The sequence below is a fragment of the Sinohyriopsis cumingii genome, chromosome 10 (genome assembly GCF_028554795.1).
Source record: "Sinohyriopsis cumingii isolate HCF-2022 chromosome 10, ASM2855479v2, whole genome shotgun sequence".
Taxonomy (NCBI): Eukaryota; Metazoa; Mollusca; class Bivalvia; order Unionida; family Unionidae; genus Sinohyriopsis; species Sinohyriopsis cumingii.
The window spans coordinates 18,978,345-19,105,116 of record NC_142970.1 but is presented as its reverse complement, the minus strand read 5'-3'; the positions used below and the strand labels follow the sequence as shown (position 1 = coordinate 19,105,116).

The window sequence follows — 126,772 nt, the reverse complement described above, 5'->3', positions numbered from 1 at the left end:
TTCCTTGTCGCACAAGTAATGTAACCAACGTAGGGCTTTGACTGAGTATTGACGCTTGACATAGTGGGTCGTTTGAGGACTGATGACAGCCACGGTGTTTTCAGGCATAAATCGTTGGCGGTACACTAAGGAACACGCTTTGGCAATGGTGCAAGCTTCTTTCAAAGGATCGACCCCTCCGTGTTCCATGAACAGTTCTCGAAATTTTCCACAGCAACGCCGTAAAATATCCACGTCGGAACGACAATACTTTAGCATTTCTTCCTGAAAGTCGAAAGGGTCGGAGGCGTGAGTCTGGTACCAAGCGTAGAAAGCTTCTCGTCGTTCGGTACGCATGTTGTCGGGGTCGTAATAGTGAGCCTTAGGCAAATGGGGTAGAACGGCGTGTTGATTGGCTTCCGTATTGAAAAAGTGAGGAAAGTACCCTTTAGCCATTTCTGTCATTCCAAACGTTTTAGGCATTCGACTCAAAGGCATGTCCAAATAGCTCATCGAATATTTAAACTGCACTTGTCCCACTTGCATGAAAATGATTTTGGCTCCGTTCAAAGTGACTTTAGGACGTTCGGTGCCTTGTTCCGTATAGTATCTGAGAAGAAACTGTCCATCGTATCCGGAGAAATTGTGAGCCATCACTGTGGCATGACGATGACAATCTCCGTAACGTTCGATGTCCTCTTGGCTCCACGTCTTGTCGATGGGATCTAAGACCCATTGGGCAAAATCGGCTAACGTGTTCGGTCCTCGAAAGATTTTTTCACGCCCTCCGGGAATCTTGCTGCAGTGAGGGCAATGATTGAAGATAGGTTCTTGAATGCACTTCTCGCACGCTCGATGAGCCACGCAGAAATTAGGAATGTGAATGCCAGTCTATTGCATGCATTCGAAATCGAGAAAGATGAAATTGCCTTTCTTCTTGTGACCGTCCTCTTTCTCTGGTGGGGGTTGGTATTTTTGCACGTAGCATTCGTGTTCCAAGTCCACGATGTGGTGACAAATGTGACATTTTTTTCTTTCCTGAACATACGTGTGCCTTGGCATTATTGATACGTAGGCGTTGTCGACACGTAGGGCACAATCTCAGCAGTTGACAAGCACATTTCTGCTGTGAACCTTGCGTCTTCAGATGTTGTTGGTAACAGGCAGGGCTGACAAACGTGCGCAGACAAGCAGGACAATGTACTCTTTCTTGTCCTTCGCTCAGACAGGGTGGAGAGGCCAAACATCCTGGGCATTTCCATCCGCAATGTTTGTGTTGCTCTCGATTGTTATAGCCATAGTCACATTTCTCACAGTAATAACTGTATCCCAGGAATCCAGTGATACTGGTAATGGTATCGAAATGGTCATCGTGATAATAGAAATGAATGTATTTTCCGTCCTTACAGTCTTTCCCTCGAAACAACAGAGATCCGCGCATTTCTTGAGGGTGCACTTTCAAGGTGTAGAGTGGAGCTAGGACATCTTGCAATTTCTGCATCTCAGGAATGCCACAGGGTGTGTCTTTGGACAGTCCGGCTTGTTGTAACAGGAGTTCTGCTTCGTTTCGTTGTTTGGCTCGGTCGGACCGTTGAAAAGTTTTCCAGGCTCTTTTCCATTCTACCGTGTCGTTCTTGTTGGCATAGGTTCGTCCCACAACGATGGCTCGGGCTAAACACATCTGGTCTTGAGAATTGTGAATTTGGACGAGACTCTTTTTGGTGTTGCGAAGGTCGTTCACCAATAACACCTTATTGCGTTGTCCGGTCCCTTGAGGAGGAGAGACGTGGGCCATTTTCAGTGTGGCTTTACCATCGGTGATGTCAAACTGGTCATTAGATTGTTGTACGTGTTGAATCTTGTCCATGACTTTGGAAGGGGTTAGTTCTGCGGGTCTGCTAAACTCGATCCAAACAGGGGATTTCAAGCTGTCGTGATCTATGGATAGTGTCAAGCGATCGTCTTCTTTGGGTTGACATTGTCGCTTGAGTGCGGTGAGCAAAGAATCCCACATCTCGGTGATAAACCCTTCTGCTTTCTCCAATGGTACGTCGGACTTGAAATCTTTAAACTTCACTGTGTAGGTGTAAGCCGTGGTTCTAAATTTTCTAGAGGAGCGCTTTTCCGTCTCTCGAATAGAATAGTACTTTTCAGGGTTGACTAAGGGTGGTGAGCTTTGTTCAGAGAATTCGGATTCTGGTTCACTCATGACCTCTTCAAAATCACTGGCATGAATTTGTGCCAAGACTTTAGCTCTGGTACGAGGCGATAGATCACGTTTCTGCCTCTTACTTTCTTCTTCTTCTTTCTTCTCGAATGAATAGGATCGTTTCATCTTGAGTGCAAAACGTCAAATGACTCAAGTTTAAACCCCATAAACTAATTTATAGTCATGGCAAACCAGCGTATATAAAAAGGGTGTGTGTCTTGTCCTTTCACTATTCATTTCACTCTCAAACCGGGCACAACGATGGAAGAGACTAACCAAATCGAACGTTTCGTCAGAGCTTTGCGAGGGGTCATTCGAAAATTTTCTTCAGACCAGCCGACGGACTACTCTCCTTCCTTTCGAGATAAAAGTCAAGATACTTGCTATATCTGTCAGAAGAAAGGGCATTGGTCTTCAGAGTGTCCAGACCGTCAAAAAAGAACAAAAACAGGGGCTAGAAAAGACAAAAGTCAAGATACCTGTGATTATTGTCAAGAAAAAGGACATTGGTCTCCAGATTGCCCAAAAAAGAAACAAGAGGAGTCGGAAGAAGAGAGAGATTCTTCAGAGGAAGAAAGCAGCCAGGTGAAGAAAAAGAAACAGGAGAAGAAAAGAAGGGAAGAAAGTGAGGAAGAAGAGGAGGAAAAGACTGTGACGGTGAAGAAATTGAAAAAAAAGAGAGAGTAAAAAAGGAAACAGAAGAAGTGAATGTAATTTATAAAGTGTTCTGTTGTGAATTGTGAATTGGATTGTAACTATGGAGAAAAGAATACATTAATTATATATGGTAAGTGTCTTTGAGTTTTGATTTTAAAATAAGAAGCTACACTCACGCACTCATACACGAACATGTACTATAAGGGTAAAATGTTTTTTTTTTTGTGTTGATTTTTGAGTTATTGGCAAATTGAAAGGCTATCTGTTTTCGAGAGAAGTGGGTGGCCCTGAAAAGGGCCTTTTTTGGTGTAGGGGTGAGTTTAAGCAATCAACTTTAACTGCCTTAAGCCTTTGCCACGGCCAAGGCCTACTTCTGATGATGATGATTGGGTTGAAATCACTAAGGGTGGTACGATAGGCTTAGTCACAGGGTTGGCGTGTTTAGCTCGGGAAGGTCGTATTCTCTTCGGTCGTGATAAAGAAGTCTGATACATTTGTTTCAGACTTCTTAACTCCGCTAAAATGTCCAACAGTACCGTAGCTGTTTGATTTTCACCCTCTTGTTTCTTTGCTGCTACTTCTTCTTCTTGTTGTTTCTTTCTTACCTCTTCTTGTTGCTGTTGCTGTTGCTGTAGGAGAAAAGCTTGTTCCGCTTCCTTTTGTCGTTGCATAAATTTCTCCAATTCTTCTTTCTGTCTCTGTCTAAAATTCTCCACTTGCGGTAATGAAGAATGAGACGAAGGTTCCGGAACAAATTCTTGCGAGGTAAGAAAATCCACAAAATCCCAATGTACCTCTTCTGAAAATAAGTTTGGGTTCCTTTGGGCGGTCTCCACTGCTGGTGCACCCCAGTGGATCGTTTTCTGAGTTTCCGTCATGTTGAATCACTGTCGCATAGATTGACAGCACACAGGCGCTAGCGAATCTATATAGACCACATGACGTCACAGACTGCTCTCTTTGGATTGGATGCGGACTGACTGAATTTTGTAACGCGTGTTCGGATTGGTGAATGAACTCAATCCGTTTCAATCCTTCCTCTACCTATAAATAAGCGCAGTTCACTGCATTGATTCACCTGTTCTCGTCGCCTCACGATGTGGTCCACAGTTGAATCATCCACCCTTGTGTCTTCAATGATGTTTAGGACGGACATGCTCATGTATGTCCGGTCCAAGTGGACTGTTGTTGATAGGACAGATACTAGTTAATGGATGAGAAGAGTTTACATAGAAAGACAAGGATGCCTCGAGAGGGTACTTGTGTATGGACCTGAAGTTAAAAGGAGTTTAAGAAGAAGAAGATGTGACAGATGCCGTCTATGTTAATAATAATATTAACATAAACCCAAAGGCCCTTTTCAGGGCCACCCACATTTCTCGAAAAGAGATAGCCTTTCGATTGCCTACCCCTTTATAAAAAAATTTAAAAACAAAAAAAAATCCCATGTTCAATTCCCCTTGTCCCTAAAGTAGTTTTTTTTTCTAACATGTTCAATTCCTCTTTGTCCCTAGACAAACCCAAACTCTATTCCCCATGTTCAATTGCCTTTGTCCCTAGAATCGATATTTTTTTTCCATTGTTCGAATGCCTTTGTCGCTAAAATGGATATTTCCTTTTTTTTTCCTTTCTCCAATGTTAAATTCCATTGTCGCTAATCTTACCCAGGGTTTTTTGCCCATGTTAAATTTCCATTGTCGCTAATCTTACCCAGGGTGGTTAATGTTAAATTTCCATTGTCGCTAATCTTACCCAGGGGGTGTTTTTAATGCTAATTCCCATTGTCGCTAATCTCACCCCTTTCACTACTTACGATTATTGTTTGTCCCAAACAGAATTGTAGACGAACCCCCTCTGCTGCTCAATAATCTTGGGAATCTTCATCTGAATCATGGGAATCTTTTGTTTTGTTCTTCAAGTAATATTCAAGTTCTGATGGTGGTTTTTCTATTTTTTTGGATTTATGTTCTTTCTTTTTTGTAATATATCATCAAAGTTCTGTATCGATCTCCACCGCAATTTTTGCAAATCTGATATAATCCTCTAACGCCGTTGTTACATCCAACACAACTTCGTGGACCAGCATGAGGATTTTTCTTTAAAATATAATTATGTTTTTTGCAATATTCTCCACGGCACCTTTTGTTGCATTTATTTGTTGTTCCTTGAGTTAACCACGCACAATTGTTCATTATATGAATGATATCTGTTTAATTAAATTTATTAATTTATCCAAATATTTTATCAAGACCCACACGATATCTTATTCTAGGATCATGTAAATTTATTGTTATAAATCCATGCGGAGTAGCTTGCGCTCGTGAAAAGAAATTTCTGAATTTAATTATATCCATGTCACCGCTGCACCAAGTTTGATGAATATTTAGCAGCGTGTGTGTGTCTACGCCATTAAACACAACTAAAATATTACAATTGTCCCTGATTACTCTTGGTATTTGTGTATATCGTTGAGTAACATAGATGACATCTGTATTTTTATGTCTGCCGCGAGAAAATATCCTGGCTGGATTTGATTGTTTATCTAGCATCACATCATCATACACAACTAAATTATTAATAAATCCGTCTAAAAAATCAACGGACGGTGCTTCATCAACATCTGTTATAAACTCTATGACATCATTATCTTCGTCCAGTAATCTTGCATTTTCGTTAAAATCTTTAATACTTCATGACATCGTTGATCATCAACGGATGGTGCTACCAAATACAACTTCTCCCATTTCAACCATCTCATTATCAGATTAAGTAATAACTGCGTCTTACCCGATCCAGATGGTCCTATGATAATCATTCTGATGGAATTCGGTAGCGCAGGATGATGCTTAACAGGTTCTCGCTGCCGAGTTGCTGAGAAATCAATTATATCCATATATATTATAACATGAATTTATATTGTTTACGCTGTAGAGTTAAAACTCCAACTACTGATTTAGCTACAGTTATAACAAAAAATAAAAAAATAGCGTATGGTGGAAAATGTTCTGTGTGCGGTAGAAAGAAATTTTCGTTTTTACCTAATAAGCGCGGTGGTGATATTGCTAATTTGATGTCAAAGTTTCCAGGTACTCCATGGGCTAAATACCCAGGAGAAAAACATCTACCAGGATATAGTTATTGCGGTCCTGGTACTCGACTTGATATCAGGCTCGATAATCAAGATAAACCAAAACCAGGCGATGAACCAGTAAACGCTATTGATCGAGCTTGTCATATTCATGATGTAGCTTATAAAAGTAAAAATCTACAAGACAGACATATTGCAGATGTGAAATTAATTCACGCGTTAAATTCCATAAAAAATAAAAATATCAGAGAATCATTAGCTAATTGGTTAGTAAGATCTGCGATGAAAAGTAAATTAGCGTTTGGGTCTGGTAATATATAATCTGGTAATATATAATGGAATTAATTTATTATTCACCAAGAGGATATTGGAGAGGCAAAGCAGCAATTGGTAAACTCGCTGATGCAGCAGCGGTTAAACATTCTACTGCTAGCGCGTGATTATCCAAACAGGCAATATGGCAAATTTGTCTACCACCACCGAAACTAATTCAGTACGCGTATTTCGATGTCAGTGTTCCTAATGAAGTTCATCAAGCAGATATTCTGTTTTTACCACATGATACTGTGCGTGGAAAAACGAACAAGTACGCGTTAACTGTAGTTGATATTGCAAGTAGATATAAAGAGGCAGAGCCGCTATCAACGAAAACATCTGAAGTAGCCGATGCGTTTGAACGAATTTATGAACGAGGTGGTGGACCACAAGGTGGTCTGCGATGGCCACAGCTGCTACAGGTTGATCCTGGTAAGGAATTTCTTGGTCCAGTATCATCGTTGATGAAACGACATAATACCAAAATACGACGAGGTCATACTGCAATTCACCGTGATCAGGCAATTGTTGAGCGATTTAATCGAACACTTGCTGAGCGGTTATTTGGATATCAATACGCGAAGGAATTTATTCAGGATACGAGATCTCGCGAATGGGTTGCAAGATTACCAAGCGTGATAGCTGCATTAAATAGCGAGATCACACGAACAACCAACATGAAACCCATTAGCGCAATATCAACAAAAAAAAATATACCAACACAACGAAAACATATTGAAAAACAAAAAATATTGGGTGATGTTACAGTTAGATATCTATATGAACCGGATGAACTTGAAGGTGGTAGCGCGAGAGCGACTGATCCTATTTGGAGTGTTACCACACCGTGACAAGATCGCCAGGTAGACCTGCAATCTACAGATTAGATTCGGCTGCTCCTCAGCGTGGATTTGTACGTGAACAACTACAAATAATTCCCACGGATACACAACTACCACCGTGATCACTTAACTAGCAATAGCGCCAAGGGTGCCAGCACCCCGACGTCGATTACACTCAAGACAGGTCAACATGATATTTTCTCGTGTATGACCGCGACTATTATCTTTTCTGTCTATGGTAAATTGTCTTGAATCATTACTCGAATACCTCCACAGCATTATACAATTACAACTTGCCCAATGATTATTCTGCTGCTGTTTTAACTCAATAATAAATTCAACATCAAGATCAAAGTCGCGTTTATTTTTTTATCAGATTGTTTGTATCCGATTAATTTTTTTCTTATTATATCATCATCAATGACGTTAAATTTATTAACGATTTCAGGAATTATAATTCTCCGTAATTGAGATATTTATCTAACCCTCGATACCGCTAAATAGACTAAATTTGACCACTCGATGTGATCGTCTACAATCCAAACTCGTGTATCAGAAATAGTTAATCCCTGAGACGAGTGGATCGTCATAGCGTATCCCAACACCCATGGAGATTTGTCAGCGCATAATGCATCTCCGACCACATTGATATCAACAGCGACAATATCATTTAATACGAGATTTTGATTCTCAGTCTGCCCTGGAATATCAACATTAATATTCTGTTTTCGTGTATCTGATGGTCTATAACACAACGGTACGGGTAATTCTGAATATTTTTCTTTATGCAGCTGAAATAACTGCTGTTGTAAATCGTCTCTGATTATTTTTCTGCTTGCTACGATCAAATCGTTGGGTCTCCATAAATTTAAAAAATCACTCATTGAGGTCTCTGAGATTACTCCGCGTATTATTTCACACTGAATTTTGTTTGATTGTAATCTGATTAATTTTTTAAATTCCTTTAAATTTGCATCAAGAGCTCTATGATCATCGTCTATTTCCTCGTAATAATCGACGAAATTTTTTAACCAATCATGTGGAGATGGTCCAACAAAAGGCGGTGGTTGACCATGATAGCCACACATTATTATAGAGGTATTTTTCGTCAGCAACCAATCAAGAAACATTTTTAATGTATCCAATGACACCGTACATATCTCGTCCCAAATAATTATTTTAGGTATATATTTTTCTCCCATTCGCTCAGGAGTCCATGTATCCCCGCGCCACCGAAAGAAACTATGATACGTGCACGATTGTACTTGCCGTTGTTTCATCTCCCGTGCAAGTCTATGTGTGGGTGTCAGCACGATCATATCTGAATTTCTAAAAACATTAATTATATCTTATATCTAGTTACTGGATCACTCAACGATGGCGCTTTCGACATTTCTGATATTTTATTGCACTTACGATAAAAATGTCTCATCGGAACATCTGCTGATTCTGTATAATTGTGTAATATTTCCTTTTTTATTCTCCACGAACTCCATCGTTCATCATTGCTTGTAAATTTCATAACAGACTCTAAATATTTACTCGAAATATAAAACGAATCTGTTGCGACTCTGACTGCGGTCTCAGGAAATCTATTAATCATCGATAATAAATTTATGGAAACATAAGCCAACATGGAAGATCTTAGATGAGTATACTGTGGGGAGATATCATTTATATAACTAACGATCGTGCCCAATTTTGTTCCGTCGGATAAATAAACACTTTCTCGATTTACTAATATATTTCTCGCTGTTGTATCAGCGATTATAAAATCGTACTCAGCATCATCTAAAATTCATCGTGTGATGCCTTTTATGATCATATGCACCACCCTGAGTAAATTTACTTATAATTTTTCTACCGAGATCTTTTGCGTTTTTGAGTTTAATCTCGAGAATTTTAGGAGCTTCTTTGATAATATCATCTTCGGAAACATCAGGACATTTTTCCTTAAACTCGCTAATAACTTCATCAGCACTGATAGAATCTGACATGGGCAACCAAACTTCGGTCTGCGCGTGATTTGATATAATTACCTCACTAACCATCAACGATGTCAGTGCCGCACAATCTAGCAAATATCGTAACAAAACTATAGGCGTCCAACGTTTTTCCACAAAAATGTCTACCAAACCAAACATAACAAATCTTGTGAAGATTTTCCTTAAGCTCGAATGATTCAACACAAACGAATCCAGTCAGATCAAAATCAGGTAATGGTCCATTAATTGCCACTCGGTCATCTCGTTTATAGGGTGACCGAATCATTTAAAGTATACAGAACAATCTCCGTATCCTAGAAAACTTCTCGGATAACATGCAACCATATCAACCGAAATAACATCGTTGTAATTATATTTGGTATTCCACAATCCGCCGTGTCCGTATTCGACGCAACTTGCGCGTACACCCTCAAGTAAATCAAATCGTGTTGGTTTCCATGAATTTCTTTCTCTAGCGAAATGAGCCGCAACAGAAGGAACGGTAAAACAATTAGTTAGTAATTTGTCAGTATTTTCCGCGTGTTTGTACTTGGAAAACTTCTCCGCGAGATTTTTCATCTCGTCATGGAGAGATTCTGTTCGATATATTTCACTGTTTGGTCCAACAAACTGATCAAATTCACCTTCCTCATTACTTTTAAATAACCATACTGATACAGGATCGTTTTTACTTATTTCGTTGATAAAATCAAACATATCTGGGGGGTAAAATCTAATAGTTCGATCACGTGGAAATATTGTTACTGCGCTGGTCCATGCGTGCGCGTTATGATCAATAATATTTATTGAAGCTCCTTTCGATTTATATTTTGATTCGTACAGTACTTCTCCCGTTATTGTCGCTACGGTTATTGGAAATTTTAATATTTTTCCTAACTCAGCAACATCTTTTATTGTAGCACCGGTATCCTTAACTGAATCAGCCCACGAGTTTATTTTTTTACGTCTTAAATCAGTTAATCCATTTCCACGCATCGCGTTTGTAAAGTGTTCTATTACTCGCTCGGCTACACAATTTAACCTTGAAAATTTCATGGGTGTGAGTTTATCAACGTTGGGTTTTTTATTTATCTCATAGATTCCATAAATAACCGCTGCTACAGGATACGCTCGCTCATAATACGGTTTGTCAATACCCGTCAATAGACCCGGTCTGGAATTTTTACTTGATATGGCAATTTTATTATTGCCAAGGACAGGATCATATTTGTCACGGATAATCCAACTACCTGTTTCTGTTAATACAATAAATTTTACTCTGAAGAAATATTTTTGATTGCCCTCATACTCAGCGATGTAGTTAATGATAGTTGCCGCTCGCTTGTCATTAATTGTGGTGTCCTTGACAGTATTGCCTATAATCTTGAACGTTGACCATGTATGAGATGCACCATCCGTGCAAAATTCTTTTTTGGCGTCGTGAATTTTTTGATCAGACTTTTATTTTTCGGATCAACCAGATCTCGTACTGGCAAGTCTGGAGATAGTCTGTCGAGGTTGAATTTATATTTAACAGGCCTAGTTTTGGATAATCTCTCAAACTCATTCATATAATTAAAACAAATATTTAAATAAAGAAAATTATATATATACAATGTCTCAATGCAAATGGTTGATGATCGGTTCAGTAAATCGATGCAACAAATCCTGCAGAAAGGAATTTTGTTGGATGCACTTACAAAGTATACGACGAGGAAGTCTTGGACCAATACAGTGTCTGCGGTGTGGTATTGGAGTGCGAGGAAAAACAGGATTATGTGGAAAGTGCGGTGGAAAACGGTTCATAGAACTTAAAAGATATTATGACAAAAAAATTTATAATAGTGAAAACGCTATAAAATCCGTGGAGGATTATATATCAAGATTTCAGACAAACAATGATTTAAACAAATAATATTATTGCATATATGGAGCAAAATATTTTTGTCCCACATCCCACAATAACAAACTATGAATCAGATCGTAATGGCATGATCAGACACTGCAGGTTGAAGAGACCGGTTGGCGTTGTTTCTAATACTGGCTATCTTAGATTTACAGTTGGGAAGAAAAGATATTTGTGTCATCGATTCACGTATGAGTGTTTCTTCGGAGTGATCAAAGATGATCTTGTTATTGATCATGTTGACGGGGATCCTCAGAACAACTCCTTATCCAACCTTCGTGTTGTCACACAAAGCGTGACCTCTGCATATGGTAATACTGGAAGATGTAAAACAATCGGAAAGAGTGCGGTAAATTCCACAAACACAGAAACTGGCGAAGTAATTATATTTCGTTCGATACGTTCTGCTGCGAAATACTTTGTTATTAATCCGTCTTCAGTACAAAGAGTAGCAGAAAATATAACCAGATCTGCTTTCTCAAAAATATATAAGCAGAAAATTACCTTTCAGTACTGTTAACTATCATCACCACCTCGAATTATATTTAGTTTTTGGGGGGTCAGAAATTGTCATTATTATCCTACTTATTTTTTGACTCATGAAAGGGAGGTAATTTATGGTCATAAACATATACAACATCCAGGGTCTGTGATGCCTGGTGGAGAAAGTTGAACAGTATGCATTACAGAAAGGATTTATGATTTCTAACTTACAAAAATATACAGTTCGTGCATTTTTCTGCCCTATTAGAACAGCGCAACACATATACATTAATCTAACCTACAGAAAACCGACATGTATATTCCAGCCTACTGAGTGCAGAAACCAGCGTCTAGTCTGTATCGTGTGGCGGGTTAATTTTAGATCCAGTGTACAATGTACTGACTCGTAGGTCCACGATAGTGTTTGGAATTAAAAATCAGATACATTTTCCTTGTTCAGTGCAGAAATATAATGCGAGATTGTGTATGTATGTGTGATTATTTATTTATCGAGTAAACTCCCTCTGACCAGTGATGGGGGGATGGAAAAATCTGGCAATTAGATGATCTAGACCGGATGTTCTATCATACATGACGTGGTATAGTAAATAGGAAATTCCTTAATTTAGCTTTGTTTGGTGAAAATATATCATATAAACGTATTTCCTGAATTCAGAATTGTATTTTGAGTAAATATATTCGAAATTAGTTCCTTTTCAATGATTATTAGCTATATATTAACTTTCGAAACATATGTTTGTAACAAGATTTGATAGCTCAATCGGTATCGTATTGGACTGTGACGCTCGCGGTCCAGGATCGAATCCCCATGGCTGACAACATGTCGGTGGTTTGCGCATGATTGCGATTTTTATAATAATTGGGGGCTCCGCCAAATCCCCCCGCTCAGCAAAACTCAATCACGTATCAACCGGTGGTTGATTCATATTTTCGTATCACCCACGGGCTTGACTATTGTGGGTGGGTTTTTGCTGAGCGTATGTCCTTCATTCATTATATGTTTGTACTGTCCTTCATTCATTATATGTTTGTACAGTCCTTCATTCATTGTACATACCCATTTCATTGATACTTAATGAACTTGCTAAAAAACTAGAATAGAAGTTCATTTCATAATATATGTTTGTGCCGTCATTCATTCATTGGATATATCCATTTCATTGTATATATCCATTTCATTGTATATATCCATTTCATTGTATGTCTTCACCAAACACACCCTCTTGGGCCTCTAGACCGTTGTTTGACGGGTTAGGGGCTCTCATGGGGGGGTAGTATTTCGTGTACCTGTACCCTGAACTCGCTAAAGACTCGATAGGGGTTCTAGGGATAATTTTTTTTATTTTGAAGATTTATATATTATATAATGAACCATGAAAATATCAAAGACATTATTTCTGCTATAAAAAAACTAGAAGAAAACGGAATTAATATATCTGATGAACTAAATCCTGAAAAAATAATATCTGATTTTAGAAGAACTTAAAAATGAAAATAAGTATGTTCTATCATCTCAATATAAGTTCATAAAGCGGATTCAGGCAGCTATGTTTCAGTCACTGGCTATGGTGAACGATGATCAAGTAAATGAATTTATTCCTCTTTCTGTTGCAGTAGAAAAGATCAGGTCGAGATTATCCAGCGAATACGAAACAAAAAAAACAATCAGTACCCGCATAAGATACTTAAGAAAAATTATGTCAGCGGGTAACGACTGAGTAGTAGTATAATTTCCCTCACTGTATATCACATCAGAATTAATTTACATAAAAATAAAATATTTCAGAATAATAATAAAATATTTTTTGGAAAACTGATTAATTTCTATACTTTTAAGTACCAACCACCCCATCAAAATTACAAAACTGATTTGTATACTTTTAAGTGGCAATCACCCCATCAGAATTAGCACACTGATTGATTTGTATAATTTTCAGTACCCACCACCCCATCAGATTGATTCACAAAAAAATAAAATATTTCAGAATAATAATACAGTTTTTTTTGTAGTATTTTTTGGAAAACTGATTAATTTGTATAATTTCAGTACCAATTACCCCATCAAAATTAGCAAACTGATTGATTTGTGTAATTTTCAGTACCAATTACCCCATCAGAATTAGCAAACTGATTGATTTTTGTAATTTTCTGTACCAACCACCCCATCAGATTGATTCATTTCAGATTGTACAAAATTGATTAATTTGTGTAATTTATCCCATCAGTGATTATATTTATTTATTCTGAAATATTATTTTTTTAAGTTGATCGAGTTTAATACATGAGTGTGTATAATTTAGAATCTGATCTCTCTACAGATGATTTCGATAATATGTTCTCGGCGGAGCTCATCTAACAGTTCTCGCTTCCGTATTCATCAATAACTAAATTAACGCTAAATTGCTCTGTGTTTTGAAAACACTGTTCTGATGGCGTTTTTCAAGTGCTTCTTTGTCATGTATAAAAACAATCACGTGCTGGTACTTTATATAACATTTCCTGGATTAATTAAGATTTCACATACAGATTTATCACAAGCTCTTCTCCACGCATGTCAATTAAGCGATTAAGGTGGTCTGTGAGCTTAAAATCTATTCGTGTTAACATATTATTGTGTCACCGCAGATACACAGGATTAGTTGGTTCTTGCACGATTAAACTTCCAGGGGGAACTTGTGGTGTAAATGTATATAGGATGTATCCTTGTTGAGCCTGATTTGATTTTCCGAGGTCTATTTGATAGCTGCCATCGACTATGTCATAAACCAGATTGACCACGATCGTGCTGGTTATGTTAACGATTCCCGGATAAACGTGTCTGCCGCCGCCGTGTGGATCATTATTATATCTAAGAACAGTTGGAGGTGGTGTTAGTTTTTTCCACGCATCGAGTATTTTAGGAAAATATTCATCAATGACATCATTTACAGATTTTCTCCGAGCGTCCGGGTCATAATCGGGAAATATGAACGTCGATATATCAGGTTCCTTGATTTTATATTTATCAATTAAAAACTTTTTTGGAGCAGGAGATGATTTTAAAATTATGTCTATAATTTTGTTGTGAGTGCGTTCCATAACTTCTGCGATATAATTCAGAATTTCTATTTGTTTGATAATTTCCCCTCGTGTCTCGTGAGATGTTATATCGAAAAGATACTCAGTGAGACGTTCACGTAGTTTATTTAGTTGATCTTTATGATCAAGATTGGAAACGTCAATAGTTCTTTCAATTTCGTGTTCATGAATATGGCCAGGGGTTTTATCTTCTGGTAAAGCTGAAAATATGTCACCACCATAACCAATTAAATCATCCAAACTATCATCCCAAGTTCGAGGTCCACGCCACCACCACCAAAGATCTCTCATTGTAACTTCGTGACGAGATCTATTTGTTGACGTAAAATCAGATTTTTTCGGTTCTGGTGGTCCTTCATACACCGGGGGAACATCCGGCCAACCTAGTACGGATCTTATCGTGGATTGATAGATATCAACGGCATAATCAGGAGAACGTATCTCAACCGTCGAGGACAGCGTCGGTTCATGAACGTTAATTGATATTTTTGCTTCTTTTCCGGTTATTGATTTTATTCTACGTTGAAATTCCTCATTGATTTGTTCGATCTCCTAACTACCAGTGGGTATTCCAACATCTATCCAGTCAGGAGTACCATCTGGTTTGTTCTTGTTAGCAAATACAAGCAAATTATTTGCTGGTGTACCATTAAATGATTTTGATCTGATATTTGGCCAGCTGTAATATACCCGTAATTGAGCTAATGCTATTTCTTTTACTAGAATTGCAGTAGGAAAGTTAATACTAAATTCAGGATTAGTTGAAATTACCGAGATCATCGTTATCTTTGGCGGAGTTGTGTTAGTCACGATCTGCTGGAGTAATTCTGTCATTATTAGTATTTATGTCTTTAATACCGATACCTTCGTCGTATATTTTAGTCATCATTGAAAACTCGACATCAGATATAATTCCATCACTGAGACTCGCTGATAACAACGAGGATAACTTCGAGTATGTGACCGTCGCTGTATGCAATCTTATCATGTAATCGGATAATTTTTCATTCATGCAGGTGCATATTTTTATTTGTAATGATATTAAGCACACCTGCAATCGTTGTTGCTGCTGAAATACAAATAGTTACAGCTACTGGTGCCATCATTGTCACCGCTGATAATATAACACCAGTTCCAGCAACAACAGCGGATACTGAATAAACAATCACATCAACGATAACTAATCGTCGTCGATATTTTTGTACTTTTACTGTATATTGTTCGACTTGATCTTTTAGCGCCGCCTGCCATTCACGCGTTTGATTGTATCTGTATTGTGCACTGTCCATATATTTTTATGCAGTAACCAACTGAGGTGTTTCAGCTACAAATTCCAAACACCACCAGTAAGATGTTGCGGTTAATTTCTTATCATCTGCTTACAGGATAAAATTTTTTTCGGTTCCGCTATTTAATATAACAGATGCAACTCCGGAAAACCTATCCGTTGAATGACGCCATGGATACGTTGTAAATATTTCAAATCGCGCAGCACTGAACACAGACAACCTGTACACGCCAGTGACTGTTGCGGTATATTTGATGGTTTTATTTTGCTGCGACCATGTTGCGAATCCCGATGATACAGTGTATACGATGTTTGTGATATGCCCGGGAGTTATTCCGGCTGGAATTTTAATCAAATTGGTTTTATTAACGATATCAGGAATCTCGGCTACGACGTTTTGCTGTGTTTGTTTGATCGTGTCTAGGTTACTTTTGATATCAGCGAGTTTCATGTCAACGACAAACGGAGTGCCGAAGAATTCTTCTGTGGTTCTTTGATGGTTTCTGCGAAATCTTGCAAAAGCGCCCACGTGAACGTCATACTCGCCGCTCAGCGTGGATAATTTACCATCTACGGTGTCGACGTATTTTTTTGTTGCTGCATCTTCGTCGGATGTTGGCTCTCTTAAAACTATTATTTTATTTCCGTTCATGCCGAGTTCACCCGTCATTGTGTCACCGGTATTTTTCACGCGATTAGCAACGCTTCTTGCAATTTCATCTCTGATGGTTGTAAATGATACACTTGAATCTCTGATTCTACCACCGTCAGTAAACACAGGAATATTATCCGTAACTGCACCAAGTACTCGTCGAATTATATCATACCATCTGATGTTGCCCGTTTTTAGTTTACCATATCGATCTTGAAAAATAACGACCTCATCTGGGTCAACTCCTGCCAGGCTCATGATATCAGCGAGTTCGTCTTTAGTCGCATGCTTCGACAGATCAACATCGCCGGATTTTCTCTTAACGCGGAAGGATCTTCTTCCGTAAATATCAACCATTATATAAGATCCAAGATCAATTTAAAACGCTTTCCGCGCAACGAAGCGGTTGCTTGTATAATCATGCACAACTTTATGTGGTGGTTTGGATGATTTTGATATAGCGTCGAGTACATTAATTACCTCACGGCCACATATTGGCGGATCTGTCATTGTTTGTGTGGGTAGCGTTGAATACCAAACTTTACAACCAGAGGTTCTTGCGTGGAGTGGTGCGACATACTTGATAAATTCAGCAGGTGGAGCTAACCCGTACGAATCAAAATAAACGATTCCACGTGGATCAACCGGGTATGATACCCAATGAGTACCGGGTCCGGAACGTTCGTCGAGATTAATAATACCTGTTTCGAGTTTGTTTGGTTGTTTTGGTAATTGATCTCGCATAAAAACACCTCTAAAGGCTTTTATTTTTAATCGTTTAGCAGCATCAAGTAAATCAAAATTTGATGCTGGAACATCTAACGTGGGAGCCTTAGACCGCTTCCCCAGCGAGATCCGGGTAATCTTAGACCGCGTCCCTTTTTTTGTACCCATTTCCTGTTGCTTTCTTTAGAGCCATTCCAGCAGCTGTTCCAACAGCACCTAACGCGGCTGCTTTTGCTACGGCTGGAGCGGCAGCAGCTATTAACGCTGGAATAGCCGTAAGAAGTGGAAATATACCACCCGTTTTAACCATGTCTTTGATGGCGCTCGGAGAAAGACGTAATTGAACTCCAGTTTTTGATTCTAGGGCTTTATTGAAATGTTTAATCTGATTATTTGTCAACGATAATTTGTTTGGACCACCACCCATCTGATCTCGTTTTAGTGATATTTTAGTTCCGCATTTGCTGGTGGTTTTTGATTGAAGCTTTTTGACCTGACCGGGAGTCAGAGTAACATTAACATGACTATACGACATTTTTATATAAATAATATTTTTCTGAATAATTAAAGATTTTCCACTGGTGCATCAACGACTCTCATTCGACCACTACCACCTTCAAGTAACATGACTTTATCGCTGAGTATGACCGCGATTGCTCTATAATTAGCACCACCTGTAGTCAATGTTGCTTTAAGATGTACATCAACGACAGATTGTTTTGATAGATCAAGATGTTCCAGTGAAAAATAATAAATCGGATACAAAGTTCTGAAATCATATTGTGATATTTGCAATCCAGTATCAACATTTTGATCACGTCCCATGAATGACATTAAACGATGATATGCACGTCCTATACGATTCTGTTCATAATTTAGTTGTATATTTTCTGCTGGTTCTTGTTGTCCGTTTATCCGTAAAGAAATATCTGCGATACCTAGTTTATCAAATATCATATGAGAGTGAGTTTGTGAGCCTAATCGATTAGTTTCCTGAAACGCAACAAAAATATGTCGCGGTGCAGAAACACCCTGTTGTGATGCTATATGCCATGTAAACTGACCGTTAACGTTAGTTCTCATACTATCTGTGCTTGTTGTTAACCATGACAATAAGGATTTACCACCAGTGTCCATGAAAGAAATTAATTTTTGTTCTACTGCGATCGTTGGAGTCATTACCGGCATCCATAGTGAAAGTTTAGACAATATTACTTTACCAGCATCACCAACAGGTCTCCACAGAGCATCGTTATCATCACCTTTTCGCACAAGAACAACCGTGTGTCTAGCTCCAAAAATAACTTCTCTAAAATTTCTACAAAATCAAAAAATTTGCGATAGTGGAATTGCACATGAAAATCTTCTATTGTCTCCTAGTAACATATTGTTACGTGCTGCAAATCCCAAGTTGAAATTTTCGCTAGAACCATGAACCACTGGCCACACATCAGCATCAGCGTTATTGGCAAAATTTCTTGGTCGTCTTATATTATACGGATCGCTTTCAGGGTTATTGGAGTTATCTTCCACAAACATCATTGTAGGACCTGCTGATCTTGTATAATCATCAGAATATCTTGCTAATCCTATTATTGTTGTAGCAACGTCTACATCTTTCTGAATCGATTCAATATTTGTTCCATCGATCATATAAGTGGCGCTATCAAACAACGCCATAATCCCATTGTTGACAAAACCAACTTTTACTGCACCTCCGTAATTAGTATCATCCGTTTTTACAACTGTACCTTCTACCTCAAGAAAAGCCTCAGCGGGTAAAAAGTATCTACTTGTATCATGAACTTGTAGTTCAGTTCTTCCACGTTGATCTGGTATTCGTGCCTCATAAGAATAAAACTGATAATCACGTACCGGTTCATCTTTAAGGACAGGTGCCACCATATCAAATGCTTCATCGGATTCACGTTTAAACATTTTATTATAATTATTTTTGTCTAACACGAAAACCGTGTTTGGAAACTCCACTTCCTGATATCATGCTTGAAATATTATTTCCTGATTCACTGAGTCTTTGATCTATCAAATTTGATGTTATATTTCTTTCTGCCTCTTCAGATAATTCCGCTAGTTTTTGATTTGCAGCCTGATTTATTATTTTACTTACGTCTGCGGGCATAATTTCAGTACTTGCCAGTTTCACTGGTGGTTGTTGTTTTCGTCGCAATAATCGTGCTAGTCTTTCTTTGATTGCCGTAAACGCCTTACTAGCAACATTGACAATTGCTCCAGGAGCTTTTTCACGAACAATATCGATAGCTTTCATCGATATTTGTTTTGCAACGGGTGCTGCTTTTGGAGCTGTCCTTGTGAATAATCTCCGCACAACATCACCAAGTCCATCTCCGTAAGTAGCTCTGTAGATTGGTAATCGTGAGTTCACCGCTCTGACCTGTACAGGTTTACGATGATTATTATGTATGATCGTCTTTTTTAATTTACCATTTATTTAACAACTAGTCATCAACAAGTTCATCGATAAGTTCTCGGTAAACTCCGATATCCATGATACCGCCTTGAAATAATCGCCGACAAATATCAGCTGCTTCATTAATTATTTCTGGTGAATTATTTCCGGCACGTTTTCCTCCTATGAGAACTTCTAACCGTGACACGTCATTGAGGATATTATCAGGACAAACAAAATTATTTCCTTCTGATGTAGTCAGGAACCCACTTCCTACAGCGCTTGGAGGATCATCGTCAGGGTCTCTTTCTTTACCCAGTGAACGTAATTTCTCCTGTTGTTTAGTTTCTATATCTCTAAATATTTCTTCTTCTTGTTTCCATTTTTCTTCTGCTTTTCGGTTCATTTCCTTTGCCATCTGCTTCCTTTTCTCTCTAGATGGTTTTAACATCAATTGATGTTGTTCTATTTGTTGTAAAGGTGGAGGAAGTTGATACTGGGCGAGTTGTTCTTGTTTTAGTTGTTTCACTCTCTCTCTATAAAGTCTTTTTACTTCTTCATTAATAATTTCATATTCTTGACCTCTAGCTTGTTTTTTGTTGTAATATACGCGATATATATATTTAATAAGATTATCATCATTTACTTTTTCATAATGGGGTTTTAAAATACTAGATTTATTAAATATAATATTTAATATTGCTTCGGGTATTTTTTCTCTTTTAGTATTTCTAATTTCTTCAACAATCCCTTTCCTAAATTTTGCAATCAATTCCACGTTTTTTTCTACTAGTTCGGGTTCAGGTGCATGTTCTTTTTGCACGTCGGCGACTTCAGTACGAAGTTTTCCAATACTTTCAAGTATTTCCTCACCAACAGGTGGAGGTTGAGCCGCAGCTATTTCCCTGGCTATGCCAGGTGGAAGATCTCGTAAAATCTTCTTTGTTTGTTTAGTTCTTCTTGCTATTTTTTCGGTTTGTTCTGCTGTTTGTTTTGATACCGGAAGAAGATCTTCTTTGATGACAGCTGTAACCTTTTCACTAGCTGCAGTGACGGGTTTAAACAGTTTTTTAGTTTCTTCTTCGTACTCAACTTGTGCTTCTTGCTGCGCTTGTAGATTTTTTCTAAATGAGTCTCTGACAGGAAGAAATTTTTTCATTGCTTCTAATCGTTCTCGTGCTATTCTTGCAGTATGAGATTCTGGATGTACCATTATTTTAAATATAACAATTTTTTAATTAATAGCAGCAGAGAGGGTCCTGTCTACAATTCTGTTTGGGACAAACAATAATCGTAGACGTGGTATTGACCTCTATGAAGGGTCACTATTTTTTTGGGTCTAAACACAAGGGTGACCATTCCCTTAAGTGGTCTGTTCACCCTCTCTGCTGCTACAGCTTATATAAATATCCACTGTACATTGTCTGTCTCTTAACATCTTAGAATTCTGATTGATACAAATGTATTGTAGTTCTTTGAAAGGGAAACTTTCTCCACATCAGAATGGCGCCTAAATTACATAAATATGTCAGTTTAAATGTAAATACATTTTTATTTTAAAGGATGATTAAACGCAGAACTGGAACATATTATGTTTACAATATTTATCCATTTTAGTAGCAAGCCACCATCAGGTACATATGTAATAAAAGCAAAGTAGTTGCTATTGCAATACGTTCTAGACTGACATAAGTAGGCAAATTTGGTATCTATTTAGAACTGAAGTACATCTAATGTTAAATGTCGAATATTTGTGCTTGCTAAGGGTATATGTGCATTTAGATTTATATTATAGGCCCGAACCTGTATATACTGGGCCAAGGGACGAGTACATTGTAAAGTTTTAATCGGTCAGCCAACTACCACCCGGATAGACGAAAGGACGAGTGTGTGTGTATATATATATATATATATATATATATATATATATATATATATATATATATATATATATTCGCTGTTCGCCGATTACTGGAATACGAGATGATGCGATCATTAGATACCCTACGATCAGGATCCTGACATGAGGAGTGAGGACCGAGATGGCCTAAGTCTAGAGGGGTGTTTTAAATGACCAATTATGTGTACACAATGTTATTTACACTATTTATTCATTTGTGAATTTGTTATACATCTACATGTATTTACATATAAATAAATTTAATTGCAAATGAATATTTTTAACATAAAGCTCATCACGACGAATTCTTTCTCTATTCCACATGAAATCACTGCATATAAAGGTGTAATTATGAATATATAATTGTAATATATGATATTTTCATATCTATTAGTAATCGCATGAATAAAAATGTTATTTGTTATTTCCATGCCAACAGACTTTTTCTGCTCCGATTTTGTAGCAGAACGGATACCTTCTGATATTTAATTATTTATGCCTCGATTTAGTTTATAGCGTTCATTTTAGCACTAATAGGGAACCATACCGGGCCAAATGGGATTAGTTTATAGGGCTCATTTTATCACTGATAGGGAACCATACAGGGCCAAATGGGATTAGTTTATAGCCTTCATTTTAGCACTAATAGGGAACCATACCGGGCCAAATGGGGTTAGTTTATAGCCTTCATTTTAGCACTAATATGGAACCATACCGGGCCAAATGGGATCAGTTTATAGCCTTCATTTTAGCGCTAACAGGGAACCATACCGGGCCAAATGTGGTTAGTTTATAGCGTTCATTTTAGCACTAATAGGGAACCATACCGGGCCAAATGGGATTACTGCCAACTTTAGTGTCAATGTATTAAAGCTTTCTGTACATGTATAACTCCCTCTTTTACTGATCTCTTCAATAATTATTCGGAAACTGCCTTATTTCCCGATGCATTAAGGCAAGGTAAAGGTTATCCTTCTCATATCGGGGACCCAAAAGTAACCAATCAAATTACAGATATATTTCAATCCTGCCCGTCATTTAAAAAATAATTAAGAAAATGATTTTCTCCCAGCTATTTCACTATGTGAATATATTATATGTTATTTATTAAATGACAACAAATTCACTTGGTCAGCAAAGCCGCATGATATATATATATATATATATATATATATATATATATATATATATATATATATATATATATATATACATATACATACATACATACATACTAAAGTCTGGTGATGGACATGGTGAATGTATTTTCTCATTGACTAAAATTTGGATACGACCAAAAGGACATTAAAAATATATTTAAAAAAAGATTGTACTTATCAAATCACAGTTTACCGTTATTGGTTGTGTCACACTGTTCTTTTGTTAAGTATATTTAATTTGTATTGTTTGTTGGCTTTTCTTAATGACTGTATGTTATACACATCTGTATTTTGTACCTGACATATCCAAAATCTAGTTAATGGTCTACTTGATCAGTAGCATTTATTTTGTAAATAACATAATAAATTGTAAAATATTTATCGATGATTGTTGATTAAATATTCAGATCATTATTAATGGTCAACGTGTTTATGGTCTTGATTCTGACATTAGACACTATTAGAATTAACAATTTCAGCAAGTTGACGAAGTATTTCCAGAAAATGGTAATTATGACCTAGGTCAAGTAGATAGGTATATAATCTTTTTTCCCAAGAAGTGAATAATTCTTGACTTAACATCGGACGCAGAATCAGTCTTATTGCTGTGTTCCGTTTTTGATTTGGGAAGATTTATTTATTCAAATTATTATTCACTGGAATTACAATGTGATCTATACTATTCTTTGGACTGGAAAATTAATTGGCATTATAGAGAATTCAGACAAGAAAATTTTGAATTTTATTACTGTGATACATCAAAAGACTGTTAGCACATCATCACACTCAAGGCTATTCGTGTTCAAGATTACAGGCACATCAACACGTTCAGTATCGGAATTTAATTGGAATACCACTATAATTTAATTGGAACACCGCTGTAATTAATTGGAACACCACTATAATTAATTGGGAACTTTATACATTTGGACTTGTAATAGAACCTTTATGATTATTTGTGATTTAATTCACAGTAATGAAAGTTCTTTAAAAAAAATTACTTTGCATTATATTGAAATCAATTATAAGTTGAATTTTACAAAACTTGTTATTTTCGTTCTTTTCTGTTACTAAAGTTTAAGACCATATTCTTAACACTTTAAAACAATACATGTTAACTGTAAATAGTAACTCTCAGCAGAGTTATTTCTGCTCAGGTCGTAACTTCTGTGATACTTACATGTGCATGTATATACGTAAGTAGGTATATTTCTCTTGATTACATGCAGGTATTAATCATAAGTTTTATTTTCCTTAAAACCTTGACTTTTTTCGTAACCATGTAATTATGCATTATGTGTAGTTAATAGTGTTTTCATGTTCACCGTGTTTATGTTCATCTCTTCAGTTTGTTTTGCTCGATGGTGAAAAGGCACTAATCGATTCGTTTCATTGGGAAATCGATAGGGAAAATGCACTAATCGATTCGTTTCATTAGGAAATCGATAGTGAAAATTGAGTAATTGTATTATCAAATCGATGGTGATTGTCGATGAATCGATTAGATCAATCGATAAATTGTAAATGGATTACTGGTAGTAAGGTAATCTGATTACTCTATCCATGGTGGAGTAGACTAAAGGTCTGGATTTTTCAATAAATGGATCAAATAGTCGATAAATTGATATGATATATTTTAAAATGGGGTAAAAGATTTTTTTTCCTCCATGGGAATATTGTGGGTAACTGTTGATATTCCATTAACTGGAGCATGATTCTCGTCCCCACTGGGTAAATAGCCCACGTTAATGTGTCCAATGCGGTATGCTTCAGGGAAATCCATGTATCCATTTGGCATTTGACGATCATCCTTAGGGTAGCGCAAACCGTCTTTGTTCTCTTCCAGAGCTGGGCCCCACTTTGGTTGGGCTGAGTTAACATCCACGCAGAGCTGTGTTGGAAACAAAATAACATCTGAATGAATGCAATAACAAGGGAAGTTATCACAAAATAAATTATCAGTTTTGAAAAGGTGACGAAATAAAGTGCAAATACGTTTAAAATAATCACTAAATACGATAACCTAAGATTAGGTTTGCATACTTAGAAGAGAACTTCATCTTGTTACCAGTGCACAAAAAATCCGCCCGCTCCATCCTCGACACACCTCATGCCCACCCAAACCTAACCCAGCCCCCGAATGCCAAGTGTTGTAGAGACTGGATCAATCTCTGGAAACTTCTTTGAAAGCTTAGGAGAGAACTTAAACTTCAGACAATTGCACAAATCGCCTCCTTCAGCCCCAAATTTCTTCATGCCACCCTCCCATCGCACCATATGCTGATTGCTTTAGAGACTGGCGACATTTCTGGAACTTATGTGTCCAAAAATGTTAAACATTTTGGAGTACTATATACATTCCGTATTTCTATCTATAAAGTAATTTCTTTGACAATACCACACACATCGCGTGAAACGTTTTTTTGACAATACCCCACACATCGCGTGAAACGTTTCTTTGACAATACCACACACATCGCGTGAAACGTTTTTTTGACAATACCCCACACATCGCGTGAAACGTTTCTTTGACAATACCACACACATCGCGTGAAACGTTTTTTTGACAATACCCCACACATCGCGTGAAACGTTTCTTTGACAATACCCCACACATCGCGTGAAACGTTTTTTTGACAATACCACACACATCGCGTGAAACGTTTCTTTGACAATACCCCACACATCGCGTGAAACGTTTCTTTGACAATACCACACACATCGCGTGAAACGTTTTTTTGACAATACCACACACATCGCGTGAAACGTTTTTTTGACAATACCCCACACATCGCGTGAAACGTTTCTTTGACAATACCCCACACATCGCGTGAAACGTTTTTTTGACAATACCCCACACATCGCGTGAAACGTTTCTTTGACAATACCACACACATCGCGTGAAACGTTTTTTTGACAATACCCCACACATCGCGTGAAACGTTTCTTTGACAATACCACACACATCGCGTGAAACGTTTTTTTGACAATACCCCACACATCGCGTGAAACGTTTTTTTGACAATACCCCACACATCGCGTGAAAATTTCCTTCGAATCCGCTGTTTACTTAATATTGGATAAGTATTTGTGGATTCCCCAAAGCTTGAAAAAAAGCCTCGGCTCCTGTCGCTACATGTTGCAAGTAACAGTGCATTAACAGTGCATTAGGGCGATGGATTCAGAACTGGTTTACATTCCTCCTCAACCTAGACATTAGCGTAGTTATAGAGACTGGACCTAAACGAAGTTTGGCACCAGGACAAACACTTGCCCTCCCCGCCCCCGCTTGACTTCTTGTCCTCTCTCAATCCAACCCTCCCCATCTCTGTTGATTAATCCCATCCGCCAGTCGGCAAAGTCACTATTTCAGCACCTTTATCGTGATTGCTAGACGGTCTTACCTTATATCCACCCATTACGAAATAGTATCCAAAGAACCAGATGGGGATTGGAAGCAAAGCGGCAGCGACAATCAGCCAACCAATGTCATCGGCCCATTTATCAAAAACTGCACCGTTCGTCACATAGTACGGCTCATACTGGAGGACTTTAAATACTATGACAGCCTGCAATGAAGGAATCATCGTTTATTCAAATTACCTATTGTTACTATCGATTCCGACTGTACGTTACATGTCTGTTTACCGTAAAGAGGCATAATACACGTGTTCTATAGTATTTATCAACTACTAAGACAATTTTAAAGACACATAACAATAATCTACTTAATATCACATGGACACTTCACAATAGTCTACTTAATATCGCAGGGACACTTCACAATATTCTACTTAATATCGCTGGGACACTTCACAATAGTCTACTTCATATAGCAGGGACACTTCACAATAGTCTACTTAATATCGCAGGTACACTTCACAATAATCTACTTTATATCGTTGGGACACTTCACAATAGTCTACTTAATACCGCAGGGACACTTCACAATAGTCTAATTCATATAGCAGGTACACTTCACAATAGTCTATTTAATACCGCAGGGACACTTCACAATAGTCTACTTAATACCGCAGGACACTTCACAATAGTCTACTTCATATAGCAGGGACACTTCACAATAGTCTACTTAATACCGCAGGGACACTTCACAATAGTCTACTTCATATAACAGGGACACTTCACAATAGTCTACTTAATATCGCTGGGACACTTCACAATAGTCTACTTAATATAGCAGTGACACTTCACAATAGTCTACTTAATATCGCAGGGACACTTCACAATAATCTACGTTATATCGCTGTGACACTTCACAATAGTCTACTTAATATCGCTGGGACACTTCACAATAGTCTACTTAATACCGCAGGACACTTCACAATAGTCTACTTCATATAGCAGGGACACTTCACAATAGTCTACTTAATACCGCAGGGACACTTCACAATAGTCTATTTCATATAACAGGGACACTTCACAATAGTCTACTTAATATCGCTGGGACACTTCACAATAGTCTACTTCATATAGCAGGGACACTTCACAATAGTCTACTTAATACCGCAGGGACACTTCACAATAGTCTACTTCATATAGCATGGACACTTCACAATAATCTACTTAATACCGCAGGGACACTTCACAATAGTTTGCTTAATATCGCTGGGACACTTCACAATAGTCTACTTCATATAGCAGGAACGCTTCACAATAGTCTACTTAATACCGCAGGGACACTTCACAATAGTCTACTTCATATAACAGGGACACTTCACAATAGTCTGCTTCATATGGTGTGGCCACGGGTGGCCGAGAGGTTTTGGGCGCTCGCCTTTACAGATCACTGACATTTCACCTCTGTCGACGTTTGTTCGAGTCTCGATTCGCTAACGTGGGTATGCGAGAAAGCTTATCTGTAGCTCAACGTGGGTCGGCGGTTCTTCTTGGGTTTTCCCGGGTTCTTCCTCCACCAAATTTACTGACTGCCATTCATAGCATCTTATATATTGTATTTAAATAATTGCGCTAAACCCACAAAATATATAACCACCCCATATCACATGGACAACTTCTGTGCTGTTTCTGCTTAAGTCAATAAAAAATGACCACAGTCACCTACATAATATATCTTTTAGATAAGATAGTGCGGCCTTGATTGACATTTGGAAATCCAAACATAGCGTCGATCACATAGGTGTCAGCTGTGCAACACAATTACAGTCAAAGTTACTGTATAAGTTTGTCTCTCTTCTTACAAAACACATGAGTTTATATGGTACGGACATTTTTCTTCATATCGGGCTCATCCAGCCGGATGTTACATTTAAAGACGTGGCGCATTCATTAATAGTATATGTTTAATAGTTATTGTGGATTGTTCTTGGCACGATCTTGTATTTCATTTTATTGGAACAAATTAGGGACACTTCGGTCTGTAATAGTACATATATGCAATTTTTCAAAACAGCTGCTAAAATAGTGTTCCATTAGCAGATATAAGATGGATCTATTAATCGACTGACGAAAAGGCGAGATACAGGTACTAATATTAGTAATATAGGTCACTATGACTCTTTATTTATTTCTAACGCAAATGCGTCACTTTGTTCGAGGTGTGATCTCAGTTGTGAGCTATAAAATTTGTGCTTCCAACAAAAATAGAATATTTAACGTCTTGTTAGAGAAGCCAATGATACGCCTAGTCAAAAACTTTAGCATACATTGGACGGAGATACGATATTTTTTCATAGATATTTATTGTATAAATTAGTGGCTAATGAAATCTTTATCACATGACATCTATAGTATACACTGGCGCTAGATACAATCTTTATCACACGATGATTCGGGTATGATGTTTTCTAAATCCATTCTTTGTTATTGAGGGAAAAATGACAACATATAAACATGTTTGCAGCCAAAGATAGGGCAATGACTTTTTAAAAAAAAATAAACTGGCGAAAATTCGTGGTTTCTTGGGTGGGTTGGGTTGTAAAGATAAAACAATGACCTTTTTAAAAAAATTAAACTGGCGAAAATTCGTGGTTTCTTGGGGGTTGTTTTGTTGTTTGTTTTCTTTTCTTTTCTTTTTTCGTTTTTCTTTCTTTTGATTTATTTCTTTTTTCCTTGTACATGCATGACGGGATATTTCTGTGAGGAAAGGTATGATTATTTTTAAATCAGAAGAAATGTTTTACATAGGTATTTCAAAATTCGGTTCCGTGACTACAAGATGGGCACTGGGGTTTTGTATATACGTACCAAAAGACAAACAGGAGTGACAAAGCACCACAGAATTCCAAAGTAGAAGAAGGAAATATTGGTGATAAGCTTGCTTCCTAACATCATTTCTAGGTCCTTCTTGAAGGTAAAAAATCCTGGTGAAAACAAGAGCTTATTATATTCTTTATATACGGCTCTAATATATGGGATGCATTTATTGGAGTACAACGAACGAGATCGATATCAAAGGTTCCGAATGTTAACGTGAATGATTGCAAACAACACATTTGTGGCAAACGTTATTCTCACGTTATCATTCATCAAGTACATCAATTATACACCTACTACTTGCTAAAAGGATAATTGTTTGTGGCTTGCTTTTTTGTATTAATTGTACTCACTCAATGCATTCCTAGGTTTTTAGCACGGCTGACATTAACAAATTCTAACACGTCAGACCAGTCAGAACTTATCACATCGTATAAGAATGCCAAGCATTAATGCTGGATTGGCTTTACCAGGTAGAGATGTAATTGACCAAAGTACGTGGGGATTTGTTTTCTTCTTCCTCTAAAAACTTGAGTGGAAAAAAATGGCTCCAACATAAAACCTAACTAACAGATGATTGTCATATTAGACAATAAATTGTTAAAATGCAATACATTCCATCCAACAGAGTTTCCCTTATCCGTCCAATTTAACAAAATCGTCTATTTTGTTCATTCCCCATATATGGAAATCAATTTATAAATACAACAGGATATCAGATATGATCATTATTTATTCCTTCCAAGGCTTTCGCATCATCATAATGATTACTCTTCAGGTATACGCATTATGCTTTCAAAGTCAGTGTGTGTGTGTGTGTGTGTGTGTGTGTGTGTGTGTGTGTGTGTAACCGTCATTTTTAGCATACGTTACACTCTTGATAAAATCTACTTTCAATTGTGATCGAACATGGTAAATAAAAATGTCTAATCCGACGGCTCTTTCTGGTAAACATTAAATTCTGACCCAGCCATTCTTACCGTAGATAAAAATGATAACGATAATTTCAACGAGTCCGACAAAGAGCAAAGGAAAGCCTCCCACATAATTGTCGACCAAATCAAGCAGATGAAAACCACTCTGAAATATAAAAAGATATATATACACAAACGCATACATACATACATACACACACACACATACATACATATATACATACATACATACATACATACATACATACATGCATGCGTACTTACGTACGAACACACATGCGTACGTACGTACATACATACGCAAATATATGCATGCGTGTGTGCGTACGTACATGCGTGCGTGCATTCATAAACACACACATACATGCATGCAGACATGCATACATACATACATACGTACGCACATACATACATACACGCATGCGTACGTACGTACAAGCATACATGCGTGCGTACGTACATACGCACATACATGCATGCGTATGTGCTTACGTACGTGCGTGCGTGCATGCATTCATAAACAAACACATACACGTATGCATGCATGCATGCATACATACATACATACGTACGTACATACATACGCACATACATGCATGCGTGTGTGCGTGCGTACGTGCGAGCGTGCATGCATGCATTCATAAATGCACATATACATATATGCATGCATGCATACATACATATATACATAACATGCATACATACATACATGCGTACATAAATACACACATGCGTACGCACGTACATACATACACACATACATGATTGCTTGTGTGCGTATTTACGTGCGTGCATGCATTCATAAACTCACACACACATGCATGTATACATACATACATACATACATACACCCACTATGCTGGTTTACTGTTCGTGAGTGATCATACCTGTAGTGTCATGGGCAACCCCATTAGGAATCCAAAAGTACAAGCTGCGGCTCGGAAAGCAACACAACCCCATTTGGATGTACTGAGAAACCTAACCTCGTCGATAATTCCTGTTAGGACCGTCTCCACTATCGAAAACTGTAAATCAAGGGGGCTAAACTATATTTGGTTTTGTTTTGTGTTAGAAGTAACTGAGGGATAAAAATCATACAAGTGAGAGCAATATCAGGGTAAAATGTAACGGTACTGAATACTTAAATTGAATGTAACGGTACTGAATACTTAAATTGAATGTAACGGTACTGAATACTTAAATTGAATACAACGGTACTGAATACTTAAATTGAATGTAACAGTACTGAATACTTAAACTGAATACAACGGTATTGAATACTTAAATTGAATACAACGGTACTGAATACTTGAATTGAATACATCGGTACTGAATACTTAAATTGAATGTAACGGTACTGAATACGAAAATTGAATGTAACGGTACTGAATACTTAAATTGAATACAACGGTACTGAATACTTAAATTGAATGTAACGGTATTGAATACTTGAATTGAATACAATGGTACTGAATACTTAAATTGAATGTAATGGTACTGAATACTTAAATTGAATGTAACGGTACTGAATACTTAAATTGAATGTAAAGGTACTGAATACTTAAATTGAATGTAACGGTACTGAATACTTAAATTGAATGTAACGGTACTGAATACTTAAATTGAATGTAACGGTACTGAATACTTAAACTGAATACAACGGTACTGAATACTTAAATTGAATACAACGGTACTGAATACTTAAATTGAATACATCGGTACTGAATACTTAAACTGAATGTAACGGTACTGAATACTCAAATTGAATGTAACAGTACTGAATACTTAAATTGAATGTAAAGGTACTGAATACTTAAATTGAATGTAACGGTACTGAATACTTAAATTGAATACAACGGTACTGAATACTTAAATTGAATGTAACGGTATTGAATACTTGAATTGAATGCAATGTTTTTGTGACTACATGCAGAGTATTTTGTTTATCTTTGCTACAAAATGTGATAAATTATAGTCTATATCGTTAGCTCGATAACAACGATAAAATGTGATAACTTAGCTTAAATCGTTCATACAACGATAAAATGTAATAAATTATAGTTCATATCGACAGCTGGAGCAAACAAAGAAGCAATATGATAAATTACCGTGGATATCATTAGCTAGGTAACACGACGATGAAATGTGATAAGTTATAATTAATATCATTAGGTAGATAACACAATGATAAAAGTCCGAGTCATTTCCCTCCACAGTAATAATGTGTCACATGATCCTTGCATACTAAACATTCGAATGGACAGATTGTCCATCTCACTTCAGGCTGTGTGAATTTTTCCGTTCCACTAATATTACACGTACATTCCAATAATATTACACACACATTCCAATAATATTACACGGACATTCCAATAATAGTACACATACATTACAATAATATTACACGTAAATTACAATAATATTACATGTACATTCCAATAATATTACACATACATTCCAATAATATTACACGTACATTCCAATAATATTACACATACATTCCAATAATATTACACGGACATTCCAATAATAGTACACATACATTCAAATAATATTACACATACATTCCAATAATATTACACATACATTCCAGTAATATTACATCATTTTAAATTTGTCGCCCAAATTTGAGTCTTACACTGGAGCTGAATCCCAACATCAACATCATGAGGAAAAAGAGGACGGACCAAAGAGGAGCGACCGGCATCTGACGTAAGGCCTCTGGGTAAGCTATAAAAGCTAGACCGGGACCTATGGAGACGAAAGGTGAAAAATGGGTTTGGTTACTGAGGACAATTTTGGATTGATAGACAGATAGATAGTGCTATGTATATTTAATTTAATTGTTTGTTTGTTATTTTTTTTTAAAATGTTTAATTTCAGTACATGCTAATGTAATGTAACATTGTCTGCTGGACTTGACCTTGTCCAAAATTGAGTTCCTTTCTGCTTGACCTGATTGACTTTTTTCAAATTTCATTTTAAGTAAACAACTAATACATAGCTCAATTATTCTCTATGTGTATGGGTTTAGTATCAGGATCTTTATTAATAAAAGAAATAAATATGTTTATTTGGGTCAGGGTTTTGGACTTTCCTAAGTGAATTTTACAGGTTATGGGTTTGATTTTGTAAACATAAGGATCATTCTACAAGGTTATTTTCCATTAGGTAATGTTTTAAATAGAAAATTCTAATTGTGACGCCAGGTCAAGTAGAGAACTATATAATCTTGTAATTGTGAGGACTTAGTCATTCGTACTTTAACATATAGCCCTTTTAAGTTGTATTATGTTGTGATCGGTTGGGCTGAATTTAATTTTCTTCAAATTATTGAATTCAAGCAATCATTTTTTCTGGAAATACAGAAGTTCTCTGATAAAATTCTTGGACAAAAAAATTCACTGGGATTTATAGTATAATCAAATCTGGAATTATAGTTATGTGATTCAACAAACAACTGTTGACACATTAACACTTTCATAGCTACCATGGACATGTCATCTACTTCAGTTTTGTGATTTTTTCTGGACTTTAAATTGCAAGGATTTATGTCTGTACATTTTGGATTATTTGGGAATTTAATTCGCAATATCGTAAGTTTTTTTCTCATTTTCACTTTGTATTCTAGGGATAAAAATATATTTGCTAAATTTTACAAAGTTTGTTGTCTTTCAGTATTTTCTGCTACTTATTTTAAGAGCATAGACTCTTAACAAAAAATATACACAGAAGGAAGAAGGTGAGGATTGGTAACTATATGATTAGTTGACTGAATCAAACTTGAATGCATGCATGGTTGGATTGTTTGATAAGCAGTTCTAAAGAACGAATGCTGGATGGAGAAGTAAATGAAAACAACTTAAGATCAGCACCAATATGCGCACAATCTACGCACAATTAGTAATTTGAATATAGAAAAACAGTCGTTTTGTTAATTGTTAGTTTTCTTGATCAGTCTCATTAAATGGATAATTTACATTTAATCGCACTTTTGATCTTTATAATAAACTCGAAAAAAAATTGAAATATAGAGAAACGAGTGAGCCTAATATTTCCGTAGTCATGTTCGTTAATTTCGTGCTTCATAACTGATTATTCTGACAAAAGGTCCTGTGTGCACGTGTGAAAGGTGTAACATTCAATTTCAAGCGTGTTTGGACAAAAGAATGCACACGTGTGTCGGGATAAACCTTTGTACACGTGTGTCAGGCTCAACCAGTCTGCACATTTGGCAGGATAAACCAGTGCGCACGTATCTGGATAAACCGGTGAGCACGTGTGTCAGGATAAACCACTTTGCATGTGTGTCAAGATACGCCAGAGTGCACGCGTGTCAGGATAAACCAGTGTGCACGTGTATCAAGAAAAACCAGTGTGCACATATGTCAGGATAAACTAGTGTGCATATGTGTAATGAGTGTGCACGTAGATAACGATTAAACAGTCAGCATTTGTGTCATTATAAACAGTGTGTGCACCTATGTCAAGATAAAACTGCAGATGTATCAAGAAAAAATAATGTGCACATGTATTCGGATAAAACGATGTCAGTGTGTGTCAGGGCAATAAAAAAAATGCCACATTAAAAACAGTGAAAATAAAAACAAGAATTCAACAAATAAGACTCGTTAAGATATGAAAACAAATGCACTTTGAGGGAAGAATGAGGAGAATAGGTACCTCCAGCAGCCACGTCCGCGACGCCAACTCCTTTCTGGTGCGCCATATATCCAAGGGAGGAAAATATCACAAATCCAGCGTAGAAGCTAGTCGCGCAGTTAATTATAGGGACAAGAAAAGCATCTCTGAAATTGTAAGAATGAAATAAATCCTTGCTGCAAAGAAAACGCAAAAGAACGACAGCAGTATGAAGGTAAACTTAAAGATCATGAAGATAACTTTGTTTCGCAGCATACAATTCTTAATAGATCATAAAGATGACCAAATATTTCGTACTCGAGCATGAGCATTGTTGCGAGAAGTCATAAAAATACCATATATTTGCTCACGTAAACAAAATTGATCAGTTACCCACATTACTGACTTTGACTGACTTTAATGAATAAAAAAGGTATTAATATGATAATTTGATTTTAATCTAAAAATATATTAAAGGATTAAATTTGGTTTTAATGGATAAAGAATATTAAAACGTTCAAATTTGATTTATTCAAATTAAACTCTTATTATAACCAAAAACGCCATTTGTGTCAGAATTAAACCTGGCATTTGTCAGAGGATTCAGATGATCTTTGTCTTTAAAACTATTTTCAGAACAAACATTTCGAAAGGCCCCTTACCGCAGACAGTTATTCCTGAAGTTATTGTAGCTTGCCATAGCGATCAGACCTCCTGAACATACGCTTAGAGAGTAAAAGATCTGGACGGCTGCATCACTCCAAACCTGCGATAATAAAAACGTTGAGTTTCAGCAGAGACTAGCCGTAAAAGCAAACAAATTATCAAACAGAAGAATAACACGCTTAATGTTCACAACAGAAAAATTGTACATTTATGGGTTTGTTTACTACGTCTTCCGTTTAAAAAAGGTTGTGTGCTTTAATCTTGCAATTGCAAAACGTTTAGACAAAACTGTTACAAAAATTACGAAACTTTGCTAGTGCATGTTTTTTTCTGGTGCCTTGTGGAACCAGGTCAACACAAAACTGCAAGCGACTTTTTTAATGATCGTATCAGGATTTACGTGTTTCCCTTTAAATAAAATACGCATCGTCAAATCGCAGTCTCTGTTGTCTGTAGTCGAGTGCGCGTTATCAGAGAACACATAATGTATGTGGTACTGTATACTTACATTTGCTTCCGCCAGCTTACTCATGTTGGCTTGGAGGTAAAACTCTATACCGTCATAATAACCGTCCAGGGTACAGCCTCGGATAAGCAGAGCAGTCAACAAGACATAAGGAAAGATAGACGTCACGTAAACAATCTGGCAAAAAAGAGGTTATAAAATGAATTTTAATGTGAATATGATTTCTTAGAAAAAAGGTTAGAAATTTTTTATTAACATTAACTACGTTTTATGTGTAAATATGCAAGTGTTCAATGTCAATAAAATGCTTCCATTGATTTAAACTTTTATCACGTGTATCGGCTGCACGAAATGAAAAGACAATGACAATTGCGCCTGAATGTTTCCAATAAACCCAAATTGAGGTCATTGAAACCCATCTCTCTCTCTCTCTCTCTCTCTCTCTCTCTCTTGCTGCCACTAACCGACTAATGGTACAACAGAAACAAAGAGATGAACAAAACAATAAAAACGAACTTATAGTTAGTCCTCCCACCACCAAGCTCTCTTTGTTTTGGCTGGCTACATAGCTGTGAGTTTAGCCCCCACTGGATTACTCCCTTTCTCTCTCAAGACACACTCTCTCTCTCTCTCTCTCTCTCTCTCTCTCTCTCTCTCTCATCTTCATTAAATACAAATATTTTAGAAGTTTCTAAATCTGTTTCAAGCTAATAGTTTCTTCGTACCTTTTACACACATAATACGAAGACAGCACTTAAATGACATCCTATCGAATTTAAACAAATTTTAATTTGTTACTCAAAAATGTATTAAGACGGAAAATGAATGTCCAGTGAATGTCAATGTTGAATATTTTATTTAATTTTTTTTCGAACTTGAGGACAACCATTTGTATTAGTCAATAAACATTGCACAACAGGCCAAGAATCGGATCTTATTATGAGATGACGATGTACGTAACTGAATATGCGACTTATAGAGTTACGTCCCTTTAACAAAGATAACCGTTGAATGGTAAACATAGCGAAAGTCCGAGTAAAAGACTAGATTGTTTTTCTTCACCAGATATGAACATTTTAAATCCTCAGTTTATTTGTATGATAACACACAGAAGCACAGCGATTGTCAAATTTTCAACATAATTTATCTTGGAAATGGGGGCATATATTTGTACGGCAGTGTGCCAAAGTAGTTGAAATCTTAACATGAATTCTGTTTCGATTTTAAAATACTATTTAGGCAAAGCGCATCCATTATCGAAGAGGCTAAAAGTTAACTACCTGCTGCATATAAAAATTGAGTTCTATTGAGTGTTCGATATATCGACGAGGAATTAGCTCATTTCCGGTTTGGGGTTTAGGGGTGGGGGTTACTGCGAGGGGATTAATATTTTTCAAGGCAAAACTATCTTCAATAGTTTGCTTGAGTTACCGACCTTCCCGAGAGATTCGATTCCCTTCGTGAGCACGAGAAAAACAACTAGCCAGGTCAAGAGTAAGCACAGAGCGAGCTCCCAGTTGATGTCTCCACCTTCGGACAACCTCGGCGACTGACGCAAAACTCGATTTCTGAAAGACATAAATATCATATAGTAGTAGTAATGTTAATTCGATATGGCTAGATCATTGACAATGTTCATGGCTCATCGGCATGGATGCGAATAAATTTATTGCACGCATTTAATACCAGAGATATGATAATATTCAGACATTTAATATTTTTCAGACATATAGCAAAAACGTGAAACATAAGTTATACTTACCTTTAAGATTCATTTCTCACATGAACTGACCCTGTCATGCAAGAAGCTGTTACGCGAGGAAAACTTCGAAACACTATTTACTACTAGCAATATGGCGGCCGTCCTTGCGGAGATAGCGTGTGTTTGAATATTGTCCTTCGACATCATAGAGAATGCTCAGCGCGCCAGACTGAAAAAAAAGACATTAGCAAACTCGCGGAAAATTCTACATCCTGAACAAACTTGGCTATATTACCAACCTAAAAAGGCCATTTCTATGATGAAAAGGAAGTCGGTGAATACTGGCATCTCCGCAGACAAAACGTTCTCGTAACACAGCGCCAGGAAGCATTGGACTTAAAATGTCAATGACAACCGTTTACTTCTTAAGTACATCACGCAGATTGTCTGGCAATAAATATATTCAGTCTATCAGTGACAACCGTTTACTTCTTAAGTACATCACGCAGATTGTCTGGCAATAAATATATTCAGTCTGTCAGTGACAACCGTTTACTTCTTAAGTACATCACGCAGATTGTCTGGCAATAAATATATTCAGTCTGTCAATGACAACCGTTTACTTCTTAAGTACATCACGCAGATTGTCTGGCAATAAATATATTCAGTCTGTCAATGACAACCGTTTACTTCTTAAGTACATCACGCAGATTGTCTGACAATAAATATATTCAGTCTATCAGTAGATATAGCCAAGTGAATACAACCCAGCAGAGGCCAATTCTCTTCACGCCTAAGTAACACATTTTTTATTGGCCAATCCATAGCTCAGATATACCCAAACTGGACAAATGTTCTTGCATCTACCAGTAAATCTAATACTGCACCCATTGTCAGTTTTCGTGGATGAATACATGCATTTTAGGGTGAAAATATGCGCTACATCCTCATTAAAAAAACATCCTGACACCGGACGAAACTAAAGTTACGTCCCCAAGAATTTTCCGCGGATGTGCTGCACATTACAATAACATTTCCTTATAAAATGTTAAATGAACATTAAAGACAGTGTCGTTCTTTAAATATTGGTTTGAATAAATACTGTTTAAAAATACTGCTAGATCTGTTAAGGTAAAACTTTATTTCCACTCAGTAAATATTGATAAAAAATTATTGGTTCTCCTATCAGTCCCTTTAAGTTTTTCTCTTAAAATACCAACTATATGAGAAACTATAGTATAAATGAGTAATGACTTAATACTGGGTTTATAGATAAACTGACTCGCAAAAGCCGGAAATTATTCAAATACTTTCATAAATTCAATATTAAACCATTACCCATTAAGAACGTATGTTGCATTTAAATCACACGATGTCGGGTTAGCCATAGGAAAAAAGCGTCTCTCATGTGACTCATACAAAGGATCTCAGATCGGGAATGATTTAATATTGAATTTATGACACGAGTTGAATAATGTTTACCTTTTGTGAGCCTTGGTGAGCAAAAGCTGGGTATTGTTTAACGAGTGTCATAAATTTAATATTTAGTCATCACCCATTTGAGATTCTTTTATCACATAGTTTTTATTTCAGTGGAAATTATTTGTATGGAAAGAAGAACGAATAATTTCGTTCATTCTGACAGACATTGCACCTTTCATTTGTTGTGCATAAAAATAGTCCGGAACAAAACTGAACTAATATTAATGTTTAAAAGTAGATTATACTTTTCTGACAATCTATAAGTCAAAGAACAAGCGTCTTTTCTACTGAACAGAACATTTTGCGAGACAAAATCATTTTTCAACACAGAACGTCCGATGCGCGTGATGTCGCATTGTCTGGTGCATTTTGATTGCATTAAAAGATCCATGTTTACGTAACTTAGCATGTCACTTTCACAACTAAATATTTCATTGTTGCAATATTGATATGAAAGAAGGTGTACTGGATGCATACATTCCCATATTTACTGTAATGTATTTGTGACCGGATATTTACAGTATTTGACTTGGAACAGCAGATTACAGAGTACATAAGCAAATTTCATTTTGAGTTGGAATTGCAAAACAAATTTACCGCATAAATATGCAGTGGATGGATAAAATTCAGTCAGCTTGAAGACCAGTTTATGTCCACATTCTTCTGTGAACAGAGGCGAGTTTATTTACTTCTGTAAGTAAATTTTTCAACCGCGCTTGAATATAGGGTGGATTCCATGCTACATATATACCGTCTCCCTCAACCCCCACTCCACACAAGCAATGACGTAGTTTTACTTGTTGTTGTTATAGCTTTTCTCTTGTGGTTTTAGCCATTTTTCATGACATGACATAACAAACCTCTGCAGGGGTAAAGTAACCATACTGAAACAGTCGAGACTATTTTCCCCACTTCGCTTTTGCGAGTCGATCCGAAAAATGGCGCGCAAAAATGTTCATTGAAAACAAAAAATTCCAGAAAAATTCATAATAATAAATAATGTAACAAATGAATATATGTAGAAAAGCTGCTCTAATAAATGAATATACGAAATAATAAATAATGTCATAAATAAATATATGTACTATTGAATAATGTAAGAAATTAATAAATGTACTATTTAATAATGTAAAAAATGAATATATGTAATATTAAATTTATTAATAAATGAACACATGTAATATTGAATAATATAATAAATTAATACATGTGCTAATAAAATAATGTAAGAAATTGATATATGTAATAATGAATAATGTAATAAACGAATATATGTAAAAATGAATAATGTAACGAATTAATAATATATGAAATAATGAATAATGTAATAAAGGAATATATGTAATAAATACTTACAAGAAGTATTCCTCACTGGGATTCTTTGTTGCGTTTACGTTGAAGGTAAAATTTGCTATAAAAATAAATTAGTTACCCATAAAAGATCCAATGCTTAAATGTACAAAATCATGAGCTGAGTTAGCTCTATATTTACATATGTTAGAACACGTTGACATAAATAGACATGTTCTTAGAATTTATCTGACGGCCACTGAAAGCAGTTTTCTTCTTTCTTTTAACGGTTATTTATTTCAAGATTATATTCGTTCATCCCTATTAAATTGCATTTATCTTGCAAAAAGGATAGAACACATTCATCCTAGTAATTACATGTAGAACACATTCATCCTAGTAATTACATGTAGAACACATTCATCCTAGTAATTACATACAGAAAACATTCCTCCTCGTAACTGTATATAGAACACATTTATCCTCGTAATTGCATGTAGAAAACATTCATCATAGTACTTCATATATAAAGATTCATCCTAGTAACTGCATATAGAAAACATTCATCCTCGTAATTGCATATAAAAAACATTCATCCTCGTAATCGCATATAGAAAACATTCATCCTAGTAATTGCATATAGAAAACATTCTTCCTCGTAAATGCATATAGAAAACATTCATCCTCGTAATTACATATAGAAAGATTCATCCTCATAATTGCATACAGAACACATACAACCTCGTAACAGCATATATATAACATTCATCCTTGCAAATGCATATAGGAAACATTCATCCTCGTAATTACATATAGAAAGATTCATCCTAGTAATTGCATGTAGAAAACATTCATCCTCGTAATTGCATATAGAAAACATTCATCCTCGTAAATGCATATAGAACACATGCATCCTCGTAACAGCATATAGGAAAACTTTCATCCTCGTAACTGTATAAAGAAAACATTAATCCTCGTAAATACATATAGAAAATATTCATCCTAGTAATTGCATATAGAAAACATTAATCCTCGTAAATACATATAGAAAAGATTCATCCTAGTAACTGCCTATAGAAAACATTCATCCTCGTAATTGCATATGGAAAACATTCATCCAAGTAATTGCATATAGAAAACGTTCATCCTCGTAAATACATACAGAAAACATTAATCTTCGTAATTACATATAGAAAACATTCATCCTCGTAAATTCATATAGAAAACATTCATCCTCGCAATTACATATGGAAAACATTCATCCTAGTAATTGCAAATAGAAAACATTCATCCTCGTAAATGCATGTAGAAAACATTCACCCTAGTAATTGCATATAGAAAACATTCATCCTCGTAAATAAAAATAGAAAAGATTCATCCTAGTAACTGCATATAAAAAACAATTATCTTAGTACCTGCATGTAGAAAACATGCCTCCTCGTAATGGCATATAGAACACATTAATTCTAGTAATTGTATATAGAAAACAAAACATCCTAGTAATTGCTTAATAAACATTCATCCTAGTAACTGCATATAGGAAACATTCATTCTAGTAATTGTATATAACACACATTCATCCTCGTAATTGCGTATAACACACATTAATCATAGTAATTGCGTTTGGAAAACATTCATCCTTGTAATTGCATATAGAACACATTCATCCTCGTAACTGCATGTAGAAAACATTCATCCTAGTAACAGCATATAGAAAAAATTTATCATAGTAATTGCATATAGAAAACATTCGTCCTCGTAAATGCATACAGAACACATTCGTCCTCGTAATTACATTTAGAAAACATTCATCCTAGTAATTGCATATAGAAAACATTCGTCCTCGTAATTACATATGGAAAAGATTCATACTATTAATTGCATATAGAAAACATTCATCCTCGTAATTACATATAAAAAGGATTCCTCTTAGTAATTGCATATAGAAAACAATGATCCTAGTAATTGCATATAGAAAAAATTGTCCTAGTACCTGCATGTAGAAAACATGCCTACTCGTAATGGCATACTGAACACATTAATTCTAGTAATTGTATGTAGAAAAAAAAAAACATCCAAGTAATTGCATATAAAAAAAACATTCATCCTAGTAACTGCATATAGGAAACATTCAATCTTGTAATTGTATATAAGACACATTCATTATGGTAATTACATATAGACCACATTAATCATAGTAATTGCCTTTGGAAAACACTCATCCTCGTAAATGTATGTAGGCAACATTCATCCTCGTAATTAATTGCATATTGAAAATATTCATACTCGTAATTACGTAAAGAAAACATTCATCCTCGTAATTGCATATAGAACATTTCATCCTAGTAAATGCATTTAACACATATTCATCCTCGTAACTGCATGTAGACCTAATTCATCCTCGTAATTGGATGTAGACCTAATTCATCCTCGTAATTGCATGTAGACCTAATTCATTCTCGTAATTGCATGTAGAACTTATTCATCCTCGTATTTGCATGTAGAACTCATCACCCTCGTAATTGCATGTAGACCTAATTAATCCTCGTAATTGCATGTAGACTTAATTCGTCCTCGTAACTGCATGTAGAACTTATTCATCCTCGTAATTGCATGTAGGACAAATTCTTCTTAGTAAACGTTTAAGGAAGACATTTTTCACAGTAAACTATATATGCAACGTTCTATAGCTTTTATAAAAAGAGAGAAAGAAATAAGTTTTTATGCTGTAATAGCCAAACACAATTTATTGCAAACAAACAAGATATGACACAATCACAATGTCCAGCTATGTGATTATTAAACGCAACAATGAATATTATTATTGCAGGTAATAATGCACTTGTTTATTACACGCAGTTAACTATTTACCTGTTTATGACACACAGTTAATAACTTTTTATTACACGCAGTTAATAACTTGTTTATTGCATGCAAGAATGAATTGTGTTATTAAAGTTAATGTGTGTGTGTGTGTGTGTGTGTGTGTGTGTGTGTGTATCATTTGGATTTTTATCGTATCTTTAACAATTATTCAGTTATATCGCAACGATGTCTGCAGTGAGATATTTTATAGTGATGTCTAGCACTGGGGCATCATGCCGCATACCTGTAGCATGATGTCCCACCCAGTCACATTATCCTGACACCAGGCCGACCAGTCCTAATACTAACCTCTTAATGCTGAGTGCCAAGCGAGGCAGCTATTAGTACCATTTTTGTAAGTCTTTGGTATGACTCAACCGGGGTTCGAACCCACGACCTCCCGCATCCGAGGAGAAAGCTCTAACCACTAGGCCGCCGGAGCGGTATATTACAGTTAGATAATAAGATGCCTTGTATAACAGAATATATACAGTAAAGCATCAAGAAGTCCCGCTCTTGTGGTACCCATTTTTTTGCTCTCTACTGACAGCTATTCGAGTCGAGAGGTGTACACAATTGACACATGTCTGAGTTCTCTACGATTTACTGATTATTTTCAACAATTAATATGCACTACATATCCCCACCCCCGCCCCAGCAGCTTGTAATCCCCAATATATTTTTAAAACGAAAAGCATCAAGGATACAAAACTTTCTCATTTTATTTATTGATTTATCATTTCTAACTCAGTTGCCAACATATGGTCCCTAACATTGTTACCTTCTTCGCGTATTAAACCTAAAGAGCGTAAACACCAACACGGCGTACATGGGCGAGTCTGTGTTTTCGCACAACAGGATGTATGTAGTTCAGAGTGTTTCATAATCTACTGATAATTCAACAATGTTGAGATATGAAACCATATTTTATGACGCGTTTTTAACAACCAAAATATTAGGATTTATTATTGCATATAATGTGGTGGGTGGACGTCTTCTTTGAAAATGGACTCTTCCAGGAAAAGGAAATTACAGTAAAAAGCCTCCTCGTTTACGGTGAAAAAATCCATTTGATTCGAAATGCGACGAACATGTAAATGTTAGAGGCTGCTTGGTGACGGTCGAGTTCGAAATTAAAAATGAGTGAACAAATTTAATAATTTCCGTACATATTTATATCCTCTGTACCTCTTGTTTCTGAAAAAAATTGGAAGGGGTAAAATTGCGAGGTGTGTGAGGAGATAGGGTAGGTGGACATTATACCGAGTTGAGATTAACTCTTCTGTGTGGATATCATAAACATTAATTGCTTATTAATGTAAACACAAACACATTTAACTGTCAACCTAAAGGGTTTGTCTATTACTTGGATTAGAAATCTCAATTTTCTGGCGCTACCGTGTATACTCCAACATTAAAGCTAGACCAGTAAATTAAAAACTATATCTCTAACTTGAGCTCACGTTTAATTCAAAGCACGGACGGAGGGCAAAGCGTTCGACATATTTGCGAAGTTTTATAGCACTTAAACAGCTTAGATTGAGATGGTGCCGGTACTGATTGCTTCATTGAAATCGATTTAATTAACTGAGTTAACAGATGTCAGAAGTTCGAATCTGAAACGTGATCTAACTTCCGTATGCATAGAAACGATACACCCTGGCCAATATTCTGCAATTAAAGGGAGGTAATTTAAATCAGGTCATAGTGCCTTTACGATTGTCATTGAACGCACGATTTAATGATAAACCTTTAGAAAATGGAAGATTGGTTGTCCAACTCGGCAATTCAATTTATTTTTAAATCAGAGATGTGAAGGATAGGAAGACAAAACAATGAGAAGCACGTCAAATTGTGGGGTATAGAAATTTTTAACACTAGTTTGGATAAAAATATTGAAACAATACCGCTATTGCAAAACTCGTACAAATGTATATTTTTGTGGTCAGCAATAATATTTATCCATAAAAACAAAATCAAGAAAGATAAAAAAGCAAGAAAAAAAATTCAAGAACAAATTGTTTTTAAAAATCAAGAAGAAAAAAAAGATTTTTTTAAAAAGAAATTAGTAAAACCGAGTACTTTCCATTTTCAAATGATGAACCCATGCCGTACGAGTAAAGCTATTTGTGTCGATATTTGGAGGGCAAACAATCACTCACAAACTTTTATTAGAAATTATAATTCGGGACAAGAAAAAAGCGCTTATTTACTTTGAGTTTGTTTCTTTTCAATCGAAAAATGCAAAGGCTTCGCGCATTTGATGAATATACTTTGAAAGCACAAGTCTTAGAAGAATCCTTCTAAGACGATGATCCGTAAACCACAAACAACTCAGCATTTGTTTTTATCCTTGTCCTAAAGGAAAACATATATAATTATTAAGTTTTTCTTCCCAACAGAGTGTGTGAGCATGGTTGGGATTACTCTTGCAATTGTGTGCTTGGGTTTGTACTGAGCGTAGGGGTTGGGAGAGATGGGGTAGCGGCCGCTGGCATTCTTTGATTAGCCTTGTATAGATTTCAACAAAAAATTTAATCTTCTATGATACAAACTGAAAATGTATGAGGAATGTAAGTACTGTGAATTAAATACAAACAATCCTAAATGTATTATCACACATCCCAAAGTACAGAATGTTCCGAATAATTCCAAGAGTTTTGAATGTCTTGGTGCATCACAATGATATAACCCACAATGTCTTTGAATGAGTCCTCAATAATCCCAATGTTATGTTTAGTCCAAACAATGAATGAGCACTTTGTAAGTCCAATGGATAACTTAAATAATTAATTTGTCTCAAATTATATCTGAACATAACTATAAGGGATTCCACTGACTGGTCATAAAACAGGTATAAATAATTGTTTATCAAACCTCGTCATATACAACCCCCACCTGACCTTCTAGGCAATAGATTCCCTATGGAAAGACGCACTAACTGATTAACAAACTCATATCTTGAACTCAAAATGAAGTAAACACATTTTTTACTATTTATAAACATGACAAAAGTCAGATGTGCACAGCCCTGAATCACGGACAAAAGTTAGGTACACAATATAGATATACATAAAGCTTGTAAGATCTGTGATTTTACTTTTGATGGGGACGATTAGAGGAATCTCTTTTAAAACTTGCAGTAAAACGTCGGTTAAAGTGTACATTGAGTAACAATTATTTTGTCCGGAAATTTCGTCGTTCAGCTAATCAAATTTTTACAACAATCGCGACAATCTGCATTGCATGAAAGTTTTACTGAAGATAATCGTGACATCAGGACGTCAACAATCTGGCAATAACTACTTATGACGCCACGTAATAATGGGTAGTAAATGATTCTGCAGTCGCAGGGACTGGTACCAACTATTTGTAGACTGACTATAATTACATTAGTGTAATGGTATTGTCTGTACCGGATATCTTAGTAACTCTTATTACATTGTCCGTACCGGATATGTTCGTAACTCTTGTTACATAAGTAATAAGGTTCTGCCAGTACCGGATATGTTTTTTAACTCTTGTAACATTGTCTGTACCGGATATGTAAGTAACTCTTGTTACATTGTCCGTACCGGATATTTTAGTAAGTCTTGTTACATTGTCCGTACCGGATATGTTAGTAACTCTTATTACATTGTCCGTACCGGATATGTTAGCAACTCTTATTACATTGTCCGTACCGGATATGTTAGTAACTCTTATTACATTGTCCGTACCGGATATGTTCGTAACTCTTGTTACATAAGTAATAAGGTTCTGCCAGTACCGGATATGTTAGTAACTCTTATTACATTGTCCGTACCGGATATTTTAGTAAGTCTTGTTACATTGTCCGTACCGGATATGTTAGTAACTCTTATTACATTGTCCATACCGGATATGTTAGCAACTCTTATTACATTGTCCGTACCGGATATGTCAGTAACTCTTATTACATTGTCCGTACCGGATATGTTCGTAACTCTTGTTACATAAGTAATAAGGTTCTGCCAGTACCGGATATGTTAGTAACTCTTATTACATTGTCCGTGCCGGATATGTTCGTAACTCTTGTTACATAAGTAATAAGGTTCTGCCAGTACCGGATATGTTAGTAACTCTTATTACATTGTCCGTATCGGATATGTTAGCAACTCTTATTACATTGTCCGTACCGGATATGTTAGTAACTCCTATTACATTGTCCGTACCGGATATGTTAGTAACTCTTATTACATTGTCCGTACCGGTTATGTTAGTAACTCTTGTTACATTGTCTGTACCTTTTGTTTTTGTAATCATACTAATTGATTTGGCACTGATATTTCCTTTGTAGTTTTCTACTCATTTAGATTGTTCCTTTGTTGGTGTTCTTTTTGTAGTTGTTGTTGTTTATTTTTGGGGTGAGGAGGTGGAGCGGGTCTATTGTGGATTAGAAATGTTGGTCACGGATAAGCCTATGTATAAATATATGTATCTGTCTTCCCCCCTCCTCCTCTGCACCTTCCCATTTCAGTCAGTATTTTCATACGAACATTTTACGCATATAAGAGTTTACCTAGACTGGGTTACAGTCCGGTCAGTTTTCTTAAAGTTTAAATTGACTGCCTCAGAAGATTAGAAAATTAAGCTCAGCGCTCTTTGCTTTACACCTTTGATCAAATGGGCTAATTTTGTGTTCGATAATTCTGATCAAGTTGTCCTTAATTCTAAAAAATACAGTATTCTCATCGCCTCGTTTTAAATTGATTGCTATGTCCGTTTGAGAAAATTATTGAAACAAAAGTTCCTTACCGTAGTGTATGGTGGCGCTCTACCGTTTCGTATTGTGCACAAGTTCAGATTTTTAAAGAAAACGAATTTTCCCGGCTTTCCTCACTGGTTACACTGGCTATTTAAAAAAGACTTTGTATATCTTAGGTATTGTTCATAGAACCTTGTATTCCCTTTATTTTGTGTATGATTAATGTCTATAATATGGGTTATAGAGGATACAGCTTGGCCCTACCCCAAATGTGTACCACTAACGTTTATCACATTTTGAATATTTAGTAATTCATTCGTTGAACTTCCAGAAGCTGGCATTGTCTAGTCTGGCAAACTTTGCTGTCCCTATTTTTATAACTGTTGAAGATAGACTAATTTTCAGGCTAATCATTTTAACACATGGGAATACAGAAGCCCGTTACCAAAAACCATGAAGAGTATCGATCAATGAACTGAGAGCTGGGTGGGTTTCACCACTGATCGAAAGGTAAAGTGATTGAGGTTGTTTCGATCTTACCTTTCGGCCAATGATGAAATCCAAGATTATTCTATTGCTAACGACATCTTCCTTCAATGTACTTGTCGTTTCGGCGAACAATTCTTGACATTTCTGCAATCAGTCACGAACTGAACGAAGCGCGTTGAGTTTCTTTTGGAAACTGAACTATACTTGCTGGTTTCATAAGCTGGAGATTAGCAGACGTAGTTAGGACAAAGTAGCAGTGTTGGAGACATTGAGGGAACCACCCAGTTGGAACCACCCAGTTGGATCCACACAGCCTTCTGTTCATTGACACATACGCTTAATTTTCTTAGTAACGAACCTCTGTGCATGGATCAGTCATTCTAGTTAGCTGCGTGTTTAAACCATGTACGATTTCTAAAAGTACAATATCCAAAGAAATACCAGCCACAATATATGAAACTAACATCGAAGGATGCCAACATTCTCTCCATTGTTTATGATGGAAATGTAAAAATAGAAAACTTCCAAAGTTAATAAAATTTTAGAACGACCCCTTTAACGATGCCTTTTTGGCAAATGAAAGTCCGATTACGCCCAATAGCGCGTGCTCAGCATCCTTGTCTCGTTTTGGATAAGGTAAATTCGTGCGTTTATTGGGTATTAATAGGATTAACAATCACAGAAAACAACCGGCCAGAATCTCAACAGGACGCCATCAATGAATGAAAATCTATTTTCGACGGATTGTAATCAAGGGAATACAAAGAAAAGAAGGTATTGGCAAAGCAAACATATATAGACGAATGTACCCAGGTTAGAAGAACAATACTCATACTCTTAAACCCATAAAAACAAAGAATTACCCAAATGTAGATGGAAAAGCTTTCCAGGAATAATTGACACTGAGCGAACAACTAATGCAGAAACGATTGATTTCGCTTGTTTGAAATAGAAGTCACGAATAAACGCACACAGAAGGTACAACGGTTACCTTATTGATGTTGTACTTTATATATTGTAATCGTTTTTATTCTACCTGTAAGAAAAATAACGATTGATTTGAGTTTAACTGACTTTACTAACCCGAACTGAAATTTAATTTTATAGATTACCGCATTTATCCCAAGTTTTGTTCCAGGGGTCGGGGTCAGAAGCGTTCATCGTGGAATCCCGACAATTGCATGAGACCCATTCCTGATTACATTTGCTCCAAGGGACCTCGCTCGCCATGGAGGCAAAGAAGTAGTGGATGCACACAGCAATAATCACGTTGTAGTAGAAAGCAATAAAACAAGAGACAATGACCATGGCGATGCCCAAGCCTGCAATAAATAAATAAATAAATAAATAAATAAATAAATAAACACAGACTCTAATGCATTGAAAAGGAAGACAGGGAAGGCGGAATAGAGTATATGTTAACTTATGGACAATTAAAAACGTTTCGTATTCGACATATAATTTAACTTTAGATTTATATGGTGATTTGGAAGCTTAATTTATTGTTTTGTTTTGCTAATTAAAGATGGCTTCTTGCAAATAAAATTTTAGACCAGATAATGGTACACTGTTGAATAGGTAGTCGTAACGTTTTTAAGGCCACAAAACGGCTTGATAAAGTATTCACTGATTTTCCTAATAAGCGTTAAATCAGTAACAGTTCTCATTTAAAAGCTTATCGTTTTCGTTACGATCGTGAAACTCACGTTCGGCTTGCTTTAATTAAACGTTAGCCCCTAATACACCCGTGTGCAAAGTACTGTCTGAAAAAACAACATGTTGTATCGACTGTATCATTTAACGAATGACACTGTATCATGAAAATATAACAAATTTACAGCTCACACTGCTCGTGTAATAACAACTGTCTATACACTGACCTTGACATTTGCGTCCTTATATAAAGAGAGGAGATACCGTACCTTTAGTCGTACATGCCCGATGGGCGATAACGACTTAAATCCAACATTCATTCATTCATTCCGCACCTGTAAAAGCCTAGTTTAATACCGTACCTTTAAAAGCCTAGTTTGATACCGTACCTTTAAAAGCCTAGTTTAATACCGTACCTTTAAAAGCCTAGTTTGATACCGTACCTTTAAAAGCCTAGTTTAATACCGTACCTTTAAAAGCCTAGTTTAATACCGTACCTTTAAAGTCTAGTTTAATACCGTACCTTTAAAAGCATAATTTAATACCGTACCTTTAAAAGCCTAGTTTAATACCGTACCTTTAAAAACCTAGTTTAATACCGTACCTTTAAAAGCCGGGTTTAGGATCCAAATCTTAATCGGTCCTAGACTGGCAAACTGTCCAAAGCTCAGTTCCATGTAAAAAAGAGGAATTCCCATCACAAAAAGGCTGATAAAATACGGGACAAGGAAGGCTCCTGGAAATCAACATAAAGCAGACGAATTAAACGTTTGATAGATAACGAGACAAGTATAGACGCGTACCTACCTACCTACCTACCTACCTGCATACATACATACATACATACATACATACATACATACATACATATGCTGTTTAAGTTACACTTACATGATATTAGTATAAACGGGACTAAAATCTGTCCTTATGAGTGTCATAAAGTAATAACAATCTTCATATAATCCTTATAAGTGTCATAAAGTAACATAGACTCATCTAAGTCTTTTTAGTTAAGTAATTACAATCTTGTCTTAGTCCTTACTTGTGTAAAAAGGTAATAGCAAACTTTCCGGAATTCTTATGAGTGTCATATGGTAATTACAATCTTCCCGGAGTCCTTTTTAGTAAAGCAATTGCAATCTTCTCTTAGTCTTTATCAGTGTGATAAAGCAAGTACAATCTTTCCGGAGTCCATATTAGTGTCATAAAGTAATCACAATCTTCCCGGAGTCCTTTGTAGTTACGTAATTAGAATCTTCTCTGAGTCCTTATGAATGTCATAAAGTAATTAAAATCTCCTAGAGTCCCTTTTTAGTAAAGCAATTGCAATATTCTCTTAGTCCATATTGAGTATCATAAATTAATCACAATTTTCCTGGAGTCCATATGAGTGTCATAAAGTAATTACAATCTTCCTGGAGTCAATATGAGTGTCATAAAGTAATCGCATTTTTCCTGGAGTCCATATGAGTGTAATAAAGTAATTACAATTGCCCCAGAGTCATTTTTAGTAAAGTAATTACAATTTTCTCTTAGTCCATATGAGTGTCATAAAGTAATCACAGTGTTTCTGGAGTACAAATGAGTGTCATACAGTAATCACAGTGTTTCTGGATTCCATATGAATGTCATAAAGTAATCACAGTGTTTCTGGAGTCCATATGAGTGTCATAAAGTAATCACAGTGTTTCTGGATTCCATATGAGTGTCATAAAGTAATCACAGTGTTTCTGGAGTACAAATGAGTGTCATAAAGTAATCACAGTGTTTCTGGATTCCATATGAGTGTCATAAAGTAGTCACGGTGTTTCTGGATTACATTTGAGTGTCATAAAGTAATCACAGTGTTTCTGGATTCCATATGAGTGTCATAAAGTAATCACAGTGTTTCTGGATTCCATATGAGTGTCATAAAGTAATCACAGTGTTTCTGGAGTCCATATGAGTGTCATAAAGTAATCACAGTGTTTCTGGATTCCATATGAATGCCATAAAGTAATCACGGTGTTTCTGGATTTCTGGTTTCCATATGAGCGTCATACAAACACGGGAATATGTAAGAGAGTTTATTCTTTTTCCAATTCTGTATTCCATAAAATCGTAAAACCAAGATATACGTCTTTGTATACGGAATGGATAAAATTGTATCAATGCGATATAAGTATTGATAAAAGAAATGAGATAAGTTGTAGCTTTTTTCGAACGGCGAAACACGTGACTTGTTGTCTGAAATGTTTGGAAAATGCATTTTGTTTCTAAAGCAACAAAGAGAAAAAGTTAAATTTATAACCGTTTATATAGAACATCTCACAAAAATAGTGTGTGTGTGTGTGTGTGTGTGTGTGTGTGTGTGTGTGTTGGATTTTTAAAGTAGGTTTAACAATTTAACGATGTCTGCTGTGCGGCAGTTTATAATGATGCCTAGCACTGGGGCATCATGCCACAGACTTGTAACCGTCCCACTCAGTCACATTATCCCGACACAAGACCGACTAGTCCTAACACTAACCTCTTAATACTGACCGCCTAGCGAGGAAGCTGTTAGTACCATTGCATAAGTCTTTGGTAGGACTCGGACGGGATTCGAACCAGCGAACTCCCGCATCCGAGGCGGACGCTCTAACCACGAAACCGATGTTCGCTTGAAATAACTTATACAACGAATAAATTAGACACTGATCTACCGATGCATAATACATAGGCCTGTCATGATCTACGCTGGTCTTTGTAGGATGCCTCTTATACACACTGAAATAGAATGAAGTACGCGTAGTCTGCTTACCGCCACCATTTCTGAAACAAAGGTAGGGAAATCTCCAAACATTGCCCAGTCCTACTGCGAACCCAATGAGTGTAAGGATGAACTCAATTTGGCTACCCCAGTTTGCTCGTGTTGTGCTTTCTCCCTGTAACATAAAAATAAAAATAAATAAATAAATAAATAAATAAATAAATAAATAAATAAATAAATAAATAAATAAATAATGTGGGTTGCAGACTATTCACCATAAACCGGTACGGTTTGGTATGCAATATGTTTTCTTGTTTCAAATGTCAATGCAATTTTGCATGTCTCTTCACATTTCATTTAGTTTAATTTATAATATAAAAGAACTTTCGACTAAGAGAATTTGTTTTCAAATGTGATTCTGTGTGTGACGTTTGCTTTTAGATAGCGGCAAGCAATATGTTTGGTTGATTGATGTACAGTAACGTTTCTCAACTAAACACTGAAGCGATGGTCTTTTACAAGTTTTCATTTTAAAGACAAAATATTTTTTCTGTAGTTTATATTAAATAGTTTCTTTAAGCAACCAATCATTAGTTAGCGCACAATTTTGCATGCAGTACTCAGGTGGGAAATGCTGGTTGAGTTAACTAAGTTAAATACTAAAATCTATGCCTCGGTTATCCAGTTTTAGTATTTGGCATTTGCTTACTCTGAGATTCACCTACAGCGCAAATTTGATGACCAGAGATGAAACGGTATTGAAATTGGAAACATAATTGCTTGGCAATGTTCATTAACTCTGGAAAGTAGGTTAAAGCAACCCAGTATTGGTGTGCGACAGACGTTCTTGCTAAGTGCACGTCATTGTTTAAGGTGTTGGAATTATTGAAACAGAACTGGAATCAAAGATTGGATAGAGTTAGTAAACAATCAATATATATTGTGAAATCTAGATCAGAGACACACTGTTTTGGAACCCGGTTGCTTCCTAAAGACATTTTCAATAAATGACGGAACATTTAACAATACCACGTAGTGACCCAGTTTTAATGCATATTATCTCAAGATGTAACGATAATATAAATTTGAGCTCAACTCATCGAGAAAAAAAAATAGTTATAACCCATACAGGATGGACAGAAGGACATTTATTTATTGATCATTTTTCAGCATCATTTTTGTGTTGTTTGCGATACTAAAGAACACTCAACTGAGACTGTAATAGTTGCAAATACGTTAAAATTGGAGACTAATTGATTTGTCTATTTATTAATAAATTGCATGCCAGTTTTCAAAATAGTTTGAATTCATTTCAAATAAATACAATGGATATATATATGGAATATCTGAGACACTCACCCTACATCCCTGTCCTTAGTGTCCACAAATGTTTAAGGAAGATGTTGGCGCACCAAACAGTACATAGCAGTTTAATCAACGCAATATGTTAACCTAGCCATCACTTTTAGTCACAAATCATTTGGGAATACCAAGCCGCCTATTATTATTATTATTATTTCCGGACTTGGGTTTACAGTATTGCGGCTGGGTTTCTGTGAACATCATTATGGGTTGGTCGACATTGCGTGTCTCTGGGCAAGACACACTACTCCCATGACCTCGACACTAAAATATTTTTTCGTGTCATGTCGTTCCTTCGACTAATCAATCGGTCAATCGGTTTTAATTATTCAATCAATTCCAGAGAGGCAAGGTACCTACCTACTTTCTGTGGCAATGAGATGTATACAAATCTACATCGAAATTAAATGATTTACAAAAACAATCAAAGCACTTGTGCAATTTCTAATTAATAATGACGTTACTGATTGCATGACCAAACCACGTTCAGTTTGTCCTTTCTATTCTTGCATGCGTATTAGTAATTGACCTTCCGGACAAGCATGGCTGTCAATCAAATTTTACATTTCGATACTTTAGTAGCCCTGACCAGTCTAATTATCAACGTTTACGTTTAGAGATTCCAGTAGCCCTGACCAATCAACTTTGACATTTTAGATATTCTAGTCGTCCTGACCAATCAACTTTGACATTTCAGATATTCCAGTCTAACTACCCAGCTGAATCAAGTACTTAGGTTCGTCACTCAGTCGCACGGAAACCCATTTGGTCGCTATATAACAAATGTCATTTCAAATCTTTATTACTCCAAAATTTAATCTCATCAAATTTCATGAGATGTTCCCCACATATTTGTACTTAAAAGCCCCGTGCCACTAACAGCAATTATTTTTCAGCGTTAGGAACACCGATAATACAAACATTGCTATGCTTATTAAAGGGCGAGGATTTTCCTAATTCTATGATAAAACATTTCTGTGATTATTAAAGGGCGAATATTTCCCCCACTTACCCAGTAACTGAAAAGATTTCGACACAGAAGGTAAACTGAGGATCGATACTTTGTTGTCAATCACTGTTATTGATGAGAGACATATATAGGATAGCTTTACCTTTCTACAGCATGGATTAGAACGGGTTGTGAAAAATACAGCCTGCTAGATCCGGCCCGTGATGATAATAATAATAATAATAATAATAATAATAATAATAACAATAAAATAATAATAGCAATAATAATAATAATATTAAAATAACAATAATAATAATGATAAAGAGTAATAATAACAATAAAATAATAATAATAATACAATAATAACAATAATAGTAACATAATAATAATAATAATAATAATAATAATGACCTTATTTAATAAGGGTAACACAATTAGCTAAGACCTGATCTACCTTGAGGCCCTCATACAAAGGAATTTATTTATTTTAGTTGCATCTCTGAAGTCACTGGATATATTGGGTTTGGAAGAAGGAAATAGAGTGAGCATTTCTAATCTTAACTGGAATAGTATTCCAGAGCAGAGTTCCAGAGTATTGGAAACTTTAAAAAAATAAATTAAAAAAATCCTTATTTGTTTTGGGAATTTTATACTGTTTGGTAGACATGGATCGCAGGTGGGGAGAATTACCAGGTAGCCTATACTGGAATAGTGATTGTAAATTTTCAGGAGCGCTATTATGGGATATCCTGTACATCAATTTGGCTTTTCTCAAACAGATTCGGTCTTTAATAGGTAATATTTTTGACCTACCAGCTAAATTTTCCTTGCTTTCTTTCTGGATTGATATTAGCCCTAATGCTCTTTTTTGAAAATGTGCCAGTTTTGCTATGTTTTATGATTTGAATTACCCCATACTGTATTACAGTAGTCTAAATAGGGTTGTATGTAACTGTTATAAAATAGTTTTCTGTGCCTTTCAGGGAGAAAATGTCTTATCCTACTAAGAAGCCATAAACTTGAATTGACTTTTTTTACTGATATGTTTGATACGTTCAGTCCATGATAGGTTATTATCTACCAGAACACCAATATGTTAACCCGTGGCAGATCAGTCAGATATTTCAGTGCTTTGGGTCTGTGAATTTCATTGGATGTGGCAATATGCCACTGCATCCAATCAAAACAAACACTACATGATCAAGACAAGGGCTAACAAAATCAGCCATTTTCCACTGCTGGTCCGTGTTTGTACAAATACATTCTTTACCTCAAATACAACTGCAATGGCATCTTTGGTACATTGCCACACTTTCAAGGTTAAACTTATATCTGATCGATCCGCCAAGGTGTAGATAGGGATAACATATTGTAACCTTATTTATTATTATTTATTATAATTTACAACATAGGGTGTGGCTTTACAAATCATTTATTCGGCCCGCTCCCCATGCCTTGATTGAGTCTTATCATGGGTATTAATTGTTAAATTGGCGTTATCCTGTCCACAAGGACAAGTAGTAGTTATTATAGCAGCGATGAATGCATACAAATCATGGGCAGCGACCGTACCCCGTTTAGTTGTTTTGGGTTGAACGCCATTTCTCAGTGCAAGATAGGTTATACAGGGCGGCCAGTACAACTGATGGAGAAAGAGCCCGGGAAAACCACAGCAAGAACCACCGACCTTACTGACAAGCTTTCTTACATGTCCGCTTTGGCCGAGCACGAGACTCGAACCCAGGCGGACAGAGGTGAAATGGCAGAGATCGGTAAATGCGAACGCTTTATACCACTCGGTAAAAAAATTCCACGGTGTATGGAGTTTTTGTTTCTGCTTCAATGATAGTATCAAAATATATTTCTTACTACTCAGGAACGTTACAGTATACAGGCAATGTGCAGAAGACACAATTTGTCATATCAATATAACGTCATGTGATATTAGTCAGTAAGCATATTCAGCAGGGTTAGCTCGATCCGAGGATTTACATATTTCACGTGAATTACATTTGGATGTTATCAGATGAAGTGACACTTCATCGGTTAAATTTTGTAGTCCACAAATGGCAGTCCTTATTTGACGCCGATCTTTAAGTTGTTGACTACCTGAGAAATCATACGTAAGAATGAATCCATGCGCTTCTGTACAGATAGCTACTCTTCAGTTCTGAAAACCACTTTTAGTCTGATTTGCTACTGGAAGTATATGATCCAACGAACTGTTCGATATAGTGTATAAAGTACAATGTACATTTCACATTCACCCTGAAAATGGAGATGTCAACTAGTTGCTATGGTAACGCAACGTAGACAACATATGGGAAACATTAAACCTTTTATTCGTGTTACAGACTTCAAGACTAAATACCAGAAGAAAAAAATCCAATTGATTCTTAAAGTAGTTATTCTCTCATTCACTCGTAAACATTTATGACATCATGTATAGAAGTTTTGGAGAAAATTGAGGATTTTAAGAAATAGTGTGTGAATAGATCCAGTTTTAAAACGTTATGTTTCTTCTTCCGATTCAGAGATAGAATCCACCGAAAATTAAACAGTACTGGCAATCAGGGGCACGTTCCAAATAAACACTCGCCATCTGTCCATTATGTGCGACACCTAACGTTGAGATTAATAAAGAGAATTTTTTTAAAATCAGATTTTAGCATCTGAAAGAAGACTTAATTAATGTGTTTTTCTCAAATAAAAAAATCTCTCTCTCTCTCTCTCTCTCTCATACACGCATACTCAAAAACACTTGATAATATTAGTGACTACAAATGTTAGACAATAAACAACTTGAACAAAATAACCAAACAGATGCTGTTATTGATTGCTATTTGTTAATTACAAAAAGGTGGTCGCAAATAGATAGTTATCGCGGCAAATAGAGATCACGACAAATAGACAAATATCAATGCAAATATAACTTTTCCAGAATAAATAGAAACAGTTAAAGAGACATAAAACAACATATACATTGGTCGAGGAAATGAATACACGTCATATATTCCGATTTTCTTGTACTGAAACAAAATAGAGCTTGAAAAGACGAGGCCTAATTACACCGACATACAAAACAGAGCTTGAAAAGACGAGGCCTAATTACACCGACATACAAAACAGAGCTTGAAAAGACGAGGCCTAATTACACCGACATACAAAATAGAGCTTGAAAAGACGAGGCCTAATTACACCGACATACAAAATAGAGCTTGAAAAGACGAGGCCTAATTACACCGACATACAAATTAGAGCTTGAAAAGACGAGGCCTAATTACACCGACATACAAAATAGAGCTTGAAAAGACGAGGCCTAATTACACCGACATACAAAATAGAGCTTGAAAAGACGAGGCCTAATTACACCGACATACAAATTAGAGCTTGAAAAGACGAGGCCTAATTACACCGACATACAAAATAGAGCTTGAAAAGACGAGGCCTAATTACACCGACATACAAAATAGAGCTTGAAAAGACGAGGCCTAATTACACCGAAATACAAAACAGAACTTGAAAAGACGAGGCCTAATTACACCGACATACAAAATAGAGCTTGAAAAGACTAGGGCTAATTACACCGAAATACAAAATAGAGCTTGAAACGAGGCCTAATTACACCGACATACACTGAATACACTTTCACTCTTAAATATGATTAATGCGCCACTCCGTTCCGGTGTAGTTTTAATCACCAAGACTTACACCAAGAATGTCGTCATCCAGATGTCACAAGTCTTGGGATGGAATGTTTTATTCATATGAACAGGGATTGCCTCTCTTAAAAAAAAGAAAGAAGTTATCAAATTAAGTTAACAGTTATGCCTTGAAGAAGTGCCGATGTCGAAATTGAGTATTTTCAACTCACTCTGTGATGTATTGAATGTGCTTGAGCGATCAAATTCTGATTACAAGAGATTTTAAGTTTACTAATTCATTTCCTGACTTACTGAATGCACTTGAACGGACCGTCCGAAAATGATTATATATCTGTTTTGGCAATAGGTGGAATTATGCACACACACACACCATATATGTGTCTACTGTATCCGATCCAGAAGCTAAGGCTGTGGATACACTGTCCTTCAACAAGGAGGGAGCCAAAGACTATGCGGAACATCTCTACGTTTCTCCACGACACGGTAAAGAATTGTAATCGTTCTAATTTACACGTTTAAATTTAACAGTCGTTGGTCAATACTCCTTTTGCCATGGCGTCAAGTATACGCGGGAAATTTCTTGATTTGTTCAACTTCTCGCATCTGAGACTGACGGTATTTTATTATTGACAAGAATGAAAGCATCTGCACGTAAGGACTTAGCTAGGAAAACCTTACAGGAATAATACGCCCTACCAAATGGGCACGTAGTGAACCAAAATAGTTAGGGACTCTTCCGTATGGACGGCTTATGGACTCTTCCGTATGGACGGCTTACACGATAATATTTTTCTACATGGATGCAGAAAGGAAGGTATCTTCCCTATGCAAGCATTGGATTTATGAACAGCCTTTTTCTTTCTCGCTCTCACAAGAAGAGCTACCGGCGCTCATTTTGGTTAATGAAATCGCTCAAGTACCCGCAGCACATTCAGAAGTCGTGGCAAGAAAGTTTTGGCATTAACAATGACCACTTGCCCAACAGTGAGGTTAACGAAGATTAACTTTGTTAACAGTACGCTTTATCACCACTTTGATAACTTATATAAAATTAGTAGCACGTTAGTAGTAAGGTGGGGTACATTAGCGACAATGGGAATTAGAATTACAGAGACCCCTGGGTCAGATTAGCGACAAGGGAAATTTAACATGGCGAAAAATCGTGGGTCAGATTAGCGACAAGGGAAATTAACATGGAGAAAAATCGTGGGTCACTCTAGCGACAAAGGGAATTTAACATGGAACTATAGTGTGGGTCTGTCTAGCGACAAGGGGAAATTAACATGGGGAATAGAGTTTGGGCTTTTGGGATTTTTTTTTTTAAATTTTTTAAAATTTAAATTTAAATTTAAATTTAAATTTTAAAAAAGGGTAGGCAATGGAAAGGCTATCTCTTTTCGAGAAATATGGCTGGCCCTGAAAAGGGCCTTTGGGTTTATGTTAATGTATTCATTAACATAAATGGTACCGCATTGGTCTTCTTCTTGTCCTTAGGCTACGTCTCACTGTTGGTCCGTAAATCAGCACTCTTTTCAGGCATCCTTGTCTTTCAACGTAGATCCTACGTATCCACAGGCTGCTGTTTGTCCTGTGGACAACGGTCCACTTGGCTCGGACATACATGAGCATGTCCGTCCGGAACATCATGGAAGACACAAGCGTAGAAGATTGCACATCGGTCCACATCTTGAAGCGACGAGAACAAGTGAATCAATGCAGTGAACTGCGCTTATTTATAGGTACAGGAAGGATTGAAACGGATTGAATTCATTTACCAATCCGAACACGCGTTACAAAATTCAGTCAGCTCGCATCCAATCCGAAGAGAGCAGTCTGTGACGTCACGTGGTCTATATAGATTCGTTAGCGCTTGTGTGCAGTCAATCTATGCGACAGTGATTCAACATGACGGAAACTCAGAAAACGATCCATTGGGGTGCACCAGCAGGGGAGACTGCCCAAGGGAATCCGGACTTACTTTCAGAAGAGGTACATTGGGATTTTGTGGATTTTCTTACCTCGCAAGAATTTGTTCCGGAACCTTCGTTACCTTCTTCATTACCGCAAGTGGAGAATTTTAGACAGAGACAGAAAGAAGAATTGGAGAAATTTATGCAACGACAAAAGGAAGCGGAACAAGCTTTTCTCCTACAGCAACAGCAACAGCAACAAGAAGAGGTAAGAAAAAAACAACAGCAACAACAGCAAGAAGAAGTAGCAGCAAAGAAACAAGAGGGTGAAAATCAAACGGCTACGGTACTGTTGGACATTTTAGCGGAGTTAAGAAGTCTGAAACAAATGTATCAGACTTCTTTATCACGACCGAAGAGAATACGACCTCCCCGAGCTAAACACGCCAACCCTGTGACTAAGCCTGTCGTACCACCCTTAGTGATTTCAACCCAATCATCAGAAGTAGGCCTTGGCCGTGGCAAAGGCTTAAGGCAGTTAAAGTTGATTGGTTAAACTCACCCCTACACCAAAACAAAAAGGCCCTTTTCAGGGCCACCCACATTTCTCGAAAAGAAATACAATTTCAATTTGCCAATAACTCAAAAATAAACCCCACTCATTTTACCTTATAGTACGTGTCTGTGTATGAGTGCGTGAGTGTAGCTTCTTATTTTAAAATCAAAACTCAAAGACACTTACCTTATATCATTCATGTATTCTTTTATCCATTTTTTTTACAATCCAATTCACAATTCACCACAGAACACTTTAATTAAAAGTTCATTGACTTCTTCTTTCTCCTTGTTTAGTCTCTGTTTTTTTAATTTCTTCACCGTTTTTTCCTCATTTTCTTCCTTTCTTCTTTTCTTCTCCTGTTTCTTTGCTTCTTTTAAATAGAATTGTTTTCTTTCTTCCTCTTCTTCCTCTGAAGAATCCCTCTCTTCTTTCGAAGAATCCCTCTCTTCTTCCGAAGAATCCCTCTCTTCTTCTGAAGAATCCTTCTTTTCTTCTGACTCCTCTTGTTTCTTTTTTGGGCAATCTGGAGACCAATGTCCTTTTTCTTGACAATAATAACAGGTATCTTGACTTTTGTCTTTTTTAGCCCCTGTTCTTTTTCTTTTTTGACGGTCTGGACACTCTGAAGACCAATGCCCTTTCTTCTGACAGATATAGCAAGTATCTTGACTTTTATCTCGAAAGGAAGGAGAGTAGTCCGTCGGCTGGTCTGAAGAGAATTTTCTAATGACCCCTCGCAAAGCTCTGACGAAACGTTCCATCTGGGTAGTCTCTTCCATTGTTGTGCTCGGCTTGAGAGTGAAATGAATAGTGAAAGGACAAGACACACACCCTTTTTATATACGCTGGTTTGCCAAGACTATAAATTAGTCTATGGTGTTTAAACTTGAGTCATTTGACGTTTTGCACTCAACATGAAACGATCCCATTCATTCGAGAAGAAAGAAGAAGAAGAAAGTAAGAGGCAGAAACGTGATCTATCGCCTCGTACCGGGGCTGAAATCTTCGCACAAATTCATGCCAGTGATTTTGAAGAGGACATGAGTGAACCAGAATCTGAACCCTCTAAACCAAGTTCACCACCCTTAGTCAACCCTGAAAAGTACTATTCCATTCGAGAGACGGAAAAGCGCTCCTCTAGAAAATTTAGAACCACGGCTTACACCTACACGGTGAAGTTTAAAGATTTCAAGGCCGACGTACCATTGGAGAAAGCAGAAGGGTTTATCACCGAGATGTGGGATTCTTTGCTCACCGCACTCAAGCGACAATGTCAAGCCAAAGAAGACGATCGCTTGACACTATCCATAGATCACGACGGTTTGAAATCCCCTGTTTGGATCGAGTTTAGCAGACCCGCAGAACTGACCCCTTCCAAAGTCATGGACAAGATACAACAGGTGCAACAATCTAATGACCAGTTTGACATCACCGATGGTAAAGCCACACTGAAAATGGCCCACGTCTCTCCTCCTCAAGGAACTGGATGCAAAAAGATGTTATTGGTGGACGACCTTCGCAACACCAAAAACAGTCTCGTCCGAATTAACAACCCTCAAGACCAGATGTGTTTAGCCCGTGCCATCGTGGTGGGACGAACCTATGCCAACAAGAACGACACAGTAGAATGGAAAAGAACCTGGAAAACTATTCAACGATGCGATCGAGCCAAACAACGAAATGAAGCAGAACTCCTGTTGCAACAAGCCGGACTGTCCAAAGACACACCCTGTGGCATTCCTGAGATGCAAAAATTGCAAGATGCCCTAGCTCCACTCTACACCTTGAAAGTGCACCCTCAAGAAATGCGTGGAACTCTGTTGTTTCGAGGCCAAGATTTTAAGGACGGAAAACACATTCATGTCTATCATCACGATGACCATTTCGATACCATTACCAGTATCACTGGATTCCTGGGATACAGTTATTATTGTGAGAAATGTGACTATGGTTATAACAATCGAGAGCAACACAAGCATTGTGGAATGAAATGCCTAGGATGTTTGGCCTCTCCACCCTGTCTGAGTGAAGGACCAGTGCCTTGTTCGACTTGTTTGCGCACGTTTGTCAGTCCTACCTGTCACCAACAACATTTGAAAACACAAGGTTCACAGAAGAAATGTGCTTGTCAACTCCTGAGATTGTGCCCTACCTGTGGACAAGGCATACTTACCAATAATGCCAAGGCACACGTATGTCGAGGAAAGAAAAAATGTCACATTTGTCACCACATCGTGGACTTGGAACACCAATGCTACGTGCAAAAATACCAACCCCCACCAGAGAAAGAGGACGGTCACAAGAAGAAAGGCAATTTCATCTTTTTCGATTTCGAATGCATGCAAGAGACCGGCATTCACATTCCTAATTTCTGCGTGGCTCATCGAGCGTGCGAGAAGTGCATTCAAGAACCTATCTTCAGTCATTGCCCTCACTGCAGCAAGATTCCTGGAGGACGTGAAAAAATCTTTCGGGGACCAAACACGTTAGCCGATTTTGCCCAATGGGTCTTAGACCCCATCGACAAGACGTGGAGCCAAGAGGACATCGAACGTTACGGAGATTGTCATCGTCATGCCACAGTGATGGCTCACAATTTCTCCGGATACGATGGACAGTTTCTTTTGAGGTACTATGCGGAACAAGGCACCGAACGTCCTAAAGTGACTTTGAACGGAGCCAAAATCATTTTCATGCAAGTGGGACAAGTACAGTTCAAAGATTCGATGAGTTACTTGGCCATGCCTTTGAGCCGAATGCCTAAAACGTTTGGAATGACAGAAATGGCTAAAGGGTACTTTCCACACTTTTTCAATACGGAAGCCAATCAACATGCCGTTCTACCCCATTTGCCTGAGGCTTACTATTACGACCCCGACAACATGCGTACCGAACAACGAGAAGCTTTCTACGCTTGGTACCAGGCTCATGCCTCTGACCCCTTCGACTTTCAGGAAGAAATGTTAAAGTATTGTCGTTCCGACGTGGACATTTTACGGCGTTGCTGTGGAAAATTTCGAGAACTGTTCATGGAACACGGAGGGGTCGATCCTTTGAAAGAAGCTTGCACCATTGCCAAAGCGTGTTCCTTAGTGTACCGCCAACGATTCATGCCTGAAAACACCGTGGCTGTCATCAGTCCTCAAACGACCCACTATGTCAAGCGTCAATACTCGGTCAAAGCCCTACGTTGGTTACATTACTTGTGCGACAAGGAAGACAAATGGATTCAGCATACCCGCAACGGAGGAGGCGAAAAGACCATCGGAACGTATTCGGTCGATGGCTGGGACTTAGAAAACCCCAAGATCGTGTACGAGTTTAACGGTTGCTTATTTCACGGATGTCCCGTCTGCTACCCTGACCGTGACACTAAAAATCAGTTTTTGCAACGAACCATGGAAGACTTGTACCAGGACACTTGTCAGCGACGCCTAAAGTTAGAACAGCAAGGATACCAAGTGGTGGAAATGTGGGAACACGAGTACGATCACCGTTTGAAAACCGATCCCGAGTTTAAACGCCTCGTGGAAAGTTACCAGTTTATGGACCCGCTGAACCCGAGGGATAGTTTGTACGGAGGAAGGACCAATGCCACCTGTTTGCTGTACCAAGCCGACGAAGAGAAAGGAGAAGAAATCAAATACTTGGACGTGTGTTCGCTGTATCCCTACGTGTGCAAATATTGTCGCTTTCCTGTAGGGCACCCGCAATTGTTGACGGAACACATCGACCTGAAAAACATTCGACAATACGAAGGCTTGATCAAGTGTAAAGTTTTGCCTCCCACGAACCTATACCATCCCGTCTTACCTCACCATTGTCAAGGCAAACTGATGTTTCCCTTGTGCGTACTTGTGCCGAAACGTGCAACCAGGACCAACCTTGCCATCACAGCCAGGAAGAACGTGCCTTGACGGGAACCTGGGTCAGCGTGGAATTGTTCAAAGCTCTGGACATGGGATACCAACTGTTAGAAGTGTACGAAATTTGCCACTTTCCCAAGACACAACAGTACCACAAGGGTGACCCTACTCAGAAAGGCATTTTCGCCGACTACGTGGATGCCTTTTTGAAACTGAAACAAGAAGCCAGCGGCTATCCTTCCTGGTGTCACACTCCCGAAGACCAAATACAATTCAAAGAGAAATACTATGCACAAGAAGGCATCTCTTTAGACCACATCGAAAAAAACGAAGGCAGGCGATCGTTTGCCAAAGTGATGTTAAATTGCTTGTGGGGTAAAATGGCACAACGACCGTGTTTACCCAAGACGGAATATTTGACAGAACCTTCCCGCTACTTCCAGATGATTCACGACAAAACCAAATACATGAAACACGTGGACGTCGTTCGAGAGGATTTGATCTTGGTCAATTACGAAGAAGATCTGGACTTTGTACAAGACGACCCTTTTGGAAATGTCATCATTGCGGCTTACGTGACAGCTCATGCTCGCTTAAAATTGTACGAAGCTTTAGAACTGTTAGAAGAACGCGTCCTGTACTTTGACACGGACAGTTGCATTTACATCGATCACCCGATTCAACAGCACCCTGACATCGAAGGAGACCGTTTAGGAGCCTGGACAGACGAGCATCCCGACGACAAGATTCTAAGTTTCGTCAGTGGTGGTCCCAAAAATTACGGCTACGAATACCGGGACAAACAAGGAGAAGTGCACACGACGTGCAAAGTGAAAGGACTGACTCTGAATCATCGTACCAGTCGAGTGGTCAACTTTGGGGTATTGAAAGAAGCCTTGCAATCGGGAGAGGATGGAAACTTTAAAGTGACCACCTATCAACCGAACAAGATTGTACGTTTACCCACTCACCACATCGTCAGTCGACCCTTGGAAAAAGTCTATCAAATTCTATACCAGAAGCGAGTGCGACTTCCCAATCACTTCACCTTACCGTACGGTCACGTCGGTATTGGTATGTATATGAAAAGGAACCCTAGGCAAGATCGATAGTTCATTGTTCATTGAAGTAACTTACCATGTCGTTGACGAAGAAGAAACCAGATTGGTTAGGAGTCAAATGTTGGACATCACCGGGACCAGGGTTTTGAGGCTTGGACACAAGAGGTGGCCCAGTATGCACGAGAGTTATTCAAGGAAAAAAGTTACTTTTCAACCTGTGTTAGTGACGGTGCCAGAAGAACCCGTCACCCAGGACAGGACTGTCGTGGACAGGCCTGAAAGACCCTTTCGGGAGGACACTTGTGTGACCTTACCCCCCTACTATAGAACTGGTTAGAACTTTACCCAAAACATGTTGTACAGACACTTGTGTTTATTCCACGTTCATGGTTATCATGTGCCTTTTATTCTTGTACTTAAGGCTTTGGCTTTTATGTATTTTTGTCTTTCGTATTCATGTTTGAAAAAAAACATTCAATAAACGTGTTCTGAAAAAGTATATAAACTCTTGTCTTGTTTGTTTTTCGTGTCACAAGTGACATTTCTCACACCATGGCTACCTCTGCTGTCTCTGCTCCCTCTTCCTCTACTGTCAAAGTCATCGACGAACACTTAGATCGTGCCAGTTGGGAGGCTTTGTATCTTCGCCATCCCTTTAACATGCTCATTGCTGGACCTAGCGGTTCAGGCAAAACCGAATTCGTCAAACGTTTGATCGAACATAAACATCATTTGATCGATCGACCCCCTCAACGAATCGTGTGGTGTTACAAAGAGTGGCAATCGGCGTACAGCCTCTTGCGAGAAAGTCAAGGCGATTCCATCGTGTTTGTGGAAGGCATTCCTAAAGAAGACGATAGCATCGTCTCTGACTCCCGTCTAACCCATTTGGTCATTTTTGACGACATGTTAGGAGAAGACGAAGAAGAAATTAAACTGTGGTTCACGCGCAAAGGGCATCACCGTAATGCCAGTGTCGTTTACATCACCCAAAATTTGTTTCAACAAAGTAAAGCCCATCGCACCATCAGTCTCAATGCGCATTACGTGGTCTTGTTTAAAAGCCCTCGAGATAAATCGCAAGTGCAAGTCTTAGCCAAACAGTTAGGAACGCCTTGGCTGACTCAGGCGTACGACGATGCCACTCAAACTCCACACGCCTATTTACTCGTCGATTTGAAACCTACGACCCCCGAGGATTTGCGATTTCGTACCCACTTGTTTCACCACTGGTGCCAAGACGGAGGGCCTGTCCTGTACACGTCTCCGTCCTCGACTTCATTTCACTCCCCATAAAAAAAATCTATAAAAACGTCAGACCCTTTTTCGTCTGTCTCACTCTCAGTGCGAACATGACGTCCCTTCAGTCGCATCTTCCCGTCAAATTGATTCGTGCCTTGTATGGCATCAGTCGAGAAAAAGATCCACAAACACGAGCTCGTGTCTTAGAAGCTAGTCTCAAAGAAGTCTTACGATGGTTCACGGTGACGGCACGTCAATTACTCCAAGGAATCATTCAGATTCCTCATCAAACCAAACTCTTTTTCGATCGAAACAAAGTCGCTTTGGTCCAACTGGCCGATCCCCGCATCGACACTCAAACCAAAAAACAAATCATTTTGAAACCTGGAGGGAGCGGTACTCTAGGAGGGGTCATCATTCGCTCACTCTTAAGATGGGATCCTAATACCCCCAAAGTTATACCCATGACAAAAGTCCAACGAAGCCCCAAGAAGAAAAAGACCAGGTCCCCAAGGAGAACTTCTCCAGTGGCAGGACCCTCCTCTGACCAGACACCACCCCGGAAAAAGAAAAGAAGCCCCCAGAAAAAGAAAAGTCCACAGAAAACTAGTCGCAAGAGAGGCACTTCGGCCAGGACGCAACCTTACACTCGCAAACCACGACCTGTCACAGCGGTGAGTGCGTCTCCGGCAGCTTCACGTTTGTCCACTTCTCCGTTAATGACACCCAGAACTGAAGAGTACTTGGAGACGTTGATCACACCAAGAACTTCTCCGTTGATGACCCCCAAAAGAACTTCCCCAGTGGCAGGACCTTCCAATTTAGTGGCAGTGGCTGCTGCTCACAAAGTACCTTCTCCCAAAATCAAAGTTCAAGAAAGATCGGGCATGTTACAAAGTTTACTGGATTTGTCCAAGCAAGAACTGGCTCGATTTAGTCCGTTGCGTACCCCTGCACGACGTGTCATGCCTGTCCTCAAACTGATACGACGTAAAGACAATCAGTGGCGACGCGTTCCAGTATAAAAAAGGCCTGTGACCAAGTCGGGTATCAGTGTTTTTTTGGTGCTCCTGAAGACTCAAAGATGTCACCCTCCAGAAAACCCCAAGGAAAGAAAAGGAAAGGACTGCCACCACGTTTAGCCAAACATGGGGACATGTTATCTGTCCTGTCCAAAGCTTCTCCACCCCTACGAAAAAAACTCATTCAAACAGCCTCCAAAGAGGTCATCGATACCGTGTGCGAATGTTGTTTGAACGTTTTGAAAGGCACGATCCCTTTGTCCAAACACCAGAAACAATGCTTAGGCAAACATCGTCACATTCTTCGCCAAATGGTTCAAAAGAAAATTCCCATTCGTCAAAAAAAAAAGATGTTAGTGTAACGTGGAGGTATTTTGCCTCTCTTGTTAGGCCCCATACTGAAAGGAGTCTTGGGAACCATGTTGGGAGGACTGGTGGGAGCAAGATAAAAAGGCCTCGGAAGTTCCAAGATCTCAGAATCGACCCCTGACAACCCCATGGAAGGACGAAAACTAGCTTTAGTGCCTTACAAACGATGGATGGAATACCATCGGTGGCAAGAACAACGCACCCCGCATTTACCTCCCAGTCCCCATTTGAGCGAGATGTCCCAGTTACAACACGAATTGCAGTCCTTGATGGATCGCCAAGATTTGTCCGAAACAGAAAAATCGCAAAAGTACGGTCAACTCTTGCAACGACTGCAACTCTTTCACCAGAAAGCTTTAGACGAAACAGCTCTACCCACTCTGAAAGATTTTAAGACCTTGATGAAAAGTCCAGCACCATCACCAGTACCAGTACCAGTACCAGTACCACCAGTACCAGTGACCAAGACAGAAAAAGGAGAAGAAGAAGAAGGGTTTCAAACTCCACCAGAAAAAGTACGCAAGTTGACAACACCACCTACCTCCAGAATTGGATGGATTAAAAAGATGATGGCCACCCCTTCTTCATCACAAGAGAAAAAGAAAGTGAAGACAGAAGTGAAGACAGAAGTGAAACAAGAACCGATATCCCCCGCTCAGACATCCTCCTCCTCTTCAACACCTATTGCCGGTCGCACACGCAAAGCATTGCAATCCAAGAAAGTACCCCAAGAGAAAAAGAGTAACATCCTCCAAGAGTGGGTGTCTTATTAACACACCAACCAACACAAAAAAATGGAAAAAGTCTTAGCTAGCATTTACTACGATCCCTCCCATCCTGCAGGTTACGCAGGAGTTCAAAAATTGTATCGTGCTGCCAAAACGCGACTGAAAAGTCTCCGTTTACCTCAAGTGCAACGATGGTTACAAGAACAAGCTACCTACACTTTACACAAACCCATTCGACGCAAGTTTGCCAGAAGTCGCACCCGAGTGGAAGGCATCGATCATCAATGGCAAGCCGATTTAGCCGATGTCTCTCATTTGGCCAGTTACAATCGTGGCTACAAATATTTGTTTTCTGTCATCGACGTCTTTTCCAAATTTGCCTGGGTCGTGCCCTTGACTTCCAAATCGAGCAGCGAGTTAGTGCGAGCCCTGCAACGAGTGTTGAAACAAAGCGGTCGTCACCCTCTTCGATGGCAAACGGACAAAGGCACCGAATTTCTGAACCAAGCTTTCCAAAAAGAATTAAAGAAACGTGACATTCATGTTTTTACCACCGAGAATCCCGAAACCAAAGCCAGCATCGTGGAACGTTTTCAACGCACTTTGAAAGAACGCATGTGGAAATATTTTACGCATCACCACACTCTGAAGTGCATCGACATCTTACCGCACCTGGTGCAAGCGTACAACCAATCTTACCATCGAAGCATCGGACGTGCCCCGCAAGACGTGACTCACGACAACGAAGTGTTGGTGTTTGAGCGCCTGTTTGGTACGTCCCCGACGAGGGCTGTCCCCAAGAAAAGTCGAGACTTGGCCGTAGGAGATTGGGTGCGCATTGGCAAAACCAAACGCACTTTCGACAAAGGTTACTTACCTAACTGGACCACCGAATTGTTTCGCGTCACTGGACGAGTGCATGGCCGTCATCCTGCCGTCTATAAATTGGAAGACATGAACGGAGAAGTGCTCAAAGGAACGTTTTATTTGCCCGAGTTACAACGTGTCACCAAAAAAGAAGACGACGTGTACGACATCGAAAGCATTCTCGAACGCAGAACCCGTAAAGTGGGCAAACGACGTGTCAAAGAAGTCAAAGTACGTTGGAAAGGATATCCACCCAGTTTTGATTCTTGGATCGACGCTTCGCAAGTCATCGACTATAAAAAGAAGTGACCATCATGCCTTTTCACACAGGCGCAGCTACGTCGACCACTCCTCCTTCCCCTAGTTCTTCTGTGCAAGATTTACAAAAACAACCCTTGTGGGTGTGGTGTGGAGAACGTGTGCCTAAAACGCAAATCGTCTTTTTCTGCCAAATCTTCGTGGTGTATTGTGTCATCGGGGCAGCCATCGCCAATTTGAATTTGCAACAAGGAGACAAACATTTGTGGACCATTTTATTGAGCAGTTGCATCGGTTACCTGCTTCCTAATCCCTCCCTGAAATTCACCTCGAACGGGAACCCCGGGAACCTTGTGTCCAGTGCCAGTGCCAGTCACCACTTCAATCACAACCAGAACCCCATTTTAGACGGAGACACGCCTCTGACGTCCAGTAACCCCTCGGACAGCCACAGAACTCTGGAATTATGAGTCACCAAAACCAATTTTACTTAACTTTACCCAGTGACAGTTCCATGGAGGTGTTTCCCAAGAACACGTTGTGCTGTTACACGGCCAAATTACCTCAGGCCATCCAGTTAGATCACGAAGCCCATTGGGAAGTGGCTTTAGTAGAAATGATTCACCCGTCCCAAGTCCTCAATGTCCTTCCCAATCAAAATTTTTTTGATGTGGAAGTTCATGACGAGCAAATGCAACAGTGGATGGATAGCAATGTCAAATATGAGAAGAAAACCCGTACACAAAAGTACACCACCTATCACTTGTTCATTCCCCCAGGCTATTATTTTAGTGGTCAACATTTGGTCAGCACCATAACCTCCAGGTTTAATGTCGTGTTTCTGAAAGCTTTGGAGCATGTCAACAAAAATGTCACCATGGAGTACCACAAAGCAGCTCGTCGCTTCTTGATGAAATTTGAACGGAGTAAAATCATGTCCATTTTATTTTGTCCTGAATTGTTTGACATGTTGGGCGGAGACATGGACATGAGAAAGACCATGATAAAGAAAAACGAATTACCCATCGTTTACGACAACGAGTCTTTTAGCAAGTTATTTCGTGCCCCGGTAGAACTGAACCAAGGACTGAATTTGATGTTCGTGTATTCCGATCTGGTGGAGTACAACGTGGTGGGACACACCTCCGTACCGTTACTGCGTGTCATTCCTTTCAAAGTGGATTCTGCCACGAACACTGACGAGGAAGGTGGAAACACCTACCACGTCCACCGCGAATTTGTCCATCCTCACTATTTGCCTGTCAGCAAGTCGTATTTGGACACGGTCAACATTGCTATAAAAGGAGATCTGGGACAAAATATTCCATTCACCAAAGGAAAAGTCACGGTGAAACTCCATTTTCGAAAACGGTTCTCTCACGACTCTTAAGTCATGTATCCAGTGTACCGAGGGGTTGCTCGACAGCGAGGACACGGCTTAGGAGATATGTTAAAATCGGCCTTTCGTTCGGTGGCCCCGGTGTTGAAACCGATGGTGACACGCGGATTGCACGCCTTGAAAGATGCGGCACTGACGCAAGGCAAAGAATTTCTCCAAAATGTCATCATCGACAAACAAAACCCTAAAGAAGCCTTCATGAGGGCAGGCAAAAATGTCTTGCTGCAAACGGGCAAAGACATTTTAGGCCAACGAGAAACACCTATAAATGCCCTGCACGCTACCGAGTCAGGCATTCAGCAAGGACAAGGCAGAAAGAGACGACGAAGAAAACACCCTTTCACCAGACTTCAAGCGAGAAAGGCCAAGAAAAGAAGAACCGTTCGAGACTTAGACGTTTTCGATTATTGAGAAAAGAGACAAAAAAATGATGCACCGAGAATCTTGCGCTTGTTCCAAGAAGGAACTGGATCTGTTTGCCATGCCCCCCACGATGATGACGATGCAAGAATCCCAGTGGGTGGAATTTCACCCCGTCTCCTCACTGACCGATTCCGCTCCCATCGAGTTTGAAATCAAAGGACAGCCCGAAGATTACATCGATCTGAATAGCAGTTACTTGTACCTGAAAGTCAAAATTCTAGATAAGACTGGAGGTGCTATAGACGATGAAGCAGTAGCTCCCGTCAACAATTTCATGCATTCCTTGTTCAGTGGAGTGGACTTGTATTTGAATAACAAACTGGTCAGTAGCAGCATGGATACTTACCCTTATCGTGCCTACCTGGAAAATCTCTTGACGTACGGAATAGATGCCAAGAACACTCATCTCAATGCCTGTGTGGTATGGGAAGCTGACGAACCTACCAAGTTTGAAATATTGGAAACTGATGAAAAGAAAGACAACAATGATGGATTTGTAGAACGAAGAAAGAGAATCACGGGAGCCGACACAAGTTTAGAACTGATGGATCGTTTGCATTTGGACATGTGGTTGCAAGAAAAGTATTTGCTGAACGGGGTGGATGCCCGCCTGAGACTGAATCGTAGCAGTGCCGCTTTCCATTTGATGGCTGATAGTGACGGTTACAAAACCAAAATCCTAGAAGCCAGACTCTACGTACGCCGTGTGGAAGTGTTACCTAAAGTGGGAAACGACATCAGTCAGACGTTGAGCAGAACGACCGCCAAGTATCCCATACGACGCGTGGAAGTGAAAACCTTCACCATTCCCAAGGGACAGCGATCCATGATCGAAGATCATCTGTTCCAAGGACAGTTACCCAAACGTTTGATCGTTGGTATCGTCGAGAATACAGCCTTCAACGGAGCTGCCGAAAAAAATCCTTTCTACTTTCAACACTTTGGCGTGTCCAAAATCGAAGTCAGTCGCGATGGCAAGACCTTGTGTACCCGACCTTTCGAACCTGACTTTAAAAAGAAGAATTACTTGAGATCGTACTTGTCCTTGTACGAAGCCACCAGACAGTTAGGAACTAATACCAGTCACGGTATTACGTACGAGGATTATGCAGGAGGCTACGCTTTGTGGGCTTTCGATTTCACTCCAGACCAAGGCAGCGACGAGGGACATTTCCACCCTATAAAATCCGGCCAGATTCGTGTGGAAATTCAGTTTAAAGACCGAGACCCTGATGAAACGGTGAACGTCATCCTGTATGCAGAATTCGATAATGCCATAGAAATCAACAGTTTGAGAGAAGTCATCCTAGATTACTAGAAACCATGGAAGACTGTTATCCCTCTTTACCTAGTGGAGAAACTTTTAGTGTTGCATTGTTGTTAAAAAATGTTAGAGTTGTTGTTTAGTGTTAAGTGATTTTTGAATAAAAAATGTTGTGTTTTGAAAAAATTGTTTGATGTTTTACTGTTGGATTATTGTTAAAAATGTTAGAGTTGTTCTTTAGTGTTAAGTGATTTTTGAATAAAAAAATGTTGTGTTTTGAAAAAAATGCCTTTGTCTTTTGTTTAGCTATAAGAATGTTGGATTGATGCTCTTTCATTTCTTACTATCCCTCTCATGACACTCACTAAACGTTGCGACTAAAAAACCGTGTGGGGGATGTTTTCCTTCACGTCCGCGCTTTGACTTTAAGAACCGGGTTGTTTCCAGTCTAACCATCCATTGTCGACTCATCCTCCTAAGAAGATGTGCTCCAAACTAGCTAAACTCAACGAAGCCTACGTGAATTTGCATAGGGTCAGACACAGTCTGATACCGAAGCCAGAAGAAATAGAGAATGTGAGAATGTTAAAAGTCACTGAAGACCTGATAGAAGAGCTCTTCAGAGAAGAAATGAACAGGGAAAAAGAAGAATGGACAGAGAAGTACAGAATTCAGAGACAGCAGCAACAACAACAACAAGAGCAGCAGCAGCAACCTGAAGCTGACAGAGGCTTTGTCGATTGTCGTATCGACACCAAAGAGTTCTTCTTCTCTTTCCGAAGAAGCAGACCTATCGCCAGAAAGTCTATCCTCAGAGGACATCGCATTCTTAGAAACTAAAAAAATGCCATAGCAAACAAAAAAAAAACAGCCCTTTTCAGGGCTACCCAATACTCTAGAAAAGAAATAACAATCGATTTGCCAATGTGTGTAGGTAGAGTAGTGTGAAAATAAACACTAACTCTTTATTGATAGTGAGAGTGTATGTGTTTGTGTGTTTGTGTTTGTAAGTGGTTAAGTAAGTTGGTATGGATAGTAGATTAAAATGATGTCTTTTTTTGGTGTTTGAGGTGTAAATTTGGGGTTAGATTGGATTGCTTTGCGTATGTGGATAGTCTATTGAAGTGATTTATAAAAAATTTTAAAATAGTGATGGGTAGCATAAAAAGTGAGTGAGTGTTTCTTTTAGGTCCGCGCGTTGTTGTTTTTTGGTCATGATGTAGGTAAGATCAATTTTATGTTTTTAGGGGATGTTTTCCTTCACGTCCGCGCTTTCACTATAAATTGAAACTCGTTCGGCAGTCCAGCTACCCTTGTTGATTGATCAACACCAAAAATGAACACGAGACTGGAGAAACTGTTGGAACTTCGTGTGCATCTGGAATATGCCAGGCGCATATTAAATGAACTGGCCGCGGAAGCCATTGTGGAGGAGGGAAGGATAAGAGAGGAGGAGGAAAGAAGAAACAAAGAAGAGGAGGAGAGAAGATATAAAGAAGAAGAGGAAAGAAGATACAAAGAGGAGGAGAGAAGATACAAAGAAGAGGAGGAGGAGGAAAAGGAGAGAAGAAGAAGAAATTTCAGAATCCCAGAGAGCGAAAATTGGGATTCTGAAGCGACATATCCTGCCTCTGCTCTCTGCCCCAAAAAGGTAAAAAGTAACTGGGGGACAAGATGTGTATGTGGCGCCAGGCCTGGAAGGTGCCACCATTAACCAGGTGTCCATGAAGTTCCAAAAAAACAGCCCTTTTCAGGGCTACCCAATACTCTAGAAAAGAAATAACGATCGATTTGCCAATGTGTGTAGGTAGAGTAGTGTGATTATAAACACTAACTCTTTTTTAAGATAGTGTGAGGGTATGTGTTTGTGTGTTGGTGCTTGTAAGAGCTAAGGTATGTTTGTGGGAATAGTAGATTATGGGTTTCTTTATTGTTTCTTAGCGTAGGTGAAGAGTATAGTTAGGGTTCTGTAAGCGCTCACGTACGATTGTGTGGATAGTAGATTATGGATTAGTTTATTGTTCTTAGCGTATGTGGAGAGTATAGTTTGGGTTTTGTAACCGCTCACGTACGATTGTGTGGATAGTAGATTATGGATTTGTTTATTGTTTCTTAGCGTATGTGTTTGTGTGTTTGTGTTTGTGTGTTTGTGTGTTTGTGTTTGTACCCGCTCACGTACGATTGTGTGAATAGTAGATTATGGATTTGTTTATTGTTCTTAGCGTATGTGGAGAGTATAGTTTGGGTTTTGTAACCGCTCACGTACGATTGTGTGGATAGTAGATTATGGATTTGTTTATTGTTTCTTAGCGTATGTGTTTGTGTGTTTGTGTTTGTGTGTTTGTGTTTGTGTGTTTGTGTTTGTACCCGCTCACGTACGATTGTGTGAATAGTAGATTATGGATTTGTTTATTGTTCTTAGCGTATGTGAAGAGTATAGTTTGGGTTTTGTAAGCGCTCACGTAAGATTGTGTGGATATTAGATTATGGATTTTGTTTATTGTTTCTTAGCGTATGTGGAGAGTATAGTTTGGGTTTTTATTATATGAAATGAGAAAGTATAGTTTGGGTTTTATTATATGAAATGAAAAAGTAGGGGGATGTTTTCCTTCACGTTCGCGCGTTGTTTGGTCATGATCTAGGTAAGATCAATTTTACGTTTTAGGGGGATGTTTTCCTTCACGTACGCGCTTTAAGTATAAGAACCCACAGTATTCGTCGTTCAAACCATTCTGCAAAGAATAAAAAAAGAAGATGGCTTCCAACCAAATGGACAAAATACAAACATTACAAGACGTTTTAGACAACTTAGGAATGATGGAGCAGATGTTAATAAGACTGGTTGAAGACCATTATTCCTATAGTCCCCATCGTGTAAAGATGGAAATTAATAACTTAAAAAAGGTAAAGGACAAGATTAGTGGTGTCATGAAAGAGATAAAGGAGGAGAAGGAGGATGAAGAGGAAAGAATAAGAATAAGCAAATGGAACGAAAAGATTGAAAAAGAAGAAGAAAATGAGAAGAGGAAGAAAGAAGAGGAGGAAGAGAAGAAGAAGAAAGAAGAGCAGGAGAAAAAGAAAGAGAAGAAGAGAAAGAGTGTTGGAGATAAAATAAGAACTTGGTGGAGAAAAAGAAGAAATTAGAAGCAGAAGAAGAAGAAAACCCAAAGGCCCTTTTCAGGGCCAGCCATATTTCTCGAAAAGAGATAGCCTTTCCATTGCCTACCCTTTTTTAAAATTTAAATTTAAATTTAAATTTAAATTTAAAAAAATTTTAAAAAAAAAATCCCCAAAGCCCAAACTCTATTCCCCATGTTAATTTCCCCTTGTCGCTAGACAGACCCACACTATAGTTCCATGTTAAATTCCCTTTGTCGCTAGAGTGACCCACGATTTTTCTCCATGTTAATTTCCCTTGTCGCTAATCTGACCCACGATTTTTCGCCATGTTAAATTTCCCTTGTCGCTAATCTGACCCAGGGGTCTCTGTAATGCTAATTCCCATTGTCGCTAATGTACCCCACCTTACTACTCACGTTGGACGTCTTAAGATATATAATACACTTACTGTGTTCATCTAGAATGTTACAATACACAGAATAAGAGAAAATTAGATTAAAGACCAATCACAAGCTGACAAAGCATGAGTTATGTGTGAATATTTATCTACTTAACTTGCTCCAAGCTAATGCTTTTCATTGCCTTTAACATTGTGATCTTACGCCTTGATTGTTTTCATGGGGTGTAATATAAAGTACCATATTATATAATGTAACTATTTCGTCACGTTCTGGCGAAATGTTCGATTTGTATAAAATAGTGCAGTTGAAATATACTATTATTATTTTATAAATAACGTTGATTTTAAGGCTGGACATGCGCTGATTTTTTTTGACGGGTCAAAGTCGATAAACGACAGGCTTCAAATCTATCCAATTTTACATAAAAATTGGCATTTAATTTAAGTCGATAAATTTAATCAGAAATTTAACGGCTCCAACATGGCTGATACATTTATTGATGTGTTTTTATGAACGATGGTCATATTTAACCATGCTGTCATCCTGTCAAACGGACTATGGTAAACCTTGAATGCATTGATGTGTTGATAATACTATCTGAGACCTAAGTACTAACTGGCATTTTGTTATCATATTTTGCACGAATCTTATGTTTGTATCCGTGTGACCGGACTATATCAGCTACGAAATGATAGTCCAGTTCAAGAGGTACCGATCTGCATTATGAAGCAAGGTGTAAGGAAAGGACAGGACAATGCCCTGATCTGAAACTACTCCAGTTGGAAATACACAACAAAACAGGTGATTGCCCTCGATGACTAAAATCTTTGACTCTATTTGACCGGACTATATCAGTTATGAAAAGATAGTCCTGTCCAAGGGGTGTCCATTTAGTTAACATTATGAACCAGATTAGGGACAAAGAATGGAAGTGTGTTCTGATATGAAACTACTCGAAGTCGAGTCGGGCACAACTTACTAGGTGATTGTCCTCCACGAATAAAATCGTATACATCTTTAATAATACACATCCTTGAATTAGACGTACAGCATGTTTTGGTACCATTGGGTGTTGCCGGACCACTATTAAGCATGGTTCTGTGTACATATCTCTTGTACATACTAGTTTACGAATTGCAGTTCTGGCGCAAATTGGTCATGTCAATGATATATAGGCTACAGTCTGATGTATTTGACATAAAATAATGCGAAACAGTCGATCATATTATTTCAGAAAATAAGCCATCCCACGAAACTTTAACAAGCATCAAAACAATCCAGTTAGGGAATAGTCTAAATCACATAAGTAAATAAATTAATAATTGAATGACTCGGTTAATATGGGAATCGCACAAAGGCCAAAGCTAGAAGCAGCAAATTGTCACGGCATTCTTAATTTAAACTAATCAGTTCACTCAAATACCAATGCTGGCAACACTTGGTGTTGAATTTGTTATAGTAATTAATATATAGTCATCAATACACTATGTCCAAGTCCTCTATACAAGCCATCTATACATTATATACAGGCCATCCATACACTATACATAACTCATATATACACTACATACAACTCATCTATATACTATATACAGGCCATTTATACACTATAAAACTCATCCATACACTAAACACATGTCATCTATACTCTATATACAAGCCATCTAGACACTATATACAAATCATCTATACACGATGAATAAGTCATCTATACGCTATATACAAGTCATATATACACTATGTACATTCCATATATACACTATACGCAAGCTATCTATACACTATAAAGAAGTCATTTATAAACTATATACAAGCCATCCAACAACTATATACAAACCATCTATACACCATATACAACTCGTATATAAACTACATAAAGCCACATATACACTGTATACAACTCATCTACACACTATGAGCAAGCCATCTATACACTATATACAAGCAATCTATACACTATATCCAAGCAATCTATACACTATATACAAGTTATTTATACACTATGTACAAGCTGTATATGCGCTATATGCAAGCCATCAATACACTGTATGCAAGTCATCAATACACTATATACAAGCCATCTATACACTGTATGCAACTCATCTATACACTATATACAAGTCATCAATATACTATATATAAGCCATTTATATGCTATATGCAACACATTTATACACCATGTAGAAGACATCTAAACACTGTGTACAAGCCATCAATACACTATATACAAGCCATCTATACACTATATGCAAGCCATCAATACACTACACATTTATTCACCATGTACAAGTCATCAATACACCATATACAATCTATCTATACACTATATACAAGCCATCTATACACTATATGCAAGTCATCAATACACTATATACAAGCCATCTATACACTATCTGCTGGCCATCTGTAGAAAAATCGAAATTCAAAAATTGATGTACTATACATCTGTCTAATATGTAGATTCTTGTCCAGTAATGTAATATACATCTGTCCAATATGGGACTTCATGTCCATCGATGCAATAATATACATTTGAAAAATAGGTAACTGTTTGTAGTTTATTTTGCTATATATCTGCCTGAGTTATAACTTCATGTCCTTTGTTGCAGCATAGCTATGCCCTATATGAAACGTAATGTTCATTGGTGTACTAATATACCTATATACAGTATGAAACGTCATGTCCATTTGTGTAGTAATATACGTATGTACAGTATGAAACGTCATGTCAATTTGTGTACTAATAATATACATACGTACAGTATGAAAAGTCATGTACATTGGTGTACAATATATATATATATATATATATATATATATATATATATATATATATATATATATATATATATATATATATATATATATATATATATATATATATATATGTACAGTACGAAAGTCATGTCCATTAGTGTACTAATACACATATGTACTATGTGCAACTGCATGTCCATGGACGTTATATCAATCTTCACAGAAAGTAATTTCATGTCCACTGGTGCAATATATTTGCTTGCTTTAGTTTGGTACATTAAGGCACATAAACACAAGTAGGTTATTTAATGCCGAGGCAAATGGGGTAAAGTTTCCTGCCCATGGACAAGCCACAGTAGTTTCTCCAGGCTGGTCAGATGGTATGGTGCGTCCACCTAAAGACGATGTACATCTATGGGAAAAAAAACATCATAGGCTTACAAATGTCTGCAATCTTCGTATCATATAATAGGCTTCTGATAAAGCATTCATTTTGTCATGTGGTTTATGTTTGCATCGGTACTAAGAACTATTTGTCAATGTTATCATTAAATCAATAACACATCCGGTGACGGCTAGCAAGAAGTGGTCTCTTCGCCATTTACACAGTTGACAGGGCTGGCATATGACTGACAGGAGTCTGGTTCACTATCATAAAAGTGGTGAATCGAGGTCATGGTGATTAATATGCTAATCAAGACGTTACAAAACATATTTTATTTTTTTAGCCTTAGAATATGTTTTTCTCATGGATAATGTGTCAAAGAAGATGATTAATAACATACATACATACATACATACATACATACATACATACATACATACACACGCACACACGCACATACACATACATACATACATACATACATACATACATATTAGATATGGCGACAAAATTTGTATCACGGTATACCGCGGTATATCATAACACACCCACGATACGTGCAACTGTATATCACAATTATTTTGTGGGGCAATAATTTAATGTAACGTTCCGTCTTTCAATAACTCGAATAAGAATCTTGACTTGATTTATACCAAAATAAAACCATGTTATATCAATTACATGCTCTGAAACAAAGAAATATCTTCCATTAAAAGAAACTAAATACTAAGCTCCAAAGAAAATTTCCCCACCCCTTGCATATTTGTAGATGAATTTGCTATGTGCATGCTAATAATTGTACAGATTGGAATCTGTAAGTTGTTATTAAAGTAGGATGATTTAGCCCACTTATAGATTGTGCTGACATTAGATTGCTTGCTGATAAAAATAGATGTGTTGACACTGAAACCTAACATTTACTATGTATATTATTGATACAACAAACAGGTAAAATGATAATCTGCACAGTAATGCATGATAACTAAGAAATATACACTAGTGTATGATGATTGAGAACGTACTTAATACGTTACAGGAACTACTGCTTTGTGAAATTGCCTTAGGTTTTCCTTTACCAAAAATAATGATTTTTAAGAGATTTTTAAGACTATGTAATTGTCATACACCTTCAACATCTGATTTCTAACATGTCTCGACTATTACAAAATAGTGAAAATAGTGTATTTCTATACGCAAAAAATTAGCGGACGGGTACAAAACTAATTAGTGGACGGGTACAAAACTAATTAGTGGACGGGTAAAAAATATGGATCCCATTTTGAAGATTGTGGATCATTGGACGAATTGTTTGACGGACATGGGACGACAGACTGAAACAAGCTACTTTGAGTTAAAAGTTTATATAATTGGCCATCTGTCTGTCTGTCTGTATGTATGTATGTAGGTATGTATTGTCTGTCTGTCTGTCTGTATGTATGTATGTATGTAGTAGGTAGGTAGGTATTGTTATATATATTTGATTTAATTATCTCTGATTTAATTTATTTCAACTTAATTGTTTTATTTTACTTTTTTCATTACATGATACTGTAATGTAAATTTATTCACTAAAGATGATACCTTTTTCAGAAAATAGTTCGACCTTGACTGTTAGTTTATAAACACCAGGTGTTGATCTAGATCCTGACCTTGTTTAGAAAAAATTTAACAACAAAGTAAACAAGTTCTGTTAAATTTTAAAATGATTGGTTGCTGTCGAGGTCATGATGGGACCTAGTGTTTATTATTATTTTTATTTCTTAGAGAAAAATGATTGGTTTTCGTAGGGCCACACTGGGTAGACATGATGTTTAACAAGTACCCAATTCTAGAATATGACCAAGTGACCCCTTGTTTACGTTCTAGGGGACTATATATCCTCTGTTTTGGATAGCTATTCTCAGTAGAAGCTGGGCTGTTATACTGGAAGTTGTATGTTGTGCTGTTTGGATTTATTTCAAATTACTTGCATTGGAATTATTTAAAACTACTTGGATTCAAAAGGATTAATTCTGTTATTTTTCTGGAAAATACGTGTACTCATGTAAAATTGTTGAACAAGGACAGTTTTTATTTTATAAAAATTTATTAAACTTTCCAAAACCGGAGTGATAATTCTTGTTTCTACAAGGAACTGTAGCCTTCAGAACTACAGGTTACAACATATGTCACCGTCTTCCATCTTTGGATTCTTCGTCTGGATTCGAACTTGAAATCAGTAGAACATTTTGTTATTAGAACTACTAAAATTTTATTCTTGGATTATTCTTGGATTATTTTGGATTTGATTCTATAAGTCAGTGAATTCATTCCCCCCCCCCCCATTTTTACAGAATTTGTCCAGGGAAATAAATTATTGTATTTGTCAAAGATTGTTGTTAACACTCTTTCTTGTTTTACTATTTATTCGAGCCTAAACGCGTGACATAAGAGTATGTATGTATGTCTGTCTGTCTGTTTGTCTCTCTGTCTGTCTGTCTGTATGTATGTATGTATCTATGTATGTATGTATGTATGTGTTGTTCAACCTTCGAGTTCGAAGATGACCATGCTATTTATAGCGAGATTGATTTTTGTGTGAATACGTGAATGGCTGACCAAGTCAATTTGTGATTGGAACTGTATAGCACACTTGACAGGAGATGCCACACGGTTCTGAGGTTTCGCACTGCTCGCTCTTCTTCACTGTCTCTGTAATTCTCTTCCGTTCAAAATATATAGCTACACTAGTTGGAACGAGTGCAATTTTCCCAAGACTCTGTTGACTCTGTCACTGTTGAAGTGGGGTTTTTAAAGGTGATGGACTTGAGGGAACCTTGGAAGCATTTCTTCTGACAATCCTCATTTATTTCGCTGTTGAAAACCATTGGTGGTCTCTCATCTGAAGCCCTGGTGACGTCACTTGCCCATGTCAACACTGAATTCGTCAGCAGAATGTTGATACCTGTCCGTGTGATGACCTCAGTATCTGCGACTCTGTCCTGCCATCCCATACTCATCATTGTCATCAGGCAGTCCATCTAAAAATGATTATGTTTCTTGACATGGAGTCTATAAAATGTCCAGGTTTCGCAAGCCTACGGCAGGGTCGGCAACAGAATGGCTTTGTAGTACTTACCTTTTATTTGTAGACTGATGCTTCTGCTCTCCCTCACATTTACATGTAGTCTGACAAAGGCAGACAGAGTGTGCGGCCGAGATAGGTGAATTTGTTCACTGCAACGGGGGATGGTCATTTACTGTGATGATAGATTCTACATAAGGCTGGTGCATCACCTCTGTCTTATTGATACGGATTGTGAGACCTAAATTGTCACAAGTTGAAGAAAATGGCCATACAGTGTTATATGCCAGATTCTGATTTTGGCGTTCTGGTAACAGTCGTCAGCAAATCGGAGATCACCACGAACAGTAATTTATTCTCCACAAGTAATGTCCTAAGTTTGAGAGGTCTGCCATCAGTCCGGTGCCACATTTCGATTCGATGGTCACGGAAGGCATCAGTAAGCATGGTAGAGAACATCTTGTTGAAGAGGCCTGGGGCAACAGACAGTCTTGCTTCACTACACTAGTGACTACTTGGAATGGTTCAGATTACTTTCTATCGTCCACGACACCAGCAAGCATGTTATCATGGAACAGCCGAAACATAATGATGAATATCACTGAGCTAACACATTGTGTTATGATTTTCGGAAGGCCTCAACGGCTGACTGTGTTAAAACTGTTGTCATGTTGATGAATGTCGTCTACAGGTTGTATATCCGTTCCTGATATTTGTCTTGGAGTTGACGAGGTGAAAATGCCATGTATGTGGTCATTTGTCCTTTCCTGAATCCCCAACAACTATTAAGCAAGGGCCCTTGATCGATATGAACAAGATCATTCAGTAATATTTTGGCAAGTATTTTGCCGGCTATTGACAGCAAGAATATGCCCCGATGCTTGTCGCAGAAATGTATGTTACCTTTCGCTTGCACCAGTGGAGGATGGACGCATCCTAAAAATCATCGGGTATCGTTCCCTGAGTCCATATTGACTGGAAGAGCTCAGTCAGTTTATGTGTCATATGATATGCCAGCTTCCGGTTTACTAAGCTTTTGCTTGCATATAATCTGATCTGGTTATTTTGCCATTAGAGAGCAGGTCAATTGCTTTCACAGTTTCCGTCAGTATTGGAGGATCAACATTTGCTACTGTTGATTTCAATTGGAGCAGCCGATCACTTGCCTCCTTGCTGATAGATGACTGCTGCCCCTACACATCGTATACAGATTGAAGGCATTGTAAGTTAATAGTTTTTCAAACATTATCATGTAATATTCGGTATGTGTTCAAAACATTAATGCTGATTTTCATAAGGTAAAGGTCAGCATAAAATATTTAAAACATTATTGCTGGTTTACATGGGGTCAAGGTCAACAGAAAATATTAAAAACATTATTGCTGATTTACATGGAGTAAAGGTCAACACTAAATACCCAAATATTACTGCTAATTTACACAGGGTAAAAGTCAACAAACAATATTTAAAACATTATTACTGATTTTCATAAAGTAAAGGTCAGCATAAAATATTTAAAACATTATTGCTGGTTTACATGGGTCAAGGTCAACATAAAATATTAAAATATTAATGCTAATTTACACAGGGTAAAGATCAACATAAAATACTCAAAACATTCATGTTAATTAACATGGGATAATGGTTCAAGACAAAATATAAAAATATAACGTCTCATATACATGTGGTAAAGGTAAACATAAAATACCCTAAATATTAATGCTCATTTACATGTGGTAAAGGTCAACATACAATACTCAAATTATTAAGGCTAATGTACATGGGATACATGTCGACGTAAGCTACTTTGTATTATATTATTTTGATAATGAGTATGACCTAGTTATTTCTGATGAGGCGAAGAATCAGTTTGGTTCCAAGTATAAATATATTGACACTATTCGCGAATAAGTAGCCTTGCAGACTCAAACCAGTCAAACTAAATTACATAAACATTGCATCCTTTTGAATAAGAAATCTTGAGGTAAGATTCTATTAATTTCCAATATTTAGGGAATGCAATATCACTGACCATCCCTCTTGGTCTATTCCACTAGGTAAATTGGAATGTAATGTCACTGACCATCTCTCTTGGTCTATTCCGCAAGGTAAATTGGAATGCATGGTCACTGACGATCTCTCTTGGTCTATTCCACGAGGTGAATTGGACAAATTTATATGGAGTCACATAGAAATTTATTTAGATGGGGAAATTTACGAGACCTAAAATACGGACAAACCACTTAATCTCCTCGCCACAGATTAATTTAGATGGTAAATGACTCACTTGATACGATAATGAACAAAGCGTTCTGGGTCAAAACCGCAAAATACACGACCCATGCAGCCACGTTTTCACAGGCAGAATATATTGGCCAAATTATTTATTGCAACTAAAAAAAATAAAAATACGTGTCGCGCATAATTACCTTTGCTGCATCATGTTCCCTCTTTCAAACAGGATATCAGAACTTAAGCAATTTATGTGGAGTATCACTGTTTTAATCCAAATCAAAGGAACGATGTTTGGAACCTATTTTTAAATTCTACTGACACAGTAAATATAATTGAAAATCATGAATGTTAGACTACCTTGATATGACACAGTAAATGTAATTGAAAATCATGGATGTAAGACTACCTTGATATGACACAGTAAATGTAATTGAAAATCATGGATGTAAGACTACCTTGATATGACACAGTAAATGTAATTGAAAATCATGGATGTAAGACTACCTTGATATGACACAGTAAATGTAATTGAAAATCATGGATGTAAGACTACCTTGATATGACACAGTAAATGTAATTGAAAATCATGGATGTAAGACTACCTTGATACTTTGATATGACACAGTAAATATGTTGAAAAATGTGAATATTAAAAAGACTAATACAATTTAAATATGTACCATGCAAAATAACATTCTAAAGTAATATTAGTATTTTATCAAATTTAATGCGTGTCAAAAATAATACCCTAAATCAGATCAGGATGAAAACACAGCCAATAATAATAATATTAACATGACGGTTTATATTCTTATAATCATGACTATGAGTATTAGCATGACACTTTATCTTCTTACTTATATATAACTATCATTATTACATTTATAGGTCATTTTATGATGTCTTCTTTTAAATAAACTGATTAAATTTATAACTGTGGGAATTCGATAATTTAAACCTTAAAAGGTTGTTACATTTTAATTAGACAAAACATTATTTTTAATTGAAACGAAAGTCTTTGAATAAAACATATTGAAATGTATCATGAACAGAGACGTTGATGTTACACTGACTTTCAAATGACCATTATTCTCAGTGTTGACTGTCAGAACCAAATGCCACGGTAAAAATAAACCACATCGATACCAGATGTGATAAAGACTAGCGAGTATGCTTATTCATGCAATATATATATATATATATATATATATATATATATATATATATATATATATATATATATATATATATATATATATATATATATATATATATATATATAATAATAATAATAATAATAAAGCAAAACGCTGCTCGTTCAGTGTTTTTAAAATTTTTATATAACCTTTTAAAACAATAGTTAACGCAGTCATAACAATATTTTTAGCAACAAAGGTATGACACCATGAATATAAAACCCCATCATTTTAGCCATAGCGAATTTGTACCATGCATTATTAAACATTTATCATTTTGGCCATAGAGATGTTATACCATGCATTATAACATCCCATCATTTTAGCCATAGAGAATTTGTACCATGCATTATAAAACATTATCATTTTGGCCATAGAGGTGTTATGCCATGCATTATAACATCCCATCATTTTAGCCATAGAGAATTTGTACCATGTGTTATAAAACATCATCATTTTAGCCATGGATGTGTTATACCATGCATTATAAAACCCCGTCATTTTATCCATAGAGATTTTATACTGTGCATTATAAAACATCATTTTAACCATAGAGGTATTAAACCATGCATTATAAAACCCCATCATTTTAGCCATAGCGAATTTGTACCATGCATCGTAAAACAACATCATTTTGGCCATATGGATGTTATGCCATTCATTATATAGGACAACACGAATATTTTAACCCTAGATATATTTTTGACCAAGCATTATAAAACAAAAATGTTATAACCCTGGAGATTGTGTGTCATACACTTTAATATGACATACATTTCACCATACAGTGTATTGTGAACTCAATGGCTGTCGTTGTACATTTCTAGATAAACCATGATCTGTAAATGTTGATATCAATGCATCATGCATTGAACTGAACGATAACAATTTACAATGTATGTAAGAACATGTGCAATGTGTATTTGCTATGGAGTTATGTACATGAATCAAAGGCCAATGCTTAGATCCATTTTATCTCAACAAATACCAAGTTTGTTCGTTACAATGGAGAAGGTAGCCAATACTTATTTAATCAGCGTATTACATTCCATCCCGCAAATTATTTATTTTCATTAAATGTTTCCTTATAAAAAAAGCAATATTAAATGAATGAACCTTTATTTTAAAACTATTAAATTATATTCAAAGTAAGTTCTAAAACAACCATACATCGCACAGGCAATTTCAGAAGAAAAGAAAAGAACCTCCTGTTTCGTTTTGGAAGCAAGGGGGATCACCCAGTGTAGTCTTAGAAAAGTAAAGACCTATAGCTGGTATTATAAGATAGGATTTAGAGTATTACTTACCATTTTATTCTCTTTTCCGTAGCTTTTAATCTTAATCCGTTCTTTACCAAGAGTACTAGCTCAACCTGCGCGGATGGAATTTTGTCACTCTGAATACACCTGTGTTGTTTATCAGTCTAACAGCTAGCGAGCTCACCTGTAATTATCTCACCTGGCGAAAATTTGAACCTTTTTAACTGTGGCGTATGCGTGTCTTTGTTTCAACCAATCGCCCATTTGGTGACCACTGTCTTTGTTGATAGAAACATTAAATTCAGTCTTTTAATCTGATATAATTTTATTTTATCGGCAACGCATTTGGGTAAATTTCTTTAATATAAATATTTTTCGTACATGGATATTTTTAAAGTCATTCATTGTTTCTGACCTGCGAATGTTCTGATTTCTAGTTGAAACGTAAATCAATGCAGAGAATGCCAGATAAGTAGATCGTAACTGCTGCTTATCAACACGTGTAAATAATGTAGTAGTGCAATATTTGTGATGTGCAGCCGCCATCAAACCCAATAATAAATTCACAATTTCCGAATCAGCACATATTATCTATTCTTTGCATCTCAACCCACCCTACTTAACCCACATCTACCTCACAACCCACCCTACTTAACCCACATCTACCTCACAACCCACCCTACTTAACCCACATCTACCTCACAACCCGCCCTATTTAACCCACATCTACCTCACAACCCGCCCTATTCAACCAGTATCTATCTCACAACCCACCCTATTTAACCCACATCTACCTCACAACTCACCCTGTTCAACCCACTTCTACCTCGCAACCCACCTCGATCATTTATTAAGATTTCTAGACAACTTAGCAAATTTTGAAAATGAACATTTTCTTGACATCCTTCTCGTATAATATTAGAAAATTTCTGAACCACCCAAACTCAGAACTACCCTCGAGTCCGTAGACCATAGTGATATTTCATAGATGGGTCATACTGATATTTCATTGCTAGACTAAAGTGATATTTTAGTGCTGAACCGCTTGAAAAAAATAAAATTTTACATGGACTGTGCACAATAACTTGAGTAATATGAAGAACCAACGAAGTGTAATGGAAGTGCAACTCAGTAGCTCTTGCACTTGAAGGTGCATTAAGAGGAGTGTTAGCTACTCTAGTGCAACTGATATGCTGGCACAATAATCTGTGTTGTCAAAGTTGGACATGTCGTGTCACTGATAAGCTGGCACAATAATCTGTGTTGTCAATGTTGGACATGCCGTGTCACATCGTGACAACATTATAGCAAGTGCAAATCGCAGAGATCAGATAACGTTTGATAACGAAGTCAATGCAAAACAAAATGATTCAGCCTAGTTAAAACATAATGATGTAGGGAGGGAGAAGCATGGTCAAGCAGTCCATGCTAATTATCGTGCAAATCTGATGAAGCATTCCGTACAAAGCGTAACGCGGTGCCCCGAGTGGCCTTTACGGATCACTGCCATTTCACCTCTGTCTGCGTGGGTTTGAGTCTCAGATTCGGCTAATGTGGGTATGTGAGAAAGCTTGCCAGTAGCTTCTCGTGGGTCGGTGGTTCTTTCCGGAGTTTTCCCTGGTTCTTCCTCCACCATTAATACTGGCCGCCATGTATAGCCTATCGTGTGCTGAAAAATGGCGTTAAACCCTACAACAACAACAACAACAACAAAGCGTAACGAGGCAGTCCATGCAAATATGATGACGTAGTCAATGCAAAGCGTAACGATGCAGTCCATGCAGATCTGACAACGAAGTCAGTGTAAAGCAAAATGATTCAGACTATTTAAAACATAATGATGTAGGGAGGGTGAAGCATGATCAAACAGTCCATGCTAAGTATCGTGCAAATCTGATGAGGCAATCCATGCAAAGCGTAACGAGGCAATCCATGCAAATCTGATGAGGCTATCCATACAAAGCGTAACGGGGCAGTCCATGCAAATCTGATGAAGCAGTCCATACAAAGCGTAACGAAGCAGTCCATGCAAATCTGATGAGGCAATCCATACAAAGCGTAACGAGACAGTCAATACAAATCTGATGAGGCAATCCATACAAAGCGTAACGAGGCAGGCCATGCAAATCTGATGAAGCAGTCCATACAAAGCGTAACGAAGCAGTCCATGCAAATCTAATGACGTAGTCAATACAAAGCGTAACGAAGCAGTCCATGCAAATCTGATGAAGCAGTCCATACAAAGCGTAACGAAGCAGTCCATGCAAATCTGATGAAGCAGTCCATACAAAGCGTAACGAAGCAGTCCATGCAAATCTGATGACGTAGTCAATACAAAGCGTAACGAAGCAGTCCATGCAAATGTGATGAAGCAGTCCATACAAAGCGTAACGAAGCAGTCCATGCAAATCTGATGAAGTAGTCCATACAAAGCGTAACGAGGATAAGCAAAGCTGATTAGCCATTTCATGACAAGCATGATCGCAGAACAAAAAAGTTCTTAATCCTTCTAGTTTAAAAATTTAGTAATTAAGGTTTCAATGCTTGATTGGAAGATGATGGTGGTTGCGATACTTGATTGAAGATTTCAGACGCAAATGAGAAATATTTAAAGTTCCTTAGTAACTTCCCCAAAAGAGGAGAATTAATCTGTTTGAATACTTTGTTTTTAGACAATCATTGCGAAACAATTTAGAGATTTAGTTTATTAGACTTGAATGTGTTTATATTTTACATTGAAAACAATCAAGATTTACATACGTTTTTAAGTCACAATGAAACACATTTGAACAAAGTCATCATTGGAAGAATTCGGGAATTTGGTTCTATAAAAGGTACAGTTAGGAGAATGATCTGACATAATAAATGGCCAAGGGCAAAGCCTGTACAAAGTCTGTACAAGGCCTGTACAAAGCCTTACAAAGCCTGTACAAGGCCTGTACAAAGCCTGTACAAAGCTTGTACTAGGCCTGTACAAAGCCTGTACAAGGCCTGTACAAAGCATGTACAAGGCCTGTAGAAAGCCTGTACAAGGCCCGTACAAAGCCCGTACAAGGCCTGTACAAAGCCTGTGCAAAGCTCAATTTAGATAGGAGAAAAAAATTAATAAAACAATTTTCACGACAGAACAAATCCTATTGCTATATTAAATAGGGACATTTATTTTTTATCATCGAACATTTATTTCAGATTTTGTATACCAATTGTGGGTAGGAAATAATAACAGATGAATGTTTAAAGGATAGAATGATCAGAGGAGTCTCGTATATAGATGTGCCTCAAAACGTGAAGTACACCAATGATTTTGTAAATGTAGAAAACATAACATGATTTTCTTCAACTTCGCGGACTAAATACACCAGGTAAGTGTGTATAAAAACTTTAAAAATACAGTCATTGTGTACGATAAATAGAGGGTAAATTAGACACGATTGAGAAAATAAGACATAAAATATAACGCACAGTGATGTGTTGATCATATTCGGATGATCTGTAAAGCATGTATAAATAGAAAGAAAGCATTATATGCACACATCTAGGCACATTTCATAGAAATAACGACAGAAGATGGACCAGTTGTTCAGTTTATAATTTCAGCTGATTCGCAACTTGTTTGTTGCATTTTTGAAAGTGCCATCGTCCTGCAAACAAAAAGTATCGTGCTGAACATGCCTAAAATGTAACGGAGATAATACATCAATCGTGTCAGTCGTCAGGTAGAGCAATGACAAAGTTGGACAATGCAAAACAGGTAAACACATTCCCTCAGGCTTTTGCATGTACCTCATATTAATCCATAAAACGCTACAAAAATGAATTGTTGACAGACGTACTGAATGCATTCAGTAGTTTTACAAATGACTGCAGACAGCACAACAGTGTATTACAAAATGAGAATGGAGGATATTAAGTCTCTTCTATTCAGCTAAGATTTGAAATATCTGCAATAAAATAAATTTTTCGAAACAAACTTCGTTCAGCAAGCACTTTGGATCTCGGAAACTTCCTCAGGAAAGAATTATCTGATTGCTTGATAGATTTCGGTTCATGGGTCAAGGTCTAGAGAATGTAGCTAAGGTCTACGACAAGGTCGTTGAGACACGAGGTCGTTGAGATTAACATTTTTGGGTAAAGACACCTACATATTTGAAGAAAGACGTACACACTTACGAAAGCTTGAATATCTTGGAATTTTTTTAATGAAGAAGCTGTACCAACCAAAGCAAATAAATATTCGATTCAAGGTTAAATGATTCACACATATCCAGTAACCATGTGATGTTTCATTTGAACTTTCAAAAAGTAGACGATATACACAATTTATACTGGATAAAAGAAACTTTGATGTGGTATGGTATCTTCTAAACCGATATTGAATTAGAAATTGTGACAAATTTTGATATTATTAAAGGGTTGAAATGAGTACCAAAATTTAGATCCGCATATTCACTGAGTGCGCACAGGTAGGATTCGGTGCAGTCTATTCAAGGAATGACAACGCCATGGCCTTTCACAGAAACTTGTAGAAAACATGGACACTAAACTCACTGAAAGGTACGTTGAAAATGTAATGCAAATTAACTTGTCTACTAGAAAGAAAATTTTGCACTACCGTTATCGTTACAAACATTTCTTTCATCAGCATTATGAATAGACGTTTTGAGAGATAAGCACCGTCCAGGTTGTTATGTAATGGGTGACCTAAATTTAATATTTCATTCGACTATGCATGCGTATGTTTTGTTTATAATCATTAAGTTCTACAATTTAAACCTCATACAATTTATATTGGTTTGCCGTGTCTCTTTCCTTCATCATGAGATGAATTAGAGTCAGCTCATATTTAACACATGCTTCCTTTACGTCAATGCTTCCTCTACGTCAATGCTTCCCTTACGTCAATGCTTCCTCTACGTCAATGCTTCCTTTACGTCAATGCTGGACCGTTAGTTACTAATCCTTCAAACATGTTTATTACTTTAGCCGTTTTTAGAGATGGTTTGCTATCTATGACTAATACAGATGGATACTCTACCAATTTTTACTTGCCGAGAACAGCACTAACCATTGCAATATAAAAATATTATATTTGGATTGTTTGTGTATATCAAAGATTATTGTCTTTCTCGAATCCTGAATAACATTGCGCAGAGAGTACGAGAGAGAGAGAGAGAGAGAGAGAGAGACTGCAAACTTGTGCCTAGCAAAAATAATATGTACAACCGACTGAATTAATGATAAACACACAAATATATATTTTAGAGAGTGATATGGAGAAAAAAGGAGAAAAATACTATTGACAAACTATAGTAGTTTACAGTTTAAATTGGAACATTTACAGAAGGACTTTAATAATTGTCAAATAGAACGAAAAAGATGCGAGAAAGGGGTTTATGTTTCTCACAATCATTACTCTTAGACGAACATTGTAACAGCTAACATTAGAACAATGTTCGAAGTGAACAATAAAAACGATTTAATAGAAACAACCTAAAAGACAATAATGTGAATGCGAAATAACGAAGAGTTAAGTGGGGTCAATTTATGATTAATCTATACATGTTTGAGTAATAAAATCAAAACGATACAAAATATTACATTCAAGCAGTATAGCAACAAATTACACGCTGTAGTTTGCCGAATTTGAAAGGATACAAAATAATCTGTTCATAGGTTAGTCGACAGTAATATCTTCGTGGAGCAAGGCTGTACTGATAAAATAGACAAAAGGTTATCAGGAATGACGAATGTGCCAGCGGTAGAGGTGCATTCAAGACACATGTGCTATGAAGGACTCATTTTTAATAGGAAAATTAATAGGATTAAAGCCGAAAAAGGAAAAAAAAAACAGCCCAAAAACTAACAACCCCAGAGAGATGCAGCAAGGCCCAAGAGAGAGAGAGAGAGAGAGAGAGAGAGAGAGAGAGAGACACAGAGAGAGACAGAGACAGAGAGAGAGATTAAAGAAGAAAACAAATATTCGCAGCAGTTTTTGGGCACACTACGGGCCAAAAAACGAAAATAAATTATGATGATGCCTCATCAATACGACGTGAGGATGTGCTACAACAGAAACAAGGAAGTGTTTAAAGCCACAGAATGAATGCTGGACATCAAGGTAAAATATTTGACAGAAAGCAGGATGATCGTCAAGGTAAGGTACTTGACAGATTGTTTGATGGTCATCATGGTAAAATACTTGACACATTGTTTGATGGCCAACAAAGCACAGCAACGTGCAGAGAATGGGATAAAATATATTTATGTGTCCGAATAAAAATACCACCATACAATTCCGGTTCCGGTACCTGATAGGGAACATATGCCCGAGCAAAAACAAGACATATAGACGGATATATTACACGATGTGCAAAGACGTTGAACGACGATCTTTTCAAAAAACCATTTGTGACCAAGCAATAGATGTTCATGCAGCGAACTAGAAACCGCAAAGCATGTTCTCTTATACTGTGCAAAATATGTTACTCTCAGAAACCACGGCATTAATATCGCTACGTATCACATATATAAAGAGCAGCCATTTGACGTGAAGGCGGATATGATTAAGGCGGTACATAAGTACATAGTTACCTGTTCATTGCTTATGTTTAACGTTAAGCTGTTCTATCTTTGGTATAAACATATAAACCACCCAAGCTAAAGTTAAGAGTCCTTTATCTACCCATCCCTACTTCATATGCAGGTTTTATTCCTTTTTCTCACTTTTCTCCTCTTTTGATGATTTGCGTGTATATAGTAACACGTAAACGGTAATTAATTACTGTCTGACCTTATTACAGTAATGTTTTACTATTTGTTACTTTAATACCTTCTTAGCATATTTCAGTGTTTGCAATATTATTCCTTCGTTATTCAGTTAGCTACAATAAAACAACACATATTGTTAGCAAGGAGAGAACTCGAAATAAGCTGAGGCTTGTTACTCAATCCTCCATATTTCTTGCTCATGTTGACTACATCCTCATGACATTTTTTGGGGGGTAAATAAATATTGTTTAAACCAAGATGGGAAAGTTATCAGGTATCATAGACCTCAATGCTAATGTTTTGTGAAATAAATATACTTTTAATCCCACCTCAGCATGCGTGTCACACACTGTCATAGAGAACGATGTTAGTTTGTCAATTTGACAAGGACAAAACCAGGTACTCCTTTGCATTTAAGAGAGGTAACTCTGCTAGAACTAGAGAGGGGTGAGAATTATCTAGTCAAACATACACATTTTCAGCAATGTACCGCATTAAAAAAAAATCATAAAAAATATAAAATAATATCCAGATATGGATTAACATAATCTCACATGTTGCCAAGGGGCTCACCTTTTTTTCAGCCCAACAGAAAGCACAACTCTTACATAATGCACCATTCACAGCTAGTGTTGTTTATTTCTGATTACAATGTTCCCTAAACATTAACCTCCTCCCATCTAGGGTTGTACAATTGGCACATGTATACCTATCAAGGGTTGTACAACTGGCACATGTATACCTATCAAGGGTTGTACAATTGGCACATGTATACCTATCTAGGGTTGTACAATTGGCACATGTATACCTATCAAGAAGGCGTGGGCGACTATATTTGTAAACCGTGTCCCTTCCATCTAATTAACAACGTTCTGGATCCGGGATCGTGAACGATTTACATTTATCAGTTTATCGTTCCTCAGTTGGGAGGATGTTGTGTTAACGGAGGATGTCATTTTAAGAGAGGTTGTTGTGTTAACATTTAACTGATTTGCATACAGCATATCAAATAACTAGAACTTACAGTTAAGAAAGAATCGATACATAGGATATCTGATTAAGCTAACAGCCGGGTACGTCAGCGGACACAAAAGTTAAGCTGGGAAATCTCTGTATTGTGTTTGTGCTCTTCCTCTGAATTGGTTTGATGTCTGTAAAGAATAGTTTACTAAAATATAGCAAAACTGTTTTTTTATCTATCTCCCATAACAACACTGTCGTATATGCATCCCCCATAATGACACTGTCATACATGTATCACCCATAACAACACTGTCATTTACGTATCCCCCATAAAACACTGTCATTCATGTATTCCCATAACACTGTCATTTATGTATCACCCATAACAACACTGTCATTTATGTATCTCCCATAACAACACTGTCATTTATGTATCTCCCATAACAACACTATCAGTTATGTATCCCCCATAACAACTGTCATTTATGCATCCCCCATAACAACAGTGCCATGTATGTATCTCCATAATAACACTGTCATTTATGTATCCCCCATAACAAATGTCATTTATGTATCCCCCATAACAACACTGTCATTTATGTATCCCCCATAACAACACTGTCATTTATGTATCCCCCATAACAACACTGTCAGTCATGTATCCCCCATAACAACACTGTTATCTATGTATCCCCATAACAACAATGTCATATTCGTATTACCCAAAACAACACTGTCATTTATGTATCACCCATAACAACATTCATTTATGTATCACCCATAACAGCACTGTCATTTATGTATCACCCATAACAATACAGGCATTTACGTTGATAAGTACTTTGGAACCGTGGTAGTAGCCGCCTACTCCCAAAGACAGAGGCCTGCCACCCCACCCCCATCAATCCACCACCACCACCACCCCACACACACACATAGGGACATCACGGTCCTTGCCGAACGCATTCAATTCTTGTCCATTTTTTCAAAGTTTTGTCTTGAGTATAAATTTTAACTAACGAAACAGATTTCCGAGTCCCTACTATCACCAAAGTGTCTCAAGGCTTAAGTCCAGACTGGAGAAATGTTATTGATGAATTTTAAGTCAGACTTACAATTATTCAAACAGATTGGTCAATTTTAAGTTAGACTTCAAACAGATTGGTCAATTTTACGTTAGACTTCAAACAGATTGGTCAATTTTAAGTTAGACTTCAAACAAATTGGTCAATTTTAAGCTAATTATCTTTAACTTGTTTAAGATGTATTATTGTCGTCATTGTAATATTTAATAATCTTACATAGTCGAGTATTATTATTATTATTAGTAGTAGTAGTAGTAGTTGTTGTTATATTAATAAACGTACCCACTAAGCAAAGGGTGTGTAGACGTATAAATATGTGCATGTACCCACTTAGCATAGCGTATGTAGACGTGTTCATTTGTACACGTACACACAAAGCAAAGTGTGTATGGACGTAAAAATTTGTATAATTACACACTAAACAAAGTGTGTGTAAACGTATAAATTTGTACACGTATCTACTAAGCAATGTGCTTATAAATTTTCTTGCATTTAAATCCAGAACTGACACGAAGCCATTTGATAAAAGTATGTATTCATGTACACCATTTTTGTTAACTTTATATGATTAATGACTTCATGTTTCTTGCGGGGGGTGGTGACAGATTGTTGGGTTTTAATCTTCATTTAGATTTCATGTCTATTCTTTGTTGCTGTGTTAAAATCGTACGGTGATAAATTGGATCTAATCTAGTGACACGCGAATGTAGGAAGAAAGGAAGTAAGAAAGAACGAAAACGTGTATGACTGAAGGAATTGATGAAGAAAGAAAAGAAAAAGGGAGAATGAACTAACAGGGATGAAAGAGGAAGAATGGTTTTAGATGAGGTCACTTTCACTCCTTGTTTGGATCAGTCAGAAGGTATTGATCACAGTGATCCTCTTCCAACTACTCATTCTCTTTATTCTAATCAGGGTGACAAAGGACAATCATTTTGTCGTCGAACAGGAAAAAGATCCAGAGATCTCCTGGTTGTTTCAAGAAGCTGTTAGTAAAACTGAAGCCACTCAAGTACCTGCCATTATTTCATTAAAAATGGAATTCTCATGAGAAAATGAAGACCTCCCGAGGTATCTGCTGGTGAAGAGTAGTCAGTGAACTATCAAATTGTAGTTTCAAAATATTACAGATAGGAACTATTTAGTCTGACCCATGAAACTCCTTTGGCTGGTAATTTAGGGATTGATAAAACTTATCACAAAATCTTAACTCATTTCTACTGGCCAAAAATCAAAAGTGATGTTTGTAAGTACTGTAGATCTTGTCATACTTGTCAAATGGTAGGAAAACCCAACCAGAAAATACATAAGGCTCATTTACAACCTATTCCTACCTATGACGAACCATTTAGTAAAATTATGGTTGATTGTGTCGGTTCCTTACCTGTTGACCATTATGTGTGAATCAACAAGGTTTCCAGAGGCAATTCCTTTGAGGAATATTAAAACTTTGATTAAGTGTTTTACTCAGTTTCGCCTTCCAAAATCAGTAAAATCGGGTCAAGGGTCAAATATTTGGAACTTACCAGCCTATTATGTTTGAATGTGGCATTCAGCAGTTAAAGTTAAAAGTGGAATTATGATAGGACAGAACTACAATGGAGAGAACTTTTGAATTTGGTAATAATGGAGTTCTGTCTCATTCTTCAAAATTTTCTTCAGATTAGATTTTACGGCCCTTAAAAAGTTACGAAGAAAATGAATGAGTTAAATAATAACATTAGTACTCCTGATCTAAATAATTATAGGAGTACCAGTATATTGAAAGAGACAGACATGTTAAACATGCAATTAATTTAGTTTTTACCTGTCCCACTCAGTGAAGATTTAAGTGAAGAAATATCATCTGATTCGGCAGATATTGGAGTGATAAATCTTCGGAATTCAAAAAGTATGAAAGATCTGGACAGGAAACTTTCCCATTAGCAAGTGCAAGAAAGGAATAAACTTAAACAGTTATTATTTCAAGATGAGCACTTATTTCCAGGTGTTCCTACAAGAACTAACAACATTTTCCGTGACGTTGAAATTGTAAATTCCAAACCTGTGAAACAATAATCGTAGAAGATGAACCCTCACAAACAGGAATACTTGAAAAATCAAATTCAGTATTTGATGGAGAATTATTTTTTAGAGCCCAGTAAAAGTGACTGGAGTTCACCATGCATACTTGTTCTAAAACCACATACAACTATGTGCACTGATTATTGGAAGGTGAATAGTGTAACAAAAACAGATTAATTGCCATTACCAAGAATCGATGACTGTATTGATAAGATCGGAAATGCCAAGTATATCACCAAATTTGACCTTCTGAAAGCATTTAGGCAAATTCCACTAACGAAAATGGCAAAGGAGTTGTCGGCATTCGTGACTTCAGATGGACTTTATCAATATAAAGTAATGCCGTTTGGGATGAAAGGGTCACCAAGTACTTTTCAACGTCTCATGAATATGATTACTTCTGGTCTATAATTGTGATGCTTATATCGATGATGTCATCATCTACAACGACACATGGAAAGAACATTGAGCAACAACTCTTTGACAGACTCACACATGCAAGTTTGACGACTAATTTATCCAAAAGTGAGTTCTGCCATGCTAATGTAACATTTCTAGGACATGTCGTGGGACATGGACAACTTAAACCTATAAATGCTACGGTCAAGGCTATCTCTAAATTCCCTGTGCCTGTTAGTAAAAAGTAACTGATGCAATGTTTAGATATGGCTGGATACTATCTGAAATTTTTTCTCCAATTGTTCTACAATTGCTGAACACCTGACAAATTTATTGAGTAAGAAAATCAAGTTCTTTAGACTGAAAAATGTTAGGAGTCTTTAACACGTTTATAGCCATACTAAACATCACGCCAGTTCTTACAGTTCCAAGTCTCAGCCAATCATTTAAACTGCATGTTGGTGCAAGTGGTGTTGGGGTTGGAGCAGTATTGATTAAAGAAGACGAAAATGGTATTGGTCATCCAGTGTTCTATTTTACAACAATTTGAAGTTTACATTAGTTCAGTTCCTTCTTCGATTATCGTGTTTACTGCCACAACCCCCTTACATTCATTGGCAAGACGAAAAATAAAAATCAAAGACTACTAGGATGGAGTTTGTTGTTACAGGAATATGATAGTGACATCATACACATCAAGGGGAAAGATAATTTAACAGCAGATGAACTTTCCCGTGTATAACAGTGTATTATTTCATATACACTTTATATAATTTAGAAAAGTTCTTCTTAACCTCATGTATAAGTAATATATGATAAAAGGAAAGCTTTACCATATAAGCCTTTCTTTTTGTTTATGGGGAAAAGTGTTATGTATATTTGATTTAATTTATATTTGATTTAATTTAAGTGTTTGCAAGTTTTAAAATCTTTTTATTTTTTAATTTCATTACATATCAAAATAATGTAATTTTGTTTACTAGGAATTTGATATTTTCCAGAAAATTCAGTTTGACCTGACCCTTTATCGTAAACACAGAATTGTGTATCTTATGCTGACCTAGTTCCCGACCTTAATTCAGAAATCACTGAGACAAGTAAACAACTTTTTAATTTTATATCTTTTACTTAGAATAAAATGATTGGTGTTTGTCAAGGTCATACTGGGACTACGTGATTGTAGACTTAAATACTTCTCGAAAAATCTGGAGAGCTGACCCTCATCCGGGAATCTGTTTTGCGTTGCAAGTTACTGTATAACTTTTCTTTCGTCAGTCGGGCTATTTCTTTACACTCGACAGTGCCTGTTGTGTCAGTTTGGAGTTATAATATTGCCTGGAAATATTTGAGTACTCATACAAAATTCTTGGACAAAGGCATTTATTTAAATTTCATTAGGAAATTCAAACACCGGAAATTTTTTTGACTGGAATAAAAAAAGAACTATAGACGACACAACACTATACTGACTACATTATACGTCATCGCCTTCTATTTTGGTTTCTTAGTCGGGACTCGAACTTGAATTCATTAGAACATTCTTAGGACTTCTAAAATTTAATTCGTAGATTATTCTTGGATTACTTTTGAATTTGATTCTTAAAACCTTAAGTTCTTACTTTTTTTAATTTTTTATAGTGTTTTTTCCAAGGAAATAAATTATTTGTTAAATTTTGCAAAGCTTGTTGTTTTCACTCTTTCTTTTGTTACTGTTTATTCGAGCCTAAACAAGTAACATTAGAGAGGAAAATTAAATAAAGATTAAATATCGTAAGAGATGAGATGGCTTGTCCGTTTTGTCTTTGTCTTTGTCTTCATTTTTTTTTACACCAGCTGTACTGAAATATATGCAAGATTTTTGTGGGAAATAACTTTCCAGTGGAACATCATTAGTTATCTGACACCTTTGTAATGTATTTGACTTTGATCGTAGTTCCACTATGTTAATAATATCTAAGGAAGTCTATCTCAGCTGGTACCTTGCGCTTGTGATCTCGTGGCTCCAGACGAACTAAGGTCATGCTTTTGCCCATGGTCTCAAAAAGGTTCCGGACCATAACCAGATTTAATAAGGAGATCGCTTACTTCCAGCAAATACCAATCGTCCTTGATCTTTTAGGCTCTCGACAGCACAATACAGGCAAGGGTTACTTCATTTTGACAGTGCTCCTCAACATGGCGGCTTCTGACACTGCTTCTCATAGCGCACTAAAGCCACTGCTAAATCCCGAATTTTACGCATGATCTGGTGAAAATGAAATTCGATTAATCATGCGCACATTATATAATATAAATCACACAATATCTCGATATATTAAATTAGCGAAATTATGCACATATGTTAGGTAATAAAACTTACACATTGTATGCAAATATTATGGGATATTTAAACGTATACACAGTGTAATATTTTGCTCAGCTGTATGACCTCCTTTATTTGAAGCATTTACCTTTTCACATACTGAGTCTCTACCAATTTATATGGGGAGATAATCTAATAATTGTCGGATAGTGGTTTTCAAGTAAAATAATCATACAAAGTTACGACGTCATACCAAGAGTATTGGTTCAGTTGTCCCGGATTCTGTCTCCATTAGCACTATTAGGGTACGCATATTTATTGCATCTATATCAGTGGCGAAGCAAGGAATGCTGCCCCTCCCAGCAACAAGGTTGTTTGACGGATTTATGCTACCCACCACAACTCTTCCCCCTCCACCCTCAGCAGCCGGTTGCTTAATGTGAGGATGATACGTCACTGGCGTGCATACGAAATTATTATATCATCGTAGTGATACCATTAGTGCCAATATTTTAAGATTGTGACCTTGAAAATAAACGGTATCAAAAACACAGGTGAATCGAATTATAAAACTCCATATTACCAACAGGTGGCGACCGCTCCAGTGGCCTAGTGGTTAGAGCGTCCGCCTTGGATGAGGGAGGTCGGGGGTTCGAACCCACTTGGTGCTCAGCATTAAGAGGTTATTGTTAGGACTGGTCGGCCTGGTGTCAGGGTTATATGACTGGGTGGGACATGATGCTACATGTCTGCGGCATGATGCCTCAATGCCAGATGTTACTATAAACTGTCACACTGCAGACATGGTAGCGATATGACTGAAAAATTGTTAAAGTTACACTAAATTTCCAAAACACACACACACACACACACACACACACACACACACACACAACGACAGGTGGCATTTATTATATATCTTCAAAAAGAGTCCAAGAGAGACCGATTAGTCTACTCACACATTTTATCTCAGTTCGCAAAGGTTCGAGTCTCGACTCAACCAACGTGGATATGTGTGAAAGATTGCCAGTATGGTCGGCATGATATTTCTCTTCCGTCTAGGGGAAATGACTCTGAATTATTGATGGGAGATTTGAATCCCTTAGCTCCCTTGACACTAGCTCGGTCATAAAACCGTCTGTCAAATGCTGGAACCAAGATATTGCTCTAATTTTTATCAAGTTAACACCATAGTACGTAACACAGGAAATTATACCCTGGTAAACCGGTATGCCGGTAACACGATGTAGCTGTATTTTCCACCCTTGTGTCACCAGCAATATGTCAAAGGCCAGTTTTTCTCAGCTGCCTATATTTTGAACATTTGATTTGTATACAGGTAATTTAATATTTGCATTCAGAATATAAAGTCATTGTGCGCAACGGAACCTGTGTTAATACCGGACTTCAGAGAAAAAGAGAGAGAGAGAGAGAGAGAGAGATTCATCTTCGAGTTGGATTCGTAAAAGGTTCCATCAAGTTTAAACAGGCTTCTCACTAGGATCGTTCAGTACGATGGCTGCTTGAAGGTGGCACTTTCCAAACAAATTATTTGACAAATGTTTAGCCACGTTAAAAAGAAAGTGTAGTAGTGGTGGTAGTTATAGTAGCATCAGTAGAAGTAGTAATAGTAGTGGTGGTAGTAGCGGCAACAGAAGTAGTAGAATTAGCGTTAGTAGTAGTAGCAATAATAATAATAATAACAGTAGTAGTAGCGGCAGGGTAATATAGTCATAGTGGTGGCGGCAACTGCAGCAGAACCTATAGTAGTAGCAAAAGTACCAGCATCATTGGTACTAGTAGTCGTTGTGATCTGGATGGATGGAAGAAATGAAGGATGAATAGTCTTGTTAATAGTAATTATAATAGTTGCAGTAGTTCTAATAGTAGTACTGTACTTGTTATATTGGTCATTATTAGAATGTGTTGATCTTGTTGTTGTTGCTGCTGCTGAAAAAGATTATGATGACGCTGACGGTGACGACGACGATGATGATTATGGTGCTTATGGTAGTGGTTATAATGACAATGATGATTATCACATCGTCGTCGAATTTCACTAGACATCCCTTTCATTTCAGTACTAAACCTACGTATTTCCGTGTTATTGTCAAATACAAGTGGACATACATGTACACGTGAGACTCAACCATCCCATAGACCCGGATGTAGCTTATATCTGCTAGATACACTTGAACATCAAGTCAATAAACGACCGAAGTGTAAGAGATATATATCAGTCATTGAATATTTTTATCTGAAGAAACGTTTGGAGAGGTGGATATTGTCATTATGCCTACAATGTTGCAAGCCTTTCTTATCGTGGTTCTTGCATCCCGCTGCCACAGCTTTATACTACAAGAAGTAGATATTTTGATAGGTAAGGTATAGATGAAGTCTATTTAATACACACACACACACACACACACACACACACACACACACACACATATATATATATATATATATATATATATATATATATATATATATATATATATATATATATATATATATAAATTGTTGTCGCTATTACAGCTGCTACTGTTGTTGTAATCTGCTAGCAGTAGACGACCATCTCATCAAGGGTCAGAAGATGCACACAGAGAGAGAGAGAGAGAGAGAGAGAGAGAGACTTATGCTGCTTTACTACAGCCACCGATATTTTCAAATGAGTCACAACAAAATCAGGCAGCTTCTAATATATCATTATTTTGTATGATTCTCCCTTGACGACAAAAGTGCCTTTTCTCACTACTGTTATCCCTCTCAGCAGGAATACTTGTATGTATTATTGTAAAAATTAATAATATCACTGGGCGGCCTGGAAACCTCGAACACAGAATGTAGAACTATATACTACATTACAAATTTTGGTTTCAGAGCCACAATAGCATTTATCTTTTTAACTAAATTCTGTCCATTCAGCTTTTTGCATTGAAAACACGTTTACAGTTCTATAGACTGAAAACCTCAAGAGATTGAAAACACGTATGTAGTTCCTAAGAAAGAAAACCTGATTAAATGCTACATTGAAAACACACGTACAGTTCCAAATAACTGCAAACCTCAACCGAATCCATTTATTTCACCTCTTCTTAATAAATAAGTCAGTCAGTCAATAAATGATTTTAAAAATAAAAACAAAATCAGTCTTGGAATAGAACAAGAAACAAATTCTAAAATCATCAAAGCCATCCTGCGATGTAATTTACTGTCTTGGAAGTTTTTTGATTGACTCTAACGTTTTGCGAATTACGGTTTTACACTTTTTCAAATATCATAGAATATTTATTTACTTTGATCATCAACTGCAATGTCTTGTAGCTAGTTTTTTTGCGGTGGAGAATTTTTAGCGGGATTAGAGTGAAATCGCAAAAATAAATACCCCAAAATATAGCAATGATTTTAATCATATTTAGGCTTGTATAGATCTGCAATTGCTAAAATACCAGTGGTCAAACTTTTAAACCCAGGCTTTTTAAGATAATATTGCTAAATTGTACGGCAGCGAAAACAACCAACTGTTCTGGGGGGTACGTGAGCGAATATGTGCGATAGATCTAATAGAGTTGCTGTCAAGGAGACTGCAAAGTGGCAGATAAGATAAAATAATTCAGTATAACACATGACAGTGTTTTACACGAACGTGCAAATTCACATTATACGACTGGTTTTGTGGCTCAGTGAGCAGCAGGGAAGTTGTACAGACCCCCTGGCACAGACTAAAATAAGCCTCCCATCAAACATTTCTCCGTAGAAGCCTCAGAAAGCAGAAATAAAGCCTCCTACGAAAATTAATCGGCGAAAATCCGACCCAAAGTGCATTTTCAGACATAAAAAAAAACAGCAATTTTTGGGGGGGGGTATTGTAAAATTTATTTGTTATTGCAAATTTGGGCTGCAATTTTATGAGTAAATTTGATCAAGACCAACTCGATATCTACTACGAGGATCATGAAGATTAATCGTGACAAATCCGTGCGGTGTCGCTTGAGCGTGACTGAAGAAATTTTTAAACTTATTTATATCCATGTCGCCGTTGCACCAAGTTTGATGAATATTCCTCAGCGTGTGAGTATCAACGCCATTAAATACCGATAAAATATTACAATTATCTCTAATCACCTTTGGAATTTGCGTATATCGCTGCGTCACGTAAATCACATCGGTGTTCTTGTGTCGGCCACGCGAGAATATCCTAGCTGGGTTAGTTTGCTTATCTAGCATTACATCATCAAAAACAACAAGATTATTAGCATCACCGTCTAAACTTTCCACTGACGGAGTTTCATTGATATCCGTTATAAATTCTATTGTGCCATCTTCAGTATTATCGCTAAATTCCTTTAGTACTTGATAACATCGCTGATCATCAACGGATGGTGCAACCAAATACAACTTATCCCATTTTAGCCATCGCATTATCAAATTTAGCAACAATTGCGTTTTTCCAGAACCAGATGGTCCAATGATTATCATTCTAATCGAATTTGGTAATGCCTCGATATGTTTTACTTGCTCGCGTTTTTTTGTGGCTGAAAAATCAATTACATTCATGTTATTAGAATATTATGGATTCATATTGTGTTAAGTGTCGCACTCGAACTGCTACGCTAAATCCAATCGAAGTCGTTACGCGCAACAACAGGAATGCAATCAAAGGTGAATGTGTGGTTTGTGGAACAAGCAAATTTAGATTTGTAAAAAAAAAAGTAGAACCGGAGGAGACATTGCCGCCTCCTTAACAAATCTGCCAGGATTGCCTTGGGCGAAATATCCAGGAGAAAAGCATCTGCCAGGATACAACTATTGCGGACCTGGTACAAGACTAGATATAAGACTTAATAATAATAATCAACCAAATCCTGGTGAAGAACCAGTAAATGCTATTGATAACGCGTGCTACTATCACGATCTTGCATATCGCAGTGGAGATTTAGAACAAAGACATCTCGCTGATGTGAAGCTAATTCACGCAATAGACGCAGTACCTAATAAAAAATTCAGAGAAAAATTGGCAACTTGGTTGATAAAAGGAGCAATGAAAGGTAAATTAGTTTTAGGTGCTGGTAATTTATAATGGAGCAAATATATTATTCTCCGCGAGGATTTTGGCGAGGAAAATCAGCAATTGCCAAACTTGCCAAGGCCGCAAAAGTAAAACAATCCACCGCTGCATCATGGTTATCAAAGCAAGCGGTTTGGCAAATTTATCTTCCACCTCCTAAGAAAATACCATATGCGAGTTTTTCCGTCAGTGTACCTAACGAAGTTCATCAAGCCGATTTAATGTTTCTTCCTTACGATACCGTTAATGGAATCACATACAAATATGTTCTGACGATTGTTGATATTGCTAGTAGATACAAAGAAGCAGAACCATTATCGAATAAAACAGCAACGGAAATAGCAAATGCATTTGAGAAAATTTACTCTCGATCTCCACTAACATGGCCGAATCTTCTTCAAATTGATCCAGGACGAGAATTTCTTGGTGTTGTTACTTCATTGATGAAAAAGAATAACGTTAAAATTCGGCGTGGCATAGTTGGTGTTCATCACAATCAAGCTATCGTTGAGAGATTCAACAAAACACTAGCAGAAAGATTATTCGGATATCAATACGCGAGAGAATTTATCCAAGATAAACGATCTCACGATTGGGTAACAAGATTACCTCACGTGATTAACGCACTAAATAACGAAGTAACACGAACAATATCAATGAAGCCCGCAACTGCAATTACAAAACCAAATATACCACTAAAGCGAAGTTCCATAATTCCGCTTGTGCTAGGTAGCGTCATAGTCAGATATTTATATAAGGAAGGAGAAGCCGAGGGAGGAAGAAAAAGAGCAACTGATCCAACCTGGAGCGTTACAACACATAAAATATCAGCTGTAACAAGATCGTCAGGAAGACCAGCAATTTATTTCTTAGATTCACTAGCACCACAACGAGGATTTACCAAAGAGGAACTACAAGTAATTCCAAATGATACTCAATTACCGCCGTCGTCGTTAATGTGAAATTTAATTCTACCCAACTGAGATAATTTTCTTACTCGAGACACGGCTAGATAAACTAAATTTGACCAGGAAATTCTATCATCGACAATCCAAACTTGGCCATCTACTGTTAATCCTTGTGACGAGTGTATCGTTGCTGCATATCCAAGTTTCCATGGAGATCTTTCAGCATTTATCGCATCATTGACAAGATTAATATCAACGAAAATAATATCATTCAAAACTAATATTTTTTCTTCTCCGCATGGCAAAGTAACATTAATATTTTGTTTTCTGGTATCAGCAGGCCTATAGCACAACGGAACCTGCAACGTTGGAAATTTCTCGCAGTGAAGCTTGAATAGTATTTCCTGAATAGCATCGCGAATAATTTTCCTACTAGCAACAATCAAATGATCTGGACGCCACAAAGTTAGAAAATTATCCATCGAAGTCTCGTCAATTATTTTTCTCATCACATCACATTGAAATTTATTAGGTTGCAACCGAATCATTTTTTTAAACTCAGTCAATAAATTATCATTAGATCTATAATCAGCATCAATCTCCTCATAATAATCTACAAAATTTCTAAGCCACCTGTGAGGAGATTCACCATCAATAGGATCAGGTTGTCCATGATCGCCGCACATTATTACTGCAGTATTTTTTTCTTCTAGCCAACTCAGGAATGATTTTAGTATAACTAAATTTACTGTGCAAATTTCATCAAATATTATAATCTTGTTGATATATTTGTTTCCCATTCGAGCCGGATCCCATAATCCACCACTATATTTGAAATAACTGTGATACGTGCAAGAACTAACACCACGCTGCTTTATTTCTCGCGCTAGTCTGTGAGTTGGAGTTAACACTATCATATCAGAATTTGAAAATAAGTTTATTGCTCTTGTTGTTTTACCACTACCGCCAGGACCATTTAGGTAAACGAATTTATTTCGTGAAATCGGATCAAATGCGGATGCTGCTGTTGATACTTCATCGCATTGGTCTTTATGAAACTTATCGCAATCTTCTACATCAGCGTCTTCGCAATAATCTAGAATATCTTCGTTTTTTATTCTCCAAGTTCCCCAATCTCCATTGGCAATTAAATTTTCCAATCTACACTGATATTTCTTATCGATATAAAACGAATCCGTTGCAACTCTTACCGCGATATCAGAAAATTTATTTATCATTGACAGCAAATTGATACTCACATAAGCGAGCATCGATGATCTTAAATGAGTATACTGCGCCGATTCTCCATCGAGATAAGTTATCACTGTTCCTAATTTTTCTCCATCAATAATAATATTTTCTCTGTTGCAGAATATTCCACGCGATACTGTATCGGCAATAATAAAATCCATCTCAGCATCATTGATGAATAATCTAGCGTGTCGGTGTTTATGATCAACTGATCCTCCTTGAGTGAATTTACCAATGATTTTTCTTCCAATATCTTTCGCGTTCTCGCAGTCCGTGGGTAACCACACTTCAGTTTGTTTCCTATAGGATATAATCGCTTCACTCACCATCAGCGATAGTAACATCGATGAATCCAACATATACCTCAACAGCACTATAGGGACCCATTTGCGTTGAGATAAATGCCGACCAAACCAAATATAGCAAATCCTATGTAAATTCTCAGCAAGTTCGAACGAAGTAACATGAGCGAATCCGGTCATGACAAAATCGGGTAACGGTCCGTTAATTGCCACTCTCGTCATCTCGTTGGTTGGATGGCCGAATTTAGCAAAGTAATCCGCACAATCGCCATATCCGAGGAAACTTCCAGGATAGCACGCGCTCATGACAACGGAGATCATATCTTCGAAATAATATTTGGTATTCCATAATCCTCCATGGCCATATTCGATACAGCTAAGTTGAATATCATTAAGAAACTCATTCCTTGTAGGTTTCCACGAATTTCTTTCTCTGGCGGCATGAGCGGCAACAGACGGAACAGTAAAACAATTTGTCAGCAACTGATTTGGATTTGATGAATACTTCTCCGCGATATTTTTCATCGCTTCATGCAGTATTTCATTACGGTAAATATCTCCGCGTGGCAAGATAAATTGATCGTATCTTTCTTCGCTAGAAAATAACCAAACCGATATTGGATCAGACTTGGCTAATAATTTGATATATCGGAACATTGCATCAGAATTGTCTTTTGCGCCATCCGTGGAAAATTCCACGGGATAGAATTTAATGGAGCGATCCTTCGGGAATATCATCACTGACTGAGTCCACGCATGTGAATTATGATCAACGATTTCGATTGGTGTTCCTCGAGATTTATACGGCGACGAATATAATATTTCACCCGATAGCGTTTTTACTGTGATAGGAAATTTAAGTTTCTTGCTCAACGCAGCAACATCATCAATCGATGCACCATCAGCAACTGTCTTTGCCCATAAATTAATTTTATCCAATCTCAATTGGGTCAGACCAGATCCGCGACGAGCATTTTTCATGTGCTCGATGACGCGCTCAGCAACGCAATTTATCATCGGTGATTCTTTCATCGCTGGTAAATTTTTCGCATCAGGATTATTATTCAACCGATAAATTCCATAAACTACAGCACTAGATGGATACGCTCTAGCGTAATAAGGACCATCAATTCCCAATAACAATCCTGGTTTTGAATTTTTATCAAGAACGACGTTTTTCTTACTGCCGCGTACCGGATCTCGTTTATCACGAATAATCCAAGTATCATCAGGCATTTGTGCAATAAATTTTATTCCGAAAATAAATCGCTCTTCTTTGTGTTCAGATTTTATGTGTTCGATTATCTTTTTCGCTCGCTCCAGATTCATCGTAGCATCAATGAAGTTAGTTTTCCAAGTTGACCAAACATGAATTGCTCCATCATCGAAAAATTCCTTCTTCGCACGATCAACTTCAGGAATGATATATTCTGCCTCATCAAGATCAAATAGTTCCATTATTATATTTTAGACAAATATCTAATTATAATAATGAAGCAATGTGCGTGGATAATAGTTGGATCAACAAAATCATGTGACAAATCTTGTAGAGGTGAATATTGCGGCGCTCACATATACGAAGTTCGACGAGGTAACAAAGGACCACAACGATGTTTGGTTTGCCAAGTTGGTATTCGAGGAAAGACTCGATTATGTTTCTCTTGTGGAGGAAAGAAATATCGTGAATTACGAAGATATTATGAAAAGAAATCTTCCTCAGTAATTTCTTGTGAAGAAGATTATATTAATCGTTTCAAAGCAAATTATGATTTAGAAGTATAAAATATTATATATGGAAATGAAATCAACGATTCCTGCAATGAAAATCATGAACGAGTATAAATCGCATCCAACCATCGAGGGTTATGAAGCATCTGCCGATGGAAATGTCAGACACATCAGGACAAAGAATATTGTTGGTAGTGTTAATATGAATGGATATCTCAATTTCACAATCAGCAAAAATAATAGGCGAAGAAAAACAAATTACTTCGTTCATAGATTTGTGTTCGAATGTTTCAATGGACTCATCAAGGATAATTTGGTTATAGATCATATCGATGGAAATAAACTTAATAATGAATTAACTAACCTTCGGGCTGTGACTCAAAGTGAAAATTGTTCCTTCGGTAACACTGGAAGGTATCCGAAAGATGCCAAGTCAGTTAAGTCGGTAAATCAAGAAACAAATGAAGAAATTGCATTTGTGTCGATATATGCTGCTGCGAAATTTTATGAAATTACTCCAATATCGATATGGCGAGTAGCGGAGGGAATAAACCACAGAACATTTTCCTACAATCTCGGCGAGTGGATCAGATTCTTCTATATTCCAATAATATTCGATGATGATGACGACGAAGAATAATTAAATACTACAAAATTAGTATAATGGACGAAGAAATAATAAACGATATTATGGGAGAGATTAATAGTTTGAAAAGAAAAATAGATCTCCCATCGGACCTTGATGTGAATAAAATCAGATCAGAATTCGAAACAATTATTCTAGGGAGACTCGAATATAAATATACCCTGCCGTCAGAATATAAATTAATAAAGAAAATTCAAATCGCGATGTATCAATCACTTGCGACAGTCAGCGATGATCACGTCGAGGATTTCGTTAAATTATCGACGCTGGTAGAAAAAGCTAGATTGATTTTATCCGACGCATATGAATCAAGAAAAATTACAAGTTCGCGCGTTAGACAGTTGAAAAAACTTGTTGATGAGAATAAAGCAAGAGAATCTCTGATTCCTAAAACGGTATAAATTTACAAAATAAAAAAAAAGATTAATTTTGAAAAATTCTCATGGATTTTATTTATTTTTTTCGTTTGTTTTTCCCTGGGGTACAGATTTAAAAATCAAAGACTCTCGCTCACGATTTCACCAACAAGCTGATACTTAACGTTTCTCCGCGAATATCAAGTAAATTTCCATCTTGATTTGTTAGTTTGAAATTTATTCTTGATAATAATCGATTATGACAGCGTAGGTAAAACGGATTAACCGGCTCCTTTATTATCAAGTAACCAGGAGAGACGTTAGGAGAGAATGTGTATAATACAAAACCTTGTTCCGCTTTTGATATTGCAGGATCAACATTATAACTTCCTTCTACAACATCAGCGTGAAGATAAACAGCAATCACTTCGGTTATATTAACTATCCCAGGAGAAATGTGTCTTCCTTGTCCAACTTCGTTATTATCATGCTGAAGAATCGATCTTATTTTTGCTTTGCTAACCAGCCATGCGTCATGCAATTTCGGAAATAAATCATCAATGACATCGGTGACGGATTTTCTCATTTCATCAACGTTATAGCCGGGAATTTTATAATTCGGTAGTGTTTTCTCGGTTAATCCAAATAATAACATAAATTTCTTTTTTTCTCCAGAATTCCTGATCAACCGAAAACTGCTATGATCAGCGACTGATATATCATCGATTATGGCCCGAATGAACATGCTATGATAATATTCAACATTAATCGCGAGTTGATTAAGAGTTTTAATTTGTTCGATGATAAGTTTATTGCACGGTTCTGATTCTTCTGAGATACAATCGTAAAAGATTTTTTTTAGTAAAATTAACTGTAATTTATGTTCCTGGTTAAAATCATCGATGGTTTTTTTTACCAAGATACCATCTATTGGTTTTATCTTTCTATTTTGGAAAAAATCGACAACTCCAGCGGGGGGGGACATTAGGGAAAGAGGCAGCCATGAGAATAACTTATCTTGGACGGTGAAAGCAAAAAACAGTGAATTGGCTTTGTGATTATTCATGAGAATGATGGCATCTTCGACAAGATCTTTGTGTTTGATTGTTGTTTTGTAATATCCTTCATCGGTGATAAAATCTGATTTTTTTGGTTCAGGCGGATCTAATCCCTCCTCGTGCCAGCCGGGAATAAACATCGTTGGTTTTTTTGGTTTTGCCGGATTTATCTCGGGCCAGCCTAGTACCGTCCTGATTGACGAATGGTAAATATCCACCATATATGGTGATGATACTTCAATGATCGACGATAGCGTTGGTTCATGCGCGGATATTTTTATTCCAGGATTTGCATCACCAGTAATATTCGATATTCTAGTGTTGATCTCTTTATCGATCTGCTCTATCTCATAGCTGCCAGTTGGAATACTAACGGCAAACCAATTAGGAGTTCCATCGGCGTTTTTCTTATTAGCAACAACAAGTGAATTGTTTGATAATAATTTACCGAATGATTTTGATCTGATATTAGGCCAGCTATTATAAACTCGTAACTGTATCAATGCCATTTCCCTTGCACCAATTGGAGTTGGAAAACTAATACTAAATTCTGGATTAGTTGAGCTTAGTGATATTAACGTTGTTGTCGGCGGTGTTGTGTTTGTCACTATCTGGACTAACTCTGACATTATTATTATTCATTTGTTCAATCTCAGAGTAGATACTGATCATCGAATAAAATTCTATATCGGATATAACTCCATCGTTGAGACTTTCGGAAATCAGCGATGATAATTTCGAATATGCGTCATTGATCTTAGTTAGTTTATTTTTGTACGATAATAGTTTCTCACTTGTGCACGAAGATATTTTTCTTGCAATGATATTGAGAACACCGGCTATCGTTGTTGTTGATGAAATTATTATCGTTACTACGATTGGCGCGATTGTTGTTACCACGGATAAAACAATACCCGCACCGGCGATTATTGCTGATGCGGTATAAACAACAACATCAATAGTAACTAATCTGCGTTGGTATTTCTTTATTTTTATTTGATACTCGTCTATTTGTTTTTTTAGCGAATCTTGCCATGATCGCGCAAGATTATATCGGTAATCCGATGCGGTCATTTATTAGTTATTTATCTAGCCAATTCTTAGTAAATTTTCAGCTAGTTGGAAGTTTATCTAGCTAAATTTGATTACTGGAATTTTTTCAGCTGGTTGGGGTTTCCCTATTTCGGCAACTATTGTTCCTGAAGAGATTTCATGCCATGTGGCTAAAAATTCGAAAATTACAAAATAAAACACTTGTCCCGTGGTGGTTCTATCCGGCGGTGTTAATCTGAAAGTCTCAGTATCATTTTTGTTCATAGAAATAATAAAAAATCCAGGATAATATTCACAAATGTTGTATTTGACAGACTTCACGCTAAATTTTGTTTTTCCGGCGAGAATATATATTCGATAAATACCTTGTATCGGCGCGGTAAAAGAAAAAGAATCATTTTCAGGCGTCCAGATAAGATCTTGTGCCCCCAACACAAATGACACGTGGCAGGATAAATTATCTGCCACTACTTGATCTGGTATATTAAATTTCGAAAGTTTATTAATTTTCAATTTTGATAATTTTGTGTTGATACTTAGAATTTCTTTGTCGTACAATGTCGTATCAACTTTTTCACTTATTGCTGTATTTACCTTAGCAATTTCTTCGTTGATAGATTTTACTCTCTTCTCAAGATCGTCGTGTGATGTTTTATCGACCTTTCCATTAATGATTTGACGTATCACGGAAATTTCTTCATTAATTTTGATAATATCTTCGTTGATTTTTTTTGTTTTCTCGTCAAGAAAATTATGTGATGTTTTATCAACTTTTTTTTCCATTACGGTATTTATCTTGGTAACATCTGCGAGAATACCAGTAACATCATCGCCGATTTTCTTCGTTCTTTTTAGGAGATTATCATGTGATGATTTATCAACTTTTTGATTTGCTAATACACGAACCGTTTCAACTTCCTTATTGATTTTAGTAATATCTTCGTCGATTTTCTTTGTTTTCTCGTCATGTGATGTTTTATCAACTTTTTGATTTGCTAATACACGAACCGTTTCAACTTCCTTATTGATTTTGGCGATATCTTCACCGATTTTCTTTGTTTTCTCGTCGTGTGATGATTTATCAACTTTTTGATTAGCTAATTCACGAACCGCGTTAATATCATCGTTGATGGATTTTGTTTTCTCGTCGTGTGATGTTTTATCAACTTTCTGAACAATTGCGGTATTTATCTTTGTAACATCGGCGAGAATGTTAGTAACATCCCTGGTTGTTCTTGTTAGTTTTTCACCAAGATCATTGTGTGCTGATTTATCGACTTTCTGTTGTGTTAATCCACGAACTGCTTCAATGTCCTTACTAACCTTAATAATATCATCACTGATTTTCTTTGTTTTTTCGTCGTGTGATGTTTTATCAACTTTTTGATTTACTAATCCACGAACTGCGTTAATATCCTCATCAATCTTCTTTGTTTTCTCGTCGTGTGATGTTTTATCAACTTTCTGCTGTGTTAATCCACGAACTGCTTCAATGTCCTTACTAACCTTAGTAATATCATCACTGATTTTCTTTGTTTTTTCGTCGTGTGATGTTTTATCAACTTTTTGATTTGCGATTTGACGCACCGCGTTAATATCCTCATCAATCTTCTTTGTTTTCTCGTCGTGTGATGTTTTATCAACTTTTTGATTTGCGATTTGACGCACCGCGTTAATATCCTCATCAATCTTCTTTGTTTTCTCGTCGTGTGATGATTTATCAATTTTTTGAATCGCTAATCCACGAACTGCGTTAATATCAGCAAGAATGTTAGTAACATCCCTGGTTGTTCTTGTTAGTTTTTCACCAAGATCATTGTGTGATGATTTATCAACTTTCTGTTGTGTTAATCCACGAACTGCTTCAATGTCCTTACTAACTTTAATAATATCATCACTGATGGATTTTGTTTTCTCATCATATAATGATTTATCGACTTTCTGTTGTGTTAATCCACGAACTGCTTCAATGTCCTTACTAACTTTAGTAATATCATCACTGATGGATTTTGTTTTCTCATCATATAATGATTTATCGATTTTCTGTTCACGTACTGTGTTAATATCTGCGAGAATACCAGTAACGTCCATGGTTGTTTTTGTTAGTTTTTCACTAAGATAATCGTGTGATGATTTATCGACTTTTTGATGAGTTAATCCACGAACCGTTTCAATGTCCTTGTTGATTTGATTGATATTATCATTAATGGATTTTGTTTTCTCGTCGTGTGATGATTTATCAACCTTTTCACTTATTGCAGTATTTATCTTTGTAACATCGGCAAGAATGTTAGTAACGTCCCTGGTTGTTCTTGTTAGTTTTTCACCAAGATCATCGTGTGATGTTTTATCAATTTTTTGGTGTACTAATCCGCGAACTGTTTCAATATCTTTGCTGATTTGATCAATATCATCATTGATAGATTTTGTTTTCTCGTCTTTCTGATTCATTAACACACGCATTGTTTCAATATCAGCACTAATTTTCTTTGTTTTATCGCTAAGATCGTCGTGTGATGTTTTATCAGCTTTTTGAAATGTTAGTGAACGCACCGCTTCGATATCTTTGTTTATCTTGGCAATATCATCGTTGATGGATTTTGTTTTTTCAACAAGATCATCGTAATCATCACTTCCACGTAACGATTCGATGTGTTTATTGATTTTTGCAATATCATCGCTAATTTTCTTTGTTGTCTTGCTAAGATCGTCGTATAACACTTTATCGCCTTTCTTATCCATTGTGGTTTTTATTTCAGAAACGTCAGCGATAATATTAGTAATATCTTCGTTGATCTTACTCACTTTATCGATAAGATCATCGTGCAATTCCTGATCAACTTTTTTCTTTGTTAATTGATCTGCGACGAATGAATTATCAGTTGTTTTCTTTGTATTATCATCAACTTTCTTGCTAAGTTGTTTTAAGGTTTCATCGAGTTTTTTAAGATCATTAGTTAGTTTAGTTAATTGCTTTGTAAGTTTTTCCTGATCTTCATTGTAGACTGCCTTATCCAACTTTAACAATAATGTCGCTGATAGTTCTTTATCAGATTTTTCTACATCTGCGATATTTGCCTTTGATGGTAAACTTGTGATAATATTAGTAACGTCAGTGATAGATTTTGTTACTGAATCTGATAACTGAGTAAATTGCTTGATGCGTTCGTTATATTCATCTCGGCTAATCATATCAGTTACTTTGACATTGCTAGTTTGTAATCGACCTTCGGTGTTTTGAAAAACAGCAATTTCACCAGGATTTATCTCTGCCAACGATAGAAGATTGTTAATGTCTTTCTTGGTTGCAAAATTTGATGTATCGATTTTTTTTTCTTCATCTGTTTCTTCTTTCTTTCTAAAGAGAGATCTACCGTAAATATCAACCATGATATTTATCTACGGTGTATTCAAATAAAATTTTGTGATAAGGGCGGGATGATTTTGAAATTGCATCAAGAACGTTAATTGATTCTGGACCGCATATTGGTGGATCGGTTGATGTTTGCGTTGGAAGTGTTGAATACCAAACTGGAAGTTTCAGCGAGGAAATATATTTGAAAAATTCGTTTGGTGGTGCTAGTCCATACGAATCAAAGTAAATGATTTCGCGAGGATTAATCGCGTACGCAACCCAGTGAGTGCCAGGGCCGGAATTTTTATCGAGGTTAATTATTCCTGTCTCGGTAGAGTTTGGTTTGTGCGGTAGTTGATCTCGCATGAATACTCCTCTGAAAAATCTTATTTTCTTTTTCTTTGCTTCATTGATTAAATCTAAATTCGATGATGGCGTGATGATCTTAGGCCGGATCCATACATTGGAGGTCGTCCTAGTCTCAGGCCGGATCCGCGATGGTATTTTTTTTTGCCGTATCTTCCTCCGGTAACTTTATCCAATAATTTTTTAACTCCGAATCCAGCCGTTGCTGATAACGCGCCCGTTATCAACGGAGCTAATAAAGGCAATAGGAAAGGAAGGAAGCCACCTACCTTGATCATGTCTTTCACTGCGCCAATGGAGAGAGTTACATGAACACCAGAATTCATTGATCTGGCTTTGGTAAATCGTCCGTGTTGACCTCGTGTCAGTGATAGTTTGTTAGGTCCACCGTGAATCTGATTATTTTTCAAGATTAATTTCAAACCTCTTCGCGCCGTTGTTGCTGCTTGAAGTTTTTTTATCTGACCCGGGGTCAGTGTTACGCTGACGTGTTCGTATGGCATATTAATAATCACTTTATCTAAATTTAGAATTTATCACATATTTTCTACGGGCGCGTCGATGACTCTCATTCTACCACTGATGCCTTCTAGGATCATTGTTCTATCACTAAGAATAACCGCGATGGCTCTTGCCGGTCCTCCAGTGTTAATTCTGGCTTTGAAATGAATATCGACAACCGACTGCTTTACCAAATCAAGATGTTCCAGGGAAAAGTAATAGATGGGATAGAGAGTATTAAAATCTAACTGTGATATTTGCAATCCGGTATCAATATTTTGATCGCGACCCATAAAACTTAATAATCGATGATACGCGCGTGCAGTGGAATAATTAGTAAAATTAATAGCTATTTCCTCGGATGGTTCTTGTTGACCGTTTATTCTTAATGATACGTTTGTTGCCCCAAATTGATCAAATATCATGTGACTGTGAGTTTGATCGTATCTATTTGCATTTTGAAGAACAATGAAGATATGCCTGGGCGCTGAAACACCTTGCTGTGACGCAATTCGCCAAGTATATATTCCGTTCATATTAACATCGGAGGAGTCGGTTGTTGTTGTTAGCCAGGACATGATGGATTTTCCTCCTTGATTCATGAATGATAATAATTTTTCTTCCTCGAGAATTGATGGTGTTACTGCTGGCATCCACAAAGTAATTTTAGTTAATGTTACCTTACCAACATCGCCGGCCGCACCCGCCTCTCGCCAAATGGCTCTATCATTACCCGCGGCATCTCGAATAAAGGAAATTGTATGTTTCGCTCCATAAATAACTTTCCTGAAATGCCGGCAAAATCCAAAAATGTGAGATAATGGAATTGCACAAGAGAAATTATTCTCGGCTCCAACTAACATTTTCTTTCGCGTAGCAAATCCAAGATTATAATTTTCAGTTTGATTAATTATCATATTTTCGATAGCAGCAGGGACAGGATTAGGAAGGTCGCGATTATTCGGTTGTCTAACGACAAACGGTTTAAATATCGGTGCATCAGAATTATCCTTAGCAAACATCATACTAGGACCAGCCGATCTGGTGAAATCATCCGAGTATCTTGCTAGGCCTATGATCGTTGTTGCTACATCAACATTGTCAGTGATTGATTCAATCTCTCTTCCATCAATCATGTAAGTGGCACTCTTGAATAATGCCATGATACCGTTATTGACAAATCCAACGTTAAAATTTGCATCGTAGTTGGTATTATCGGTTTTATTAAGTATCCCAACAACCTCGATATACGCCTCAGACGGAAGAAAATATCTTGTTGTATCGTGAACTTGAATTTCCTTGCGGTTAGGTGTATTTGGTTCAACTACCTCGTACGAGAAATACTGAAAATCTCGCACTGATGTGTCCCTACCTACTGGCTCGTCCATGTCAAACACTTCATTTGACACTTGTGAAAACATTATTACTAATGATATCGTCTAAAACGAAGACCATCTCCTGAAACAAAACTTGTATTTCCAAGATTTGTGTTTGCAATTTCATGCGCCAGATTTGTGTTTGCAATCTCATGAGCTAGATTTGTGTTTGCAATTTCATGTGCTATATTCGTCTTAGCAACTTCCTGCGCCAGATCATTTATTTTCTTATTTGCTGCTTCATTTATGGTTTTGCTAATTTCGGGCGGCATCTCTCTAGTGATAGGTAATCTGACTGGTCTTTTTTTACGTATTAAATTTAATATTTTACTTTTGACAGCATTAAAGCCTTTACTAGCTAAATTACTAATACCAGAAACAGCGGTCTCGCCAATCTTTCCTATTGCTTTTAATCCTAGTTGTTTGAACACGGGACCAATTTTAGGCGCTACTCGAGTAACAAGGCTTTTAACGATATCTCCAAATCCATTACCGTGAACGTATTTATATACTGGCAATCTAGAATTTACTACGCGGACCGGTGCTGGTCTGCGTTGATGTTTGTGAATAATCATATTATTTCAATTATGTTGTTTTAATCGATAAGCTCGTCAATAAGTTCCTTATAAATGCGAGAATCAATTACACCGCCGCGAAATAACCGCTGACAAATATCTGATGCTTCGTTGATTATTTCGCGAGAGTTATTTCCAGCTCGTTTTCCTTCGATTAATACTTCGAGGCGAGATACGTCATTAACAACATTGTCGGGACAAACTGAATATCCGCTTCCTGTTTTTGGTTCTGATTCAAATTCCTTTGGTTCAAATTCTTCTGATTCAAATTCTTCTGATCTAATAGATGAAGATAATAATTTTTGCGACCGATCAGTATAACTTGAGTGTTCATAATAACGTATATCATCTAAAAATCTAGAATAATCTGGATCATTAGATCTAACCGATGTGACGCCCCTGTGCACATAATATATCCACTTTATCCATTTAGCAAATGTTATATTTTTGTCCTCACCGGGTTTCATAAATTTTTTTCGTATTTCTTTATCATAATTTTCTGAAGCAAATTTTACAACATCATCCTGGTTCATTGATTTTATCATTGCGACTGCTTTATCGGTAAATTTATTGGCACCTGAATATCTTCCTCTTCTTTCTTGGGGTTGATCTCGTTCTTCTTCTTCTCGTTTTGGTTGCGCTTGTGTTTGTGCTTGTTGTAATTGATCTTGCAAAATTTGTGCTTGTGCTTGTGCTTGTGCTTGTTCTTGTGCTTGACGTGCTTGTGTTTGTTCTTGATGAATTTGATCAAGATGACCAGGAACAACTCGAGTGTGTTGCTCGATATCTCTTGTCATAGGAATAAGCCCAAGCTCTCTAAGTTCCTTATCTTCCTTTTTACTACCATATGCGACTTGTTCGATCGCTCCGGTGACTGGACTCAACAACTTTGACGATATTTCACCAATATGATGTTGCTCATCATCGTACTCACGAACTTTTTTCTTAAATAGTCGTTTTGTCGGAATAAGCTTTTTTACTGCTGCTAATTGATCTCGCGCTAATCTAGCAGATTGAGGCTCTCCAACTGTGCTAATTTTCCGACTCATCTTATTTTCAATGATATTGTTTTAATGTGAAATAAAATTAGCATTTGCAGCCCAAATTTGCAATAACAAATAAATTTTACAATACCCCCCCCCCCCAAAATTGCTGTTTTTTTTTATGTCTGAAAATGCACTTTGGGTCGGATTTTCGCCGATTAATTTTCGTAGGAGGCTTTATTTCTGCTTTCTGAGGCTTCTACGGAGAAATGTTTGATGGGAGGCTTATTTTAGTCTGTGCCAGGGGGTCTGTACAACTTCCCTGCTGCTCTCAGTGCGCGACTCGGGAAAGAACGGGTGCGGGTTCAAAATTCATTTATTGGAGTAGTCAGGGGTGGCTACTGTCGTCATCCTTGGGCAATGCACTTTACTCTAGTTGCCTCTAAAGGAAGGTGACGTTCTATAGTTTCGTATTTTGCATAGGTTATAATTTTTAAAAAAACGAATTTCCCCGGGTTTCCTCACTGGTTATACTGGTTATTTAAACTGACCTTTTACATCTTAGCTATTGTCCAAAGAATTGATATCCATTTATGTTGATGTATGATTCCTGTGTGTAATATGGGCTACAGACTTTTCAGCTTGGCCTTACTTCAGATGTGCATCTCTCAAAAGCTGCTAGCTCCGCATGGTCAGTTTTTTTCTCTTTCTGGACTTCAGTGGTAAATTGTGAAAAAAAAGATTACATTATATATATATATATATATATATATATATATATATATATATATATATATATATATATATATATATATATATATATATATGGTAATTCATTCATTGCACATTCAGAAGCTGGTCTGTCTAGTCTGGCAAATTTCGTTTCCTTATTTTAATGACTGTTAAAGATAGTGACATTTAGACTAATTCAGGCTGATTTTTGAGCAAAATGGGCAAGTTATTTTGGGTATCTGTATGCTTATATCAAAAGTACAATATCCCAAAAAATTTCATGAAAGTAACATTGAGGTATACGAACATTTTCTCCAGTGTGCAGGTTGCAAATGTAAACAACTTCACCTCACACCTGCCACTATCGCAGAAGTCATTAATATTTGTAGAGCGCACCCCACCCCCAGAGAATGTTAACATGATAACCCACCCCACTCCCAAATCAACCATAATGTCAGGATGAGACTAATGCAGTTTGTACCTACTATATCGGAAAAGGAGGGAATGAGGGGAAGTGGCACTGGAGTATAATGTTTTCCTATTTTTAATTTGAAGAAGAAAAAGCCAGGTTACTGACATTGAATTTCACTTATTCGAAAACAATTTTTACTTGTTCTGACAAATTTGGTTAGAAATCGTAGTCTTCTGATGGTCATGACGTATTAATATTGGTTTAGGAAACAAATCCTAAAAAAGCATTTTCATTTTGAAGCAGATTTGGTGCTGGTCATGGAATATATGTTCTTATGGTGGCAAAAAAGCAAATTTAATCGATGTTTAAAACATTTTCACGTGAAAACACATGTATGAAAAAATAAGTTTTGTTCACAAAAAAAAGATAAAGGAAAAAGAAATGAAAGTAACGGCTGTTTCTTCATGCTTCTCGTGTTCTGTTTTTACTTTAAAAATAAATAGCCAGGACTGTCATTACCACTTTATTCAATCATTTGCACCAATCCGAAGTTAAAAGTACGGCCAAAAAAATCTGATATTTTTTTTTTCGTTTTAAGAAACTGTTTATAGTGTATGAATATTTAAAATTCTGTAGCAAATTATAATTTTTCCAGATTTAACATGGTCACTTCACAAATCAATTATTTGCTTTCTCCCATTGGTATCACTACGACAGATATAGACGAAGTTCTGGAGACGGACCTTGTTGCGAACGCTAACAAAAAGTTTCAAGAGCCCGATATCACCATCCTCGAAGATTACCCAGATGACCTTGAACCTGAACTTGAACTTGAGAAAACAAATTGTGACGATGATGTGATCTCTGATGACTCCGATGACATGGACCCTAACTTTGCCCTTGAGATTTATGACGATGAAAAGATACATTCAACTCCTGTTGCGTTGTCAAATGGAAAGAGCGGTGAACTGTCCCTGGAAAATGTAAAACCGACGTGCAAATGTTTGCCGAGTGGAGAAACATGCACCATCAAGGTCAAATCAAAGACAGGTAACTCCAAGAGTGTAAAAGATTTTCGTGCTGGCTACCGTCACAGGCTATAAATAATACGTAAAGTCCTAATCATACAATGATTCCTTTGTAGAAGAATGTCTGTAATCGGTAAAATTAACAAACAAATCAGAACTTGTGCCAAAAGAGTGATACAAAATATCTTTGTCATAGTGCTGAAGTTGTCAACGGAAACAAAACAAAAAGGGACATTTTTATGTGTCAAATTTTATTTAAAAAAAAACAATTATTGTTAGGGAACAACAATTCTAAATTGTTGACATTTAAATCAGAGCATGACTGTAACAGTGTATATCCGATATCCTTATCAGAATATGCCCGTATCCGTCTCATGTAAACTGACTATTAGATATCCTTGTCAAAATATGTCTATATTTGTCATACTTAAACAGAGTATACGATATCCCTGTCAGAACATATTTGTATCTGCCACGCTTATACACAATATCCCTGTCAAAACATATCTGTATTAGTCAAGCTTAAACAGGGTATACGATATCCCTTTTAGAACATATCTGTATTTGTCAAGCTTAAACAGGGTATACGATATCCCTGCCGAAACATATCTGTATTAGTCAAGCTTAAACAAAGTATTCGATATCCCTGTCAGAACATATCTGTATTAGTCAAGCTTAAACAGGGTATACAATATCCCTGTCAGAATATATCTGTATTAGTCAAGCTTAAACAGGGTATACGATATCCTTGTCAGAACATATTTGTATTAGTCACTCAAGTTCTGAAAATTACAGGCTGTTTAGTTTCTAATTACTTACGAACACACCTCCCTACCTATCACCAGAGATTGAGCTACCTACATATCTAACTACCTATCTACTGACCTACACAAGTTAGTAGCCTATATTTTGGAGATTTCCAAGAACATAAGATGCATCCATTTTCTCTCTTATCTCTTCCACATGATGTGTATATTCTATATGCTTTACCAGGTAGGTAATCACACTTTTTACCAATCGTAAATTACTTTTATCCGTGTTCGTACAAATAGTGTTATACATACATACATACATACATACATACATACATACATATTTTCGACGTACATGTTTTTGTAGGCATCATGATAAATAATCGTGTAAATTTAAACTGGTTTGTTATTGATTCATTGTAGTTAACATCACGGTGAGCAGAAATGACACAACATACATTCCTCACCTAATTGTTATACTGAATTATTCTGGAGAGAGCTGGACAAAACATTTTACAGGTATGTTATGAAAAAATAGTTTACAGGTATGTTATGAAAGGTTTTAAAGGTATGTTATTTCTAAATATTTACGCTATATTCCTTTATATTTTTGTTGTCATTCTATTGCTGTTGTCTTTCTATGATGTTGTCTGATGCGAGGAATAGCATCAACAACAGATTAACAATAACTTAGATGTTACTCGTAAACATTCACCTAAGAAAAGTTTTTGTTTTGTACTGTTCTGTTTCAAAAGAAAGCTTTTATATTTATTCAGACCTGCTCCCTAAAAGAAAATACTATGTTTTGCCAGTTCAATGCAATCACATTGCTTCATTCTTACCAAATAGTTCTAAAGAGAGAACGAAGACTGCAGCTGCATTTACCAGATACATCTTCCATTTTCACGTCATAAATTACAATTGTACTCACATTCTTGACTATACCATAACCTGTTCCAAAATGTTTTGGGGTTCTCCTTGGCATACTTAGGCCTTGCAAAACCTTAATGTTTGCAACCAGTTAAAATCCCCAAGTCAAACACAAATAGGATCAAGTGTGCTATAAATCTAGAAAATGTATTCAATGATGTTGGCTGTATAGTCACATTAACATTATAGGTAATAAAACGGTGACTAAGGCAGCCAAAGCTACTTGCAGTCAATTTTTACGGAACGGAAGATTTAATATAACTTAAAACATTATACAGTTCTGTGGAATGTGGAATGAAAACTTGGGAACATTAACCCCATCAATGAAGAGTGACACATCTTATACATAGCAAATCACAGAGACGAGTTGGTATCTTGCCGCTCACGTACTGGACATACATACCTGAATCGTGCATACCTCCAGTGGAAATACCTTGCAGGTGTCACTGTACAACATGAATATGATTTATATAGCAAATATGGATCCTTATTAAATATAATAAGCCTTTCTAGATATTTTATATATATTCAAATAAATTAAGCACCTTTTCCTCTTATATCTTGTCTTGTAAAGATTTACGTTTATCTGAGAAGTTTCATTTTTCTAAAGATTATCGTTATTTACTTTACATTCTATGAACTTAACCTTTAACCTTGCCGTGTAATCAGGTGGACCATTAAACTCTAAATATGCATACAAACTATTTTGAATCATCACCAGTTTCGTAGCATTGTGATTCTTGGTAGTCAATGAATCTGCACAATTTTAGAGGTCGATAATGTGCCCAATATATATATATATATATATATATATATATATATATATATATATATATATATATATATATATATATATATATATATATATATATATATATATATATATATATATGATTGTTCCCTTTCAGATATCAAGAGTTACCAATGAGTAACAGTGATTATGGTTGTAATCTATGTGCACTCTCTTAGTCAATTTTTTATTGCTTCTAGTCATGGAAACTCCCGACGTCAGTCACACCTTTACAGGCAACGTGGAAGTCAGTGTTCAGGTGGGTTTCAAAGGATTAGGAGAGGTATGTTTGTATCTGTCCAAGCCAGTTGTTATGAAATTGGGATGTTGCAAGTTGCCAGGCTCTGAAGCGATCGACAGCGAGAACCCGGAACCGGAAGTGGATAGTGTTTTGGATATTTCACATTCCGATACGACAGAATCGGAACTTGTCAGTGGTCCGAAAACTTCGCCAGTGGATCAGAAAGTAATGGACACTGCATCACATAAGGAAGCAAAGAGTGATTCAACGCTTCGTTTTCAACCAGTAATAATTAACTGACAAATATAATAATACTATGTTAGGAATGCATTACTAGTATTAACAAGTCCATGTGTATCTCCACATTACTATACCTGGCAATAAATTCTCTTGAGGATTCATAAAATAAAGCTTTATCTTGTGATTTTAGCAACTCTGGATTTGACAAAATCTACACAAATGACAAACACACAATTCTTGAGTGTGGGTGTCGAAAATCGTAGGAAATTGAACTATACTTACTACAGTCACCTAACCCTGAACTTTACGTTCTGTAGACACCGCTACTTGCCCTATACCTACTGCGGACATCCTTTTTTACATGTACTTACTGTAGAAACCTTTCTTTGCCCAGTACATAATGCGGACACATTTATCTAACCTGTGTTTACTCCAGTCACCTTTCCCTTATCTGTAATACTGCAGGAATCTTTCCCTGACTCAATTTTACTGAAGACATGTTTCCCTTACCCATACCTACTGCATATATCTTTACCTGACCTGTACTTACTGCATTTACCTTTACCTGACCTGTGA

At 37.0% G+C, this 126,772-nt stretch overlaps 2 protein-coding genes across 2 annotated transcripts; one reads left to right on the top strand and one right to left on the bottom strand.

The window, feature by feature from the left end:
• Positions 1–23,441: 23,441 nt before the first annotated feature.
• LOC149789676 (sodium- and chloride-dependent glycine transporter 1-like) lies at positions 23,442–88,168 on the bottom strand. Its single transcript, XM_089971691.1, has 15 exons — positions 88,010–88,168; positions 52,649–52,772; positions 50,471–50,602; positions 49,326–49,535; positions 40,200–40,254; positions 37,095–37,227; positions 35,702–35,836; positions 35,190–35,293; positions 34,570–34,694; positions 32,525–32,637; positions 30,774–30,911; positions 29,932–30,031; positions 28,943–29,058; positions 26,122–26,286; positions 23,442–24,608 (listed from the first exon to the last, which is right to left on the bottom strand). The coding sequence occupies exons 1-15, from the start codon at positions 88,010–88,012 to the stop codon at positions 24,354–24,356; spliced, it is 1,908 nt and encodes a 635-aa protein (XP_089827817.1). The 5' UTR covers positions 88,013–88,168; the 3' UTR covers positions 23,442–24,353.
• Positions 88,169–103,702: 15,534 nt separating this feature from the next.
• Positions 103,703–126,366, top strand: LOC149789675 (uncharacterized). Its single transcript, XM_089971690.1, has 4 exons — positions 103,703–103,922; positions 122,933–123,265; positions 124,419–124,514; positions 125,916–126,366. Exons 1-4 carry the CDS (start codon positions 103,835–103,837, stop codon positions 126,254–126,256), a joined length of 858 nt encoding a protein of 285 aa, XP_089827816.1. The 5' UTR covers positions 103,703–103,834; the 3' UTR covers positions 126,257–126,366.
• The last annotated feature ends 406 nt before the right edge of the window (positions 126,367–126,772 follow it).

Bases quoted from the DNA above. Each gene is read 5' to 3' on its own strand.
- LOC149789676 (XM_089971691.1), bottom strand. The intron at 30,032-30,773 runs GTATGATCACTC...TTTATATTTCAG, and splicing joins GGTTGCCCATGACACTACAG to AGTGGTTTTCATCTGCTTGA. The intron at 29,059-29,931 runs GTAAGAATGGCT...TGTTTTCACCAG, and splicing joins CGTTATCATTTTTATCTACG to GATTTTTTACCTTCAAGAAG.
- LOC149789675 (XM_089971690.1), top strand. From the start codon at position 103,835: ATGCCTACAATGTTGCAAGCCTTTCTTATCGTGGTTCTTGCATCCCGC. The intron at 103,923-122,932 runs GTAAGGTATAGA...TCACTACGACAG, and splicing joins AGAAGTAGATATTTTGATAG to ATATAGACGAAGTTCTGGAG. The intron at 123,266-124,418 runs GTAACTCCAAGA...GATTCATTGTAG, and splicing joins CAAGGTCAAATCAAAGACAG to TTAACATCACGGTGAGCAGA.